Below are 144,179 nucleotides of genomic sequence, written 5' to 3'. Positions count from 1 at the left end.
AAGTCTCCACAGAATTTTATTTGAATCTTCTTAAGATCACTCTAGTTCATGTTTAGACCATAATTTTTGGTTCCTCTGCATCTTCAAAGCCTGCCTTTTTCTGGAGAAACCTGTCATACCTCAAGATTCACTTTGCTACAACTCAAATTTTATTGGGTTTGTATGGCAAGGTTTTGGTAGCTGGGTGGCTTCTGCGAGAAGCTGCCAGAAGCTTCCCCCATGTCTGGCAGAGCCAATGCCAGATGGCTCCAGGGMAGACCCACTGCAGGCCAAGACTGAGTCCATCAGCAATAGCAACACATCTAGAAAAACATATTTCAGGGGGTTGGAGGAAAGAACAGCAGTGGAGAGAGGAGTGAGAATAAGCAAGAGCAACAACTCCGCAAACACTGAGGTGAGTGAAGACAGAGGGAGAGGAGGTGCTCCAGGCGCTGATGCAGAGATCCCCCTGCAGCCCATGGTGAGACAGGCTACCCCACAGAGGCGCAAAATGGAGCACAGATCCATTGGCAGCCCATGAAGGATCCCAGGCCAGAGTAGATAAATGCCCAAAGGAGGCTGTGACATTAGAGGAATCACATGCTGGAGTAGTTTGTTCCTGAAGGACTGCACTCCCAGAAGGGACTCAMGCTGGAGAAGTTTGTGAAGGACTATCTCCCATGGGAGAAACCCCACACTGGAGCATGTGAAGAGTGTGAGGAGTCCTCCCACTGAGGCAGATGAGCAGCAGACACAACATGAACATGTTATTGTCCGCAGCCCCCATTCCCTACCCCACTGCACCACTAAGCGAGAGGTGGCAGAAAATGTAGGAGCAAAGTTAAGCCCGGCTAGAGTGTGTTTTTAAGATACAAGTTTATTTCTCATTATCCTACTCTGTTATGATTGGCAATAAGTTAAAACTGATTTCCACAAGCTGAGTCTATTTCATCCTGGTGACAACTGGCATGTGGTCTTCCCTGTCCTTATCTCGACCCACAAGCCTTGTGCTATATTTTTCTGTCTGTAGTGAGCTGACCCCAGATGCATGCCAGGCATCCACCAGAGAGTCTTTATCATTCCCCTCCGCAACTGGACAAAGGAGAAAAAAATATAATGAAAGGTTCATGAGCTGAGGTAAGGACCAGAAGAGATCACTCACCATATCCCATCAGAAGCAAAACAGGCTGGAATTACAGATATTAACTGAATTTATTACTAACAAAATTAGAGCAAGATAATGAGAAGTAAAGTAAAAGCTTAAAAACATCTTTCCCCCCCAGCCCTCCTTCCTTCCTTGCTCCCATCCCCTTCCCCAGTGGCACAGGGAGAAGGGAATGGGGGTTATGGTCAGTTCATCAYACATTGCTTCTGCCGCTGGTCAGGGAGAGGAGTCCTTCCCTGGCTCCAGTGTGGGATCCCTCGCACAGGAGATAGTTTATCATTAATTTCTCCAATATGAGTCCATCTCACAAACAGTTTTCCATGAATGGCTGCAAATGAGTCCATCCCATGGGCAACAGAACCCCTCAAACTGCTGTAGTATGAGTCACTTTTCCATGGGGTACAGTCCTTCAAGAACAGCCTCCCCCAGCATTGGTTCCCCACAAGGGTCACAAGTCCCACCAGGACACTGCTCCAGCACAGACTCCTCTCTCTGTGGGCCTGCAGGTCCCTGCTAGGAGCCTGTTCCAGTGCAGGCTTTCCATGGGTTCACAGCCTCCTCTCAGGCACCCACCTGCTCCAGYGTGTGTCTCCTCCACAGGCTGTGAGTGGATCTCTGCATCCTCATGGACCTCCATGGACTGCAGGGGAACAGCTGCATCATCACAGGCATAAGAGGAATGAGCTCTAGAGCTTGAAGCACCTCCTGCCCCACCTTCTCCACTGACTTTGGTATCTGCAGACTTGTTCCTCTCACATATTGTCAGCCTGTTCTTCTCCGGCTGCAATTACAACTGWGCATTAACTTTTTCCCCCTTCTTTTTCTTTTCAGATCTGTTATCACAGAGGCATTACCAGCATTTCTAATTGGCCCAGCCTAGACCAGTGGCACAGTTATCTTTGGAGCTACCTGGRATTGACTCTACCAGACATGGAAGAAGCTACTAGCAGCTTCTCACAGAAGCTACCCTTATAGCCGACCTGCTACCAAAGCAAGGCCATGCAAATCCACTATACTACCCCATACAATTGAGRATGGGAGTGATAGAGCAGSTTTGGTGAGTACATGATATCCACCCAGGGTCAACCCACAACAAAACAAACACATTGATAAGGTAAGAGAAGATGTCCAAAAGTTACTGAAATTTAAAATCGACTCCATGAATTTGGATGGGAAGACCTTTCTAAATAAAATCCCCATGTCCRTCTTTTAAGAGTCATCAATTATTTAGGCTATGACAATCACAATCACCACAGCATTTGAACAAGCATTACCACTACATCCTTAATCTTTCACTGTTTTACTTTCAGCAAATAACAAACATCTCAAAACAATATACATTTTGGGCAAAGCCCAAGCAGAAGCATGACTTTTCAGTCCACCCTGACCAGCGCAGTGAAGCAAGTTCATCCTTCAGGAAATCAGTCTTTCATTTCCACATTGCTTATGGTRCCTACAATTTACCAAATGCATACTCTGTTTAGGTTATTGTGATCTATGACCTCAGCCTTCTGTAGGCATTTTTTCCAGCCTTTCTGAGGCAATTTTCACTTCTACTACTGTAGCAGATTTAGCATTCAGCTTAGAAAAGCGGGTTCAACTTTCCTCTGTGAAACCTGTAGCACCAAATCTCATTTAAAAGGTAGTAATGAAAGAATTGCATTACCTGTAAATACAAACATTTTCAAATTGACACATTTGTCTTTGAAAAAAGTTTTTGCCGACTGCATCTTAGGTTCTTGACTCTGGCTAGAAGYAGAACTAGATAGCAAGACTTCATATTGTTTAAAATACTGGTTACTGCAGTTAAACTACATTCAAACTCGCACATAATGCTGTTTCTTTACCGGTTTCCTGGCTAAACAGGAYTGAGATTTCTAGCAGAAAAGGAAGACTTCAGGACTTCCCTGTTCCTTGACAATRAAACTGTAAAACCTACTAGATCTTTCTGTTCCAGGCTTCATATAAAATATTTTTATTTTCTCACTCTAATTTGTACTTACATTGATACAGCACTCTTTTTCTGAGATCACTGTTTAAGAGTTTGATGAAAAGCAACACACAGATCAAAAGGATGCCAAACAGTAGCACACACAGTGGCCTAAAGCACTTAATTGTAAGACCTCATTTTCCTCAGTCTTTGCAGAATTTCAGCTACCATACTTAAGTTTTCTATGCGAGATCTCTGTCTGAACCTCAATTTAGCTTTGGGCAATTCCTTTAATAAAAGGTTTAGGGAGATTGGAAAAAAATCTGAGAATCAGTAAAAATATAGAGAGAATCAGTAAAAATATAAGTAAATATAAAGATATAAGCTCAAATATAAAGAAAGGTGAAAAGGTAACAATCAAATAACTACATACAATAAGTACAGGTATACATACCTATAATTCAGAAATATTTGTTTCCCTCTCTAGTATTCAGATATAAAATGCAAGTAGAAAATTGTACACCAAAAGTAAGGACTTTTGAAGACCAAGCATACAAATAAAAAACTACTTATGAGTGTCCGCTTATTATAGTATTACAACTTCTCTCTATTGGTCTACAAACTCACTGAATGCCCACACAGATTAAGTTCCGGGGTGTCTCTTCTTTGGTGAAATCCCAACTGATCTGTTATTAAGTMAAAAAACATGGATCAGAAAAATGTAAGCGTGATACTCTCCAGCATGACAGTCAGCTATTCTTGCCTCTTCCAGTGCTCCTTGATGCCACAGGACTACTACAGTCTCTTTGATTCCTAGTGCTAAGATGACAGTTTGGCACTAGTTTCTAGAAGCATTCTGAAATAACATTCTGAAATAACTAATCTTGGTAGAGGTTGGATTTTTTTGAGCACAACATTTCACAGCCCACAAAGAACACAAGTCCAAAGCATCTCAAACTGTATACTTGTTGATATAAAACTAYCTTGGAAATTCATCTGTGGATTGATATCATATTTGTGAGAATTCTGAAGGTGAGTTCACACCTTCCACAAACTCATTTTTGATGCTGCTCACATAAAACCCATGAAAACACATTGCATTTTCTGTACGTTTCTACCAATATAAAAAATAGACAGTAAATAACAAAAGGACCATTCCCTAAACAGGAATAAAATCACCAGAGTCACAGAATGTCTACTACCCTTCAAATCTCCATTTTTAACAAGTCAGAAGGGTCACAACAAGACAGTATCATATACCCTTAYTCATACTATGTAAATATAACTCCAGAAGTGCAAGAGTCAAGATTTTGCATGCTCCCAACTCTCCCAACCCAAAGAAAATCCTTCAGGAATATTTTATGCAAAAAGCTAATGCCAAGTAGGCTATGTTTATGSGTCAACTTGTAGATCAAGCTTTCAGAATGTTACTTTGTAGGCAGCTTCACAATGCAACATCACACGAGGGTTACTGACTGCACCTTCTTACAACTTCTAACAATCCCCCATAACTGCTTCACATTTGCAAGATGAATAAGAGGCTCCTGCACAGTACGTCGCTGGGGTGCCCCCACAAGCCTGGACATGCAGCCACACACATAGAATGGCTTGGATTGGAAGGGACTTAAAAGATGATGTAGTTCCACCAGGCACAGACATGGATACCACCCACCAGATCAGGTTGCTCAGGGCCCCATCCAAGCTGGCCTTGAACCAGAGYTCAGGCATCCACAACTCAGTCTCAACAGTATATGTCACCTGAAAAATATATAAATAAAACTAGTCCTAAATACCATACTGCAGAGAGTAAAAGATTTTTAGGTAACTTCCACTTCAATGGAGATTGCTTCCACTCCACATTCCAGTGGAGAGTTCACATACCATCAGAAGGTATTCACTCTTCTGAAACATTTTGCAACTTGCCACTAGTCTTCCAACAAATCACTTCTGGGGGAAGCATTAGACCAGATGTTACAGAGTTTGATTAACTGCAAACATGGATTGTACAGTTRCACAACTTAGCTATCACAGTTACCTGGGTTCTGATGCAGTCCAACTACTGTTCAGCATGCTAACTTCATCTCAAATAAAAAATACTGACCATACATGAAACCACTAGAAAAAAACACAGTAGCTGCTCTGATTCTCCAACTACCAAAACCACTTTCACTTCTGCGGCACTGAAGTACCACTCCTAGTAACAGGTCCTCCTATCTCCTATACCTCCCCTCTGGAACTCCACATACATAAACTCACAAGTGTCTGTGGCTCATCCTTGACAGAGACGTGGTGGTACTGTTGTTTTTTTGGGTTTTTTTTGTTTCTTCCTGATATACGAAACATGCTTTAAAGAAACTTTTCTTCACTGCAGACATAAAAAAAAAAAGTGTAGGCACAATTGGTTAGGTTTCAGAAACAGAGACTGTGAGTGGGAAAAATAGGACAAGACTTCAAAAGCTAAGACAACTAATGCAGAGAAGCAAAAAGAAGAAACAGTTGCAGGGATTGTGTTCACAAATTATTTCAGGTTAACTRAAGAGAGGCTAGACAACATACATTAACTGGGCAATAGATAATAAGTTAATTTAAGAAAAAGCTTTCACCATCTAACATCACAAAAAGTTATAGAGTAAGCCATACTAATGGAAATTGTGAAGGACATATTTTCCTGTAATCCAGATTATCTATTGAAATTAGATAATAATAACTGCCATAATTAAAGCAAGTAAGAGTCACTTCAATGTCAACAAATCTTAATGCAAAGAACACATTCTCCTGAGTTTCAATGAAAAAGCGTTTAACTACAGAACCTTGTTTGTCTGTCTTTAGTTATAAAAATAAACTGTTCCCCTGTTCCAGATCTTCAACACTGCCCAAAAATTTAATGATATAAGGTTTCTCACAGCTCTGCAATTAGGGTTACATTGAAAATTATTACATGAATGAGTAACAGTGGCTCACAACATCCTTTTCGCAGAAGACCTGGTCAAGTCATTTAGGCCACCTTCCCATGTTGCAATAGCTGCAGGAAGATACCAAATGATCTAAGAAAGTACAGATTTCCTGAAGAGAATTTCAAGATGGGGAGAAACATGAGATGCTGCTTGTCTGCTACAGGATGCAAACACCAATCCATTAGAAAAGCTAGGCTGTCCTACTCCTGCACTATGGTCTGGCCTTCCTCCCTTGGTCAGGAATGAACTAACCATGTGGACTTACTTGGCAGTCTCTTTTTGTAGTTGYATAGCAGGGATTTCAAATAACATCAAGTCCTTAGATTAGTAATTAAGAGTGCTGACTGGGAGAGTGCACAGTGTGCCTCCTCTTCTTCCTGGTTCACCTCTAAAAAGTTTCTTTAATTCCGCAACAAACATTCATCTAGGGTCTTATAGTGACTTTCACTCTACTGCTTCAGTAGTAAAAACTACTGTTAAAACACAGTCCTTGAAAAAGAAACATCCTGAAGAGCTAGAGGGCCCCCAAATCTTACATTTCAAAAGTTGCTGAATAGGTGGATTTCCAACCTGGTGTTAACTGTCTTCCTCCCCTTCCTTGATGCTAGAACAGAGGAACATGCAGTATRTCAGGAGCTCACAAGAGCACTGCATGAGCAGGCACACATAAAAATAAAAAACTTTTTGACTTGTAGGGTCCAGTGTTTCTTCACACATTCTAAAGCTTGAGAGATGTGAGTTTCAAGCCAAAACCTAGTGCTGCTTTTGAAGGCAACCTCATTCAACTGCTTCACAAAGCAACAGTTCACACCAGCAAACATGGCACTTTCTCCAAATGGCATTTGCCTACTACAAGCAAACTGCCACAACTTCATCAAAATATTACTTCTACGATGTCTGTCTCACTCAGTTGCCTCAAGGATGACAGGCCCTAAGGAAAAAGTGCTACATTAGATGCTCTAAAATACTAAAGCTCTACTACACTCAACTGCTTGAGTTAAACAACTTAGAAAACTCAGTCAATGTGAAAAGAGGTCTCCTATTAATGGCATTCAAGTACAAAAAAACTTCCTTTTTCCCCCTGSTTTACGCAAGAAGAGAAACAGACCATCTTAAATATATCTGTGCAGGAAAACAAAGTTTGCCTTGAAATACGAAGGTGTAGTTACTGTAGATACTCCTTTCATCTCTCTGAACAAGGAGGCTGTCTAAAATATCCCTCTACCTGACCTAGATGCAACAGAACACAGCAGAAGCCTGCCCTAACTCAGCAGGGATTCAGCACACTGACACCACACACTGCACTTGGGTCTGCTTTTGGATTTGTTCTGAGTGGCAGCAAATGCAACCACAAGCTAAACATGAACTTCTGTCACACAGCATATCCCAAGTGATCTGTTTACTAAGAGAGCAATTTTGATTAAAACTCACAACTTGAGCCTAACCTGATGAACACTCTCAAATGTCAGTTAGGTATCTGAAAGTGTCATCTAGGCATTACTTAGAAAAGCCAGTCCACAAAGGATCAGCCTACCCTTTCAGCATGCACCCAAGGACAACAGAGTGCCCGTTTTTATCAGCAAGATATTCTTATCCTTAAGAGCACCTCTCTGTACCTAGCCCTGAGCAGCTACCAGAACTCTGTGGATGACAGGATTGGCACTGTAGCAGTAAGCATCAAGTACTCAAGTACTTCTGTGACTCTTGCACTTCCCACATCCCAGATGATAGGTGGACAACTGTTTATTTTAGTTCTCTATCACAGTTACTAACTGTTAGATCACAGGTTACRGTGCAGTCTTCAGCACACTTCCTTCCTCAGCCACACAAGCAATTTCTTTCTCCTTTTGTAGGCCCTCACCTAGATTCCCATCTGTTTGCCTCTGCTCCAGAAAGGCTCTCAATTAAAAAGACAGTCAGTTGTACTCTGCAAAAACTGGCACAGCACAAAAAGAACTGTCATGGCTCACTTCAGAATTATTTTTGATGAACTGTCCTACAGCAGAGCTTTGGAACAAAACAGCACATTTTTAATTCCACTCAGAAAACTTATCTGATGCATATACATAGCAATAGAAGCATAGGTACAGACAGTAGAAAGACTACTGGGATTTTTCCTCCCCATATAAAAATTCTGGGTTTACATTTTCTTTTGGTCTTTCAACTCTGTTTTGCACATTATTTCACCCCAGGCAGACAGGTGCTCCAAGTATGATCATTTTTGCTGCAAGAAAGATACACTGTTCAATATAAATGCTGTGTAATTCCAAACTCAGTTACTTGGGTACAGATAATAATATAGTTTTACACTACAGTTCTAAGTTAAAGCAAAGTAGTTCATATCACCACAAGATGCATTCCTGAAAACATACAGGTACCAAAGGAACAAAACACCGCATCTAATTAGTTAAAGTTTATTTTTGCAAAGCCTTTAATGTGAATAGTCCAAGYATCCCTCATTATTCAATCAGTTCATTTTTATCTAGAATGAAGTCTATAGGACAGATTTTGAGCAAGAGTAAAAAAATATGCAATGAAGAAAAAAATTATACTCAACTGCACCAAGTTTGGGTTTTTTTCCTCCCAAAAGCTTGTGATTTTAATATAGAAGCAAGTCATCCAAAAGGCAATAATTTGATTAATGTTCARAGCTTTTCATAGAAATAAAAGGCTTTCCAAAGGGGAATACACTTGTTTTTACATGGTTATTCTTTAAGGTAATGTGATTGCTTCATTACCTTTTAATTCATGAAAAAGAAGAGTGTTTCTTGTCTCCTTTTCTTATAACAGTAATTTCAATGTATACWTCACTGTGAAAGAGTACTGAAAAAACTTTGTCATACACTGTCTACACATTTCACATGGGGGTTAGATGTAGCTGTTATATGCAAAAAATTACAGCTATACTAATCAAAACATTTAAATGCAAGAACACAAGCACGACCTGTGTGATTATCAAGCTGGGCATCTCTGACATACCCTCTCTTGGAACTATACTACCTTACTAGAAAAAGACTTTCCTTTTTTGTTTCGTTTATCCTAAGGAGTACAGCCCATGCCTTTAAGATGGAAATGGGAGTAAAAGCATGCTATTCTTTTTCCGCAGAAAACCTTGGTTTCTCATTATCTTTTGTAATCTAGARCCAATGCGAAAACRGTCAGATTTGATTTTATTTTYCCCTCTGCAAACTTTGTTTTCCTTTTACCACTTCTTCACCAAGGGACACAGAAGGGTACAAGGATTTCAGGCTCATTAGACGTTTGGCGCAGGAAGTGTCAGTGAAATTCTTCCATTTGCTTTGACACGGGTGATGGTGGGGTGTTTAGACGAGACGAACATCCCTGTCATTCCCTTTTCATTTTGCGGTAAGTAGGAGAACTCGTAGGCCACGGCGCTGTCTATTTGTCCCACTGCGTGGCCACCCCAGGCACAAGCGCCGGCGGGCTGTCCCGGCCGGCCGCGCCCGGGCTGACCCCCCCGCCTCGCCCCCACACACCGGCCGGAAAGAGCGAGCGGCTCCTCTCCCGCGGCCGGACTAGGTGGGGCTCGGCTCGGACTTCCCGCTGACAACGCCGGCGGTCACCGGGCACCGTCCTCTTCCCCGCCCGCGGCAGGGCCGAGCCGGGCGTCACCCGCCCCACCCCGCGGCCGTCCGGGCCCCACGTCGCGGCCCCGACCCGCGGGGTTACAACTTTCCGCTTCCGCTCCAACTTCTGCTCYGGGGACAGGCGGGCGGGGGGCGGCGGCGAAGGGCAGGGCCGAGCCCTGGGCCCGACCGCCACGGCTGCCCCTCAGCGCCCCGCTCCCCCCCACCACCTCGGGGTCCCACCACGCCTGAGGCCGGACGAGGCGGCGGCTCCCGGTTCCTCTTCCGCCATGTTCCAGGCTGGTGCCCCTTCCCTCACAGCGCGCCGCTCCCCGCCGCCGCCGCCGCCACCCCCCCCTCTCGCCGCCGCCCCCACCCCGCCCCGCCACCTGTACCAGAGACGCCGCGCCGTTCCCCGCCACGGCGGCCCGGCCCGGCCCGGCCCGCGCTGCCCGCCGCTACCCACCGGACAGCGCCTCCGCTCCCCGCCGACCGCCCTCCGCCGCCTCGCCGGCCGATCCCGCTGCGCTGCGCCCGCTGCGCTCCGCTCGGCTCCGCTCGCCGCCTGTGCCGGGGCGCGGCTCGGGGCCGTCGCCGTGACGCCGCACGCCCAGCCTCGCTCTGGCGCGGCGGGGGCGGAGGGAGGGGCGGGCGCAGGGAGGGGTGACCCCGCCGCACCGCCCCCTGCGCACGCGCACCGCCGCCCCGCCCCCCGCGCTGTGGCGGTGAGGGGCGAGCGGGGCAGTGTCAGACCCGTCCCCGAGTTCTGGTACGCTCCAGCGGGGAGCTGTGGGTTAGTTACCGCTCAGAGGTGCGCCGAAAGCACAGAATGGTTGCTTAAAGTTAATTAAGAAAGTAAAGAGCTAGAAACGTAAATGCCAGTGCAGTATTTCTTGCATTTCTAAAAGGGTGTTGAGATCCACTGGTGAAGGGTTTTTCAGAGATGCCACATACTGCTGGTTTTATGTGGATCATTATGTCTCTGAATACGAACTGTGTATCATTAGTCTTGCTGATACAAAGCAGGTTTCCCAATGCCTGCGAATAAATGCAGTATTTCTCAGMTTTTCTGTTATTTGTCCTAAATTATGTAAATCACTTCCCCCCCCCCCCCCCGAGTGCCACTCATATTTTCCAGTTACAAAGGGTTTAGCTGATAAAGATTAAAAATAAATGAGCATTTATGTTTCTAGGAAACACTTAGTAAGCAAATAGTTAATGTGGTGCTTTCAGATAAAACTTGTGCTCAGAGGAAGTCCACGACAGTGTAAAACTGACAGGAAGTTGCAGTGAGGCTTCTGGCGAGGAGAGTGGGTGTGGAGGAAGCAGAGGCTTTCTGTTTGTAGGACAGAGATAGAAAAGGGAGACCAAAGGACTTCGAATCTGCGGGAGATGCTAGAGCTCGGAGCAGGGTCAAAGGGCGACCATTGAAATAAACTACCTTTGGTAGGTGAAGCTTCATCGAGATACAGGGCATCCAGAAAGTGATGAATTTAAGAAATACTTTTCTTTTACAGTGTTACTCCCAAATCCTGAACGTCATAAAATCTCTTCCAAAGTCCAGACAAATCTCTTGGTGTTTTACAGCTTAAACCCTTGTGCAGCTCTTTGATAATGAATTCCTGTAAATGATGGATAATGCAAGAGAGCTCTGGTTGTGAGAAACCAAGACCATAGAAACCAGGCTGTTCTCAGCAAGGCATCCTATGCAGGGCAAAAATCATTAATGAGAGGTGTCAAAATAGGTGAAATACAGCCTCTCAAGTGAAAATCAGAAAAGCATTTCTTTAGCTCATCAGGTAAAAAAAATACTTGCATCCTTGTTGTTTTTTTTTTTATCTCACTAGATATTATTATCAACACCAAGAAGTATTCAGAGGAAAAGAACAAACAAAGATATATCCTCAGCCCTCACAACTTTCTTTAGTGAACAGGATTAATCACAAATGACTTGCAGTATTCCAGGAGCAGATATGTGTCATTAGTATTTTACACTGCGCCTTTAATTGTCCTGTGTTTTATAGGCACTGGGCCAAATCCTTCTCTTTGTTATACATCCTTCTCTAYGCTATATATTAAGAAAAGAGGAAGGAGGCCTGTGGGAGTCTGAGTGAATCTCCCCTGAGCAGATCCTGGTGTTTTGAGTTTCATTTCCAGGGGTATCTAGAACTTAGTATCTTAAAAGAAGTGTATGTACACACATTTACACATATGGCTTGCTTAATATAGACATGTTTGGAGATTGATCACTGTAACTGGAAGAAATAGGTAATTAGGATTCATTCTAAGTGAGAGACCAAGTGTTCCCCTTCCCCAACTCTCAGCCACATACTTTGAACGTATATTGGGCCCTTAATTTTGGATTTTCCCATGAATCATCTAGCTAATCCTCAGCACAATTCTTAAACCAGCTTTACTCATATCAGTGTGACTGGYAAATAACAGTTGGTGTGCTTGTTAAACACACTCACCCAGTACTTCATTGGGCTTGTTCTGCTCAGCTTGCTCAGAGTTTCGTACGTGCCTAATCACTGACGGTCTCTCAAGTAGCTGAACAAGTGCATAGGTTTCCCTGTGATAGAGAAACTCCCCAGAGAACTGGGAATATGAGTGAAGTGAGGGGGATACGGCCACAGTGCTGTTGTGTTGAATAGGAGCAACACAGATGCTTCAGCTTTCCATAGTGGGCCTGCCTGTGCCCAGCATTGATCTGGAATTTTTAAAAGAAGAAGGTCAAATACTCAGCCACCTATTTACTAAACAAAAAGCCAAAGAGACCTTTTTATGCGCAGAAATCTTTACATCAGATAGACCTTTCCCAAGCACTGTAGCACTTATCCTTTGTGCTGTAATTTCTGTCTCCTAATTTACTAGTTGCCTGCATGTACTTCAAAACCCTTCTATTTCAATGACCAGGGCTTAGCTGGAGGTAATTCAGTCTGCTCATCACTAACACAGTTAGCCATCCGATAAGGTCATGGCTCTTGTGAGGAGCAAGCAAAGATAGATCTCCTCTGATGGAAGATGAGGAGAAAAATACTGACAAATCTTATTTCAAAGTCCTGTGGAACTAGGCAGTAAGGTGGGGGGTTGATAGATTATTTGGGGAAAACAAAGAAATATATTTTTAAATTATTCTTTAATAAAAGCRAAGGCAGGGCAGGCTTTGGTCACCTCCATGTAATTTTCCTAACTTTGCCTGCATCATTTTCACTGGAGCTGCATGGGTGTTGGAGTGAAGAATGTGGCACTATGTATCTTGCAGTTTCATTGCTGCTGAAACACAGCCATCTCTGGGACAGAATGCAGGGCTGGCTTGTGCCAGTAAACTCTAAAGTTAAATGTGTATGTGGTGCCAGGGAATACAGTGCTGGCTGCATGCCAGCTAGCTGTGAACTTTTCTAGAAATTTGTCCTGAAGGGAAAAGAAATGTCATTTGATAAACCTAAGAGGATACTCTGCTTTCAGATGGGAAGCAAAGTTCTCATCTTTTAAGGTGAATGGCCTGAAAGGGATCAGTTCTTAGCTTGATGAGTCAGCTGTTCCAGCAAGAGAATGGTTACTAGATCAGAATGTGCTTTGGATCATGAGAACAGTAAAGAGAAAACTTCCTCAACATTAAAGAAAAATGTCTGTTGTTTTTGAGACATAGGTATGTGAGATATTTTTATCATTCTTTATCCTTCAACATGATTTTCCTTTGTTATTTGTCCATACTCAGAAGATTTAGTCATATAGAGTGGGAATACCTGCCTGGATAGAACCTTGAGATGTTTCAGGGATGTGTCTTCCCCTCCAGACTCCATGCAATTTTTGTGTGTCTTTGTATCTGTTGATACAGCTTCAGCCTGAGATTTTTCAACTGATAATTATCAGTTCTACTCATTCTTCATCTTCACTTCTGACATAGCTTCCATTTTGCAGTTCTGCTTCTTAACGCCTCTTCATTGCATCTTCTTAATGTATTTGCTAATCAGAGTTGTTTAAACATTAGTTTAATCACATGCCTGACTGAAACGTAGCATGAAGATTTTTTTCCCAACTTTTTTTTCACTTTTCATACGTTTACCTCATTGTTGAGGAAAATTCTGTCACTTTGCTCCTCTTCCTCCTCCAAACAATCTTGAATTAATGCTTTTTCTTATCTCTAAGGGATGCTTCATGACTCTTCAATTTATCTGCCAAAATCTCTTACTGAATTAACCCTTTTCCTTATCCTTGGCCAAAATCCTATTATTTGTTCATACAATATAGTCTTGCCTTTATCTTGTGGTTTGTCTCCTTCCCTACCTCTTCCCTACCCTACTGCTTTGAGGAGCAAAATTTGCCTTTRTTTTTTTAAGCTGAGGAAGAATGGCAATGGACACTGCTGCAATTTAAGTTGTAAATGTCAGCATTTATTTACAGAGGTTTAATTTTTTAATCTACGTTCTTCTATCTTTGAGAGACTACTTTTGTATCACTGCAGTTACTTCAGATAAAGCAAGGAATAGCTGTTTCTCAACATAGCTGTTGGGAAAGCACAGTACTCTGAATTGCAGAGGGATTCAAGAAAATATCCTGAGCTCTGGAATTTAAGCCCTTAAAAATAAGGATTCATTTGGTAAAAGAAAAGGCCTACTTTATTTTATCCTCTGTTCAAAAGAACTTTCAAATTGCTTTGGACAACCACCTCAACAGATAAAGAACAAGACTGTCACAGCAAGTAAGTGCTTTAAAAGTGTAAATGAAGAATAATGTATCCACTTGGAACTAGAGAAAGGATGTAATTACCTGGAGGAAAATCTGTCCAGGATATGGGTGAATATTTCTCTCAAAAGAAACTGAAAGTCACACACATGTTTTCACAGTTTCAAAGCTTCAGAAGTATTACTTCCCTACTTTTCCAGGAGAACACTTTTAGCAGCATGTGATGCAGGGAATAGGTTACTACTTTCTGAATCACCAGCTCCTGTGATACCTGGATAGTTCTTCAAAATCTTCCATAAAAGGACTGGGTGCAATGGCAGTTAAGTGATTATTATGACTGATCACAGTGTGTCGGTATAAAGTTGTAAGGGAACATTTTCTTAATTTATATTTCTTCATTTATATTTMTATTTCTGCACTATTCCCAAAAATGTCCTTCTTCACCTCATTACCAGATATTTTAGAATAATTGAGCAAAATAGAGAAGCCTGATCAATGACAGCATTGGGTCCATAGTGGTAGTGTTATCAAGTGCAGGGAAAGTGGGTACTGTTCATTTTGCTTTATGAGAATATGAAAGTATAGAAATTTTACTTGTTAAAAACATGTTTATGATTATAACTGAATGTCAGTAACAACATTTTAACTATTGTACCCTTCTTTTGTTATTTGATTTTTTTTCCTTTTTCACTATTACTGGGTTTTAGCATACTTATTTATACCCAGGTTCTGACTCTGCTGGAGCCAGAAGAAAGGTTCCTGTTGATTTTAATGAGCTTTGTACCAGGACCTAAATTCAGCCCTTGAGGGATGTGCAACATTTAGCAATACTTGCATTTAAAATGTATATTCACTTCTGGTTCATGTCAATATTAAGACAGGAACAAGAATATTTGACTACAACAGGTCTAAAAATACTCAGTGTTTTTGTCCTGCTTTCCCAGCAGAACTATATCCTGATTAACACAGCAATTTACACTGACATATAGATGTAAAAGTGACTTTGCTTCTTTTTTGTTTCTGACCACTTCAGAATCAAGCCTTAATTAACACAATGGGCCAAAAGCATTCACAGGAAAATAATTATTTACCTTAGCATTTCATTAGTTTTGGTGCTCAGTTTGGTTAGCTAAACAAAATGTACAGCACAGAAAGGAGAATTTATTTCATAACTTTATTAGATCATTTTCTTAGCTTTCTCTGTAGATGTGTCCTTGTTCTGCCATACCTTTCCTCTGTCCATGGAAGCTGTTGCTGAAGCTACAATCATGAGAGAGGTTTTAATGAGTATAGTTGAATTCTTCACCAAGGAATAAACATATGCCTTGCCTTTTAAAGCTAGCCAAAAAGCAGATAWTTTTTTTCCTTTTATTTTTTTTTCTTTTTMAAAATGAGTGCATTGTGAGTTTTTTAGCTGATAAAAATGTCTCTGTTTTACCTCTTTCTCAAGAAGTCCGTAAGTTGCAAACCTCTGAAATAGTAGTTTCATTGAAGTGTTTACCACTAATCCAACTGTGTATGTTACAGTTGAAAGATACTATTTTAGTGAAATTTTGTATCCTCTAAATAACCAGTGTAAAACCAGGAAAATGTTGGTTTTGGATAAGTGCATACCTTCAAACCATCTCCAAATATGATGTCACATCTGGCACAGGCCATGATTCACAGTCTTATCTGGAAAAGTTTTCTCAGGTCGTAAGGGTGCAATGGTAATCAATGGCATCTGCGCMGAGATGAGGTGATGCCTCACTCTGCCTCTTCTCGTTCTCTCCCTCTCATCCTACCCTGCAGCTTGTTTGCTTCACTTTAGCCTGTCTTTCAAGGTGGTGTATCATTGGTAGACCCACAACCTATTCGCCCCTTTCTGCTGTCACTTTTAGAAGGTACTCAGGGGTCAAATCCCTTCTTTTTCCTTAACTGTCCTGAAAGTCTGAATAGATGATCTGTGCAATAGATTTATTTTAGGAATACTTTCATTTTACTACAGCTGTACTAYGCAGCTCTGCTGAACCTCAAATAGAAGATTTCTAAAATCCTATTCCCATGAGGTATGTGTTGTTATATTCACTTTTTATCAATAAAAACATWCATTTGAAATGAAAATGCTGTCCTCTCCCTTTCTTAGAAATTCAGAAGTCTCAAGACTTTTAAGTGCCTCTGCACTACACAGAATCTTATTTTTCAACTTCAAGCAGTATAAAATTTGAACTCTATACAGGATTTTAACATTCAGAGAAGGCTGGATTAAGAAGAGGCCTGTGAATCACTACCAAAGATGATGACAGAATGGAAGCTTTTGCCCTGGTGTTGTATTTCCTTCCCTGAAAATGATACTCCTGTTGCCCTGGTGCTGTGTTTCACATGCTAAGGTGATACTCCATGGTATATGCTAGTTGTGCAGCCTGTTTGTGTGTCCTGTGTGGCATTTCCAAATTCAATTCAAGTGACAGAAGATACAGGAMCATGATTTTAGTGATGTAACATAAAATAAAAATTCTAATTTGTTTTATTGGTGTTGCCATCTGAATTGTTAGTTTTCCTCCCTGCTTTTCCTCATTTTTTGTTGTTTTCTACATTTTTCCTTTTCTATTCTTCCTTAGAAAATAATCAAATTATGTGAGGTTCAGATCCCAGTGAGGCCACAATGAATTAAAGTAATGGGTTTCATGCTGGCATTCTCTAACTCCTATAATTTTGTCTAACCTTTATTCTACATAATCCCATTATTTTATAAAATAGCAACTTTTCCCCTCCCCCTTCTCTTTATCTTTTATCTTGTCTCCCTTTTTGCTTTAACACGGTAGTTTAAAGGCTGCAAGTTAGTTCTAGGGTGGAGTTGTGTGATATAATCAACTTCAAAATGGTATTTAAATTTCCTTTCATCCACTACAATACTGAAATTTATGCTCAGAGATCAGCATTTACTCTCACTGTATTTCTTTATGCTCCTTCAGGGTTATAAAGCAAGGACTGTAGTTTTTTTTTTGTCTGAAAACACTCTTAGACTAGTACCTTGTTATTTAACAATTCTGGTACATAACAGTGGATTCAGAGAAAAAGCAGTGGCTTGTAGATAACAGTCATTTTATAGCCAGTTCTTGTGAATAGCTTTTTATCATTTAAGTGATTTTTTTTTCTGTCTCTGGCACTCAGTAATGGAGGAAAAGTCCTTGGGGGGTAATCCTTCCTCTTATAGAAGAAATTCTGAGGTGCTTCAAGCCTTCCCAGGTTAGCCCATTTCCTACTCTCCCTATATCGGCCCTGTTCTAGGCATAACATATATATTTTAATACCCAAAAACATTCTATGTGTGGTTTAGGCTGTTCCTGAAGGCACATGGACTCCAGAAAATGAGCACAACTGCCCATAGTATTTAATGTACAGAGAACACTGAGTATCAACAAGACACTGGGCCAGTAGTTCTCAGAATTTTCCATACACASGATTTTTGCTCCTCTAGCCAAAGTGTGATTAGATGGCTCTCTCAGATGACAGTGTAGGGAGGGCAGTCAGTCATGACTCCTTGCCACATACATGACACTCAGGATGAAAAGCTGAGGGTGTACTTGTCCAGGTTTTACACTCTGGGGATGTGTTCTTTAGTGCTCTGTAATAAGCTACCTGTGCACAACAGAGTCATGAACCATTGTGTCACACAGATGCCTGTCAGCTTGTTATAGCTCATTCCAGATTTGCTAGTGTATGTCCAAGGCAGCTTAGAGCATAATTAGGAATCCTAAACACTACTAATAAATCTCAGCCCCGTTTTCTTTGAGTATACCAGTGGCAAAATGCTTGCCAGCAGAACTTATATGGAAACTGTCATTTACCTAAAAGATAATTAAAAACATATAATATACTCAGTGTCCTGTGGTTTGGCCCCAGTATCACATAAAACAAGGTCCAATCTTAGTTCTGCCCTCCCATATAAGCAATAACATAATATGCAAATGGATTACAAAATTAGTCAAAGAGTATTTTTAGATACCTCTCCAAAGTGAAATTGGTTGCTTACGCACACACTTCATAAACATATACATGTAGGCAAAAGGATAAACGCGCAAATTTGATACATCAGTTCCCTAATAATTTGTCCACAGTCTAATGACAGCATTAATAATATTTGGGATAATGCACTGTACCTATATACATATGAACATATAGTTAGAATTGCTCTGGGAATCCTATTTTTGAATTTCCACACTTCTTTGCAATGAAATGTTTGACCTTCATGATGTAKTAACATAGAGGTTTTTTTTTAATTTAATATACCGATGAAATTGGGGCAGAGAACACAGATGACTGCCTCTGAGCCCTCAGGCTCCTGATTATCTCAGGATAACAGTGCCTTCCTGGAGTTGCTCAACTGCTGCATTAACAGTCTTTACTGTGAAGAAAGCAACGTTAGATAAACATCATTCAGAGGGGTATCTAATTGTTTGAGCCTATGGAAATAATTTGCCCCAAGCATCAGYAGCAGATAGGTGGGGTTTTCAGATCATCAAGAAATATCTTAGGTTAGTATCAGCTCAGTGCTGTGTCATCCTCTTGTTTTAATTGACACTGAGTGTATCACTTGCTCATTGTAATGTATTTACAAATCTTGATTAAGTCACAATAGTTAAATGTCAGTATATTTATAGCAGCTTGATAGGCTACGGAGTTACCTGCCCTTTTTTTGTGTTTGAATACCTCAAGCAGAGACAGTAAAAGACATTTATTTATGCCCAAGTATTGGTTACTGCCAGCAGCAGCTGCCAGCAGCTGAGGTGGCACAGGGAAGATGCAGCACTCAACAGAGGCATCCCAGTAGGTATCTTTACTCCCCTCTTAAGCAGCTTTTCAAAACAAGCTACCATCCCTGTCCTYGCAGTCATTACAGCGTACTAATCCAGGAAGTGGAGGAGCTTCTAAGCCATTCACGGCCACTACATGGATTCAAAACTGGATGGTAACTCCACTGGAGCAGGAGACCTGGTGGTTGCCCTCTCTGTGTGCTGTTGACAAGGAGTGTTTTGAAGGTGACCTTCTTTGCCTCTCCTATCTTCAGTGTGTGTTTGTTCCTCTTTACACATCCACCATCTTTTCCTCCTGCATATGTCACCCCAATCTTCTTGTAAATGTCCTGCAATTCCCCTTGCTCAAGTGCAGAGGCTGTGCAGTGTCACAACGCCTGCAGTTCACAGCTCATCTAACTGTCAGCACAGAAAATGGATATATAYACCCTCTAGGAAACTTGGTGAAATGAAAATGTTAGGTGCTTGGAAACTCCAACTGGAAGGTCTGTCTCACATAAATGAGGTCACTATCCCAGTAAATTGCATCTATTTCTGCTATGTAAAACTAGGGGAATTTGGTTTCCTGGGACTGTGCTGTTCTTTCAGATTAATTGCATCCAAATTAAATAGAAGGTGCTGATATTGTACTGGCAATATCAGATGTTCCTGTTTCATTTACTGATATACAAGTTCTGTAATATTTCCCCGTGAATAACAAGTGCAGTCATAACAGTTCTTGAATATGCTGGAATCCATCTGAATACAGTAAAAATCAAAGTCATTCTAAGGGGGAAAGAAAATGTAACTTGATTGTTGATTACTGTTTTMTTTTTTTGAGTAGTTTTACCCTAATCTGTCCTCAAAAATACTGTATCAACTATTTGGATATTGATAGAATATCTTTACCGTAGCTCCTTTTTCTTATTTCTCAAACTTTTTCATGTGCTTCAAACTCTGTGTCCATCACTGCCTTGTGCATCTATGGATCAAATAATATATATATCCACAAATAATATATATATCCACTAATAGTTACCATTTATTTATACAACACACATTATTGTAACAACATCATCAACATGCAATTATGATACAGGGCTATGTAGTAATAATAATAATTACAGTTGTGTATAAATTGTATGTGATGAGAAAGATCAGAAGAGGATTGCAACAACATGCTAGCTATTACTAGTGATACTTGTAAGAAGAAAACGAACCAAAATAACTGTAGTGGATTACGTGTGCCTGAGAAAGCAGTTGTCCTCAAATTGGCAGGCTTTACTTTAATGCAGAGCAATGTTTTGAGGTACAGAAACCTCCTTGTTATCACTGGTAGATTCCTCACAAGTTGTGAGATTCATGCAGTGAACATTTTTCCCCCGACAGAAGTTACGATACTTTTTACAAACACCACACGGAACCATAGAAAGGCGTTAGCACTTCAGCTCTAACACTGATTTGAGAACACTGATGGCTTCTGAAGCCTCCCCTCTTTCCGGGGCAAACACTCAAAAATCTGCTGTAGGAAGAGATAAATTGCTAGGCTTCAATCGCAGCCTGCTTCCACTCCTCCGAACGGTTCATTCAGTAGCTCTCATCTTTACAGACATTTTGTCCTGAGGCTTTTGTCGGTGAAAGGAAGTGGGGACATGATTTCCCTGTTCCCACTGCCGGCTCCCCAGGTTGCACATAGATCTCCTGCTACAATAGGCTGCAGTCATGTTTCAGCAGCAAGCATGAAAACAGGCCATAGCTACAACAAGTAGAGAAAGAGTAATAGCAGTAGTAATAACAATAACAATAACAATAACAATAACAATAATAATAATAATAATAATAATAATAATAATAATAACCACCTCATCTATTCTCAAGCAGACAGAGATCCATGAAGTGCTGCTGGTATTTTGATTGCAAGATGATGATACATGAACTTGTTTAAATGATACAAAGTAATCCTCTGTAATTACACTAATTAAAATGGGAAGGATGCAGACCATGCKCTCTTGCATCATAGATACTGTCTGTGAAGCTTTAAGGTTTGAAAATCATTTGTCCTGCCTTAAAATAAGAGTTTCTATCAGTGCMAAGTTTAGCAGTTTGATGATACCTGCATTCTATGCAACACATAGTCCTCTATTTAAAGAACTCAAGGGTCTGATCACGTATTTACAACAAAGATATAACTTTAGAGCTCAGAGTGCACAAGGAATGCATAGTCAGATTTTGGGAGACTCAATTCTACAGCTCACAGCTGCCTGGAGTATGCCTTAACAACATATATTCCTAAGGCTTCCTCCCAGCTCAGATGGAAAGGAAAATATATTAATTAGGGTGCATGCCAATTCATACCAGACAGAGATCCAACCTAATAGTTATAGTCCACAATAGAAAGAAGAGTCTTGATGGAGATCTCCAAGTAACAGGTGCTAATTATCCTGAAGATAATTACTGAGTGTAATGGTAGAAGATGATGAGTACTCTTTACTCACAGGAGCCTGGGAGCCGAGTGTAAAATGGTGCCGGCTCCATTCCTACTGCCTGATAAAGTATGGATATGAGRATCACAGATACTCATCAATGCTAAGGAAAAAGCCCTATATAAAAACTGCATATACTTTAACCAACAACTCTTTRGAGCAGAGCGGGCTCTGTGTGTGTGAGGTGTGTATCCAGAGACATGGCTGTGAGGTCCATCTGATTGCCTTCCTTTGCRCCCATAGGAGTGAAAAGCACAGCAGAGTTTCCCAGTGTGGGACCCCAAAGCCAGGCACAAGGGTGCAAGACAGCCCAGGCAGCCCAACCAGATGGGAGCTAACAGCTACAGTGTCTGTGCAACAGCAGTTCCTTCTGCCTGGCCTTATGGCTGTGCTGCTCTGCTGCTGGGATAGAGTCAGTGGTTTTTAAACTGCTTTAAAGCTGTCAGTGATCAGGAGGAGGGTGGCCACAGAATTCCAACTTCAGTCTCTGTCAGGTGTGCCACTATGTACAGACTATAAGTGAACAGTCCTTCCTAATGAATGTTAATGTAAATTGGAACCTTTTTTATTAACTGAGCAGCTGAAAATATATCTCCTTCTCTACCATGCACATTTAAAGGGTTCTGGTAACAAATTAAAAATCACATCCAAAATACTTTCCATTCCCCAGGGATCATACAGCACATTCAAAGTTTATCTTAGTGTCATTCTCCCAATCTGTTTCACACTTTTGTTGAACATACCTAGGAGCAGTTCTTCCAGAATGCTGCATGAAACCTACAAGTTCTCCAGTTGTTCTCTTTGTCTTGAGCTTAGTGCTCCAGGGACATAAAAAGATTTGCCATTAAGAAATAAACGCTGTAAAAGGTAATATCAGCACAACTGCAGGAAAAAATAAAAATAAATCTGCATTGTAAGAGAAATGAAGTTTTTAATTATTTAGAATTCATCACCTGCTGAAGACAGTAGAGCTTTGTGATTTATTAAAAGGTTAATTTTATTTTGAATTTTGTTTCCAGTTTTGACAGTTACATCAACCACTCCTATAGGCCTTTCGGCCCCACACTCTGCAAGCAGCTCTGCCCTGCAGGCGCAGTTTTAGGGAGAGCCACAATCCTTTTGTGAGCTATATGTTATTGAAAGGTAAGTCTATACCTTGGGCAATGTTCTTCCTAGTATTGCTATGCGGGGGAAATACGCTGAAGGTCTCAACTTTTCAGTATCTCCTCCATTTCAGAGGGRAGTTACACCTGAGTCCTTGTTTCCTTCTCAGTGAGGAAGCAGACTTGCTGTTTCATGCAGTAAAAAGAAATACTCCCCGTGCCAGACCTTCCTTTAATTTTTTACTAGGGTATCATGGGAAGGTCAAATGAAATCTGGACCTACAGCATTTAATCTGACTCATTTTTTTGGTACAGCTTCTTTCATGTAAATAGTACAGTAAAATGCTTTTGCAGAACAAAGGAGTATTTCAGAGGCCTGCTAAAGATGTTGGGTTCATTAGATTCATGTAAGGCCAGATTCTGTCCTTCAGGACACACCTTTCATTAGGAGTTAGATCACGCATCTGGGGAATGGAAATTATCTTTTAATGTGGTTGTAGCAAAGAGATTCTATTTGACAGTTTTCTCATTTCTTTCCACAATTATAAATGCTAGCAAAAGCCCTAGAACGAGTTCGTTTTTCCTCTGATTTATTCCATGTCCAAGCTTGTTGCTTAATTTTTTTAAAAATTCAGAATGACCGTAGGAGAGCCCTGTTTCTGCTGGCAACTTGCAAATGGCTAATTTTCCTCTCCCACCTTTCACAGAATCCAATTCTTCAGTTTCAAGCTATTTATTGGAAGAAGAAATGTTGTAGAACGAGATTGAAGACATTGTTCCAGGAAGYGATCCACTTGCTGTCATTCATGGCCCAGGGTCAGTCTCTGAGTCAGCTGGGCCTTCCTYGAAAAGATGATGGAGAGTGGGAAGGCTTTGCTGTGTTACACAAAGGAGAGGTTGGGAAGGTGGAATGTATGATCAGGACAAAAAGAGATGAGGCAAATTGCAAATAAAATGTCAGTAAATGTGCTAGCAGCACTAGGCAGCAATGCACTCAACATCTGATGAGCCACAACAGCAATTCTGCTTGTTGGGAGATGTAGAAGAATGGAATGCAGAAAATAYCTAGACTCACATCCTCACCATGGGCAACATCTTCCACTGAAGATATCTTCCACTGGAGAAAAAATACTGAATGGGGTGTATCATTAGTTTGACTTTGTGGGACATTTCTGTTGCTTTTAATCAGGACTAGCTATTTGAAATAATTACTGGTTTTCAGTGAAATTTTCATAGCACTTGGATTATAATAACAATCAGGCATCATATTAAATAACCAGAAGTCATGTTTGTCCTAATTTTAATTGCCACAGGTTGTGTTTCTGTCTTCTAGGTGTTCTTTAGTGTTCATTTGCAGTCATATAACTAACTATAGGAGCCTCAGTCTATATTTCAGAGATGGGGGGGAACGAGGCATCTAAAAGCCACTGCCTGATGGAGGAGAAGAAGGGAGAGTGATAGAGATAGAAACAGATAATATATCAGATGTGGGCTCTTTCTTGTAAAATCCAAAATTTCTATTCCAATTTTTAAAAAAAGTGTGTTTTATTCCAGGTAGAGAGTGATCAAGTCTGACACAGTGAGTTTTTTCAGATTCCTGTTATCAATTTGATTTACCTCACTTAATCCCTTTGGAAACTATCTGACCTAATTTTTTCTGCAGTGACTCTTACGGCAAGAACAAATAATAGGGGTGACCCTGTGCATTCCTGCCATATCTCTTTCTCTGTAATGTGGATCACTCTAGTTTCAATTCACATTCGTCTATGAAGAGACAAAGTCAAAGATCAGTTCAAAGCATCTGATACATTCCTGCAAATTCACATTTGGCAGCACTTTAAGTGGGTAAATATTGCCAACATGTATTGATTGCTTTTTCTACTTCAGCCAACAGACCCAAAGTTATCTGCCAAATATTGTTTTTTTTTGTAAATGACACCTCATATTGCCTGATGTTGCATGAGCTGTATCAATTTACTGTGAACCTCACCCGCTCTGAGAGTGTTGACTGTGGGGGATTCTTCTTTTTTCAACAACGGATTTTATGATTTCCTCTTTAATACAAATTTAGCAGAGAAACAGTCTGCTAATAGTGAGACTTCCAATTATGGCCATTTGCCACATTTTAGGGAACTGTCTGTCTTTGAATTTGCTGTGACACTGAAAGGTGGAAACATTATAAATTGCTTGTATCTCTCTTGGGACACTACTTTTGCTGTGTGCATGTGTGCATACTTGTGTGTGTGTGTGCAACCTGGCAAGATGCCCTGACGTCTATTCTGTTAAAAGGCCTTCTGTGCTGCTCCTGCTGCAGCCAGCAGCCAAGCTGCCCTCACTGCCTGTGGTGGGTGATGAAGAATGCTCAGAATTCAACAAGTGCCTGCTGGCTCAGCTGCTTTTTTATCCATGGTGAAAGTAGGCCTGCAGTGAGCAGGAAAGTGTGCTGTGCTCCAAGGAGCAATATTCTAGGCTGCTGGTGGTGTTGAGGGAGAGGTTCCCTTGGATTCAATGACAGATGAAAAAAGCAAACGTTCTCCCTAAGAAGTTCTTTGCCTTTGCCAGAAATAGATCTGTTTTATGAAAGAACCGTGGAGCCGGATGCTGTTACATGACTAGATAAGGAAGAGATATGAGACAAGGAAATGATTTATATACACTTACATTGTACTTAAAAGGATTATAAAATAATTACTTCTTCTGCTATGATGAGGTCTAATAGGTCTAGTATCAATGTTCTAGGTATTACAGAAGCATGACAGACACACCCTGCTTTAAGAAAGACACAGGCTGTTTCAAGAAGATGTGGAAATCCATTATTGCTGCTTTTGACATGACGTAGTTGTTATTGTGAAGACCTGTATGAATAAACAGTCAATAATGCAATATGAATGCCTCCCTTTAACAGCAGCCGCTGCATGAAGTATTTTATTTCAGAATCCTTTGCTGGACTAGAAGGTACACAGTGACTTATAAGTGCTTTCACTGCTGGTTCTTTTTCTGCCATGATCATTAATCAGCTCAAAGTCTCATTTAGCTTACTGTTACGAGGAAAATCGTGCCTCTTGTATTACATAGCTGCAGCTTGATGGGGAACTTCAGACCTTTCTTCCTCCTGCCAAACTCTTCCTCAGTGCCTCTGTGCAGTGGCAGCAAAGGAAATGAGCTTAATAGCTCCTGGCCCAGAGAGTATTACCTCCATCAGTTGGTGGTACTGAGAACTGGCCATCTGGRAGAGCAGCTGGCAAAGGCTTGAACACCACCCCTTCACCTCACCCCACACTTTTTCTGTTCCCCATTCCCAAAATATGGGCTCGAACGAGGACCAATTTAATTCTATAATGATATTCCTATTGATTGGATCAGTCCCTCAAATAAAAGAAATATCATCTTCAAACATAAAATATTTGTGGTGCTAAATACCTGKTTTTTATTTTATTTTAAATGAAGGGAAACTGAGGCAGAAAGGAACAGTAGAATGAGGGACAGAAGTTAAGGCTTCAGCAGAATGGTCTCCCCTTCCTTTTTTGCAGTGGGATATGGAGGTCCTCRTGTGAGGTCCTTGTGATAGGATGGATAGTGCAAGCTGCTGATTGAGTGTTTTGAACAGACTTACAGGTCTGCAGTTGGAGTGCTAATGGTAAGGAATTATTACCTGCTCTTGGATCCCAGTTATGCAATCTTTTTCTCTGGTCTTCTGTGAAGCAAGAAAATTGAAGCAGAAACTATATTTATTAGCTGCTTTATGAATGTGGTAAATGCTGATGTCTTATTGCAAATGAGGCATTTGCTAAATAGAAGTGCTTTTAAAAGAGTATAATCCTTCACTGTCCCTCCAGGACAAACAACTGGAGAGCAGTGATTGCAGAAATCATTTAGGTCACGCAAATCAAGCTCCAGCAGCACTGTTTCATGCAGTCAGAAGGGAAAGCTAGACTGTCTTATTAAGAAGCCTTGCAATGATAAACATGATTAAAACAACTTGGTAGAAATTACCAAGTGGGGGTCAACAAGGGCTAAGAAGGGCAAGCTGATGGTGGAAATGTGTTTTAAAGTGGACTAATTCCAAAGAAGTTTGTTTATCATAGTCACACATAAAAGGCTGAACAATAATCACACCAAGAAGATATGAAAATCATAGCCCTTACAAGGTCTGAGGGTAGTTTAGCAGCTTTTTATATACAGAGCWGATTTACATCAAGTGACATAGGGGCCTAAAATTCTCACGTAATGTTTTCACAAAAGATGACAATCAGCTTTCTTGTGGACTTAAATTTAAATGTCACTTGGAGGAATATCAAGTTACCCAATATTGTACAGTGTAAGCAGAATGTAAAGAAAGGTACTGCAGCTAATGCTGCTGCAGTAAGCTGTAWCGTACAGGGGCCAGTTCTGTCATTTGGACATCCTGGAGATGAATTTCCTTTACAGTTGTTCTGGCCTGCCAGTGAAGCTGAATGAAGACAGTAATTGCTATCTTTAATGGGGCTAAATAATCTGGTATATTTTTTATGTGTGGCAGTATCTGGAGGAAATGTATTATCAACCAAACACGGTTTGGTTACAGCAGGCTGTGCATAGACCCTCTGCAATCTGGAGAGCCCTGATTCCTCAGTGTCACTGCGCAGCAGTGTTGGGAAATACCCCTTTATAGGCTGATGGTTGTAAACCAGATTGAACAGCAAGCTGTCTCTTGGCAAACACTGAGGACCATGTTGTTTCTCCTCCTGCCTCCTTTCCAGTCACCCCTTCTTTCACTTCTCAGAATTATTTCTATTTCCACCTTTCATAGGTTTTGGTCCTGTGGGCCCAAGAGTGGTTCTGGTCTGTGCAACTCCCCGAAGTTGGCAGCACCAGTCTGAAATCACATGTGCACACAACTGCCRAAGCTCGGCTTCTGACTTGCCAGCTCCAAATGAGGTTTTTAGGAATGCAAATTTTTGACGAGTTACCAAAGCAGGAAGCTGGCTGGCTCTGAGGCTACATCAACTGCTTTCCAGCCTTCCTCATGAGGACATGTGGATGTAAGGGAGAAGAAAGGTTTAGGAGGACAATGGTGACTGCTAGCACGAAGGGGAAGGGACAGCCAAGGCTTTGTGTTTGCTCTGGCCATGGAGTTGTAGCAGGGAAACTGAGAGGCCAATTAGATCTCTAACTCACAGGACAATGAGGAGCACAGGGCTAATTAAGAGGTGTTACTGTGACAACCCACAAGGCAGCAGCACATTGAAAACAAAGTATGGAAATGTAAAGTTGAAACAGGGGAGGGAAAAAAGAGAGGATACCATGAAAGAAAGGAGAAAACAAGTACAGTAGGAGCAAGAGCAAACGAAAAGGTCAAAATGCAATTTGAAAGGATAGGGAAAAAAAGTAGTAGTGAGGGGGCACCAAGAGAGATGCACGATCAGAAATGAAGTGTTTGATAACTTGGTTAGCAAACAAGCTACCAGGATGTGGTRTCTTCACACCGAAGTCTGAGAAATGTTTTGAATTTTTGAACCTGACTTCAACCATCTCAAAAGTTAGATATTCAGCCTATGGAGGTTTCCTAGGCTGTGTCAGTAGTTTGCAGAGAGAAACAAGTACCAGGGGAGGCTCAGTCATTCTGCAGTCAGTGTGGTTGTGGTGACTCCACAGATGTTTTCTCTGCTGTCAGCTATGGCTTTAATTAAATTGCAGCTCTTTTTGTCTCCCTGCCTTCTCCCTCCTCTGCACTGTTATATGAGTGGTGCTGGTGAAGCTGYTGTTGAGGGACACAGTGAATTTTGTTGTGAAATCAAGAACTCATGTTAGTCCATGTTGGTTGTTCAATCTGGTGGTCACAGAGCAGCCACACAGAATTTTGCTGAACTCCTGAGAGAGTCTAGTGGAGCCACAAATGAGTGCCTGAAAGAAATGCTGAGACCTGGTGAAGGTGTTAGTGCCAGTGGAAACGCTGGCCAGTTGCTCTCCTGACAGTGGTGGCTTGTCCACTGGAGGTGGGAGCTCTCATGGCTGGCCTGGCCCAACAGCCTCACTGCTCCATGGCCTTACTCTTCACAAATAGCACTTTGGGTCAATTACTCATTGCAGTAATAATGGTATATCTGGACTGCTGTGTGTATGGCAGCAAAGAGGGAGCCGAGAGAGTGTGAGGGAGCTGCTTCCAAGGAGTGTTTGTTGTTTGTGGTGAACCACGGCTTTACTCACCTGGGGGGTGATTGCTGCWTGGCTCTGATCAAAATCATCAAATGGCACTTCGTATTGCAGGAGTTCACTTCCATTTTCCTCCCTGTCCATTTTCCTTCTGGGCTAATCGCTTTGGCAGCCCCAGCATGAAGACCACACTACCCTTCATATCTAAAAAGTGTTCATATACACACATTAGCAGTAACTAATTACAGAAAGGAAACTCTGATGCAGCAGCTGTCAGAGCACGGGGAAAATTAATGGAAACCAGTTCAATAAAACAGCCTTCATTTGAAACAACTAAAATACTCGGTTGATTTAAGTATCTGGCCACACTGGAGTAAGTAATCTAGGCTAGGCACAGACCTTCAGCAGTCGCTGCACTGCTAATGAGAAACAATTCTCTTATTATAAAATCATTATCAGTCAATAAAATGAGCTCAAACCACAAAATAGGAGCAAAGTTCATGGATCTGAGAATTCATAGTTTAGCCCCATCACTGAAAATGTCAGGAAATTAAAAGAAGCTCTATGTGAGTTGCCACACAGTGGAACCCAACAATAATAATCCCTGAGTGCCATGGCAACTCTTATGGGCTCTTCTGAAATAAACTGCTGTTTCTAAGGTGAAAGAATGGGGCTTTAATCTTTGCTCTGAGTTTTCCACGTCCACCTTCATCCCATCAGTGTGGTTCATGCAGCTGCTAATTAGCTAGCAAAATGAAGGCAGGGAAGACAGRGGTCAACTCTTGGCTTGAGGAAGGGCAATATGGTATCTAAATGATGGTTTAAAGTCATAAAATAAGAGAAAACCACAAGCTAACTTTAAGCCTACAGATGGGCACAGTTCCCCCTGAAGGCCCACACTGCCTCTAGGCCTGACCTGGGCTTGCGCAGAGCTGGCTTAGGAATTACCAAGAGCAGGATGGATAATGACAATTAGTGACAGCTGACTCTTGCTGAAGTTTACGGTGAAAGTAACTGGTGATTTTTCTCAACAAAGGTTATATTAGAKGAAGAGTTTATTACGTTGCCCCTCTCATTTGGTTAGGATCTTCTTCTCAGGATGTGGTTTAACTGATGTCTGTTCAGCACCTTCTTTCCCTTCAATTTTTTCAAAGGTAAGAGGCCACTTTTAGGCAGCTTCAACAGCTCCATGCTGGGACTGGTCTGGTCCCAGCTTCCCAGCTGGCTCTAGGTCTGCCTGGTTCTGCTTCCTGCACATGTGGCTTTCTGGTCACCTGGAGTATGCAAGGCAGCTCATTGTACTAAATACAATGTTTGCAACTTCAAAAAGACATGCATGGTTGGTGATGCCATCAGTTTCAAGGTTACCTTTGTGACCATCGGGAGAGGAGCAGATAGCAGGGCAGTTCAGGCTCTAAACCAGAGTACCAATAAGTGAATCCTTGCAAATTCTGGAGCATTATACCAGAAAATATCAAAAATGCTTTCAAAAAGCACAAAACAAGTATAAAATACTAGCAAAAGAGAGCAAATCTATGAATCACAGGAGATGCATGATAGATAGATAGATAGATAGATAGATAGATAGATAGATAGATAGATAGATAGACAGACAGAGAGAGAGAGCAGTTGAGTTACTCGGGATAATAGCACTCAACTCTGCTGTACAACTCTTTTACTTTTAGGTTTTAAAATTCTTTATAGAAATGAGGGAAATATACTTTTGTTTTGYGTATTACAGGTATCAAGGGGATTGGATCACAAAGACGCTTAATGACTAACTCATGGAGAAACACTGGGTCTTTGTCTGTCTGGGCCTAGCCTGGACCTTTTTGTATGCCAAAAATTATCTTAATCTGTAGGTTTTGTTGGAACCTGATGCATATCAGAGACTCCTGTAAGAAACCTTTGGGTCTCTGGTACATTGCTAAGGCTATAGTTTCAGATGTAGCATATTTAGGATACCTCACAAACGGGCTAACCTTGTAATAGATACTTAAAAACACTGTAACTAGACAACTAAAAAAAGAAGAAAACCCTCTCAGGTGGTTATCAAATTTGTCTTAAGAAACCTTGTCCTGCTGTGTAACTCAAACCAAGAGATGGTGTTGCAACATGACTACGTTTTATCTTAAATCATAGTGTCTCATAATTCATGCAGCTGTGTTATCTGAGTTTTACTCAGAACAATCAATCTGCATCAGAGAGGAAAAAATGCTAATTTTTATAGAATTTTACCTCTTTTTGTTAAATATTTCTGTTATCTAAAACAGTAAAGCAATCTAGTCTAAGTACACACATTTTATTTCATTGTGTCTGACTTGTCTGTTGTCAATGAATGAAAACTAAAGGAGGAAGCAAGGCTCTGAGCATTTTCTGTTCCTCTTTATGTATTCCAGTTTGTAGATCTCAAGAGTCATTTGGAGTTACTGTTTTGAATTTCTGCTGCAATACAGAGATCACTTGTAGTGACTGCAGTCCTTGCCAGAAAGGTTCTGCAGAGGAACCTTCACTTTCTTCCACCAGCCAAGATAACCCCTGGTTACTGCTTGCTAYGCTGAGTCCCAGTGACCTTCAAGAAGTTTACATGAAGCAGATGTTGTGACGCAATGCAGTGGTTGAGCTCTCACAGAAAACTCAAGAAATCCAAAGCCAGATTTCTTACAGACTTTCATAAACAAGCCACAACAAGAAATAAAGTAGAAAGGTATCCCAATTAACCCTGTGCATCCCAACATTAAGAATAATAACTATGTTGCTGTTGGAATGATGACTTTGAAGATTGTACAGGAAAGTCATATTCAAAATAGAATTAAATGCTCTGAACTGGACTGAAGGTGATAAAGACCATAAATACTGTAATTATCTGACACGGTAGATTATCARTTTTGGTGATACCTATAAAGCTTTAAAAAAGAAGCAAGGTTGTAACATAGTGTAAAACACTCTTCCAAAATGTTGYAAAGAAGTGCAGCAGTGTTTACATAGACTCATCTGTTTCTGCAGAGGGTTGAAATACTTCCTCAGGGAGCAGCAATTCCTAGGCAGAAGTGACAGTGTGAAATGCTCGATGTGACTGGAGCCAGGAAGAAAAATCAGGCCTTTTATTCTGGATATATCTGAAGTAATCTGTGAACAGTTCAGGAATCTATAGGTGTTTCCAGAAAGAGATTAATGATTGCCTGTTTTCCAGTAATTTGTTTATAACAACCAGGCTGTGTGGAACAACTCTTATGTGTTACATCCTGAAAAGTTTGCTATTTGCAGAACATTTTACCATTTTCCACTCCAGAAGCATCTAAATTTAGTAATGGTGCATAGCTCTGCCTCTCTGGGGGCCTGCAGTTCAAAAGTCCAGCTCTGTTTTGAATGTAAGTTTAGAGCAAACAGCGCARCATGACATAGAAGAAGACCCTGTGTCTGTTCCTCGGCACAAAATCTTTAACCACCCAATCTGAGGGTGCAGGAACCTGAGTGGGATACTCGGGGGTGTGGCAGTTGAAGGCATTTTCTCTTCTTCACAGGCACATGGGATGTTCTGGCTCTGCCTCTGGACAGCTGTGGCCCCAAGCCTGCTTGCAGCTCCCACCTCTCGCTGTCTTGCCAAGTAGAAGTCAGTCATCGAAACAACAGCCCTATGGTCTAATCRCCCACTCTTCCCCTGCAAAATCCTGCTTACTGGGCTGTAGTAATGTATGGAGCCATTCTGTCTCTCTCCTGCTTACAGCCGTGCCCTTCACCGTCCCACTGTTACTGAAGCCATGGTGTCCTCRGAAGGAAACAGAAAGCAGATCTCGCCCTCCTTGAACTGCAAAAGCAGAATCTATTAACCACTGCTGCAAACAGCAATATACTGGAGAGACAGATCCTTGTATAGGGGAAGATACTTGTACATATTAGTGCAAATTCAAAAGTATGAGTCTTTGACCCTTTTATTTGCTATTATATTTCTCGATCCAGATCTTCAGAGAAATCATTTTGGAATTCATGAAGAATTTTGGATTGCTTCCAGCTTCCACTTTCTGTTCCTAGTTAGTCCCACCCTGGGTCATATCATATTGAATGTCTGCCATCATACTAATTTCTCTTTCTGCTCCTTCCAGTTCTTCTAGCATTTTTGTTGAAGGTCTTCCTTCTCCTCTTCCAGATTACTGTACAAATTCTAAGGGAAAATTCTTCCTGGTCTTCCCTTCTTCCAGCCTGCCTTTGACTCAACATAATCTCATCCACCTACACAAATTCAGGTGGCATCCCTGTGGGTATCTTGGACTTCCACCTCTCTGCCAGACCTTTCTGTCCAAATCTCAGTGCCTCATTCTGTATCAATTCCCTGATGATGTCAGGTAAAGTGGAGTATGCCAGCAGAGTGCAGCGGCTATTGGCAGCTAAGCTGCCCAAAGTCAACTCAGTGGTTTAGAGCTTCCTCTTTTCCAGTCTGTATWAATGTAGGGCAGAATCGTAAATGATTTAGTAAAACATTTTTTTCTTTTGGTCTTCTCAGCAGCATTAKTAACAACAATAGAACAATTTCCCTAGGAAAAATGTGTAAGTTATGAACTCTGGATTTAAACAAGGAGCATTTATATTAAGTAGAAAAGAGAATGCCTTTGTTTGAACACAACAATCAGGCATGAAGAAAATACAGAAGTATGCTTGACCAAATTTTTCAGCTTCATTTTATGTCAATAAGCTAGTGGTACCAGAGKTTTTTTTTGCTGAGTTTGAAGCTTGTGCTGTATTATTTTAGATATGCTCCATTACCTTATGGCACAAAGGATTTGTTTGTCTCAGGATACAATAGAATTTATGCTTCTGTTGTGAATTCCTTCGAACATTATGAGGAATGGCACAGGGAACTATGTCCTTTGGAAAGAAGGAATGGCGGAAAACAGAAGATGCTGATTATGGAACTCCATGGGAGTGAGTCTGTTTAGCCACACTGCAGCATAAATTCAGTTCAATACTCATCAAAAAGCAATACATCTGCACAGTCCCACTATGCAGCCAAGTTTAGATTACTTCCTGATAACTTTTCTAATGGATTCAGCYGTGCATGATGAAAATCTTGCACCTGAAAACAGATTCAAGTACTTTCACAGTTTAAAAATATGCTACTACTGTGCTTGGTTATGGTGGGGTTCTTTTTGTTTGTGTAAAGGCAGAGCTACTTTTGTCTGATCTTCTGAAGCGGAATCATATCTGTCTCCACCTCAAATATCAACCCTCATCTGTCAATTCATGAAATATTTCCTGAAATATCTTCTTCATATATTAAATTCAAGAACCGTAAGTAACAACATGGAGGAGAGAATGCTGAAGATGTGACCCCCCTCACCACAGAATGCTGTAGATGAGTAAAATTAGCAAGGGTTCCAGAGTGACTAGACAGCTTAATGAAAGATGAATTCATTGGGGGCTGTTAAACGCAAAATCACCGTGTCTGGTTCAGGAATCCTCTGAACCACAAATTGCTGTGTGCTCAATAGATATTCTGGGAAAAACATGATGCACTTGCTCTGTTCCTAATTCTTTTCTAGTCATTTACTAGAATGCTGTCCACTGTTAGGGCCTGGGCTGCATTGATGTTCCTTGAATTGGTGTCCCTGTTTTTATATTTTGAAATATTTCCATGGATTATTTCACATTTCTTCACAGGAAAGGTGGGAGGAAGAAAGGAATCAAATGATAACTCAGGTTAATAGGTGAATAGGTGAATAGGTCAAAAAATTGGAAGAGAAGCAAGTTGTAAATATTGTCGTATTTTCTTACTCTCCTTCCAYAATATATTTATGATGTGGAGAGATGGTAAGCCACTTTTGGATACATTGTGTGTAACCTGATGAATCTTATGAGGGTGAAGACCTTGTTGCAAAGTTCTGATCCTCTTCCAGTGCAAACAGTCTGCCTTAGAGTCAAAAGAAAACAATGTGGTCAGTCTTTCCTGCCCTCTTCACATTCCCTAGTGCTGCTAAATGGGTAATTTTAAAAGGCACATGTAATTCTAGTCAGTCATGCCTTAGCTAATTCATTTGGGAATAGAGTACCTGTCCCCTGCTTTCCAACTTTCAAAAAACTTTCTTTCCTTGATTATTTTTGTGGTATCCCTGTGTGTTCATGAAAGTTGATTATTTCACTCCCTGTTAATTCAGGCCCTGTTAATTCAGCTGTTTCCACTCTTTGTCTGCTAAAGCATCATCCTTTCAGTATTTTTTATGAATTATGGTTTCCTCACCCTGCTGTTTCTTCAGCTGGAGAAACTAAGAACAGAAACTCCAGCCTTGGTTTTACAGAGCGGCCTGGACTAAGACCTAAAGTTTGGGACAGTAGAGTCAGTTGGAAGCTGTCGACTTCTGACTGACATGCAGGATAAGTCATGATGATGATGATTACAGAGGCTGTTTGATCTGGCCAGGCTCATTGGTTTGGGTAGTGTTAGAAGTAGTTTAATTAGTTAGATAGCTATACCAGATCTAGAGTAAGTTTGTCACTGAAGAGGCTCCGAAGAAGCCAATTTTGTACATTCTGTGCACTGAACTACTTCATCAGACCAAAGCTTGCTCTGAACAGAGGCAACTTGGGTGTCCAAGCACCCCATGGCCGAATGTGGCTTTGCAAAAAGCCAGCTTCAGTTTAGCAAGTCTGGCACTAATCTGGAGGTACCAAGTCCATCTGGAGCTGAGCTAACTCCTGCAGAGCCCTGAGTACAACTGCACTGTGCTTCTCAGCCAGCTCTGAACTTCTCTGCAATGTGGAACAGGGACAAAAAGCCCCAACTGTGTGGTCCTGAAGAAATCAACTTGCTCCAGAAGGGCATATTAGCACTAATGTGGCACCAGCCATCCTGGCTGACTTCACAGCAAACCATTCAAATGCCTTGGCACCAAGTTGCTCTGTACCATATTCCTGCAATTTTCATTAGCTGGGTTATTTCAGGCCTCTATTCCTGTTCTCTCCYGTAGCTCTGGATACTGGCAAGCTGGCCACAGCATGAAAGCAATGATTTTGCCATAACTGTRTGTATTATCAGACCCTGCAACATTTATGACTGTTTAATGCAGTCTTTCAATTTTTGTCCACCCTTTTTTGGCTCGGCAGACTGCATTTTGGGACCCTAGCCATGGAGCACAATGAAATTACTGGTTAACTTGTCCCTGTAATAAGCTGTTCTTACAAGTCCTGTCTGTGGGATGTGTGGAAGGGATGGGCTGGAGAGCTGGAAATAGGACTTTGTTGCACACACAGAACTACACCAGCAAGCACAATGTTGCTGCTTAGACAGTTAAACTCTGTAGCATGCACACAAAAACAAAAACAAAAACCAGAAGTCACCAGTTTTGATAAAGATGGTTCCCTCCAAAACATGCAATGAATTATCTGTGGCGATTTCTTTCCAAAGAGGAATACTGAGGCKAATTATGTGTTTTCAGATAAAAGATGTAATTGTAAAGCACTGCATTAAAAATGAAATAATTGAAATGAATAGAGGACTTAAAAAAGTTGTCTTCCTTTATCTACCCTCATTCAGATTTGAAAAGTTTCCAGCACTGTTCTTCCTTTTAGATGGTGCAGTACCTTGGCAGCATTTCCTGAAGGCTTTTCATGACCTCCTACCATAATTGCTTTGAAACCTACAGCAATCTCTGTAGAGTCTTCTTAAAAGAACATTACAAAAGTTAGTAATGCAAGTATTTTTTTATAAAGATGGAASGATCTTTTCTGATTCACATTTTCTGATGTTTATGAGACTCCGGTGTCTGCTTTTTAGACCTACCATAATTTTCCACTTCTGTCTTTTAAAAAAATTCTTACTTAAAAACATAATAGATACGCCAAATTGCACAACTGTATCAATATTTCAAAAGCTACCAAATCTTGCACATGCAAAAAAGGAAGCTTAACAATCTTTGCTAATCTCTAATGCAAGATGCATCCATTATTTATGAAAGCAACAGACAAAAGGGAGCTGCTCTTGAATGGAATCCTAAATGCTACACAAGAGAAACCCAGAGCACAAGATTCCCTTTATAAAGCTACTGACCAGTGTCTCTGGAGATTAACTCTGGAAATTAGTATCCAGAAARTTTTATACTTTGATAAAGATGGTTCAACATGTGAATGGGGATGATATTTTTAAAAAATGGAAAAAATGAAGATAGAATCCTGCTATCCAAGCACTATTTTGTACCAACACCAACTGAGTTATGGCAGGTCAGCACTTTCTCCCTCTCATCTCAGATTTTCTCATCTCTCTTTTTTTTGTGTGTGAGGATGGCAGGTGACCTTTAGTAGTGGGACACTGTGGTGGAGTTAGGGAAACACATCTGAATCCAACAGCAATTABAACTTTTCTTCCCTCTGGGTGGGTGTTCACTTACAGTGGTATATCTRGTACTAGCTTTAATGCCTATTAATGCTTGCAAATGGCACAATGAGGCTAAATTGCAATTTCCTGAAAGCTGAGCTTAATAGATCTTTAAATACTATTTGTTTCTGCTGTGAAACAGCAGAAGATTTTCCTGATGGCTGATGAAGATTTTCCATATTGATATTCCATATTGAGTTGGAGAGGAAAGGTTTGGCAAGGGCGGGATCTATTTGTCATCCACACAGAATACATTTTGGGGTGTCCCACTCCAGAAAAAGGCGGAATTAATGACAGATTTTAATGGAAAAGCAACAAGAATGATCAATGCTCAAGAAATAATCATGAAGGCACAGACTCTGAGGAAAGGCAGGAGGAACCCAGGTTATTTTATGTGGAGAAATGAAGAGGGAGGAATGGCGTGATGTCAGCCTTTAAAAGTGGTTTTTTTTCAGACACATTGAGGCCTGCCAGGGAGAGGACAGGAAATTGTCTGACCTCTGTGTACATGTTGGATAAGACCAGAAAAAATGTGCTAAGGGGGATAATGCACATGGATTGCACAGTTTGGACAATAGTGAAGATTTTTAATGGTAAGGATAATGAAGTATTCAAGCATATGTCCTAGGAAGCAGAACTCTAAGAGGAAGCTGGAGAAGCACCTGTTAGAAGTGGCTCAGTAGTGTGGTCCATCCTGCTGTAGGCAACAGGATGGATCAGAGGACCCCCAAGCTCCCTTCCTACCTGCTATTTGTGAGTCCATTGCTGTGTGTAAACTTTTCCAGGATATTTCAKATGGAAATATATTAAGAAAAAAAGTCTGGAACATAACTGAAACTACTCTTCTTAGCTCTTTTTTGTGCTGAATTTTCTTCCATAATCCGCAAACCAAGTACCAGACACCTACAAAGCCCTGAAACACCTGAATGGGGGCCCAAGGCGAGGACAGCAAGAAGCACTATGTCACACCACTGAAAATGGTGGGCAAYCTCTGAAACCATTGTGAGAGGACACTGGTGTCAGCCGACTCAACAGCTCAGTTATGAATCTGAATTAGCTCTTTGTTTCTTTCCTACTGTGTTATGTTCAGTAAAAATAATAAAAAATWAAAAATACCAGGAAGAAAAGCACAAATGTAATAGAAAATGCTTTTATCTCCCTAAAGTTTCAAAATGTTCAAATTTTTTAAGAACTGGGGAATAGTTCTCCTCAGGGAAATGGTTTTTCCCCCTTGTCTCATTTACTAAAAAAACTCAGTGCTTTGAACTTAAAAGGAATCACACAGAAATGATAGCTTTATGAACATGACAAGGAGAACAGTGTCCAACATATTTTTTCCCTCAGCAGTACATTCCGGTTTTCTCTTTGTGAATTTAGACGCGCTAAATTCTCCATTCTTTGTTTTAACAACATACTAAAACACTGCCTTTATAGTTTACATCAACATGAAGTATAAGCCTGCTCCTTGTGATCTGAGCAGAATAATTCTGTTTGTCTGAGCCTTACAAGGAGTTTAACTTCAGGGGAACACAGCCATAAAGGAAAACTACAAAGCATAGAGTGCTTTTGTGCCATGTAGTGGCTAGAGGGAAAAGGTGAGATGTACACTATCTTCTGGGGGCACCTAGGAAGCCATGAGATAGTTCTGGAAGCCTTTGTTTCTTTCTTTCTCACCCTCTCTTCTTCTCTCCTGCTCCCCTATGTTTTTTCCCCATTTTGTSATCCCCCCACCATGAAGAGTGTAAGAGAAGCCCCCTAAAAGTGCTGCATGGCTGGACTGGGGTTCACCCTCTAACAGTTCTTGAAWGTGAGTTTCAAATGGCTTTGAGTGTTTTGGCTTGAAATTTAAAATACCTTTTGAAAAAAATGTGAGTATATTAGCTTTATTGCTAAACCAAATAATGTTTTCAAATACATTGGACTTCCCTTYAGTGTTATTTTTGTTGTTGTTTCTAATTTGCATGTCTTTGTCCTTACCTTTAGATTAGAAGACCAAAAATGCCACAAAGACTTAGAATCATAAAACAACTGAAGATGTTGGTTTGTATCTTCCCTTTTTTTCCTTTTTTTTTTCACCTTAGGTTGATAGCACTACATCAACTTAGTGTCTTTCTTATTATTGCGTGAAAAATTTAAATTAAGGAAATCACACAGTTGTAAATTGCTGGCATATGTAGTAGTAAATTAAAGAGCAGTCATCAACGGAAATAAAAGCCTGAAATGAATTGGAGTTCTGAGGATGCAGTGGGAAACTGAAGAAAGACATCAAAGCCAGCAGGGAAAAAAAATTAACAACTTCGCGAGGAAAACTGGCTTTTAAGAAAAGACATTGGATTCAGCAAAGTGGTGCATGGCCCAGAGAGGATAAAAATAATGAAGAAGAACAGCAGGGACTGCAATAAAAATGGTTGGAAATGAATACACCCTGGAAAGTAGTTGGTATAGTCCTTGCCAACAAAACTCATAGCAATTAAGCAATTATAAATGCTCAGGAACTGTCTGAAGATGAGATGATTTGCTATTTAATAATGTTTATAATGTTGCTTACATGTCAGGGAACAACAGGCCTTTTAAGCCAGTCACATCGTAAGATTCATGAACCAGCTTCAGCAAGAAATCACAAGGAATCCCCCAGCAGTTTTTAATAGTAGCATGACAGTCTAGAGGGTCAGAAAAAAAGAGTGTAAGACATTTGTAAAATTATGTCAGGGATTATCTTGTAACCCTTACTTGTGCTTTTAATCTCATTGCCATTATGGGTTGCACRAATTGAGTGTGTTTGAGAAATTGTMGTACATTCTATGTTAAAGCAAAACCCTTTTTCAGGCTGTAGATAATTTTGTTCTATACTCTTCCATGTGGGTTTGGGCTCTTCTCAATTCTGAGATGTGTTATTGTCATCCTGATGGTGATGAATTAGATGAGGGTCAACTCCAAAATACATGGATCACTAGCAGAAACTATAACACCACTGCACAAGTTTGTGAGCCCAATTCTGATCCCACTTAGCCTAGTTTTATGCCAGGGAACTTCAACAGAGTGACTCCTTGTTTGCTGCCATATAAGGGAGATCAGACCCAATATGACTCAGCCCATCACTTGCCAGTCTATTCTAAGCAAGACTATAATAAGAATTTCCACAAAGGAAGCTTATTTTGCTAATATGCGAAAGAGAAAAAAGAGTATAGACATTCGTTCCACTTTTTCTGGCTTATGAACTGGATATGTCTACACAGACTATAAATATTTGCTCAAGGCAGATATGGTGTGCTTATGAGCTACCTGTGTTAATTTTCATGTACTACATGCAGTGGTAAAGATATGACAGCACAGGCTGGTAACTGGAGCACAAATATCCTGGGCACACACAGTAGTCGCTTGTCTGTGCCACCACTTTTTGCTATGTTTGCTAACCATGTAAACACTAGTCTGGATGCTGTAAAATCACTTTGCCTGAAGAGGAATGGAGCATATAGAAACACTACTGAAGATAATGTTTTGGTAGGAGGGATGCAATTGTCTGGTTCTTGGAGTCACTGAAATCCATTTGTTTCCAAATGGACCCCTCATCAGGAGAAAGAATAAGTAAGGAAAACACCCCCAGTGCAGGGTTAACCTCGMATTACACCTCCGAGAAACATTGTTACCTTAGATTTTTTAGCAAAGACAAAGTGTTTGTAGTATCTTATTAATGCAAAAGCTTAGTAATTCCATTGGGAAGACAGGCTATAAAACAACTTCCATGATGCTGGAAGCTGTAGCCATGGGGCTATTCCAGCTTTACCTGCATGGGGCAGGTTTGCTCAGGTGGCTGTCGATTCCACAGCAGTAGCCCTGTCACCTCTACAAGATCATGCAATTTGCCTTGCACGCTGCTTTTAACACAAAACCACTTTGAATATCAGAGGATGCTCAGCTACTCACGTAAGAGGTCATTCTGAAAGAGAAGTGTTATCCCACAGAATATAAATCAAGTTATATGCATGTATGTTTTTCTCATCTGAGAAGATTATTGCAGCTATTGCCTTAAGGAGTCACTAAGGTCACTGTTCCTTTTGCTCAAATTCCTTGTTGAAATGGAATCTTTGGGAAGCAAGTATGAAGCCAGACTCTGCATAACAGGCAAGTAAAAGTGATTTGGAGGATGTGTAGAGGACCAGCCATCTAGATAAATTGTAAGCTTACACTTCTCTTCCTCTATAACTTCCCTTTTTTGAGCTACTGGACTGTGAGTAAAACACTGGCTTTGGTTAATAAAAAACTAAAAAAAAAAAATTAAAATATATGGGCAATTTTTACTGGATATTTTTGATCAACCATAGGAAAAATGGCAAATGCACCATGATGATTAGTTAAAACTTGGAGAAGAATGCAATGCACTTCTAGCCCCWGGCTGCCTTTCCTAGCCATAGGTCAGACAAAGGGTAGTTTAAWAGTGTTGCCTTTAGAGGTCTTATTTTGTCTGTGCTTCTGTGACTTTTTAATATGCTTTGTGGACAAGCAAAGTTTTCAGAATGATTTCCTTCTCATTCAGCATTTACAGTCTCTGCTCTGTTTTTTTTGCGTAAGGTCTYCTTTTGCACCTCTTACCACAGCATGCCAGAGTCAGATTCCTGCGATGAAGGTGTAAAAGCTTATTCCATTTGTAATTTCTCCTCCAGGACTTTCAGGTTTGCTCCTAGAAAAAAAGTGGGACTGAGAGCTTTCCCCAGCTCCCTACACCCAACTCTGTGTGTGCTGGGAGGTGCTCCTCAGAGCAGCACTGGCAATAACTATCCYCCTGTTGTTGTGATGCTCCAGCAGGGATGTGATGGATGGGAGGATGTGTGGAAAGCTGTGAGGAGCTGTGAGGGAGCAGTGACTCTGGAGGCTGGCAGTGAGTCCTGAAGTCGCTTCCCCATGCTGATGGTGAAGCTCTAAGTRACCTTGCGTGTGATATATGGTGTAATTAGCCAAGTTCATTGTTTGCCATGTATAGAAAGGGGCAATTGACAGTTCACCAACAGACTGCACAGAGGGAATGCAATGGGGTTCTCTCTGGGTCTGGCACTATTCAATGTTTGCTATCCACTCAGATGATGAAACAGCTTAGACTTAAAAATTATTTTGAGATACTGGAAATACAGGAGAACAGCCCCCCTGCCCCCCAACCTTTTAAGAGTGTGAAGTAAATGTGCTGGACAAGAAGAAATGGGCTTTGATTGCTGCAAGGAGGAAGTTATTTGAAAAGATTCCTAGTGGAGACACCCCTTCACGCCATAAAGGGGTTCTGAGGGCCAAAGGCCTAAAGAAACAGAAAAGAAGACTTGAGGAGGAGCATTCAAACTACTGGCTTAGGCCTTTCATTTCTCAGGCCCTTCCTCTTTTCTCTGTGCTCGTTTAGAGGATGCAGCCAATGTCACAGCCACTGTTAGTCACCAGCACCCTGGAAATCCTCAGCCTTCCTGCATCCTAGAAAAAGGCTCAAAGAGCAAGAGAAGCTCTCCTCTGTAATTCCTCGTTAGAATTTTCCAAACACAGAGGTTATGACATCTAAGCAGATTTTAGGATCTATGCTTTAGGATTCCTCTTCCTGTCCCTGAGTGTAGTGGGTTTGGGAGTGACTGAGCTGTAGCTGATTGTGCTCTACACAAACACCACTGTAAGGAAGGTCTTTGCAGACTTTGGGCTGTCTCCAAGGCCAGCTCCCCAACAGACCTAGTCCTGTGACAGCTGAGAGACTGCTAGAAGCTGGGAACAGACTTACAGGCCATGGGAATTGGTTCAGGTGATACCTTAATCTCTCTGAAGCTTTCCCATTAAAAGATGAATTGCCAACTCTTATATTAACCAAGTGTACTGTTTGGGTAGWGTAAACAACAGGCTCTACATCTTGATTTGGGGGTTTCCCTGAAARGCTGTGGGGATTATATCTTCCACAATGAGGCTGAGTAAGTAATCTTAGGGTCTAATGCTCTTGGCACAGCAGCTAAAAAAAGTTAATAATTATTTAGATATCCAGGTGTGAGTGAAGACAAAAAAATAGGAATTTTGGTTTTGGAATCTTCATGGCTACCATGAGTCATCTAATGGTCTCCTGGTAAAAGCCTTACTCCCAGGTTTCTCTTGTGGGCCACTACCACACCTGTATACACACACACACACACACACACACACACACACACACACAGAGGTGCACACAGTGGTATCTCTTATCCTTTTCGGCTTTTGCCTTGGATGTCCTGACCCTCTTGTTCCTGCTTTATCCCTGAACACATCCAGGATAGGAAGATGGGGGGAGCACAAAGGCCTTGCCAAAGTGCCCTGGCTCCTGGTAGACTTTAGGGAGTAGAATCATTGCATTTATCTCTGGCTATTCCTGAGCTAAATAAAAATAGCATTTTTGTCATATAACATTCTGGTACTTATATTTCAGGAGGCAGAACTTAATTTCTTAATTAACCTGAGTAAATAATTAAAATTGTCCCCAACATCTCAAGGGAAAAAGCATAAAAAGATAAWCTTAGTGTATGGGAATAAGATTACATTTAAAAAAAAGGAGCTACTCGTGCATCTTGTTTTATGTTTATTACATCTTGTCACCTTGTGGCACATMCAGCTAAATTTGCTAGAATTGGATGTTGATATTAATAATTACTTGTCTGAGCTAAATGAAAGTGCTAATGAAGTCAGGGGCCCTCTGGGGGTAAGGTCTGGGCTTTTATTGCCATGAAGGTGCAGCTGGATTTTTGTGAAGAAAGCTAACATTATCTCCCCAAAAACACTTCTCTTGAGTGATAATACACCATATAATCTCCCTTAGCAAATAGTAACAAGTGCTACAGAGCAGCAAGAGATTTGTGAACATTGAGGAGGAAAAATAAAATTTCYGCAAACTACCCAAAGGCTATGGAGCTTAACTCAGCATGTGGCTGAACTGAAGGCAGAGATATTTTAAATAATTGATAGTGTTGTAAATGTACATGATGTGGTGCAGGAAGAGGTCAGYGCCTAACACGTAATAAGCCCTTGCCCTGAAGGGTTTATGGCCTGATAGTGCAAGTGCAGGAAAGCCCTGGTACCTCATCAGAGGAAGGGGCTGGGGAYGGTCAATGGCCTTGGGAACAGAGGGGTCTGAGGGAGCGGGGGGCTGCAAATTCAGAGATGAGGCCAGTAGCAAGAAACGAGCAAAGGGGACCAGCACAAAGTCAGATGCACCTCAGCTTGGAGGAGCAGTTCAGAGCTGTGCCATTTTAAGCAAGCTGACTAAGACACGTTGGTGATTCAGCAGTGATGCTGGCATGCCATCAGAGCTTTGGGAGCCTGTGTGAAACCAGATCAGATACTCTGAACCCGAGGTCTGGTGTGATTGGTGCAGATGGAAAATCCTGCGGCTGACACCTCTTCAGCTCAGATGTGGCTGAGRCAGTGGGTGGAGGGCTCTGAAGATGACACTGGTTATCTGAAGTATTAGGATGTAGGGCGTATTACGCCACAGGTGCAAAAAAATTCGCTATTTCCTACCACATTAGCCCTAGATGTTGTACAGTTTGACCTTTGTGACTTAGTCCAGAGGGAAACGACGACACCCAGAAAGCTTTTATAAGATAGTCCCAACCTTCTGGAGCTGTGTAAATGTGCCCTCCCCAGATCCCTSTTCTGCTGGCTCTCACAGTGTGGGACACCCACTGACTGTACCGAAGCCTCAGGGGGCAGGGAGAGTGCTGCCAGTGAGACAGCTGGTTGCCATTACATTATTTACTCCTTACCCTGGAACATAAAAATAATAATGAAATGAATGTTACTTCAAAGAAGGAGARAACAGCAAGCAAACAAGATTTTTTTAGATCTGACAGGTTCAGCTCTAACACATTTGCATCTTAAACATCTGTCTATGTGTAAAGAATTTTCAAGCATTTGAATGCACAGAATCAAATCCCCTTCAGTGCCATAAGCACTCAACAGCTGCTATAAGCATTTTCTGATACAAATAACTCATAGTAGTCAAGTAATTTACCAATATTTTAAGAAGAGGTGCTTTTGATAAAAAAAAAACCAAACTCTTCTTCTTTTCCTCATTTTGCAGAGATTTTTTGAGGACAGCTTTTAAAACCACAGAATTCCTCATTTCTCTCCACAGAATTCCAGTTCTGAAGAGTGGTGYGGCACCACCATATGTCAGTTTCTCAAAAATGTTGTATTTAACCAAGCAACAAGAAGTCAATTTTGTGATACAGAACAAATGTAAAGACATATGGTGAGTAGACTTGCTGGGGGAACACCAAACTTTCGGGTTTGCAGAACAAAAATGTCTCAGTATTTTTACTGTCTACTGCTTAGTCTGTTTCCAAGAGAGCCTGTAAAATCAAAAAGACATGTGGGGCAGAATACATCTCACCCAGCTTGAGTCATCKGCAATACGAAGATCTATGTCTGCACTATGCCCCTTGGGCTATCTTTGCTATCAACAGATAGGCACTTTAAATGGGCTTGATCTAGCTCTGTTTCAGATGTCTGGGTTGGGATAAAATTAACCACATTTTTAGAAGTGTTTTTTTTTTCTCCCGTTGGGATTGGCTATGCAGAAATCTTGGGTCACTAATTCAGATGAAAACATCCCCAAAGTAGAGGTGAATGTTCACAAGAATCCCACCTGTGGGTGAGAGTTTTGGACCTAGAGGATGCTGAAAATGTCCTAAAGTGCAGATGCATGATATGATTTCCTCAGAATTTGGCAGATTAATTCTTGTAAAAAAAACATGCCCTGATCAYTGAAAATATTTTCTGGAAGTGTTGATTGAAATATTTTTATTAATTTTTGTTGTATCACAATTCTCTCTCTTTAAAAAATCCCACACYGTAACAACCAAGAAATAAGTGAAGTTGATGCCGCTTCCCAGTGTTTGGTAGAATCTGGTGCTCCAATGGAGTATAGGCCCCTGTGTGTTTCTCTAACTCTGTATTTTGCAATGTGAGGTCTCACTGTTTCAGAAACATTCATATTACTTCTTGAACTTCGCAAGATATCCTAATGACAAGATGAAATATATGTAGTGYGAGCTGAGTTTGGGAAAGCTCGGAAAATGTATTTACAAAGTATGCCTTAGCCACTRTAACATTTTATGACATAAACTCAGTTGCTAAATTGGAAACCCTCTTTAGTCTGTTAAAATACCGTAACAATTCCTATCTTCGAGCTTCATTCTTTGGAGCACTCCCAGACACGCACGTTGCTCTGCTGCCGTTGTTCTTCTTGTGATGGTGACGGAAGTCTAACATTCCTGGTAAAGAGGAATGAAGGACTCGTCTGGGGCCAAAAATAGCTAATGAGGAAGCAAGGAGGAGGTTGATAATGCCTTCCCCCGGCAGGAACTAATACAGGCACTGCTGTGGCTTAAGCTGGTGTCCTTTGCTTTAYAAACTGCTTAACTCTACCAGCTCCCCTTGGCCTCTCTTCTTTAAGACCCCCCAACTTAGATTTCACTTTTTCCACAGTGAGGGAATGTTAGGTACTCTGTGCCTCCCTCCCCATGAACAGCTACGTGTTCTGCGTTTCTGAAATTGTATTTCAGCAGATCAGGGAGGAAGACGCCATAGTATTGATTTCGAAAACTGCATTACATTAATGGCAGCTACTCTCTTTTTGGTYTAATTATGAAATGCAGTCATGAATACAGATCTGTTCTCGTGTCTGTGGAAAACTGAAACTACACTGAAAGCGAAATTGAAGCCCTGATTGCTTAGGCAGTAAATGGAATATCCATTTGCAACTACATTTCTTGTAGCAAGAGTAAGGAATTCTATAAATAAATGAAAATACAAAATGTTACACTTTCAAATAGACAATGTTCAACAAATATTAACAGCTCTGTACAAAAGCTTCAGGGAGGCAAAAGCATCTGCAGCTGGGGAAACAGAGGTGATGTGTGGAAAGCACAAAGATAAGGCCCACACGTACTAGACTTCTTTGCACAGGAGTTTCCTGCCTTGATTTTGGCATGAGGACTATGGGTGAGGTATCTAGATTGTGTGTGTTCTCTGAACTGGACTTTCTTGTAGGTAACTTTACATAAATAGATTATACACTTTCATTGTCTGACTTCATGGAATCCCTGTGAGCAGTGATAAACTCACGACATCAGGAGTGTCTTGTCTGATCATCTTACTTGGAATCAGAAACGTGAAAGTCTGGGCTGTTCAAACCCAGCAGATGAGCCCATTTACTGTAACTTTAACATTCCCTTTTTAAATTCTAGGTGAAACTTCAGAGTTTTGAAGTCAGAAAAAAACCCCACAATCTATCTACACATTGCATACACTACCATGTAAACTAAACAAACATAAGGAAATGACAAAGCAGCAGCTCTTCAACATATGGGTTAAATGATTAGCTAGGAGGTTATTTTTAAATAGAAACCCCCTTTATCTGTCCCTAAAGTTCCCAGTTCTTTAGAGAAGCCTTTTCTGATGCTGCTGACATTCTTCTGAAACTGCCTGTGCACACTTCTGGACCATCCATGTAACATTCAGAAATGTATCCTCCTGCCTAATTAAGCTGCCTGCTGACTATTTCTGACACACACAATTCTTCAACATAGCAAATTCAGCAATAAAAATATAGCAAAGCAAGTAAAAATTGCACAATGAACTCTTAACCCCAAATATGAATCACTCCGATTTAATTGGGAAAAGAACACATTTAATTTTTTCCCATAGGATCAACTACAAATAAAACACAAATGTAAATATTTGCTTGAAAAATGGTGCCTCTGCWAGCAGCTAAGTCAAGGCCCTGCCAAATTAAGGGCAAATTTTGATCTCAGTTTGCAGTGAATTTATTGCTGAAGTCAGAAGGAACAATACAGGTGATAAAAAGGGTATTTCAATTTTTTTAACAAATATTGCATGTAAGCTGCACCCCACTGAAGCTGGAGGGTGTGAAAGAGAATGTTAAAAATAAGAGCTTCTATAAATAAAAGTCAGGAGATTTTCGGCTACAAGAAAGGCCTAGATAAAATCTCTGATGGCCTACTGGACAACATTTTTGGAAGTGAAATATGTTTTAGAGATGGAAGCAATAATGACCCTCTCCTGGCCTGCCAYGGAGGGACAGAGATGGTGAGAAAACACTCAGGGCAATGCTTCAACAAGCCCTGAAAAGAACCTAACACACAGACCTGTTCTTTGATCCACAGGCGGCAGAATGATGACTTGTTTTGTAAATCCCCAAGTATAAATATCTATCTTTTAAAGATGTTTGAAAGCAAAGAAAGACTTCTCCAAGGCTTCTTGTCAAATCAGCAAAGAAGACATCTAGCTTTGGGTAATGGCTCAGTTCAAGAAGTCATAAGAAGAATCACTCAGATCATCGCTTAATATTTCAGTGAAGATCTCAGACCACATGGGCCAGCAATATTGCAATGCATGCTCAGAGCTCAGTCATCCAGGTATCTAAATTACTTTCTTAGAAGTGATTCAAGCTTCATCAGCAGATGAGCCCTATCATTTAAAAGATGGACATGGCAATGTACATGTATATTAAGTGAATTATACAATTAAGCAGCTGTTTAAAGAGGAAACAAGGACGTARCCCAACCTTACTGACTCTCAGCCTCCTTTCAATACCATCCCGATATTTTTCTTCTTTATCCTTCAAAATAAATAGTTCARCTGTTTGTCAGTAGAGTGCAGCAGTTTTTTTCAACATTTGTGGGTAAATTACTGTGCTGGATGCTCAGGAAATATGATATAAATGTCACAGGCCTCGGGGCACTCACCTTTTTGTATAACTTCAGTGGCACGTACTGGACTTTTCAAAGGTCCTGCAGCTTAAACACAACTGAGASCCACATTTGCTTTTCATCTCCTTGCCAGTCCCCTTCCGAGCATTCCTCTAGGACGGTATTGGGACAAGTGTCCAGGTTTTGCTACTGTCTTCAACAGTGCTTTAACCAAAGGAGTATTTGCTGCTGTCAGTTTTGTGGACTTTTTTTGCTGTGTTGTCRACACTTCATAAAGGGACTGTAGCACAGTGAAGAATCTTGCCTCCACCTCCTTTTGACTCATGTGTTTTCTCCTTTTGCATATTTGCAGGTTATGCATTAAAGTGTAATCAATAGGTCAAAAAATCATGAAGTGACTAAGCCATTTTAAAATAGACCCTTTGAAATGGCTCCTGTAGTTAAAACCATGTTAGTTAAATATAAGTACTTAGACAGAATAATGAGAGTGGGTTTCCTTTTTAAGCCCTTTTGTGTGTACACTTTGCAGAGAGTTCACACAACCCGCTAATAGGACAGAGTTTGTGGCAGCCAGCCTGCTGACCCACCACACTGCCCCTGCCTCCTGAGAGGGCCATGACACCACAATTATAGATCAGGAAATTTTTTTAAAAGAACTTGCACTTTAATCTAGATAATATGATTTTTAGCAGAGGACAAACACACTGCTGATATAGGTGACTGATTACAAATACTCACACTGCCTGTGGTTGATCCAAATAGCACAAATTCAGATTCTGAGTGAAATGTACTAAACTGCATATTTCTGCCCCATCACTATAGTTTACAATTGCTAAAAATATCCATGCACTGCACAGATGGTAGAGATCATTTAGTCCAAAAGAGTCACAAAGAAACAAAGTTTTAATGACAATTTGGGATTTTTTTTTTTTTGCTTGTATGTTCCAATAGTCTTGTAATGTGACTATAACAATAAAGAGGATTAAGAGGAAAAAGGTGCTGATAATCTTTGTATGGATGATAATGCTGTAGTCAGGACAGCTGTCAATTTTTTTCAGATTCACCTATGCCTGAACTTCAAGACAATTTTTCTTGGGTCAGCATCCTGCCAGCACATCAGCCCTACACAGCAGCTCCTCAGAGCAAACACCGTGCTGGTGTCTAGGAGAAGAATACTTCTGTTTCTGCCAGAGGAGTAAAAATAGGTACTAAATGTGGTGTCCCTAGTGTGCCAAGGTAAAGCTGTCTCYTCCTTACAAATCTAGTTCTCTCCTACTTGCACTTTCAATGATCTGGGCTATGCTTTAACCTGGACATCTGGCAAACATATGGATAATCAGACTAGCAGGGTCAAATCCAGGCATCTATCTGGCCTGACTTTAGAGTTGTTTCTGGAGCTGGAAGAATGTAAAGTAGTGATGACTCTGGCACAAGTTTTCCCTTATAAAGGAGACAATAGAGATAATAATCAGAACAAATATGTAAAACTCACTAAAACTTTCAGGAATTTACAAGTAGGCACTGGTAAATATTCAAGTAGCAATTGGTAGGATTGCAAGTTCAAGTCCTTCTTTTTCAATCCAAACAAAGCAGAGAACAAACAACAAGTGACCACGCAAAAAGTGGTTACACTGATATAAAAGAGTGCAGCTGAAACAAGATGTGGTTGGTGAATGTTAGCAAATTCAGTGTGGTAAGGAAGATCTATGAAAATAAGTACCAACAAACAATAAAAGGATAAATGGGGGAATAGAATTCTCAAGTTGCAGATAATTTTTTACAAAGATCAGAAGGTACATCCAGTATCTTCTTATTGAATTTTAGACAGAGAAAAAGTTATTTTAAAAACATTGAAAAACTGTGTTTATACTGCTTTTATGGAGTCCTTTTCTTCAGCAGCTATTTGTCCATCTGTTTCCATTTCAGCTTTATAGTTATTTTTGACTCACAGCAGGTTGAAACTTAAGGAGCCTTTTTCATCATTAACAGACAGTGTTTGCAATGCTCTAAGGGAGTGTCTCTGTTGGTGCCTTCCCTCTCTGCCTGACTGGGGGTCAGGGAGAAKCCTGCCTTATCCTCATCCTATCTACCACCTTCTTCAGGACTGAGAGGCCAATTGATGCCATTGATTGTACCAGCGCCCATGGCCTCCTGCTAGCTTTCCAATCATACGCTTCCAYGCTCTGTCTCATGCTGTCCCAAACACTCAAGAGAAGCTCTCCTTGAAACATCTGAATAGCTGCCTCATAATGTCTCTTCAGTTCTTCTTTAAAACTCTCCTTTTCACATGTTGTCTCCACAAGTTTGCATGAGACCTATTAGATTGACAAATATTTGCTTCATCACTTCCTGAAACTTTTTCWCTTGTCTGCTCTTCTGCCTATCTGCTGCATCTTTTCCTAGCTTTAAACTAGGATTTTCAGAGAAAGACCTGTTATTTCATGTGCCACTTAAACAAGGTGTGGTCCAAAGACTGTTATTCCTGSCGTGAACACCTCTTGTCTCCCTGGCATACTACATCAGTGGTAGTGGCCAATATATTAATTTATTTTTTTTTTTAATTTAGATCACCCTATAAAAACATCCTTATGATCAGATAAATTGAGTACTTGAAAAGCTTTAAYTTTCCTAAAAGATCAAGAAATTTTCTAGTTACATTACAGCCCTTGTGTTAAAAGGGCACACTTCCCCTTCTTCTCAGRGCTGCATTAGAAAATATCTGTGGAGGAACCCAAAACAGTGACTGTTGTTGCCTCATCAGTTCTTTTGCAAACTGATTTTGCTTTTCCCAGCTTTGCATTCAGAAATGCATTTGAGTCAGAAAAATCAATTGTTACAGAAACTGTGGTGGCTTGTGCGAAGGACACAAGAGTGAAACAGTATTGTGGGTGAGGGTGGGAGGGAGTAGAAGCAGGAAATGATCCATGGGGGACTCTGCTCCTCACTAAGCACTGTGCAGTTTTTTGTCGATGGACCATGTCACTGTCAGCACCATGGGCTCTAATCTTATTGTGCACCCTTGTTTATCAGATCCTGTGTGCTAGTATGAGATAACTCTCCTTAGATCAAACAGACACAGATGAGCAGCTTTGCTAAAAAGAAAAGGTCCAGCTGGAGCAGTTTCCTTCTAAAATATGGCAAAGTGATGACAAACAGCTTCAAACATTTTTAATAAGAAAAGTTGTGAATCTCTACCCTAGCGATCCATCTATGAACGTGGACATAAGGGGCCTGTGAAATTAGTCCATTAAAATATATCAGCCCTGTTTATTGACCTGCTTGATCAGATCACTGGGATTTCCTTGAGAGAGACAGTGCACGCTGCTGCAGCCGTCAGCAGCACCTGCAGCCCAGCCCTGCTGAGGATGAACCCAGGGCTCAGATTTCCCAGGTAAAAACAAAGATCTTCTGGGATTACCAGACCCCCTGCAGAGCTGATACCCCTTCTTTTTACRTGCACAAACTCACCACTGACACCCGACTCTTGAAGTGTTACTRTTTATTAGAACCTGAAGGGCTTGGTGTTGGCCAAATAAAACTAAGACAAATGTACCTGAGACTACCTGGTCCCTGCTAATGTTCTTCTGGATTGGGTTAAACTTTTTGAGCATAAGCAGCTGCTTTTCCTTCAGGATAAACTTAAAAAAAGCCACCAGCTCATCTGGAAAGGAAGGGACCTCCACCTACTGAAGTCATTGTGGAGCTGGAGTGGGAATGCCCAAGGGGATGCCGATGCAAGAGGACAGTGCATGAGATAACTTCTGTTGTGCCTCTGTGTGCCTACAAGGACTTCAGCAACAGAGATTACAGAAATCCTGGAAGGACAGGAAAGGCATGAAGAACACAGGAAAAGCTCCAGATCCTAAAGACAGCAGAGTAAGCATGGTTTCCTGAGTGACCAGGACTGTGGGTACACTAACAGCAGTACTGTCCCTGCCCTGCCTCTCCAGGGACCAGACCACTACTTATGGGCCCCATTTTAGCCCAGGCCTTTGGACTTTAATCTGAGCTGTGATGCTGTTCTACAGCCATGGCCAGTCAAGGACCTTCTTGGCCCTCATGGACCCTGCCTTGAGACTGGCCTGACCTTGGACCTGCCTCTCCACCACAGAGGTGCCGAGTGACCTGGAATCTTGGTGGGACACAGCTGCCCACAGCTGTCCTGCTGCCTGTCTGGGGTGAAATCCTGCCCTGCCTGTCCCCCTGGTCAGACCCTGCTGGCCCTGGCCCCCAGGGAGGTGCTGCCCCAGCAACATCCTGGCAGGAGCATGGGACCACAACTCCCAAGCTTGATTGCAGCTGCGCTCAGGGAAGCATTGCTGGGTAGGATCTCTGTAAACAGGGACCTCCTGCATCTACAAATGCCTGCTTTTGTCAGTAATTTCTCAGACAATGCAGAGAATCCTGATTTTTTTTGTAATTCAGAGTTGGGAAAGCAATGTAGAGCAGGTGGCTGTGGTATGACTGAGGCGCTGAATGTGCTGACAAGGATGTGAGTGGTGCACCTTTCAATTCATAACTGAGAAGCAAAATGAGGATGTGGTCACTTCACAGCTAGTGTCTGGAGCTGGATATGGTGGGTACAAGCTGCTGGACTCTGAGCTGCTGCTGGGCAGTTCTTGAAAATTCTTTAGTGCACGACGTATTGCTCTTAGCTGGATTAAGGCATTTTGATGGAGATCAGTATGGTGCACTGTGTCAGAAGGCCTCTAAATAAAAGGGTTGGAATATGTGGATACTAACTCTAGAGAAACTGGTTTCTTTAACTTTCTTCAAGGCAAATTGCCATGATTCTAAGGGAGAATTTTGCTTACTGCCTTAGGCCATGTTTTGAAAAGTATTTAGGTGCTGAAAGATAATTTTAGACTTCTGCTAAAACTTTCAGAAATATTGCCTGCTTCATAAAATCGTACTTGGCACACATCTTGTTTGTTCGACCCTTAAATATCTCAGAAATCTGGCAATGTGCAGGTAATAAATACAGAAAAATAATGGGAGTTCAGATTTAAAGGAAGTTATTTATTTCAGTATTAGGACTGGCACACTGCTAAACTGTTAATACAAATAAGTTAGGATCTCTTACAAGGTGCATGAAACTAAAATGTAAAAATAAAAATGGACACCTAAAAAAAAAGATAATGAAGAGAATGGAGAAAATGTAAAAAATCTACTTTATCAAGACCCTGTCATGCACATTBAGATGATTTACTTTTGTCTTTTTTTTTTAACCTTCTCTCTTGGGAGTTATTAGATGAGCGTAGAATTGTAAATTGAGTGTATAGATCTTTTTACACATTTGCAGAATGAGAGATCTGAAATAGCATAACTAACATTCTTAAAACTGGTAAGGACAGTCACTTGTTCAAGAAGTTAAACATATCCTGAAACAGTGAGCAAATCCAACTGAGGTGTGCTAATAATGAGTATAAGCTTCCAGTTTGGTTGGCTTTTTTTTTTCTTTCTAAGGACAAGAAATAGAATGGTTCTTGAATATGTAGAGCAGTATAATTTAATTAGCCTTTATGACTARGAATCCTCAGAGATAACCATAAAAGTCAATTAGACTGTATTAAAATGCAGCCGTTTCGCTGAAGCTTCTGTGAAACAGCCCTTACTTACTAAAGAAAATGGTAAAAATCTAGATAACTAAATATAACATAAAGAATAGCCACATAGAAAGACATGACTGTTGATGGTTTTAATATAACTGATTTCTTTCTTCACTTTCGCAGAGAAATGCATTGCAAGGTATAGGTGACACCTCGAGTTAGATGCTGTCCTGGCCAGCCAGTGTTACCGTACGATCTCGCAGTCCGTTTAAAATTGCATTTGAAGATGGTTAGCAAAGTGTAGTGTCTCAGGGCAAAAGCCAATTATCCGCAGGAATCAGAAAAGGACCATGTCCTATCTGTACTCCCCTTCCCAGCTCCAGATGTTACACACACAGCTGGCTGAGCACACAGGAAGATGTGCAAATACCTGACCACACAGTCAGATGATCACGTCTTAATTGATGCCTTCTTTCCTTACCCTTGCCCCTCTGTGCTGTAATCAGATCTTCATCTCTGCTGTGTTTAAAAGCAGCTCTGAGGTGGCACTTGGTGACCATCCAGCTTGGTCTGTGTCCACCCACCCTACCACATGGCCACAGTCAGCCTGTGGACAATGGCTCTCTGCCTTGAGATGAGGTTGCCTCCTATGAGTCTCCAGTGCACCCTGAACTTCAGGTTTCTGCTGAAGTGGAAGCTTTTGAGGGCAGGAATCACAATTACATTTYGGTGTCTSTAATGAGACAGACATACATGACTACATTACAGAATATTGAACGTTTAGTTTTAAGTATGCTTTTTTTCCTCTGAACAAAATATTCGGGCCATCCCAAAGGGCATGATTGTACTTTTAATTGTCCTGATAAAGTACACACTCTCTTAAATATTAGTAAACCTGTTAATGACAGGAATGGCTTATATTATTCCTGCAGGTATGGATTACCCAAAGCAGAAGTAGGGAGGGGTCGGCAGCCTGAAGCTACAATRTCTTGCCAGCCAGAAGTTTGGTCTTTAGAGAAGGAGTGGCAAAGCAGCTGAGCAGCTTCCCCATCACTGCCACACACATCCGGCCCTGAATTCCAGCTCAGCCTTATTTATTTCAATTAGTTCATTAGGCCTTTCAAGCCTCCATGCTTATCTTAAAACACAAGTATTTGCTGTATAGCACGTCACACTACCCTGTATTATATTCTCTGCATAAAGAAAGTCTTTGCAAAATATACCACAAAGAGCTTGTTGTAAATTTATTGTGAGAATCTTCAGTCTGGCTTTGCCTGATTTTATAGGATTAAAGTCTCAGAGTTGATGCTGCATTAGTGTGGTGTTCCTGTGGAAATTGTTTCATTTCATAATAATGTGCTCAAGTTCTAAAGGAGAGAGACAAGTGTGAAGTAAACAGAACTCATATCAAATTTGCAGCAGATAAGAACAAGCATTGTCTCAAAATCTCAAGTTCTCCTCTTCTTTTTTAAGGTAGAAGGAGAAATACTTGAGAGTTAGCAACCATGGCACTGAGTTGATGTTCCCTTGCCTTGGTGTAGTTAATCTGTCAACAATTCCAACAGCAAGCCTATTTTTCAGACCTGTTAACTGTGGTCTGAAAATCAATTCCAGACTTAATCATGGACGAAGGGGTGCATTACATGTTCTGCATACCAGTGATACACATATATCACTTGGAGAATAGATTTCAAGGTCTCAGACCATAAGAAATTTAATGCTTACAATATTTATGACAGAATATCACCATTGTGCTAAGGAGTGTGTAAAACTAGAGAGAAGAGATGATTCAAATGCAAAATAGCTTGAGCATCTGTTGAAAATTCCTTGGCCTTTGGCATTACCATCCAATCCAAGGCATGTAAAAATGGTTCTGGAATTTGCCTCTTGTCATATCTCGTTGCTTAATTATTAAGCACGTTTGGTATGGTACAGTTGCTCTATAATAAAGTCTGTCATTACCTGAGCAAACAAAATTCCCTGTGCTACTGTCCTCCTCAACAGAGAATACCTGATAAGGGCCAGGGCTGCAGCTCCAGGCTGAAGAGGGGCCATGCAGTGTGAAATGGTGTCATCCTGGGGCAATGCTGGCACCCACAGAGCAGCCAGGCACTGCATTTCTAGCTCCTTATTGTTTTCTTCATGCAGGAACAAATCCTGCACCTTCTGTCCAGCTGGACAGACCAGGARGAGGGCAGGACTGCGATCCTTTGGCAACAGCAAATACCAAAGCCTTTGGAGCAAGGGSCTGGAGATAAAACTGGTAGCGATATCAGGTCAGGAAACCAAAGTTACTGAGATTTCTGCACTTCTCAGTGCACTCAAGGAGGCAGACARAAGAGCAGAACTTGGAGGGCATACTACAGGAGCAGGGAAAGGACACACCTCCTCCTCTGCCCATGCTTGCCCAAACCCAGCTTCTCAGGATGGGCCTGAAAAAGGGGATCTGTCTGAGGCACATAGGTGAAGCACTTCTGCGCCTGTTGATTTTTAGGCTTCWGACTAAATTTTAACAAAGAACCCCTCAAAATAGGATTAGTGAAACAGATGATGACAAAAAATTTCATCTCTGTAGCCTTCAATGGAAAGCCCTGGGCTTTGCACCACTGCAGCCCTTAGCAGACACAGCCTCCTTCAGTTTTGCCATCACCACTGGCTTTGTGTGCCCCTACTTTTTGTTCCTAAATTTGGGTTGCTTGCTGGGTTTCCCAGATAAAGTTTGTGAGGCACCACTTTTCCACTGATGCTTGTTGGAATGGTGCCAGCTCCTGGCCTTGAGTATCAGTCACAGTCTGGTACCTCTGTGTAGGTATCCAAAATCTGAGACAAGATAGACCCAAATTTATGGCTTTTCACTTCATTGGTTTTATCACTTTCTGCACAAGTGCAAAACAGTCCCTTCAATTAGAAGGGAGTGAGAGAGGTGTGAGGCTCAAATACTGGTGAAAGACACATTCTCTGTCCACCTCTCATGAGRTCTGAACCCCCTCATGTGAATGTGCAGCCCAGCACATCCAGGCAGTAACTCTGAAGTAGCACAAGGAAATGCCAGGAACATGCAGTGACCTTAGGTCCCTGCAGCACCCTTGCCAAGGTGCCTTTAGCCTCAGAGACAATGAAGCTGCATGAGCTCTGCCGTGGTGCAGCAAAGGGCTTGACTCARGGAGATGCTGAGCTCTGGCAGCATGACTGAGCTAATTATGAAAAGCAGGGTTTTGCCAAACAGAAAACTGTAGCTGGGGCTGCCTGGGAATGTCTGTAGAGTGCTTAGTTTCTGTTCTACTCCTGGGGGAGTCTAGGGAACCAGGCAGGACAACATCCTGGGAAGGAGAGAGAGGTGAGCTGGTGCTGTGGGTACTTCTATGGATGTGATGCTGCTAATTTATCTTCATCTGCAGCTTGTGTTACGCAGCAGCCAGCARAAGTGTGGGCAGACCCTCGCAGCTACGCGAGCGGTGCCCTCCTGTGCAGAACAGATGCTGGCAGCTGGGTGCAGTGAGTGCACTGGTGCAGCAGCCAGCTCTGCCATGTGATGGGGGTCCTGGTCCCGGCTCCATTCCCTTGAGGCTTCTCCCGCTCCCCACAGCCACTGTGGGCCCCTCAGGGCTGCTGTCAGCTGCAGTCAGCACAGAGCGAGCTCCCTCCCTGCTGCCTCAGCTCCGAGCACCGCAGTGCAGGCACGGGTTCCTAACCAGCTCTGCTGCAGAGGTGGCAAATTTTGGCAGAGGGCAAGGCAGAAAGCTGGATGGAGCTGTTATGTCAGAGCCGTGTTGATGGGGATGCAATTTTTCCAAGGCAGTCAAAAACCCTATACAGAATTCTACAGTTCTATCTCATCTCCAGTGCAAGCTGTGGAGAGCAATGCTATAGCTTTACAGCCATATAATATAACTGTATTTTCTCAAACAGAAGAATGGGGCTATTTAAAAAAAAAAAAAAAAAAACATCTTGGAAGTTAATTTCTTTTGAAAACAACTAACTGAGCACTTGCAAACTGAATTTTACAAAAAGAGCTGAATGCTGAACTGTGGGCCGTCCCACCCCACAAAGCTTTTAAATGAACTGGAAATGATTTCTCTTCAATGTCTTGACCTCAGGGCTCCAAGGGGGTTCTGGCAGCAGCCACATACAAAAGCTCAGGTGAGAAACATTTAATTTCCCGAGATGTTAGTCCCACGGTATTCATAAAGAAAATTGCTTCAGATAGTGCAAGGTGAGTTTTTTGATTCGTGAAGCTTTGCCAAAGTAGGGGTGAAATACAAACAAAAAGTAAGTAAATAAATATGGCTCTCCTTTATCATGCACAAGTTAGAGGGTAGTATGGACAAAAATAAAGGTCCAATAGAAAGAAGCTGATGTGAAAGCCGAGTTGAGAAGGTCCTATAGTTTTATCGCACAATCTGCTGTCCAAACACTGAAGGTGTGTGCAAGGCCTGGCTGTGTTTGCTGTGCACGGAGCCCTCTCTTTGCAGGGGGAGGAGAGGCTCTAAGCTCTATGGCCTATGGAGCACACACACTGCTGCAGGCGCAGCCTGAGACACTCTCCTGCCTCCTGTGCAAATACRTGAGCTCTTGGATTCATCTGTGACCTCTTGAGATATTTTTCTTTACCACTTAGGCTTTGCCCATACCTATTGTAGGAGGAAACCATGRGTTTTTCCCATTGTAAATTAAATTAACGGGAAAATAATCTAGGGAAAATTGGCTGTTTTTGGCTAATTTCCTTTAGTTATCCTACTAGCCATGTTGGGGTTCAGCACTACTGAAAGAATGAACAGWAATCTAATTAATATGCTTAGTGTACTAGACTAGAATCTAAAAACATTCAGCTTGCCACAGCATGCACTTTTAAATTTTTTATTCAGCAATAACATTAAAACAGCCAGACTTTCAACCCTGCAAACTGTGGATAATGAATTTCTTTCATCCCGAACAATTTAGTCCCCTGTGTATTAAAACACTTAACCAGATCAGTTGTATTTGTACCAATGCGTGCTCTTACATGCAGAGCAATGGAAAAAATGAGCAATCAGTGTGCAATAATGATTATTTTCTTGGTAAACATTTTTTTTTCTTAAAATGATAGGAAAAACGTCACATATTTCTCAGTCACAAGTGAGCACTGTTTACAAAACCAACATGAATAATGATAACAAGTATATTCCCTGCTGCCCTCACTCTCTTTGGATGATATCCAGCATTGACTGAAGTCAGGGAGAGCTCTCTGTTGACTTCTCTGGAGCAAGATGGGATTTGCTGCCTGCAGTTGGTATTCCCCTCAAACAAGCACAGCTCTCGAAATGCAGAGCAGATGGAAAAGTCCACGGAGAGCTCATTGTACTCAGGTTAGTAGGATCACCCTCTGGGCCCCAAAACAGGGTCAAAGWCAGGAGGGAGAGAAAAAAAGAAGAGTTTTAAAATAAAAGTTTGCATGTTTTTTTTTCCCTGCCATTCTAGTTTCTGAGGCATTTAGCTATATTTGGTTGTATTTTTAGGCTCTGTTCCAAGACCAGATTGAAGAACGAAAAACTTTGTGAAAGTTAGGATTTCCGCATGATCACTTCACTTCAAAAGCTAATGTTCAGAAAGAAATACCCCTCCCTGCCACACTTGTTAAAATACAAATGTTTTGTACAAATGCAATTTTAAGCTAGCCACATGAATTTGGTTTTAAGAATATAATTCTTTGCTTTTAAAATCTGATACAACAGCACAGAAATGATGTTGTAAGGAGTCCATCCTTTCATCATGTGTGTTTTGGGGTTGAGTTCCGTGTTCTTTTGCAAACATGCATGGGATTAGGCTTCAGTTACAATGCACATAAACAATTTTTCAAAGAATTCCCAGAAATGCAGTTAATCATCCTAGCAAAATGGAAATTAGGGAAAAGCTTTCTGCCCTTCAGAGAAGTGAAAAGTAGCAGGGTTGGGCCTGTGGCAGTGGGATTCATCCTGGGTGAGGAGTGATGTGGGCTTGAAACAGGCCCAGGTCATCAGCCTTTGACTGTAGTGGCAGCTTTGCCTGAGCAAATAGGAGCTCACTTTTCGTTTGTGCATCCATAAGGGAAGAGATTTGGCTTTGGCTGCCAGCCTCTTCAATCCTTCGGGATCTCTGGGGTGGTTCCTCTGGATTTCAACGTGTATCAGCTGGGGCTATTCTGCAGTTGTAAAAACAGTGTGGGTTGATGAGAGTCACTCCCCACWAGGTGACCCCTGGAAAACCTGCTCAGTCAACAGCAAGAATTTCTATCCAATTTTGGCTGGAGAGAGAATAAATCGTTAGACTTTTTCCCATCATCAGCATCCTCATTGTGGAAACACAGCGGTCAATTTTTATTGTGGCTCGGCAGGGCTGTCCTCAGTGCTGTGGATTTCCTGCTTGGCATCCACCTTCCTCGCTTTTAGAGTTCATTATGGGTAATCTGCTGTGAAAGAGAATATCGAGYCTCTATGTGTTGACCACCCAGGTCTATACATTCCTATTGTCAGATCTATACCCTTCTGCTGTAATAAAAGCACTGGAGACCAGAGCATATGATAAAGTGCTCCTAAGGAGATCACTGAATCCTAATCTTTGACTTACATCCTGTTTAGCACCATTTCTTCTGAAGCTGTGCAGATATCTGTGCAGCTGTATATTTTCAGCACATGCCACAGSAAAATAAATTATTCAGGACTGTTAGATTACTTATAAATGACACCAATCAATTAACACCACAACCAGCAGTCTTTGGAGCTTTTGTCACAGGCCAGGATGGTACAGCTCCTGACTCCATGTTTCCAATTTCGAAGGATTATGGTAATGACAGCTTATTTTTATTGAATTTTTAATTGATGGGTAATATCTCTGGACTCACTGTGCTAACATTAGGTCTAGGGAGAATTAATCCTTGAAGGAGAACATGATACAAGTAGAGTTGCCCTTCTGCAAACAAAAGCCCTCATTTACATCTGGCACCAAGCAACCAAGTGAATTTGCTGCTGTCAGTTGTCAGAGTCTTTCACAATCCTTTGCAATGWAGATTTGTGCCTTTTCCTTACACAGGGCTGCACAAGCCTTTGAGGAGACCACACATTGATATGCACTTCGGTGGTGCCCTGTAACGAGGTGAAAAGAGTAGGGTGGTTCCAGGTCATGCAAAACAAAGCGAGCAGCAGCCTCTATTGATCCCTGGGCCAAAGATGCCACATTTCTTTTTGAGGGCTGGAAAAGCCCCAGGTCACCTTCTTCTGTATCCCTGATATTTCCAGTGCTCCGCTGGTGCTACCAGCAAGGCCACTGGATAGCAAGATCTGCAACCCTTTCACACAGAAACAAACCCTAAAGGCTGGATACAAGGCCACAGAGACATGAAATAAAATATTTGTTTGCCTTTGCTGAAGGRATAAACCTGGGATCCCTTGGTCCTTCCAAAATACCCAGATTGCACTGGTGCATGCTCATGGTGTGGGTGAAGGGGGACCCACACAGAGAGATGCACCTAAATACTRCCAAAGAATAACACAGATGATCAGAGTTTTCCACATTGCTTCAAGGAGCAGTAAAGCTTCACGATGATGGATAAATACTGTTATCATGAATCAAACATGCATGGTTTAAGAATAGAGAGTAGTCTAATACCAAGTTTTTCAATACAGGTTGAACATGTCATTGAAATGGGTGTTTTATATTTACATTTTCCTTGTATCCCCACAAACTAAAATCAGGCTGTTCAGAGTCCAGCTGATTTAATTTCATAAAGTCACTGAGAACAGTTTAAAAAAATATACATCATATGCTGACATAGATTGATTCATTAAGGGTGATGGTAGAGCCTGAACTGGAAGGTGCAGTGAAGACKATGATGAATTTTAATGTGGCCAGTGGCTACTGTTCAGCAGATATGAAATTGGAAATCAATGCTAGCTATTAAATACAAATGGRTGCTTTACATCTGAAGCAGTCTTCCATTCCCAATCTTTCAGTGTGCCAGGGGAATGAAGGAAGGAGTCTGGCCTGGCAGAGGCCGGCCAGKGCTGCTGCCTGTACTTTCTGTTCATAGCTGGGGTACGTCTCACCCTCTGTGAAACAGATGCGCAGCAAATGCTCCCAACTCTGCCCATGCTAGACGTTGTGGCTCTACCGGGTGTAAATCTCAGTCTCTCTGTCTGCAAGCTGCRTGATTGCATCTGAACATAAGCTGATCCATATCTCTAGATCTCRTGGTCAGAAGGAAAATCTTTAAAGGGCAATGACTGCAAGTGCGTAAGGGATGCAATGATGAGCCCACTGGCATGTGGAAGATTARCCTAAGGATATTAGAGTGTGGAGAGTAACTGCACTGCTGGAAGGTGTTGCTGGAGTTCTCAGGCTACCCTATGCTGGCCCAGGAAAATGCAGTTGGATGTCCCCTGGGTGCTAGCAGAAGTGGCTGGTAGGTAAGTTTCTGCCTGCCAGAGCWGAAAACTCCCCTGTCACTGCAGTTCTATGTAGCAGTGGAGACGCTGCATATCCTTGAGGGAGCAGAGAAAGCCTCGGGCAACTCTTGTTTTATTTTACCTAGGACATCAATTTGTGATAATCCAGCTCCCATATAACGCAGAGACAAAGTGTTTTAGCCTCCCGTTGCCTTTCTTTCTACCATCCCTCTTTTCAACACACACATGGACAATTGAAATCATTTGACTCCTTTGCTTCACTATAAAATATTAAATGGAAAGACAGACACTAAATTATCTCCTTGTCCTATAGCAAAGCAATGAAGAAATAAGCATGCCAATCTTATTTAAATATTTATTGGCTCTGTTGACACTGGAATGTCGAGCTAAGTACCTAATTAAATGAGAAAACAACAARCACAGGTAGTAAACCATTGGTTTTCAAACAGTGTCTAACAAAATGAGCATCATATTTTAAATGTTCACTCTCTAGATCTCTCAGGCCTAATCAGTGATGTTTAACACRTCCTTAATGAAAATACTGTTTCTTTCTCCCCTACAGGAGCAGAAGAGAGGAGAAGTTCCTAAGATGTGAGTGATGGATTGCACCTGTGCATTGGAAGCAAACACAAATTCTCCTGTGTGAGCAAGATAGTGGTATTGGTGTAATGTTAACTTGGGTGAGTTAACACAACAAACAGATCTAATTCCCAGTGAAGGGTCTGGGTGACATGCTCACCCAACACAGGCAAGTCAGAACAGGACTATGGGAACCTCCAGCCCAGAGCCTGGCTTCAGCATCAGCCAGCATGGCCTTTTGCATCAAGTCCATAGACAAGCCCCAGTCACCACAGATGGTCCACAGAGCTCAGACACTAGCTCTAGCAAGGAGAGACAGAAATGCACCAGCTGTTCTATCTTACTTTTCTCTCTGTGTCAAAACTTGTTTGACTCCTGAGAAGGATCTCCCATTATGAATTATATTTTTACCTAGCATGTTGTCCTTGACCTGTGTTGGCACTGCACACCTATTTCTCCTTGGCTATTGTGTAAAAAATTATCTGCTAAGGTTGAAATATTAGTGATTTTCAGCCTTTTTGGCTGACATTCTTATACTACGAGAGGAAGATTTCAGTTTGAAGTTCATKTGAGCTGGTGATCAAAAGCAGAAGAGGGCAAAAGTGTTGCTAAAGTATCTCCAAAAAGCATCAATTTTGTGAATGTCTGAGGGTTTTTTTGGTTGGTTTTGTTTTAATTGATATTTGACATTTCTGAATCCTCCAGGATTTAATTGYAGTAAAATCAATGGTACAGCAGGAGTAATGTGGTGTGTCTGAATTATCCTGAAATAGATATAATTGCTGTGTAACTCACTCAGCAGGTCCCAGTTTCCCAGCCACAGTGAGTATCTCATTGTTTTCCAAGTGAAAAGACGTCAAAAGCCGGTGGGATAGAGCATAATCAGCCAGAGTGCTCCTGCCTGTTTTGTTTTTGAATGTMATGTAGCAAACAGTGTTTGAGAAGAGGAAAGGGAGCTAGAAGAAGATGGTGGTTTGCTGGCACCCTGAGGGTGCTTCCTGCTCGAACTGTGGGGAAGATGAGTGTGGAAGTGTGATGCCAGGGTAGAGCAAGCACTGGTGCAGATGACTTTGTTCAGCTGGGAGGTCTGTGGTGCTCTCATTAGAAGTGAGTTTTGACTTTCACTGCAGTATGGAAAAATCCCCGCTACAGGCCAAGATGGAAYGCTTCATAAATTATCTGCTGTCACTTACTGGAGTCACAGCTCTGAGCTACGGCAGTTCATGGAGCTGAGGGACAATAACATACCTGGCCAGGAGAGCTGTAAAATCTACTGCAGATAGGGAGTCTGTCCTCCTAATGGATTCTGTGGTACATGTGTCTCTGCTCAGGATTTCTTGCTGCCAGAACTCTGCTTCCTTTCTTTTTCCTGAAGAGAAACATTCATAAGATGTGGTGAATCCAGGCTGGATGTCTTCTGCTGCCTGAGGATATTGACTCCACACATCCTCTGCTGGAGATCAGCAGCACACCAGGTTCCAACTTATTTTACGGCACTGCCTCTTCTGCTGCAGAGGTTTCCTCACACACAGAGTAACTCTGCCTTAATTAAAGGCACTCAGCTGGGAAGGCAGGATATGCAGCTTGAAGGTGTGATTTGGTGTGGGTCTTCTACTGCTGAAACCACTGAGCTACAGAGGCAGCCTCCATGGCCCTTGAGTTGTGTTAGGTTGTAATGAAATTTGCTTTGTTTTTGAAAGACAAATAATTTTATAGTTTCAGCCTTTTTAATTTTTTTTTTTTTTAAATCAAATAGATAATTTACAAGCTCTGGAGGATGTAAAAGGGATACACAGTCATCTGGACTTATACTAAAGATAAATTCACCTAATGAATTTAATGTGTATATGTCTTAATARCCTTCCACAGTTAGTTCTGTACTGGCTCCTATTGTACATCAGTTCCTCTTTCAACACATGTAAATAATACACAGGGTACTATTCAAGTTCCCATAGAAAGCAACTTGCATTTAGTTACAAACAGAATTCAGCACAGCAGCACTTGCATAGATCCATTCTGGCAATGTATCAAAAGCTGGGCCAAATTCTGCACCTTTTGCTCACAAAAACAATCCCGCTGATTTCCTAATGTCACTGTGATAAGCAGGGCAAGATTTTATGAAAGTACTTTATGTTGCAATAGATTTCGTATTAGATCCCAATGGCAAAGGCACTTTTAAAACCTTCCATATGTCTAGCTGAAGCATAGTGGATGGGTTTCCTATACTAATAGAGAACAAAACTAATCAATTAATATAAAGACTCTCTCTCCATAATCACCTGACTTAGTCATACGTCATCTAACTGAAGTGCTACAATTGCAAGACTTTTAAAATAGMCTATTATTTGTCAATGAGGTGAAGATTTTAATGCAAGTACCCCATATCCATCAGTGTAGCTTAGATGAGCAGTTTGGATAAAAATTTGAGACATAAGTTTAAATATGCTATATGCCTCTGTGTGGTGAGCRGGGCCCACACTTTGGATTTCATTTAGTCTGGGCACTCCTGTGTTGCTCAAAAAACCAGAGCACAGAGTGTCACACCGGGCCACGTGCAATGTTCACTCCTTGCAATGGCCATCTTAGTTCACATGTGCCACTGGGCACCATCACATAACAACAGCCTYCACACCACAACTTACTGCTAATTATTGCATACTGTGGTCATGTTTGCAAGGTGCTCTTGCAAGAATGTGTGAAGAAATAAGTTTCAGGTAAACCTGCTCAAAAATCAATGCCCAAGGTGACRAGGGTACCAATAATAGCATAAGCCTTTGTTTCTGCCTTGAGATCTAATTGATTAGGCTGTGATACWTCTTCTTTCTTCTCACTGGACCATTCTATTTCTTTTCACTCTGTTCTCTATTTCTATGATGATGCTGCACTTCCTCATCAAGGAATCAGTTAGGAATGAGCTTCTAGGGGTAATGTATGAGGGACAGACATTTTCTTTCTGATCCTTTGCAACAGCATAGCTTCTTCCAAAATGTTTTTATCTGGACATCTGTTTTTATCTACACACTGTTCACTAGTGGAAAAAGGCTTTCAGTATGGAAGTGTGAAGCAGAAGTAGTGTATGCCATCTCCTTCACCTTGGTCTGAATCTACATCTTCAAAGTTTGTTCTTGTCCACATGAAGACCATTCTGTTGACTTCTGTGGGATCAAGCACTAGAAACATGCAGAGGTATGATACAAGAAAATGCTTTATAGCCAGTCTGCATGGAAAGAATTGGAAATACCAGGTGCAAGTTCAGGGAGAAGAAAGATGCAGATGTTGCATTTTCTCCATTTAGAAACAGGAATCCAAAAATCAATATTCTTCATACATAGTCCTGAAATGTGCTGCCTAAGGTGACTTGGACACTACAGTGATGTGTGTCCTCGAAATCAGATCAATACAAACATCTGCTCCAAAGGTCTGCCTTAGTCATAGCAAGTATAACTACTGATTCCTCAGGATACGGGCAGCTCCTGCAGAAAGTAAGCACAGACACAGTCTCCAATCAAGTGTGCTTTTTGGGGATAACACTTCAGGTACAGTTTGCCTGCTAATTTACTYATTGTAGGGACTCCAGCAGAGATCAGACCTACTTGGGAGATCTTCTGTAAGGAGTACAAAATACATGCTCAATGCAGCAAATTTTGATTAGAATTAATGCTATATTGTTTCATTGAAATGTATTTACTTGTTCTTTTTCTCCTCAAACCTAAATTAATTGTGCAGGCATATGTAGTTATTATACCAAATTAGCAGGGTATCTTTCATAGTACCTCTTGTTTTTTAATATGACCTTAGAAAATTTTCAAAATGAAAAATGATGGGAAGCAGTGAAGCAGAGTTTTCATATTAACTGTTGCAAGAGAAAAAACTCATTCCCAAAACTATTTCCATATTCAAAGGAATTCCTTCTGTCTTGAAGTGAATATTGTTCCAGGCCATTTGCCATTTTATGACATTCTTACTCATCTTCTTCCAATCACCAGCTTTCCTAAGAAACTGATGCTTAACACTTAGGGATAGATTTGTTCTATCTGTAGAAATCATGGAACCTGTAGGAGGACATTCACATGTAAACCCTTTCTGGCCTCTTGTATTTTGGTGAGAGGAAAAAATATAAATACTCTCATCTTCCTATGCCACAAAAGAAAAAATTGCTAGAAATTCATGTATTTGACAAAATAGTCAGAGGGAAGTAGAAAAGRAATTTCAAAATTCCCCCAATCCCAATCGGGAGCACACAAACRCCAATTATTTATATAGTACTCCATACTTAATAAAACATTATTTACATCTGAACTCAATTAAAACCAAATCAGTTCAGAGCAATCAGTTCAAAGGCAGGATTCCTTTACCATCAGTTGTGTTTATGGACACTGATTAAAAATGTACTGTATATGCTTGGGATCTCCTTTCCGATAAGAATTTGCTTTCTTTAATTCAGATCTTTAATTCAAGGTATTTGCACCRCCAGCCTACTGTGCAGTGACAGTCCCACACCAACAAACTCCAGGCCTCAGTGCTGGAGGGAATGTCTGTTTAAAATGAGATAACTTCTGTTAAAAAATACGTTTTCAGATTTTTTTGAGGCCGTGGTAAAATGGTAYGTCCAAAACCACCATTCAAATGAGGTGTGATACACCTAATATTTTTATTTAATACACTAGCGAAATGATATAGTTTGAAAGGAGTATGTGTTACTTTAAAGAAATTTTGCTCTCAGGARCTATGGCAAATGCCTTTGTTTTACTAAAATGGTTAACTTTAACGAGATTGCAAGGAATCTRTTTCTGAGAGTGGCGTATTTGAGTGAAGCACTATTACTCCTAACAAATTAGTCATATTGCATCATCAACACAAAACAATGAAACTAAAGAGCCAGGGCCATAATTTGCTCTCATGCACACTGATGTAATTCCACTGAGTCTGATTTTTGGGCACACCCAAGCTGAGCAGCGATGTCTTAGAAAAGCCAGTTATAGCCCGAAGGCTGCTCTGCCCTCTTGAGGAGCAAGTGTCCCACTGGACTGGATGACAGATGGGATGGGAGCACCACAGRCTTGGCCATCTCCCTCCCCACATTTCCTCTTCTGCTGCACCAAGGGGTGGAACAAATTTCGCATTCTTGGACCTGGACTGTGCCCTTTAATTCACACTATGCTCTCAGTGGGGTTTCCAACTAAACATTTGACAAAGTGTGGAGCTACTTCAGATTTCCATGCAGAGAATTAAGATCAAGATCTACCCTCGACATTTGAGCCTTCCGCCAGTAAAGATCAGGAGTTTTGACACTAATCCATGTCTAAGACTAAAATCTCATTCTATTTTTGCTATCAAAACCCCCTCTCCTGTGCTCTTTTTATTAACTCTACAACTTTATGCTTGTGAATATATTGTGGAGAAAAAAACCTAAAAATTGTAACTAAAATAGCAGGAAATTAGCTACTAGGCATCATCATCTGAGAAGTTCTTTCCCCTTCCCCCACACGCCAGCTTGTTCTCAAGTATTAAATCACATCGTGAAGGCTGCCCTACAAAGGAGCACCTGAGGAAAGCAGCTGTAGTACTCTAGGGCCACTCACATCCCTGTGCGTGTACTCCTAACCATGACGGATGAGGGTGAGAAAGCTACGTGGGCAGGGAAGTAATTGGAAGCAATCACAAAACAGACTTGCATAAGTGAAATGATGCATACAAGTAGTCTGTGGAGATTAAAGATATTTGGGTTGGGAGAGGAGCTTTAATTGGAATTGACCTTGTAAAACATGCTCCCTTATGTTCAGGCTTATAATCATGGGTGGGCCAGCTGATCTATTTWAAAATGCCTGGTTCACATTAACCACCCAGGTTTTAGAGACGGTTTTTAGATGCTTGGTGGTATCACAGAGAACAAATTACTGTATTTGAATATTGATCCAGCACACTCGCAGTTAATGGAAATGTCCTGATATTTGGTGTAGCACCTCAAACAGCACTATCATGCAGTGTTTTGGCCTAAGAAAACACTTCAGGCATATAAAATACTAATAATCCTACTCCTTCTTCTAGGACAGCAGATTCCCAGTGGCTGATGTCTAAATAGATTTTTAGCTGTAATAGACAAAGAGAAAMAGATCTAATAAGCCCAGCGATTGTCCCAGGAAGTTTTGGTCAAAATGAGTTTCTTTGATTGTAACACAGATCCAATGTAACAGGACTAACACTAACAAATAYGCCATTTCCCTCAGGAAAACGGAGAAGAAATGTATCTTTTTGCACTCTGGGCTGGGGCATGTGAAGGGCAGGACTGGAAAGGGGAAAAGCAGATTTTTGTGAGGAACTCCAGGGCTACACTTTCCAGGGTCTGGACACAAGGAGTGCCTCTCTTTGACTTTCTTTTGATCTCAAAAATAGCACACATCAATTGTCTTTGAAACAGTCCAAATTCCTGCCTCTCTTTAGAAAGGAAGAGTGTGAATATTRGATGTTTTGAATTTGCAGAGTTTTGTGCATCCCTGATGTGAACTGGGAGGTTTTTTTTTCTTTCAGATTTTATTCATTTGGCAAATACTGAGTCCCAGTAATTCACTCTGCCTTTGCAGACAGATACTGTTTCAAGGTTTGCTCCCTGGGCTGTCCCTGCATCAGTTGTGTCCCTGTCACTGCCGTGCGACCAGGGAACCAGGTGCCTCACAAAAGGTGGGTACTTCCAATGGGAATTAGGGTGAGACCAAACTCCGGCTCCACAGGCAGGGGAACAGGATGGTGAAACACTTCTACCTGAGCTGAAAGCCTGCTCAAAGCAAAGGCTCTTGAACAAGCTCCTATCCTGTACAAGCTTCAAGCTTCTGGGTTTCTAAGTGTCCACAATAAATCTGTTAAAAAATGGCATGTAATTGACAAGTGCAAATAAACTGTAGTCCTTTTTGGGCAGGGACTTGCAGTGTGAGAATAGACAAAATGCCTTAGAAATGTTTGAGAGTTATGACTTAAACTTGTGCTAATGAAAACTCAGGTTTTAGCAAACTGAATTTTTTCTCAGAAATAGTTTGCTTTCCTCTGTTATACATAAAAGAGTACTTCCCCCGTTTCTTACCTCATTGGCCAAAATTGAGAACTTACTTTGTTTCCTGCCAAAAATCAAGTTTCCTGTAAAAAACTCTTTCTTACCCTTGCACTTTCTGACTGGCTTCATGTGCATGACCTCCATGATTGTAGTGTCTGGGTGTAGCATCACACTTCCAGGAAACCAAACCAAATTCACATTTGACACAAATGACTCAGGAACTTAGAATAATATATTAAAGCATACTGTCTGTGTAAGAAACGGGAATTGTTCAACCTATTTTCAAAGGAACAGTCTGATCTTTTTTCTTCCTGCAGCCTCAGACTTCCTTAAAATCTTTTGACATGCCTCAATATTTTTTTCAATCTTCTATTGCTAAACTCTGTGCAGGCTTTCAAGTGGATGCTGTCCAGAAATCCTATTACAATAAATTTACTGTATTAAAAAAATCTGAGGAGGAAATAAGATATGGTCATATTATTAAGTCTGMCTGTTCACCACTGCCAGCTTTTCATCCAGCCCTTTGTTTATTGTCATCTTATCCTGCACTTAATCTCATTTAAAGCATAGGTGCTCTAGTACAAGGACCTTCCATTTTCTTTATTTTGAGTGCCTTCTGCATATATGATACCACATTTAAAGCACATATTCTCTGTCTTTAAAGTGCTTTCTACATCTATAATGCTGTAGAAATAAATTGTTACAAAACCTTAATCAAGACTCGCAAACCTAACCAAAATATATTTCTATGGCTCTTAGTCTCCTCTGTCGTAAATAGCAAGGCTTTCCTGTAWTTTAGGAGAGATCAATTACCATATTTATCTAGAAATGCTGCTTAAAGGAATGGATTAGTAACTAGCAAATCTGAAGAAGAAATCAGCAGTATATTAGAATGCATACCCTAMAGAAATCTCGAGGATCACTTGTTGTAACTGGAATTATCTTGGGATCTCTAATACGTGTTTGGAGAGTCGTCATTTGGAGTCTTCTAGATTGACAGGCTGCTCAGAGGACACCATGAGAGCAGCTCTCCCCCGAGCTGCAGTGCAGGGTCAGTGCTGCCCTGGGGGCAAAGCSCTGCTGAGCTACTTCACTTTACAACCTTGGAGCCTAAACACAAGGTTGCACTGAATGAGCTGTGTGGCCACAGCCAAAGGGAATGGGACTACAATGGCAGCCAGCTGACCTCATCTTTTGATGTGGTACTGCCTGTCCACATCACTGCAACTCTTAGTGGGGGAGGGGGGGGGGGGGGGGTGATGAAAGTGTGCTTTAAATACTTTAAATGCTGCAGAAATAGAGAAGAAACCCTTACTTATTAGCAACAGACTTTGGTTTTGCTTAGGGGTAGGAGGCAAAAGTGAGGTTCTGTTCCAAACACATCCTCCTTCCCCAGTTATCCAGAAGACTGTTCCGCAAACCAGAATGAAGTGGGCTCTCCAGACAAGTCCTGTGTTGATGGCCAGCGTGATGGTGTGGCTGTGGTAGTCTTTTCACTTACTGGATGGCAGCTGTTCAGCAAAACCCTAAATGTTTCAGCACTTACTGAGACTTTTTCTGCTGCATCAGGTTCGTGCCACCTAGCGGTGACAGTTCCACCGCGCTCCGTCCGTCAGCAACGAAGACAGCGTCTTTCACATCTTTTCACGGAAACAAAAAATAATCCGAGTATACTTCCTAAAGCACAATGTCCTAGGTTATTAAGCAGTACACTGGACCCTCCAGTGAGTTTTGTCTTTCATCTCCAAAGTGCACACCAGCCCTTAGGAGACTGCAGATGATATCCCGGACTCTGGTGAAAGAAAATGCCAAAGGCGTGTGTTAACATCTGTAAATTTGCATGCCCGCTCCAGCTGGCTCTGCCTGGGTCTTAAAGCCAAAGGCAATGTAATAATAAAACAGAAGAATAGAGGAGTGTTTCACTCGGGCAGTTCTCACTCATTATCATTTCTTCATATGCCCAAGTCATCATACAGTTGTTGACAGCCCATGCACTGCCCAGAAGCGCTGAAAGGTGTAGCTGAAAAAATAAATGATTCTAAGTAGCATTATTTTACTGATCTTGTCTTTCACTTGGATTTATAATTATTGTCTTAACATGGAATAAACAGACTTAACAATCAGTTGCCAGCAAACCTGCAGCAAATTTTAAATTAAAGTTTTTCAATTTGTCTTTCTTCAATGAGATTTTCAACCCTGCTTAAGCAAGGAGATTCGTCATCTTTTTGGTTAGACAATTTAATTCAGGGAGAAAAAAAAAATGCAGCATCYATCCACATTGCAGCATTGGAATTATACCAGGAATGAATCTGGACCAGCAGATTTATTGACCAAAACAAYGGAAGAAATTGTTGACTTCAATCTTTCTGCACTGATTGAGCCACAGAACAGACTGCAGTTTTAATGAATAGACTGCAGTGGAAATTTTCTAGYATTGTGCATTCATGTATGGTTTAATGGATTCAGGCCAATACTGAAAAGAAAGTCAGCACTCAAGTCTTCAGAGAAACTGTCACACYATAAAATCTGCATTCTTCCCACTCAGAGATCAAAGATTTGACTTGCCCTGGTGAGGAGGTAGGAAGAAATCTGAAACCCTGAATTGCTTTACTTTCCAGGAGCACAGAAAAATGTGGTGCTTCTGCCACTCTTCTGGAAACTGTTAGATTAGCTTTAAATTGATAGTGGGATCACCTATGAGCTCTTCTCATAGGGAATGTTGATAAATGCTCTTGCTAATATGTACCTTTGGTACCTCGGTAGATGGTCCTGCTGTCTGTGATGTGTGGGCCCTGGCCTTGCTTTCTGCCGTGCAGTCTTCTACTAACAAGACTTTCTGCCACTAGGATTACCCAAAATGCCRGGAAGAAAATAAAACTTCTGAATATAGTAGAAATGATAGTATGTGCCAATAAAGGCTTTTAGGGATTTAACCGGTTCTCCTTAAATGATCCAATTCAAAACACAATGAGAACTGTGTCTGAGAGATGAGCCATCCATCTCAAGGCATGTAAGAAATGGATTAGAAAAGCATCAGTTGTTGAAGATTAAAAATTTTACAGACAGAAGAAATGTGATAAATAAGGCTTCTTTAAGCTTTCATAAGATGATGCTTTCAATGTTCAGTGTGCACCAGGGGTGGAGCAAATGCAGATATAAACTAGGAGGAAAATCAATGGAAGAGCTGCTGCATTAGAGTTACATTTTAAWGTTGATGTCAGGACAGATGCAATTTGTTAGATGTAGTATGTTATGACAGAAACCAATGTAACATTGTTAACAGAAAATTATTTWTTTGAGGATGACTATGTCTGAAAGGAAGCAAAAGTAAAAAAATCAAACATTAAATCTCAAATAATTTTTCTAAATTTGAAAAAGCAACAACTTCACAGAGGCTGCCAGCATAACCCATGCTTAAAGGAGAGACTGAAAAATGGAGAAAAAAACCTAAAAATACCATTCTATAAACCACAAATAACATATCAGCTGTGTCAATGCAGTCAAGCTGGACTGACATCTTGGATCCTGTTGCTAGTCTTCAATTAACATGTCAAATGATTTTCAGACTTCTTTCTGGTGTTATTTTTACAAAGTTTAATTTCTGATAAGACCAGAGCACAGATTGAAGCTCTCCTGGTTTTGGTGATTTTGTGATTTTTTTTTTTTTTTGGGGGGGGGTGGGTGCGGTGGGTATGTGTACATTGGTTTTTTTTTCAACAAGAAAGTAAAGTATTTGGAAAAATTGATGCTTTTCAATTGGAAAATTTAGACTTGTTTGTCATCCGGTGATTGCATGTAGAACATTTAACTTCCAGATATTTTCCACCAAAGAAAATATCTGTGGGAAGTTAATGCCACACTGGAGGCATGCTCTGGACCCTTTTCTCCAAATATAAGGTGGGATTTAGTTTTCTGCTTGCTTTAGTGGCCCCAAAAGTTCTGCAAATTGGTGTTAATTAGTCACCAACAACYTGTCTTTACCATGCTGCTACAGTGGACACCGTGTAGTCAGAGCTGTATTTACCCATCAAAAAAAGGTTAAACATTAGGACCACTGGGATATTTGGAAAACATTAACTCTGCTTTTTTATATACGCAAATCCAAACCCAGATGGAAACTTCAAGCATAAGTCAGCCAAAAGAAAGWGGTTTTTCCTACCCATTTCTATTTTGAAATGGGTATTTGCAAATCTACCTACTACTCACMTGACTTCTCTCCTGCAACTTTACTTCCTGATACTGATTAAGGACTGCTTTGTCGGCTGAGAGCATTTCAACTTAGCTATGACTGTAGAGGTAGTGGAAGACTTGCCTGAACTAACCTTCAAAAACTTTAAAAGTTGAATACTATGACTGTTGGCTTTAATTTACTATGACATTGCTCTTTAGGTTCTTGCTTTCACCATCCTTTTCTTCAGAACAGGAGAATTTTTCCTTCTCTTGATGTAATCAGGGATGTTGGTCCTTACATCAGCAGGACTTTCAGGACAGTTACAGCTTTATCTCTTCACCTGATATTGCCAATGAGGGCTAGATTCTGACAGCTCATTGCAACTAAAGATGGTGACACGCAGCATATCTGCAGGTGAAGAGGTGTACATTTTGATCACAAAACCTTTTGCTGACATTCCAGATTAAAAAAAAACAACCAAGTTTATTCAAATTTTGTCAATACTGACAACTGATTATTCTCATGAATGACATCAAACGACCACTCACATGGGCCAGGCTCAAGCACTGACTGGAACATAAAAGATTATTGCTCCATTTGTTTCAGTRGGAGTCACTTAGGAGAAGAAAATTTCAGCATTTTGTTGCCAGGTACTGTCACAGAAAGAAAAACCCTAACGACATTATCTTTGGAAGTGTATCACAGCAAGTCAGGTATTTTGAAATGAATTCAAAGTATCATATTTAATYGCAGGTAGTTTCTAAAAGCTATTAAGTATAAAAAGCTCTGGTTTATCTGAAGTTGAAAAGGCATCCAAGACTAAATAGACTGAAACTTGACTTTTGGGTACTGAGACTAATCAGCTGTGATAAGGAGCAAATTGCTGATTGGGTGGCATTTTCCTTTTCAGTGGTATTGGAAACTTTAGATTTTGACACAGATTGAAAGAATACACTAGAAACCATCACATTTGTGCAAACCAGCTGTATAAATTGTGCCCATTCTRTAAAGATCCTGAGAAGTTCCTACTGCCATGAGGTCTGCTGCCAGGGCTTGGGAATGATGCAGAGTCAGTGCAGCCCAGAAGTGCCCAGACACTGCCAATGGGGAGGCTGCAGCTGGGACCCAGCCCTATCCTGGGGGAGCTGCTGCCAGACAAGTCTTCACTGAGAGACAGCGCTGCTGCCCAGCCTCAGCCCTTCCACATGTGGTTTTCCTCTAGCTGGGAAAGCATCGAGTCAGGATCAACTGCACAGGTCTTGCATTTGGCAAATCTCATTAGCAAGTCCCCAGAGAGCAACAGGGACCACTGGGCCTCTCCTGGGGACCAACATGGGTAGGGCCAGCCTCAGCCTGTAACTCCACACCTGCTCTCCCTGCCGCCAACACAGACTGATGCTGTCTACAGCCATGGATGAATAAGGCCCCCCAGGAGCACCCTCAGCTCGCTCAGTTTCCCTGGTGGGCATTACCTGGARGAAATAATTTTTTGAAGAAAAAAATTATATGTGTCACAGTGATGTCGTATCTGCTGTAGAACRGACTTCAGGATTTTTGCCAACTGCTGTTTACACAAGAGACTATTAGAATGATGTCCCTGGGGGGCTGCAGATGGGGAAGGAGGTAGAAAACAGCTGCACTGGTAAATACGAGATTTCTTTGTGCTCAAATGTATGTCAGATAGAAGTGAAGCTGAAACAAATAAGAAATTACAGCTTTAGTAAGGCCATGCTGACAAGATCATTAAGATTTGATTTGTGTGGCACTGTATCACCTATCAGGCAGGAGGATGATGGCACATCTGGTGAATTATCTGGAGTACAGAGTTTGTTATTTTTACTGGCTTTATATTGTCTGGAGGAAACTGGTACGGAATGGATAGAATATACTCAAACCAATAAAAACTGTAACACTTTTTAGCACATTCAAATCACGTGCCTGCAGCAGTTTGTGCCATAAGGCTGCAGCRTTTTGATGCAGTATTCAGTGCTCTAAAATGTTCCTGTGTATTGCCTAACATAATTCCAACTGTAAAGCTGAGCTGAGGTAACCAAAGGATTATACAAAATATTCAGAAACTCTTGTCTTTGTGAACAGCCAGAACCATGTATCAGAACCTGGCAGAGAGCCAAACAGATTTCTTGCAATACCTAAATACAGGTAAGAAATGTGTACACCTCATTAGCTGATGTGTGTGTGCTTGGTGCAGACAAAGGCCAGGAGAACAAGATTTTCAGAACTTCTGTCTGTCCACCTATTGAAGGACGCTGCCAAGAGCAGCAGGAAAGAGCGATAGCTGCTCACATCCAGGTTGCAAAACATAAAGAACAATCTTATTTGGACAGTGTGGCTAATGGGCACTCCCTTAATGAGTCTTCCCTTCTAAATGGCTATGAGTCAACATCATTGAAATGTGATTTCTTACTGATGTATGCATGTAGCACCAATGGTGTGACAGCAGATTGTTGTTACACATGGCATGTAGAGCAAAGTAAGAAATGAAAAGAAAAATTACGAAAATTTCACTTAAAGTTCAGGACTTCTCTTACCAAAGGTTTTCYTAAAACATAGGGAATTTTGTCTGTCTAACAGATGGTCCTGTACAGTGACTATTACCTTCATTGCCTTCCCTTTTGAAGTTGAGCTGCATTACCTTGCCAACCCAGCTGACCCTGCCCACCAAAGTCGTGAAGAACTCGAGGCCCATCTCATGGTTCCATTGTTACAGTGCAGTTACCAGTGCATCAGATCATCCTGGGATAACASTCACACTTCCTATCAACAGGAGTTACTCCCTGAGGGGTTGTCAGAACAGATTATTTATGCCAGCATTGCACAATTCCGCTACAGCAGAGCACAAATCGTATGCACCTTAAAAAACAGAAAGGAGATTATTTCTACAGTATGAACAGTCATATAGACTGTGCATGGAGCTGTGCACATATCACAAAGTAGCGCCCTATACTTCCTACAGAAACAGAGATCGCTTTTGTTTATACATACAAATTGGGTGCAAACTTCTTTGCTGAAGGGTGAGCAGTTGTGGTTTCTCTGTGCTCTTCAGGCAAATATTAGTTGAAAACAGCACATACTCTGCTYCTTTCTTTTTTCTAATGTAAGAATTTAAGCTGGCAATGGCTGACTTTGCATCAGTTACCCACATTCAAGATAATTGTTCTGCTTCTGAAATGGAATTCCACAATTTTTAAAAATTAACTYGTGCTTTTATAAAAAAATAACCCTCATGACTAGCAGACACCAAACTCACTATAGAGTTAGAAATCCCATTATTTTCACTTTAAAGAGGGAGGAATCATGGGCTAAGGATGCTGATTTCAACAATGGTCTGATTAGAGACATTTTAAAGGTCCAAGATCACCCTGGGCTGCCATGGAGGTTGGCAACCCTTGCTGTATGTGCCTGGCCCTGGGGGTTAAAGATGAAGTTCTCAAAGGCAGCCATCACTTTTGACAGTGTTTTGCCCTAAGAGAATACAATGCACAAATAAGTAGATGGTAGGTTGAGARTCGGATCTATGTATCCATATTTCATGTTTATGACCTCTTTTACAGTTATAAAGAAGAACTATATAAGCTTTTCTGCTTTTCAGAATGTAATTGTACCAGAGAGGCAGGCTGCTTTCAGATTATAAGAATTAATACTTTTGCCAAGCTCAGGGACATGAAGCCAGGATATCATCAAATACAGACCCCAGTAAGCAACAAAACACTGCCCTTTAATGACTGCTGGATCAGCTTTGTCACTTGAAAAAGGGACTGATATGAGTTCTAAAATTAAAGTAGTTTTACCATTGCAGTTTCTAAATGAGTTGTAAAATAAGCTGGGACAAGTTTGCACAAGAAACWTTTGCTCTTAAGAGTAAAACCATGGGACCTGAGCCAGGCCAGCTGTGCTACCGCTCCTCCTTTACTCCTCTACCAGTGAGTGCCAAAGGCTACAGATTCTAGAGGTAGAAAACACGTTTCATTGCTCTTGTTTGATTCCCTCGGGCTGACACATCGAGTGGAGTTGTCAGGCTTCACAGCAAGCTGTRTCTAGCCTTCTTTGGCTGGAGGGAGGATTGCTGATACATCAAGCTCTGAGTTTTGGCAGGAGACACCTCCAGTGTTAAACCAAAAGAAAGAGACTTCAGGTTACCAACTCTAATGGAGGATTGTCTGTGGTATASGAGTTTATAAGCAGCGAGACAAACAGGTCATAGGAAGGTCCCTATTTAGTTAGACGTAATAATTAGCTGTTCACAGGCTGAAGTTCAAGTGAAAGTTGCTCAAGCCTTGAAGTCAGGACTCAAGAGTGCCGGGGTGAAGAGACAGAAAAGGTCAAAGATTAAGGTCTGAACATGTAGCAAGATGTGGTGAAGCWAATAGGAAAATAAACAGTGTGAAAAGAAAAAAATTATGGGTCACAAATTACTCATTTGAAATTATACATATTAAAAAATCAAAATAATTTTTATGTGGTTTGCCAAAAGAAACCACATCTTTTGATTAACTTGAAGAACAGCAAAAAGAYAATTTAAATCTGGAGTAAGAATCAGCAAGGCAAATTAAAATACTTATATTTGCTTTATAGGAAATAAAGGAGGAAGATGGTCAATCTCTCAAGTGTTACAGAAATGTGAAGTGACTTGAACTCAAAACTACATAGATATACTTAAACACACGCTTTAAATGCTTATTTCTTTAAACAGTAGGATCCAATAAATGATACAGTTACTGAGGGATACACATTTATATTGGTCCCTGCAAGTTTATGTTCCAGCAAACTGGAAGAAATCCTTTCCTACTTTTCCAGACTGTGAATTTGTGAATTCAGAGCAACTTTTTCTACACACAGATCCATTTTTATGTTTTCATTATTTATTCAATCTTCATATGGAAATACTGTTACTGGCCTAGGCATCTCAGCATTCTTACATCATATTGCCATGAATTACTGTAATGTGTATACATTGAACCTGAAGGGGCTGGTATACATCAGCAGTGATAAAAAACATGAGGTAAAGATACTAGTAGCTCACTGGTTGATATACTGACCAAAGCGCTTCCCCCACATAAGCTATTTATATCTCTTAACTATAAGGAGAGGATCTAAAATGCAACTTAAATCAATCAGTGCATAAAGAGGAATGTGAATTACATTGTTTCAAGATAATTTATTGTGCTTTATCTCTAAAAAAATATGTTAAGAAATATAATAATCTGCATTTCAGGATGGTGCGGTCTCCCACTATGTTTCTACACTAAAGAATCAAATCCATCTCCAAATTCAGACAGCCCTCAAAACCATCTATGAAAGCATTGTTGTAGTTTGGTAATTCAAAACATCCTAAAAACATATGGAAATTATGTTTGGCCTGGTTACCATACATATCAAAGAGGAAAGACTTCTGRCAAACCTGGAACATGTATTCTGAACATTGTATTTTTGCCAGCTGGCTTTTCACATTCTGTAGCAAGTTTGCGCCTTGCTTTAGAAAATGTACTGAACTAGACCTGATTGAACGTTACGAAATAAATCACTGTAATAACAAAACAAACTACTTTGTCAGGTGGACCGAGCAGTTTCAAGTGCAATTGCAAGCAAATGACACCAAAATTATTGTCTTGATCTTGAAATTCCTGAATAAAGATGTGTGAACTTGTAAACACCATCAACGCAGCACCTTTCTCCTGTTCCTCCCCGGCGCTGTTCGCATCGCAGAGAATTTTATTTGGCTCGCAAGCGTTTCATCACAGCTTGKTGCTCTCTCCTGTCCCACATCGACAGTACAAAATTGTTGCTCAGCGGTGATACAGGGTCCCACCGGATCTAAACCCTGTTTGTGTCACKATGTCTAGCTCTGACATTCCTCCCATGCTTGGCAGGGTGCTTTGCAGAGGCAGAGGTGACAAAGCTCTCGCTCAAGAAGCTTTTGTTGCTCTAGAGGCGACAGCGACAGAACAGGGGAGGGTTGGCAGCCACGGGCAACAGGGAATGCAAACAGACCGCTCGGGCCGTTCTTGGTCGGCACGTCCTTCTGTACACTTCTTTTTTAAATTACCCTCTCTGTCCTTTTTAATTTGATACAGTCACAAGCAGTCAGGATGGAGATTAGCAAGGGGAGGGCCGTCAGAAAAGCGACCCCCGAGGGAAGATCTGAAGAAGAAGGTGGATTAGGATCTCCTGATCGGGTGGCGAGGTCGGCTGAGGTGGCGAAGGCGGACCGGCAACTGGCACGCCGTCGCAGAAGCTCTAGAAGGGTAGGAAACTTAGTTTTTTCCTTTCTCGTAATACCATTTTTCTACCAACACAAATCTGCGTGCGTAGGTACGTGATTNTTTGTAAGCAGGCACTCGAGATTCCCCCCGGCTTAGCGCTACATTAGCACCGGGTGCTTCCCCGCCGTGCTTCCCCAGACACAGCGCTGGCCGCACGGCACCGTTGCCCTGCCGTGGGCAAGGGATCAGGCTTTTAATGTGGACAWCACTGCGACACCACCCGCGGCAGCACCGCTGCGAGCACAGTGGGTGCCCAGCCCCGGCCGACATGGCCCCCAGGCAGGGCCGGGCGGGGAAGCGGCGCGGCGGGCACTCCCCCGACCCGCCCGGGGCAGCCATCGCGCAGGCGCCCGGCCAGCCCAGGGGAGGCGGGCACGGTGGGGCCSGGCCGGCGGCGGGGCGCGGGGCTCGGGGCTCGGGGCTCGGGACCCGGGGCCCGGCGGTTTTGTGGCCGCGACTTCGCCATGCCCGTGCGGTTCAGGGTGAGCTGGACGGGAATGGGGTCTGACGGGCCGGGCCCGGGCCCAGGGGGAGGCAGGAGCGGGGCTGCGGCCGGTCCTGGGGTAGCGGAAAAGGGGAGGCCCCTGCGCTACGGCGGCGGCCAGTAAAGACATAAACAGTTCAGCCGTGCGGGTGACAGCGGGTCCATGCTGTGTTTATTCCTGAAACTATTCACTTGAAGACACGAGATACATATTTTTGATTTGGGAGGTTTTGTTTTATGTTATTTCTTGGTACATGAAGTGCTTCCACGTTTTCTCAGCAGTAGTTTTTGTTCTCCGATGAGGTGGGTTTGGCAGATGCAGAGCAAGSTGCAAGCGTAGTTCATCCTGCAGCCGCGTTTTGATGTTTTCCCCCCACCTTGGAGATCTGTTATCGACAGGAGCAATGGAGCGGGATATGCCCCGGTGCCTTGGCAGACTCCTCTCTATTTTCTGTAGGGACTGAGTGAATACAAGAGAAACTTCAAATGGAGAAGCCCAGAGTTTTGTAGCCCGTCCCAGCAGCAGAAATCCTTGTGGGCAGGACTTCGGTCGGATCAGTTTGGTAAGTGCCCCTGAAAGCTGYCCCCTTGGTTGCAGCCAAGGCCCAGAAAGATTTGTTGTGATGGGTGCATGGCTGCAGTGAACTGGTGGTGTTTGTGCAATTTGTAATTAAATTAAACGTATGTCTTAGTCATCAGTTAGAATGTGTTTTTGAACTCCATATTCTTTATGGCTACACTGACACCCTTTTCAATTAGTGCTATTTATATAAAGTAGTTTCTGACATGCAGCAAAAGCCAAAACCCAAGCATGAATCACAGGTACGGTGTTAATCCATATAGGATGTTAATCCATATTGGATTATCTGTGATATATGGAAATAGCGAATAKAATTCAGTTTTTAAGGAGAGACTAACTTGGGGCAGAGTTTGAGAAAGTAAAATCGTTATGAACTTAACAGGTSTAGGTAACCAAAAGAGAAGGTCAACCATTAAATTGAAAACACCRTGATACTGTAGCCTAAGATTTAAGGATTGTAGACATTATCATGGCAGGGAAATGGGATAGAAAGCAGAAGAWAAAGGAAGTAGCATTTGGATTGAAAGGCCTGTAGGGAGTTGAGGAAGAGGAATAGGCTGAAGAATGATGACAACTGCAGTACTTTGAAAAGGAGTAGTAAARAATAGTAATTATCGTAGTGGCACAAGACAGATAAAAAAAATTGGGCATTTCAGTGCAACTGCACTGTGCAGTCTGTGTAATCAGAGTACAATGCATTCATTCCTACAATAATAAACCCTACTGTCTCCTGGCAGTAGGGTTTTTTTAGTTAAGGTGCTAGACTTTTAAATAAATAACTTAATCTTGCTAAATATACTTTATATATATATATTATTGCTTTCTTTCATTACTGCAAAATACATCTTTCTTGCTTTCCCTACCCCATGGGTCTGTATATGGGTACCTCTTATTGAGGACTGTAATTTTCACATTCTGAATTCTGAAATGCTTGAACATGTTAACTTCTTTTTAAAGTGGGAACCCATGCTCATTTTCCAGTCAGACTAAACTGCAAATTTTACAAGGATTGCAATAAACTCATGAGTTAACAATACAGCGGTTTTTCCTCTTTCTCACATTGTAATGGTGGTTTTSTACATGCTTGGTGTACCTTTTCTACGTTTCTGTGTTAATTTTCACACCTCTTCTCTGGCTATATAACCTTCCACATGTTTAAATGTCATTCTTGGTATTTCATAGGATTTGCAGATTGTTACTGATAATCTAGTTATAGTTCTTTCTGTTGAGTCACATAATTTGCAATTTTAAAAATCACTTGGAACATTACAGCAAAAAGTTGACAGCTGAGGTGCTTGAAATGCCTTTTGCTACTTTTCCAGTGTTYTGCTACTGGAATGATTTTCCTATCCTATATATGTAGCCAGACGTATGAAAATTCTATATACCTTTCACCATAGGTTGTTCTCTCTTTCTATATTGCTTCTTCACAGGATGGGAGTGTCTCTCTCATAGAAGGTATTTCTTTCAGGCATTTAGGGGCTTTCACTGATTTTTCATCGCAGTTGAGCACTTTGAAGTGGATTATGATTTCCCTCTTCAAATGTATTCAGGCATTCAATACTCTTCTTAAAATGGTGGGATAATTTTATTTTCACCTACCTGTAAAGCCTAGCAATTCTTAAGATAACTTGATACCTGGTTTTGTTACAAAATATTTTTCTACGTTTGGAAATGGTTTTGTGTTGATACTGTTAAAGTTATGGAGATGGTCTTAAATTGCAGATGAATAAAGATCTGTCACAATTAGAGAACCTGTTGAGCAAGGTGTGTTGTGCATGTGTAATGAGAAGTGCTTGTATCTTGCTTAGTCCCCACAGGTTGGTTATTCTGTATGTGTTAACCATGTTCTTTTCACTGCTGTGTTAGTTTTCTTCTTGTTCAGCTCCCAGCACCCCTTTGCACAGGATTGTCCTCTGGACATTTTTGCTTTATATAGGGTTTAATCCAGCCTGGTTCTGGAGCACCATGTTCCCATCTGTTTAGCAGAAAGTCATTTGCAGATGAGGAATAACACAGAATTTCGCAGCCATCTATAATTCATAGTCTGTCACTGCTCCAAGATACTAAACCCACGCTTTCTAGTAATCAGTTGTATGATAAACTTTCAGTTTATTCTTGTTATAGAGTGGTATTATGTCTTCAGTAGAATGTTTTTCTTAAACTTCATATGGCTTTTTCTCAGGAATCACGAGAGAACCAAAATTCATTTCCAAGAGAAGGGTACCTTACCATAATCCACAGATTTCGAAGTCCCTTGAATGGACCGCAGATTGTGACTTGAGTGACCCAGTGGAAATCGAAACTGCAGAGTTGCACACAGACCACAACAACAATAATGTGGATCAGGAAAAACTTGAAATGYCAGAAGAACCCAGACTCTCCCCAAAAGTTCAGTTACAATTGGTAGATTCTAGTGGTGAAACAGCTCTTGCCCTTGGAGAGAACGACATGAAGAAATCACCCTCCAAAATTCCACCAAATCAAAATGAAGCATTTTCATCTCCAAAAAAGGAATCAGAAAAAATTAGTAACGGGGTAAGGGAATAGTTTTTTTTTTTAATTGACCTGTCTAAAAATTGCAAACAGTAATTTCACGCACATGCTCAGACTCTTGTCTAACTCTTTCCTTAGTTTTGTATTTTGATACTCCATTGTAGCTTTTCTGTTGGGAGAAGGGTATGTTTGACATCAGATTTTGGTGCTACTTAATTCAATAGGAATTTGCTCTTCATGTGTCATCACTGTTGATTTCAATTAAACAAGGATTTAGCCAATAATATATTGACTTAGAAAATGTACTTTGCATTAATTTTGTTCCTGAAACCAAAACCCAAACCATTGTTTTAAAAGTGTGTGTTGAAAGATGTCTGACTCGAAAAACATTGTAGGAAAGGGAACAATCATTGGGTTGTTTTTGAGTTTTTTTGTTTGTTGTTGTTTTGTTTTGTTTTTTTTTAATTTTTGACCTTGCCAGTTTCACAGACCCCTTCAGAGGAAAACAAACGTAAATATTCCACAGACTTTCCCCAGAAATTCTGAATATCAGAGCCAGTTTGTCTGGAAGAGTCCACATGAAATGTCACCAATACTTGCAGCTGAGCAGGTAACTTTATAGAATACGAAAAGTAAATTAATGCTTTCTTTTACCTATCAGCAAAGTTTTCCTTTCAAACAGATTTCCTTTTTTTTTTGCTCTTTTGGTGAGGGAATGACAAACTTTAATGTTGTTACATGATTTTTTTTTCTCTCTCACTGTACAGGAGTGTAGTATGATTGGATGTGTTTCCACGTGATTCTTTATTGTGGTCAGGTCTAATTATTTGTTCTCCTTAGGCACTGTATTTCGTTCTAACAGGATTATCTTCTGTTTGCATTAATTTGTGTTGCCCCAGTTTCTTGTTCTCAGTCTCCATCTCTGTTCAAATACACTTCTAAGAACTAAAGTGTGTCTCTCTAGTGTTTTATTCTTTCACAAGAACAGCTTATATTTAGAAGTGGAGTCTTCTGATTTTAAGATACTCTTGTGGTGTTTTAATGCATCTCATGAGCTTTTGGGCTTTGTAGGGTTGAAAATGCTGCTATTTTTAGTCAGACCACAAAGAGTAACTGAGTGTGAGATTGCTTTGTGTTTGCAATTAACTTTTTATGGGCTTGGGACCTAGGATACTCAGTCTTTTGGTCATTTTGCAGTGTAAAATAAGCACTTCTGCATTTGCCTTCTGTTTCTTCACTAGAAGCCTATACATTAGTGGGATTACTAGCGGTGGTGTGCTCTTTTTATCCTCAGGTGGCAGATTTGTTCAGTAACAGCTTTCAGAAGCAATAAATCTTGATAAYTAAGATAATTACTATCCTGTCTTGTTCTGCTAGGGTGTCAAGCAGGTGGATTTACTGTAGGATTTTTCCTAGCAGTACCTTATCCAGTGAAGACTCACTGCAACACMTGATAGTAGTAGAGAGAAGCCAAAGGACCTTTTGAGGAAGAGGCAGGTCCCAGAAAGTCATCTTATGGAAAAAGTCAAAGACAATTCCATTTGATTTTGTGTATAACCAGTTTAATAATTTCTTTATTGAYGCTTGTGAACATTGTGCTTTTTTTCAGAAGAAAGACTGTGATTTTTTTTTTCGCAGCTTATATAAAATAAGAAGCAGTGAAAAAAGTCTGTAGGCGYTATATATCCATGGATAAGTAGAATTTAAGGAAAAATTAATGATAAAAATTTTACATATTAACAAATTCATATTCTTCACTGTTGATATGACTGAGAATATACCCGAATATCGATAATACCTTTCTCTTGAAGAGAGTCTGTGAAAATACTGAAGTTATCCAAGTTAGGCTATGAGTCAGCCTTAAATTCTCATAGCAAATCTACAGAAAGTATATGCTTCTCACCTATGGCATGATCTTGAAAATCAGAACCCCATGAAACCACATATTAAGCAAATTCTTTACCTTGGTTTATAGTACCATGTTAGTTGAAAACCAGTGTATTTTAATTTGTCCAAGCTATGAGGATCCAGCTCTAAAACTCAGAGTAGTTTTCTGTTTCTTATGGACAGGACATGTACTGGGGACTCATATGGAAGTTTTATGGCATGCCTTTAAAAAACTTATCCTACATAAAGCTTTGAAGGACAACAAAAACACCCCAAACAATAAACAACCCCTCTCACAGTAAATTTCAGTAAGAACAGTTTCATCATAGATTTAACTGTGTCTTGCTTGGTCACTTTAAAATATATTTAAATTTCTCTTGAATTTCTCCTAGAAATTMATTAGTCTACAGATGCTGTATTTGTACAGATGACTGCATTTGCTYTTATGGGAGTGTATTTGTGTGAATAAGTTAACAGATTTTGAAAATTTAGCCTTAAGGTAAACCACACTTTTTTGTTTTGTTTTGTTTTCTTCCTCCTGCACAGCTTATTTGCAACTCAAAGAAATCCATACCTCCGGTTGAATCTCCTGCAATTACTTCTGAAACTGCATATGAGAGAAATTCCAAAGGGTCTCCTCTTGTTAAGAGTCCACAAGAGAGAGATGGTTCAGAAGACRAAGAATTTCTGGTTTGTGAACAAGCTAATATTTCCCTGAAAGAAAARCTTCAGTAACACTTCTATAGTTTTGATGTATTCTGTAAGGGGGTGGGTTTATGTTGAAATTTTTTTGTTACATTGTAGAGCTGTTGCTAGTAACAGTGGATTCAGTMGTGGTTTTGCTGTAAAAGACTGAAAATAATACTGTACAGCTCTGCTCTTTGGGGCTTCTGTAGTGGGTTCTGTAGTTTCTGTAGTGCATTTTTTCAGTTTAAAGTTTCAAGTTTCTGAGTTTTGAAGTGGGGTTTTTTGTTAGTTTTTTTTTTTTTTTTTTTTATTGACACTTTATTTAGACATTAGGGTTTAGATCTCTGCAATCTAAATCTCAAATTTATACTCTGATTGCTATCAGTGTTGTGTTTTGGTGTGCAGTAGGGCTGGCTGGGAGGTCTGGAGATTTTTGAATGTCATAAATCAGAGATAGTGTGAATTTTCTCCCTACAGTAGTAAGCAGCATGTCTGTATTCTTTCCATGTCACCTGACTTTGCTTCTACTGAGCATACACCTGCTTTTTTTTGCCTTTCTGAGTCAGCTCCCCTAGGACCTGTTCCATAAAGCTGTCATTCTTGTTTTTTAGGAATCATCTGGCCTGGGTTGTACCAGCTGTGTGATGCTCCCAGTTAATATACATCTCCTCACTACCCATCTCTGTTCCTGATAGAACAGAAAGGGCCATTGACAGACGAGGTGTTCACTAGGAGCACAGCTGAGCAAAAGGTGTACTTTGCATGCAGTGCCTTGGCTTAGTTTAAGCCCCTGGTACTTTGGAGGGAATCGTTGGCTTGGAGGTTTTATCATTTAAACTCAGACCTGCCCAGTTCTTTATATCCCATCTGGGGATGAGAAATTTTATGTCCCCTTTTGCTTAAGTAGATATGAAGAAAGCTTGAAAAGCTTGAGGCTTTCAGGAAGCATTTATTTAATTTTAATATTGGAATTTCAGGTTGTTTTTTGAGAACAGCTAATAAATGAAGTAAGAGAAGTCATGAGAAGAGGATTTTGTGAAAGTATCTGAAAAACTGGTTGTTTATACCAGTACCTTTTCTCTGATGAATATCTTGATAATGTTTTGGGGATTTTGGTGGGCTTTTTAAAAAAAATTCAATTTGAACAATATCTGAATATTTGAAGATCTCTGGCAGAAGAAGAAATCATGCATGGGATTTCTCAGAGAATAATATAATCAGGGGAAAAAATCTTTGGTGTAAAACCCAAACAAATCAATCTAAACATTTATAAAACAGAATAAAGAATTAAAAAATTTGCCGTTTGTACTCAGGTTAGAATGTTCAGGTATCKTATTATTTTATTTCTGTGTTTCATGTTAAATTAATTTTCTAGAGTGGACAAAATGAATCATCTAGCCAACAGAATGTTGTGCTCAAACTTAGCTTTGGCATTTTGCTAGTTTATTTTTGTATTAACAAAATAATGTGATATTCGTGTTTGTATTAAATATGCAAAACAGTTAACACTGAAATAAAATTAACTCTTTGAAAGAGCTTGATGTCAAGAGAAGTATGAGGGTTTTCAGACTGTTAGCTAATGTGGTATTTTTAAAATTATCTTTGCCTTAGAGTAAAAGGGAAGAACCGTTTCAAAAACCAGCAGAAGATGCAACAAAACAAGGGAAATCAGAACAGAAACATCCTAAACAATATAATAAGCAACATATCAGTCCAAAGCCCCTCACTTTACATACAAGTCGTGGGTATGTATAAAACAGGAAAACCTAGACTAGTGAATAGGTGTACAGCAGCCTAGTATTTAGAATGATGGACTATGGACCTTTAACCACACCATGCTGCAGTTGCAGGGGCAAATGCCCYCTTGCAGCGCTGAGATTGAGCTTCTTATGGATGCATCTAAACCTGATAATTCCCATCCTCTTCTCGGGGCAGCAGAAGTGGAAACTTTGTAACTACTCCAGCTGAACATTGTGGTGCAGTAATAGTAGTGTTAATAAATTTAACAGGAATAAAATAAAATTGGTGCAGTGCTGCTGCTAAACTTTCAGCAGCTGCTTTGGAAGTTGTAGTCACCTTTCAAGTGACAGCTCTTGCACTGCAGCTCTGCTGTGTTTACTCCACATCTTAAAACTGTGGTGATTGTACTTGATGTCTGCTTGTTGTACTCTGTAAGGCCCTTTGTGCCTGAGTAACAAAAGCAAGCACATGTGGTTAAGGGAAGTAAAGAAATCTGTCCCATTTAGAGTATTCTGACAAGCATGGAAATTAAGTGAAATTGTATGTTATTGAGTGCTGTCAAAGTGTCTCTTTTTTTCTGCCACATGCCTACATTGCAGGAATTGAACTTGTATTTCTATTTCATACACATCTGAGATATGTCAAGAGAAATAAAAGCCGAGAAGTAGGCTTTAAAATGGATAGAATCATCCATCTCTCCTGTGTTTGTGCTTAATGTATGCCTCAGCAATTGCTTTCATTCTTTGTGGCARTGTTAAGACATTAGATTGAAGATGGGAGAACAGACTTAACTGGGTTTGAATGCTGTTGGATATTGGGAGTTGATTGCACAATAATCACCCAAAATTCRATGAAATAAAATTGCTTTATGGAAAAGAGAGTGAATATAGTATAGATAAAGCCTTTAACTGTTTGGTTTTCATGCTCTGTACAGTAGATTTTAGTCAATTTTGTGGTGAGCAATGTGCAAAATTCTTGATCATTTGCTGGGGCTCTTTTCATCTAAGGGCAAATTTCTGCCTCTTATGCTTTCAATGTAGTAGCACAAGACAAAATTTTCTAAAAACATCACTGAGCTGATAGCTGTCGAAATGTGCRAATTCTCAATATGCAGGCAGGATTCTTACTTACATGCCAGTTGTGTTGCATGGCCTGCTTTTGCAGCAGAGTGACTAGGATTAATGTACAGCAGTGATGTGTTGTTTGAGCTAATCCATGAGTTTTGCACCCAAAAGTGAAGGAATTCTGTCAGTTTTAAAGAAAGGGATATATTGAAAGAAGTTTTGAGTATAAAGGGTTTTTTGACCTTGGTATGTTTCTTTTTACAAGTTTCATTTTATTCTCTGACTTTAGGCTTTTACATCCTATTTCTGAAGAAGGATTGAAAAATAGGGCTTTTTCACCTAGTGCTGAATGTATTACAATTAAGTTGGTGATTTTCTGAAGCATGATTAAATAAAAAACTGTCTTTAGATTTAAGCTGATATGTCCACAGTTCAATGCTTAAGGACATGGGGTRTTCCTTGTTGCCTGCTATAGATTAGATGCTGTTAATTTTTCTGTGTTTGTATGTGTGTGGCAGAAGGGAAAAATGAACCCATCTTTTCAAGTACTAAGGCCTTTTGAAGATCAAAGCCAGTAGGACATAGTGAGATGAATTATACTGACCAGTGTTCTGGCAGTCAGATGTTTGTAGCCCCAGCAGCTCACCCCACCCATATGCAGAACGCCTTTAAAGTGGAGTTCATAGAAGGAAATGTCTCAGACACAATAGTGCCAAACCAGGCATTTTTCCTTAAATGTACCTTCATCAGTGACTTAAATCAAAGTCTCACATTTTGCATTGAATTAATTGAGGCTATTATGTTCTGATTTGGCTGTCAGGGCAAAAGCTTCTAGTGGAAGTGTTTCAAGGAGAAAGCAACAGGAGTAACTACTTGWGGGACCACCAACTGTGAATGAGTATTTTTCGCTGCTTTCCTAGTTGTGTTGGTTTGAGTTGTTGTTTGTACATGTGGTTTTTTGCATCTCACTGGCATTTAGGTGCAAGTATATTTGTGCTTGTTGATGTAACTTTGAAAGTTACTCTTAAAGAGTATTTTAGACATCAAGCTTTACTTTTATTTTCTCTCCTCATTCTTGATTTCTTAGGAAGATGAACACTGAATATAGGTCAAAATTTTTGTCTCCAGCCCAGTATTTCTACAAAGATGGAGCTTGGTTTCGTATTAAGAGTAAAGCTCACAACCAGGTGAGTGTTCCTAGAAAATCTGAAATTTGAGTATGCTTAGTATTCTGATTTTTAGATGTAAAAACTTTGAATTGTGGTTTTTATAAGATACAGTTTTGGGATTGTAATGCTAATGACTCAAGCTCCCAAAGGCGAGTATACAAAAACAATTAGATTTTGACAAGTCAGTATAATACATAGGGGAAAAAAGATGGTGAGACTAAAAAAATATATTCATGTGACATCCAAAGGGAGCTAGAAGTCTTGTTTCTCTTACAATCAGGATCATRCAGAACAGAGTCTCTTGTGGCAGGTAATCTTATTGTTGATGTTCAGCCCAGTTTTAACAAGCAGAATTGCTCAAAATAGAATGAATGATAGGAGATTCCAAGGGAATAAAAAGGAAAAGGACAATATACAYGTTAGCCTAGGCTGTCTTGATAGTCAGGCTCAGTTTGTTAGCTTGCCATGCTGAATCAGTTCAAAGCAGGGAGCTGAATCAGTCATGCACAACATAAAATTGAGAATTTTCTTGCAAGTTTCAGTCAATCTCTATTTTCTTGTAGTTTATTTAGAATCTGCAATCCATATTGTATGGTATAGGAACTCAGTTGACAGAACTCTGAAATTGCTGAGTAGCTTCAACACCAAAACATTTGTTATCATGATTAAGTCTGATTTCTGGAGTTACTCAAGTAAATCAAAACCACTAATAGTGTGCTAAGAAACTTCTAGAGCTAGTTCTGCAGCTCTCTGATTTCACTGAATTGACTTAGTCTTCTTCCAGCTGTTAGAGGGAGCCTTTGTGAGACAGTGTGCTGCTACCTGTGTGGCAAATACACAAATACCTGTGTGGAAATGTGATCTTCCTCATCAGTTGGGTCCACAGTGATGTGGGAGGTAGAACTGGAGCAAATGGTTCTAGGCTGCTGCTTTGAGTATTTGAAAATAAGGTTCTCTGAGAATTGCAAGAGGAGTTTGGTAGCTTTCAGCTCTGTGTTTTCTTGCTAGATTTAATCTAGCAAGTAATTTTTCTTTTAGTAAAAAGAAATATTTATGGAGTACATAAAAAATAGGCAATGAGAAGTAGGTCTCAAAATTTCAAGTATATTAAAGTATGAGATGATTCATAATCAGATTTTTTTGTACGCATGCATGAGATAATCTGTTCTGTAAACAGCCTCAAGAGGATGTTAGAGGACTGAAAAGAAGCAATATTTTAATTTTTGTATGCATTGATATATGCATTAGATTTACTGTAACTAAGGTTGCAAAATGTGAACTATTGCATGGAGCCTAAGTGGTATATTGAATGTTTCTGTAGAATGTTATGTCATTTTTCTGGCATATAATACTTGATTTGTTGATGTTGTGTCATGAAACATTCAAACTACTAAGGAGAAGTGCTCAGCTTCAAGAGCAATTGACTGGTAGGCAAGTAAAGGATAGGTAGCTAAAGATGCATTGCTTTGGGATATAGTGTGTTTGGCACAGTCAGCTGGGAGGAGTCACTGCAGTACAGTTGAGGGAAAGAATGAGGAGACTGCAAATGGAGGATGGATGTTCAACTTTACATGTGGCATTTAATTAGAGTGTATGAGAAACAAAGCATTTCCCACACTTGTCAAGATGTGTTTTGGGTGTGCCAGACTTTTTCACAGACATTTTCTTGCTGAAAAAGGAATTGCAGGAAACTGGAAAAAAGTTACTTGGTCGTAGGCATGAAGAATTCAAAAAAAGAATTACTGTGTTTTTGGGGGCCTTCTGGGGACCAGAACAAATGGAGGAATTGTTCTAGTAGCTGGAAGAACCAAATTTATTTTTAAGACTATAATAACGGATACTTTATTGATGATGTATGTGCTTTGATTACATACACATTTTCATGTGTGCATACCTACATTAGATCCTAGTCTGAGTTCATATAGAAGAGACTTAAAATTGCAGTTACCTGACTTTCTCCTGCCTTCAAATTACGTTTTTGTGAGCATATGTTGTGTTTTAACCCCAAGAGGGAGCTATGTCCCAAACAACCAGTTGTTYACTCCCTCACCGTGGGGTAGGGGAGAAAATCAGGAGAGTAAAATTGACAAAACTCCTGAGTCGAGATAAAGACTGTTTAATAGGTAAAGCAAGAGCCATGCATGCAAGCAAAGCAAAACAATGAATTCATGTATGTACAGACTGGAAGATGAGATGCTGGAGTGCAGTGCTGTGGGACCAAGGGGTCCTGGTCCATGGTGAGTTGAACATGAGTTGGCAGTGCCCTGGCATCCAGGAGGGTCAAATGTGTCCTGAGTTGCATCAAGTGCAGCATTACCAGCCTGGCAAGGGAGTGGATTGTTCTGCTCTGCTCTGCATTGGGACAGCCTCACCTTGAGAACTGTGTGAAGTTTTGGGTGTCACAATATAAAGAAGATGTTAGAGAGCACCCAAATGAGGGCAACAAAGATAGTGAGGGGCCTTGAGGGGAAGCCATATGAGGAACCACTGAAGTTTCTTGGTTTGTTCAGCCTGGGGGAGAGTGAGGAAACCTTGTATCTATCTACAGCTTCCTCACAAGGTGAGACATAGGGGCAGACACTGATCTCATTCCTGTGGTGACCAGTGACAGGACTCGAGGAAATGGCAGGAACCTGTGTCAGGGGAGGTTCAGGTTGCATATTGGGAAAAGGTTCTTCACCCAGAGGGTGGTTGGGCACTGGAACAGGCTCCCCAGGGAAGTGGCCACAGCGCCAGCCTGACAGAGTTCAARAAACATTTGGATGGTGCTCTCAGGCACATGGTGGGCCTCTTGGGGTGTCCTGTGTAGGATCAGGAGCTGAACGTTGGTGTTCTCTGTGAGTTCCTTCCAGCTTGGGATATTCTATCATTCTGTAACATAGCAGGACTCAATATTGTATTTCATTCATAGTTGTGACATAAAAAAAGAATCCAGACTTTTAAGAAATGTTAACAGCATATTAATGAAAGTATGCATAATTTGAAAAAGAGTGGCAAGTACATTGGTTTTGTTGTAAAGTAACAGAGGTACTTTGGCGATTCACAGTATAGGCTGCCCAACAGTCCTTTTCCTTTCTATGTGATTCCATATCTTTTCTGACACTAATGAAGAGAAATATTCTTCCAAAGTGTTATCTAACCTCTGGTAGATTATTGAGACGCAACCCTGTGAAAGCTGGCTATAGAACATTTTTTGCTTAGCAAGAAATTAGATGATAAACTCCAACTAATCCAGTCCCGTTTCTCCCTTAGCTGGGACTGCACATGGGTGACTTTGTGTCCAAAGCACACTTCCTGAAGTTCTTAGTCCAAACTGGCAAATGCCATAATAGAATCCTGGTGTGATCTTAGCCATAGTGATTACTTGTAGACTGCTTCTSTGCAATTTATTGCTAAGGATGCTTTTCAGCAGTCGAACAAAAAGAATCTCTTCCAATTATGCATTTGAAAAATTAATGTGGGCAATTCATAATCACAGTAGAACTCTCTTGGGCCTGTGTCCTGCTGAGTTAATGCTGCCTGCTGAGTCGCTGAAGGAGATGGCTGTCCTTTGTACTTCTTCACAATTCACTGGAGACTTAGTATTCTTCCTCCCTCTGCAGTACCCTGTTGCTCTGGATTTACATTCCTTCTGTTCYGGCTATCATAATTAATTTTTTATTCTTCTGCTTAAAGTGAGTAATCCAGTAAATCACTTGCACATCAAACTTTAAATTCTCCTTTGAAAACAACAAGCATATATTTTTAATGGGCTTTTCTTTGGAAGTTTAGTGGGTCAAATTGTGGGATGTTAGCTGTATCCAGTTATTTTTAGTGGGATTAGCTGMATTTAGCCCACTGACTGTGTCTTGCAGGAGGAATGATGTGAAATCTGTAGTGAAGGAAAAATAAAAAAGAAAAGTTATGAAAATGTGCTAGAGGAAATGTCAGTATTAGTCTTCTGCTCTTTGACAAAATACTTATTTCCCGTGGACCATTTTTTAGTAAGCCAGAATTCACAYGATATCACAAAATTATTTTTAATAATATAAATAAACATTTTGATTTTGCTTTTTCTTCTTTGACTTTGTGTTCAGGTGAAGGATACAAGACAGCGAGTGTTTAAATAGTCTTAACTGTAAAAATGATAGCGTATAGTGTTTGAAGAGGGGATAAACTGTCACCTGAACAGTTTTGTATCAGTTTTGTATCTCATTATTACAGTTACTGATAGCTTAGAAGGAATAATTTTGACATTATGCCTTGCATACAGTAGCACCCAGAATTCTTTAATTAAATTTAGCTTTTCACAAAGATCAGTGTAGCTAGAGACAGTTGCCATGTTTGCAGCATACAAGCTCAGTATTGCACATGCAGATAGATCTGTTGACTYGAAATAATTATGTATTAGTGGTGGATGTATTCTTCAGTGTTGATGCTTAGAAATCTAAATTCATTTCCTCAASCTTGGCAAAAAACTGGTGGAATACCAGTGCCAAATGTACTTGTTTTAGAGCTTTTTGATGAATCTGAGGGAGGCAGCATAGAGCTATGTTAGAGGTTTTTAAYATTTAATTTCTTACTTTGACTGAAGTAAAGTTACAAGGGTGGTAATAACAATATCACCCTTGAGTGTTGAGAGGAAAAAGAAGAAATTTAAAAATAATTCTGTRTTCTTCTCTTTAGGCATCTCAAAACACCCTAGATTCCATGTGGTATATGGAGGTTGGTTGCATTCAAGTTCATCTTTCAGTGTTTGGAGCACTGTGTCTGAGCGCTGATGGAAAAACTAGAATCTAGTACTAAACTTATTCATAGTTACTGCATAAATTTTTGTGCTTGTGTAATGAATAATTTTGCTTTGGCTTCATGGCTGAAACATGCTTACTGAATATGTGCTTACTGAATATAATATTTTTGCTTTCCCTTGTTACCTTTACTGTGGCATGCAATGTTTGTGCTGTGGCTGGCCCTGTGTTATGAGTAATTTTCCTTTCTCTTCTAGCTGCCAGTAGCTAATACAAGTATTTATAGTAGCCTAATAGTGACATTTAAACAGATGTGCAACTTATGAAACTTTGATATGTAGGTGAGAGAACTTCGAGAAAGAGCCAAGACTTACAGACAACAAGTAGAGGGAACACACTTCTCCCGATACCATTTCAGTCAGATCCTGTCTGATAACAACAGTCTTTGGGATGTGTCCTCAACTTCCAGTTCAGAAGAAGGAATCAGCAACAACATCAGAGCACTAGATCTTGCTGGGTAAGGTCATCATTCCTGCCTGTTACTCTGCAGCTTTGAAACAGAGTAAAATGCTGAATATAAGCTTATCGTAGCTGTGGGATCTTGAATGTTTGATATTCAAGATACAGTTGGCCAGGGTGCTTAATAATGATCTAGGCTGCCTTTCCTCGTGGAGGGTTGAACTGATTGGTTTTTTGAGGACTCTTTCAACCTGGGCTGTTGTGCTATTCTATGATATGTAAATTCACTGGAACAGATGAAGGCATTTACCTTTTTACAGGTATGTCAGTTGTCATGTGCTCAAATTGAAAATGGCACAGATCAGTCTTCTGAAAGACTATAACTTTATAATTCTCCACAAATGCATATTAAGTGTGGCAGCCTTAYTCTCATCAAGTTTGGAAGAATTTTGCACTGAATCATACTGAAGTAATCTTCTTTCCACTGGAATGATATGAAATGTGTTTTGCCTACTCAGATGTTATTGATCTTCTTAGGAGTAATTAATTTTGTGGTTGAGTCTGCTTAGTTCAGAGCTTAATACTTAGGAGCTGGAACTGTGTTCATCCATTTTCTTCTTTCTTTTAAGGTTGTCAGAACTGACAGATACTAAAACCCTTGCTAGGAAAATTCAGAATTAGTGTGTTAATAAAATGTGATCTGATATTTGAAAACAGTGCCTTGGATGCTTCTGAAGTTCACTGTGAACTGGTGTATGCACATTCCTTTCTTGTGTGTGTGGGACAAATCTGCCCATTTTGCATGAGTAGCTCTAATATGGGTTTGGCAGTGACATGTAAAATAGYATTTATGACACCATAATATGTGATTCTAAGTACGGTGTCATTTTTTGGTTTACTGGTTTGTTTTCTTCTGTGAAATACAGGTTCCCTTGCTGACCTCATTTCTGTGCACTGGGCCAATTTGCACTGATTTCTGTCAGTAATWGAGAGTTTACGGCTTTGAAAAGTTGTGCCTGAAGAGAAGTCTTCTAAACTGCTTGGCTTTGTATGGGAATAGTTGTTTGAGCACTTCTTGGAATCTAACTTGTTTTTTAATTTGAAAATACAGTTCTGATTTACACTGCATTTTTGAAAATGGTGATGTAGAAAGAGTTTTCATAGGATCTAGTTTGAAAATGAGTCGTACTTAGCATCAGTTAAAACTTCAGTGGCAATTTAATCTTCCATCATGTGAAATGTACCACTTTTTAATATCTGAGCTCTACTTCTTGCAACAAACTGAACTGTATGAATGTGTTTTACAGACACATATGTATTGTGCAAATCAGTGACACAAAATACTGTGTTCTTTCTTACCCAGTGTTTCTGAAAAAGAGGCTTCACCAAGCCCCAAAGTGCTACAGCAGCCTGACTCCAGAGATCAACCACATCAGAACAGCACAAAGAAAGACATGCCAGATGCTTTAACTGTTCCAGTCAAAAGACGTTTAGCTTGGGATGAGCAAGAAGGTACGGAAGAAAAGGAAGAACAACTCTCAACAGAAGAGAAAGAGGAAGAAAATCAAGATGAACAGCCTGCAGTTGTGGGCCAGCAATTAGAAAAAAACAATAAGGATGCCAAAGAAGATAAGAAAATTGAAGGGTAGAACTGAACACTTTTTTGGATRTGTATGTGTGTGTGCGTGAATATATATTTCCTCTAAAAGCTCAGAAATGTATCGGTTAACTAGTTTATTTTTTTAACTAGATTTACTTAAGAGAGTGTAAATTGGTGTGACTACTTTTGTTTTCAACAGTTTGATAAGGGATGAGAAGACATTGAGCTGGTTGATGGAAGTGGATCTATCATGAAAAATATTGCATATCTGACTTGCAAGACAGAAGTTTGTAAACACATGGATGATTCTAGTGGTTTTTCTCCAAAACGATGAAATTTGCTKTACAGTCCTCTTAGAACAGACTGTTCATTACACAGCAGCCAAGTGTAGTGAAAATTGAAATTCACCRTTTGCTTCAAGTGTAAGGTTGATAGGACAGGATACATGCTAATATTCGGCATATGTTTTTCTTAAAAAAAATCATAGACAAAAATAAAGGACTTAAGAGAAATAAAGAACCCCTAATATCCAATAATCACTGGTTCATATGTTACTAAGCACGGATGAGAAAAATGTGGAGGGGTATTTACAAATAATRAGAGATCAGCTCAATATGTGCATAGTACTGTATTTGACATTTGAGAGATCCAAATTGTTTCTAGTTACAGAACTCTCTGGTTTGTACTGTGCAAGGTTTACATACCTTTTTTTTTGGTAGAGCAATATTTTAGTTTGATAGACATTTAATTCTGAATAGCTTTGACCCTTGTTACCATGTCAGTTAAATATTTTATATTCCCCATTGCATTTTATCTTTGGTGTTGCAGCACTAATCAAAGGTAAGGCACTGTAATTGTCTCCTTTGGGGATAATACCATGTATGCACAACCTAGGCAAAGAAAAGTTGAGACATTAGACTCCAAGAGATACTAAATGTAGGCTTTCTAAACTATCAGCTGGAAAACCTTCCCAAGTTTCTGTTTAATTCCAGAGATGATCTAGTTCATAGATGTCTCAGACTGACGTTGACAATTTTCTGTCAGTTGCAATGTGGTTCTGTGTTCTGGGATGTGCTCTGGACTCAGCCAAGCAGAGCAGCTTGACACTTGCATGCTATCTACACCTTCTTGAGAGGTAGAAATGAAGAATTCTTTGCCTAGATGTGTCTGTCATTCACTGATAGATTCAGGTTCCTCCATATTGTSAATGTGCAGCCACCTCGTTTTGAAATGCACCTGGAGGAAGAAGACTGAAGTGGTAGTGCTAATGTATTTAATAACCTAGGGGCTAGAGTGGTTACATAAATGTGGGATATTAGGCTTCAGTTCCACCACATTGACTGAAGAATGTCAAACCCATACTCCCCACCTCTAAGGGGAGTTGCTACAAGGTAGCAGCCATGTTCAAAGTTTTTCTGGGTTCAAAGTTTTCCAGCCCTCCTTTTGAGCCTCTGTATTGTGCAGCAATACCTTCAGAATTTTTTGGGACAGAGGGAGCCTTATTTTGTAGCTTGAGACCCTCTAAAATACAGAAAACCTGGCTAAAGGGCTGGAATCCGGGCCCCCCCTTTTGCAAGCAGATGTTTTACCTACAGGCCTTAACTGTCTTGCCTTAGGCTTCTTTTTAGGAATGGATTAGAACCAGAAAGTTTGAGTGCAAGGCTCCTGAGTCCTTAGCTCGTTCTTTAATCATTACTCATTTTTTTTCAGTGAGAATGCCTTAGTATTGAACACTTCTGCAGCTGTGTCAGATTCTTCTGTATCCTCAAGGACAGGCGGCAGGCTTCCTACTCAGAAGCTGAAAACTCTTAGAGGAACTCYGAGGACTCATCATGATCATACTACCCCAGCTGCTGGTAAAAAGACCTCTAAATGCAAAGCAATGTTTCAAGAACTAAAGGAAAAGAATACTTAACTGAAATGATTTATTAGGTCATTTAATGTAATAAGGTATTTTTTATCTTTTCCAATACAGTAGGAAGTACTGCTCTGGTGTCTGCTCCTAAATTCAAATCTCCATCTTCAGCTCAGAGGACACAAAACTTATCAACAAATCCTTCAAAAAAAAGGTCCTTCCAGGTGAGCCAGAAAACATACTTACCACTATGAATTTTAGGAATGTGCTTTTTACCATGAATAATTTATTTAAGACATCTTTTTATTGAGTTGTTACTTGCTGTCTTAAAATTGTCAGTATCTGTGACTAAAAAAAGCACATGTTTGAAWAAATAGATTTTTTTGGCTGTTGAACAAAGGAGTTGAGACTACTGGAGTGAGATTAGATGTGCTTCACTTTTTTTTTTTTTTATGCTAAATGCATGGCACCTGTTTACAGAAATATAAAAAGGTAGCATGTCGGATTTTCCCTAAATGTTACTGTAGCCATTGACATAGGTTATAGCTCYAGATTGCTTGAGTTGGAAGAAATTCAAGAGGGAGAGGTTGGGTGCTTACATACAAAATAGGTTAACGTGCCATAATAGTTTCACTCTTTCTTTACTTTTGTGCTGCTTTTACTTTGCAGCTCGCATAGTTACTTAAATAAAAACAGAAACTTTGAGGGTTTGTCATCCTCAAAATTTTGATTTTTATGTCAAGTTGTGCGTTGTCTCTGTTTTACAAAGACAGCTACTGTTTAACTGCATGCATCCTCTGTAGTAAATCCTGTAATAGAAACAGAATCAATCACAGTAGCAACAATCACATGAGAAGTTGGTTATGTTGTAAAATCTGAAAAATCACAGTTTTAGAATAGAATCTCTTGTCTTGACCTGATTAGTTTACTTTCAGGCCATGTTAAATACTTGTTATTATGAACAGATTTTCTTTACAGAGTCTCACAAGTTTGGAATACTTCTTTGTTTAGAACTTTCATGAGAAATATAACAGTGTAAAGTCAAAATTTGYTGCATATGTGAGGATCTGTATTGAAAGGCTGTATATGAGATATTGTGGTTTTGTGCTTTTTTGATCCTTCCTATATTGTCTTTGTCTTGTGTTGTAGCCTGATGTGAAAATGGAAACCACTTCACTCTTTAACTCTCCACCTGCTGGGCTGGGAASTGTGGATCCTCTACCACTTAGGCAGGATCAGTGGCCTCCTAACAGGGTTGCTGATGAACAAGTTCCTCCTGCTTCTGCCCATCAAGAGCAGTCCTCTGCAACTCCTGTGCTGAAGTCAGCAAAAAACTGCTCTGTGCCTTGCTGGGGTCCCTCTCATCGTATTCAAGGGACTCTAAAGGATCCAGAATTCCAACATAATAGTGGGTTTTCTTTATTAAGTTTGTGTTAGAATGGTGCAGGATGACTATTGACTAAATGGCTATTCTGCAGTGCTCAGGTGAAGAGAGTGCTGAGCTTGCTGCCTTACAGTTTCTACTAAGAATGTGCTGTTTGTAAATAAAAGCTTTTCTACTGTAGTTAATCTTGGTGAGGATGTGTGAAAAACACTCCACCTTGGTTTCAGACTCCACTGACATCACTGCATTACAGTAGTCTGTTGTCTGATTTTGCCTTATTAATTTCAAGAAATACTACTCATGCGAATAATTTGGTTTAGCCTGAGCAGCCTTAGATTTTAGTATTTAATCTGCAACTGGATGCTGCAATTGCCTTTCCAGCTGCAGTTAGTAACTGCAGTATGTAACTGGAACCTTTATCATGTAGTATTATTTTGAAAGAGTGGTGGATTTCTGAGAGATAAGCTCCTTAAAATAATTTCTTCAGGATAAGGAAACAAAAAATAGAAAAAAAAAAAAACATCTCTAGAAGGTTTATTGGATATTGGGAAGAATCTCTTCTTGGCTGAGGAGGGATTTGTGCTGAAGCATTTCAAAAGTTCTTTACAATGTTAAAGGATAATGGGGATGTAAATTTGATAAAGAAAAGACTCCTTGTCCTCTTTGTTTCCATTCCAGAAAGACTTTTCATAGCCAGTTAAGGTCCCACAATACTTGATCCTTTGATTATAGAGATTTGTTAAAAAGTAGTATTTCCATTCTAGAATGGAGCAAGTAGTTGTCAGGTTAAATGGGAAGGTGAAATGCAGAGAGTTTCCTCAGAAAGATTAGAATTGGGACTGAGTTCTAGTTCTGCATCTTGAGTGCAGTTCACTAAGTAACTTGCAGCATGTTCCAAAGATTGGTGTCTCAAGAAGAATACAGTGGAGCAAGATTTTACCTCAGCTTAGGGTAAAGGAGTCTGGTGGAATTTTTGTTGTTTGCTCTTTGTAAGACTCTTATTTTGGAAATAATGTTGCAGCATTTTTAAATGTTCTAAAATGAAATATTATCYTTTGTCTATTTTGAAATTATTTAAAACTGTGCCTTTGACTTTTTGTCTTAGGGAATCTTGGCAATCCAAAAGTGAGAACTTTCCAGTTGCCCCTTCGGGAGAGAAACTGTAATGAAGGTATTTCTTGTCCCAAAGTATTATTATATGTCAAGTGTATATAACCTAAATAGAATTTAACTTTTGCATGTATGTGAGAGGTTTCTGAATGCAGTAAGTAACACTGGTTTATTTGTTTACCTGAATAACTACACCGTATATTCATCAAAATAATTTGAAAATGTTCAACCTCGTCATCTGAAGTATGAATATGAAGGTATAAGGTAGTATGAATAAACCATTAAATGTGGCTGAAAATTAATAGACTATTGTGGCTCRATATGGTTATTGTAGCGTGCTTAGTTCCATACCTAAATTTGTTTCCTGCCCACACATTTTTAAAACTTCGTGTTGATAGCAACTGAAGGAAACTGCAACACAGCCCATATTGCAGCTGCAGTAACTTTGGCTGCAACTTAAGAGGTACCACAGACTGTAAGATAATGGTTTTGTTTGTGAGACTGTAACACCAGATATGCAGCATAAAATGATCCCTCTGACTTTTAATTTTCCCACCTGTTCTGTGCTCAGTRTATTAAGGGTATTAAGGGATCCTGCTATTCTGATATCTGTTTTGGCCTTTTTTTTCTGTTTATTGTAAAGGTAATTTGGGACACCAGCCATTGCACAGCTGCATCTTCTTGGCCTTTTTGTGGGCAGACACAAATAACTCTTTCAGTAGCATGAGTCAGCCAAAGACACTGTATCTGGCATACACTTTTTCTTAGTGGTGTCTGAGGTTGAGCCTGGTGTGGTGCTGTGCTAGTTGCAATCGCCTGGTTTGGTTCAGCTAAGAGTTTGGGCAGAGCAGGCTCACATTTACAGATTGCTGTTTATTTATAGTTACACTCCAGAGCAACCAAAAGCTTTTTTCTGTATCCCTTGGCACTTCTTTGCTCCTTGGGTTTTAACCAAGGCTGATTCTCTGTTTTACTCATTATAGTTGGCTGAAAAATATGTGGGTGGTGCAGATGGCTCAGTCAAGCTGCTGTGCAACTACATAAAATATGCAAAATCCTATAGTACTCTGCAGCTTCCCACCAGCTTGCTGCTCACAGATTAAACACTGTAGCTGCTGTTCCTTTTATATTTTTCCCTATGAGCTGACTTGTAATCTATGAACTTGCCAAAACAGGTGAAATGTGCCTGCTCACAGATATTTTATATGTCCATATTTGTTCCAATGCATACAAACCTGGGAGTTATTCCAATGACACATCTGTTTACTGAAGTGCAGTTGGCAGTTTTCTCATGCATGGGAATGTAGTTGTTACACATAGTGTGTGAACCTGTTACGGGCTATTTGCATCATTGTATTTTAAGAGTTTAGAAGTTCTCTGGAAAGTTAATTCAAACACTGACACGTACCAGTGCTGTTTGGATTGAGTTGAGGAATATTTTCGTGGGCTTTTTTTTTGTTGATGAGGAGTCTGGAAGCTAGTGATACAATTCTTTCTAACCCATTGCGGGAGAATGGGTGTAATTAAGGTCATTTTTCATAGAGAGCATCTTGACAGACCTGTAGCAACATTTTAATAATGCTGTTAAAGAATTATAATGTGCTCTATTAGACAAGCGACATCAAGACTGGTTGATTTTAGAGTTTTACTGTGTGCGAAATGGACCCTATATTSAAAATCAAGACCCTTCAAAAGTATGTTTCTAAAGCCTGCTTTTTCTTGTCTTTGTGGTGAACTTCTGTTTCCTTCAGAAGACACTTTCCTTTTAACAGCTTTTGGCATGCTAGCTGGATTTGACCCAGAAGGGCTCTTTGGCAGCATGGGTTCTGATAGTTGAGTCATGTTATTCTAAGTTGTCTGCCTTGCTTGAAGCAGAGAGTTGCTTTCAAGAATATGTTATTGCCAGAGTCTAGTCTATATAGATTTCGGAGGCAGAGGAACAATTCCTGAGGTCTCCTGACACAGGACAATAAAGGTAAAGATAACTTGGAGAATTGGGCAATTTCCAGGTTAATATGGGGATCTCATTCTGGCGTTTGTCAAGAGATGGGCATGTAACTCTTTTAAACTTACCTAACATACTAGAGGCTTCCTTGTGAGGTTTTTCTCCAGCATGTCAGTTGCTGAGTAATTGAATTGAAGTGCTCTGTGGTACTATTTTAGCATCCATTGTGAAAGAGGGCATAAAAATTTCCAAAAAATGTCAACTGTGTTTGAATATGTAAATTTGATTTTCTTATTTACTTTTTCCTTTTTTGCTTTCCCTGCAGATGACAGGTTCTCTCAGATTTCTGCTCGCTCAGCAGCATCTAGCTCCCTTGCATCTCAGACACTGGAACGAGCTCAAAAGAGGAAGGATTTCTGGGCCAAGACATAATCTCTTCTACCTGTTGTATAGGAGCTATTCTGTAAAATGATTGCTTTTTTTGTAGCGTACATTAAAAAAAATTGTGACTGTAGATTTCACGCAGCATCCTTTCACTTACCATTGATATTAATATATTGATAAATATTAATGTTGAAAATTAATATTTAAACTGTTGTAGAAAATTGATGTTCTTTACACCTGAGAGTTAGGTCTTAATTCACTATGTCACAACAGCCATGTGGGGTTTTATTTTTTTTGGAACTTCTTGACACTGAGATAGTTATTTTTTTATGGAACCTGTGTGTTATTTTTCAAGGTATTGTGCTGCAGTCATGCAGTATGACCTGGAAGAGTATTCTGGGGCAGCACCATTGTTCACTAAATACCTCAGTTGCTTTATTTAGTTATCTTAAGGGCAGCTGTGGTATATGTATTTGTTACTTTATGAATAGTCAGCATTCAGAGCAAAAAGTTACTTTTACTATTTACTGCTTTTAACCTTTTACCAAAAGATTCTAATTTCTTAATGACACTAACATAGAACATACAAGAGTTTTAAGAAAAGGACGTGAAGCATTAGGGTTTGTTCATTGTGCACAGGTTTTTGGCTACGATGACTATCAGATTTTAGTGCTGCAGTTTGCCAGCTGTGCTGATGTCAGTGCTTGTCTTGTAGACTAAGACCCGTGTTTAGTGATAATTTCAGCTTCTYTAGAAAAAGCAAACTCAGCCACGTTAACTAGTAGTGTTCTCCAGCTCCACTTCAGACTCATGTATTTAGGAGCAGTGATCTCTTTAAGTAAACACAAAARGATGTTTTTCTTTTCTTGACTTTGATATTTTAATTGCTTCTTGCCCTAGTTGCCTGTTCCGGGGAGACTGATACCATTATGATTGTCACAGTGAAAAGTGTTTGTGATTTATGCTGACAGCTCATTTTATCTTTCCATGCAGACAAATTAAAATGAAGTAGAGGAAATAGGTGGCTAGCAACCAGTTTGGCTCTCTTTCTGTTTGGCTTCAGGTCTTAATACCACGTCATTTGAAAATTTTATACAGAATTATTTGAATTTTGTACACACTTGATGGCATTTTGATTTTGTATGCAATTATGTATGCATATTACTGAAAATAAAAAYGGTTGTTTGATCTGTTTCTCTTTAAGTTACGCTGGATAATTTGGCAGAGCCTATTACATTGGCACTTTTCTGTTTAGTTCTCTGTTCAACTTCAATATCTATGGATTTAAAGACAAGGTGTTACCTAAGAAGTGATCTTCGGAAAGAATGATTCATTAAAGCTAGATATGTTGACACTAGAAATCCTAACTGACTACAGGTATTTTAAATGGTGACTTGAACAGGTGGCTGGAAAGGCTGCAATGTCCAAAGGGTCAATCCCCAGCAGATAATTTAGAGAGTGTGTGAATTAGTGCAATCCAGTACTGATGATGTTAGAAAGGAGTGTTCCCTTCTCCAGGAATTACATGTTACAGTGGCTTCCTACCAGTTAAACAGTTAGAAACAAATCACGGTATTTTATTTTAGCTCAAGGACTTCTGGGATTGTTCTGTGGTGCGCACTTAATGTGTAAGTTATAATTGGTCAAGAAGTTGCTAATGAAAGGGAAACTYTGCAACAGCCTTTATGAAAATTGCCACTTTTTTCTCTAAAATGGTAGTTTTATAGTGGAAAACTCAGTGGCTAAAAGGGGAGATTTTTTTATTTAGGRTGGTATGTTGCTGTGATGTGGGTGCATTAATTTTGCTGTGTCTATACATTATTCATACTCAACGTGTATCTAAGGAGTAAACATCTTTGTGAGCTTGTCAACTTAAGGTCAAGATTTACAAAACCAGCACATTAATAACTGACCCAGTCAGTAAGGGTTGACTAGAATGTCCTCGGCTGCTGTTCTCAACTTGTTGCCAGCTGGTCAAGGGGGGGTGAAGGAAGACCTCRTTGCATGCTGCAACTTGCTCATGAAGAGAAGAGCAGGGGCAGACACTGACCTCTTCAATGTGGTGACCAGTCMCAAGACTCGAGTGAATGGCCTGAAGTTGTAGCAGGGGAAGTTTAGGTTGGATATCAGAAAATGGTCCCTCACCAAAGATGTGGCTGGGCACTGGAACAGGCTCCCCAGGGAAGTGGTCACAGCCYCAGCCTGTCTGAGTTCAAGAAGCATTTGGACAATGCTCTCAGTCACATGGTCTTGTCTTGGGAAWGGTGCTGTGCAGGGTCAGTAGTTGAACTTGATTGTTCTTGGGGGTCCCTTCCAGCTCAGCTTGTTCTGTGATTCTGTGACTGGTTTTGCACATCAGTCTGGAAAAAGTCACAGAGTAAATAGTCTCCTAGTGATACTTCAATCACTATGGGAATGTTGTATGGGGGGTTTTCATCCTTTTTGGATTTATCTATACACGTATTGCTGATGGATCCCTGCGTGGTGAGTRACAACCTTCTGAAAACAAGTTTGGCTTCACCAATGTCTTGCAGATAGCTGGAGTTCCCTCKGCAGCCAAGGGCCACAGCCCAGAACCCATTGTGTAAGGTGAAAGGAAGTGAAATTATTTACCAGCCACCAGCTTTCTCCTTTGCTCAAAATTTCTTGGAGCCCAGGTACAAACATGTTCTCCTTACCTGACTCTTGGTGTCATCGCTTTCTGACAGACAGCAGTGGAGGAAAAAGCAATTTCCGAATCTGATACTCAATGAACAAATCTGTAGTCCTTGAAGATAGGACAGGGAGCACAGCTTCTTTGAACTATTTAATGTGTGCTTATTTGCATGATGCCATATTGATTCATTTCATCTTCCTGTTCTGCAAGGCTGAGCTGGCACCTAATGTTACAGTGTCAGAGCAATTCTTAGCCATCTGGCAAAATTGTCAGCAAAGAGCCTCATCACGATTTGATTCAAGTAGAAGTTTTGCTATGACGTTGTGGACTAATACTTACTGTAGCCTGAAGAAAAATTGTTTCACTATTGAGATACACACAAATGTGTGATAAAGAAAGTAAGCCGGACAGTAATTTTAATTGTAAGCAGCCTAAAATTAATGCTCTGATTCTAGCAGTTACCTTTGCAGACAGGAGCCTAGAGAAGAGAGTGGGATGGTGGAGCTGTAGTTAACTTTTTGGTGTGCAGTAGTTTCTTTGGTTTTCTGTGGACTGAAACCCAGTGGGAAATCACAATAGCAGTGATCCCACCAAAAGCCTGAAGAGCAGTCAGTGTGGATGTAGATARCCAGAAAACTCCAGTTTCATGGAAATCCAAGTCTTGGTTTGCTTTTTCATTCAGTTTTCCTATTGTGTTAGAGGACATCTGGAGTTCCTTGCAATGGGAACTGAGCTAGTGTTTCGTACAGTTCATCTGTGTTGGATGTGAGCTGACCTTGTGAGGTTTCTCTTTCACAGGCTGTGTCCTCCAGAAGCCCACGGAGTGACTGAGGAAGCTGAACCTGGCATGTCAAATGTTCTGTGCCTGGAAAATGGAAGGATTGCGCTTGGTGGTTGCACRAGATTCATGTGAAGCCTGACGATCCTTTGGGGACACACACAAGGCCTGGTTGGCTTACACCTTTCACCTTGTGTGAAAGCTGTTTCATTCATGGGGCTGGATTAGAAGCGTAAGAGCAAGAGCARAGAGCGCTCATTTGCAGAGATCTTGCTCTTTGCAGGGAGAATTTGGGGATGTCGCATACCATGTGGTGTTGTACACAGCATACGAAGCTGGAGAAGAGGAAGGAAGTGGGGAGGCATTCTGAGTGATGGTGTTTGTCTTCCCAAGTAACCATTATGCATGATGGAGCTCTGTTTTCCTGGGGCTGAACACCTGCCTGCCCATAGGAAGTGGTGAATGAATTCCTCATTTTGCTTTGCTTGTGTGTGACTTTTGCTTTATCTTTTAAACTGTCTTTATCTCAACCCACAGGTTTTCTTACTTTCACTTTTCTGATTCTCTTCCCTATCCCATTCCAGTGTAAAGTGAATGTCTCAGTGGGGCTTAGTTCTGGCTGCTATTTAATCACACGTGTGTGTGTGTGTGTGTGTGTGTGTGTGTGTGTGTACATATACATGTATCATTTTTATTAAAGACTCAAGGTGTCCTTGTTTAATACTGTCATATGCTGGGATGTCTCCAAAGCACTTACTTCAGGATGTGAATTAGAATAGGAATGCCTGGCAGGATGCAGAGTTTCTGGTTGCTGGGTTCTTGTGACACATRCACTTATCTGCTGATGCACCTTGTTCTGGAGAACTGTGTGCCCAGATCTTGCTGTAAGGTTGTCTGTGTGGGCTGGGGAAACCTGCTGAGGCTCAGTGTCCCCCCAGCTAGGGTGGGCATGTGAGTTCCCAGAAAAGTTCTCTTGTGAGGAGTGCACATTTGTTTTTCTGGTGGGAAACTGGCTCCAGCCTGTTTATATATTTTAGCTTACATGATACATGGCTAAAACCAAATAGCCCAGCATCATATAAATTCCCGTGCTGTAGCTGTTTTTTTGGCTCCATAAATCTTTTGTTCTTGACTGTAGTCCCACTCCAAGAGGAAACTTGTTGGCTCACAGCACTCTGTTGGGAGAAGGGCAATAGCATAACCCCAGTCTGGGGAAGGGCTGGGGCATGGACTGTTGGCTTCCTTGGGATGAACAAGTTAAAAGATTGCTGTTAGTGACATGGAAACTGTCACTTTCATCTAATGACTCAGTTATACAGAATAACTGAGCTGCCAGGGGTTCACCCTCAGGAGATGCTGGGCTCAGACCCTCAGTGGAAGTGCTGGTGTATGGGAAGTGTCTGGACACAAGCACTGCACCTTAAATGACATTGCTTCCTTTCAAAATGATGTTTAAAAATTACCTTATTACAGGATAACACTGCTGGTACTTGGTTAACCAGAGTGGGGCTATTTCTTAATTTCTTAAGAATATTCTTAATTAATTAATTCATTATTATAAGATTATATTTTTATAATTATAAATTTATAATTATTTTAATAATTATATATAATTATTATAAGAATTAATATTCTTAATTAATTAATTAATATTCTTAATTTCTTAAGAATAGCTGGGGCTATTTCTTAACCTGAGTAACTGTTTATTGCTGGATTATAAACCAGTCTGCAAAATTCTGTTCCCAATTAGAGTGGTTTTYTTTGAGATACACTATGTCATTAATTCCACTTCATCATGTTCCTGAGTCACAGCAACTCCACCACACGTTAACAGGAAGCTCAGAAGTTTGAGTTCACCTGGCTTGATTGCTCACAAGACGTATTTGGATGCATGTAGGTCACTATATAAAGTAATGGAGTCTTATAATACATACATGACTTTCCATGCTCAAGTAAAAGAGTTGCCATCTGGTGGAAGGGTTAATAGTGGTGCCTTTGGTGCCGTGAGGCTGTGTGCACACACATGGTCTGAATTCTCTTCTCCCATCTGTGTGAACTGTGTTGGCTGCTACTGATGTCTTACTAAAACTTCTGGTTGTGCTTTACTGATGCTGGCAGGAGTTTTCTGAAGAGACAAGACTGCTGGACTAACAGCTATTGCACTTCCATTGATATAGGGTTTTTTTGGGATTTTTTTTTTTGGGTTTTTTTTTTTTTTTTTTTTTTTTTGGTTTTTGTTGTTGTTTTTTTTTGTTTGTTTTTTTATTAATAATTAAATCNTTTTTTTTGTTTGTTTTTGTATTAATAATTAAATCCTTTTGGCACTGCAGCAGAAGTTATTAGATCAATAGTCTTGGTAATAACATGGTGTTAACACATTAAGAATATTGGTAGCAGTGATACGGTGCTGTCTCAATGTACCTCTGGATTGCTTTCTCTCGTATCTCCACTATAGTGAGAATAAAGTTATTTAAAACAAGAAAGTTTGTTTTGTTTTGTGTGTGTAWGTGTGTGGCTGTGGTTGTTGTTTTGTTGGTTTGGTGTAGTGGTTTTTTTTTTGGGTTTTTTTTGGTTTTTTTTTTGTCCTAGAATGTAATTTAAAAGTGAGGCAACACTGCGTTCCTCTTGGACGTTTTATGATATGACATACCAGTTTTATGATGTGGCATCTTGTACTTAGGAGACCCAAAAAATTATGTAACAAAACCAAATTAAGGTCAGAGACAAAGATCTTTGGCGAAATATCAGATGTAAAAGCCAAAGTGTTACTGTCAGAGGAAATGTGTTACTCTGTTACAAAAATGTTACTGCCAGGGCAGGTAGGAAATTGCTCATTGTCTGAAAAAAAGCCTGAGTCAGCAGTGCCTGTACTGAGAGCTAACTCTAGAGTCTTTTCAATCACCTAATATTYCCAGGCTAAGCAATTCTAATAATGCCATTTATCCTTCTTCCAAAGGACTCACAATTTCTTATATACCATTAAACCTATCATAAAAAAAGAAAAAAAAAAAAACCCAGAGCAAAAATATAATGGTCAAATGCTACATGTCCTCTCTCAGTCTCTATTGGTACCATTTCCTCAGTAGAAATTGAATCCCTTCTGCCTTTCCTGATGATTATGCCCAGAAGACAGTTGCCTATGTGCTAGGATATTTCCATAAGGAATGGGGAGATTACAGAAAATCTTATTTTCAAGTTTCGTAGAGAAGAATYGATTTCCATTACTGATGTTTTCATTGCTGGGTAGAGAGCTGACTGAAATAAGGCTTTACTGGGGCTTGAGCTGAAAAGATTTTTTAGTCTACTTTAATTTTTGCAGCTTGAAAGTCTGGGCAAAAGCAGAGRAGAACTGCGATAAAATGGAGCTGACAGCCAACTGCTTCACAAATGAGCTGGAGCAAAATGAATGGATGAGTGTGACCTGAAACCTGAGACTGAGCAGTTTCAGGTGTTACATGACCAATGGTCCATTTACACAAATGTTTAAGGGGGGAGAATTTCATTGCCAAAGAAAAGATCCAAGAGGATGATACACAGGCTCACTTTTCCACATGCCTACTCTTGACAGTATTTCCAGCCCAGTGGCCAGTCCTGACATTTCCAATAAGGCAGTATAATCCTGGCTGATTGAAAATGTACTAAGGCCCAAGAAAATTCCCGTGTGCTGGTGTGTTGCTGCTGATACACARCAGCTGAACATCAAAGTACAGCATTGGTTGTTTACCTGTGGCCTCATTTAAAATCGGAAGGAAGTGCCTGTGGCTTTAGAGGCAGATGTGATGAGGAGTTCCAGTCCTCCTCAAAAAATCCTCTGTCTTCAATATGGGTCAAGAAGTCATTGTCGAAAATATTTACCACTGTGGTTTCTTAATGAATTCGGGAAGTTCYATGAAATTACACTTTGAAAGTTTACAGGTAAGTTCAGTGATAGGATAGACACTTGACTCATGGGACAGTACTGGGGAGAAAAAGTGACCTGTGAACAATTTCAAAATTATTTCCTTAATTAATAATACTTAATAAAATTACAGAGAGTACTTTATAGAAAATTAAATGTCTTTGGTAGTTTTTAATTAAAATGAAAGCAGAGCAGATTTATTTTCTTGTAAGAATTTTGTATTATAAACAGTGCTACTATTCTTAAACATTAAAAGTGTCATTAAACCTATTAAAAAAAAATAATGAAATAAGAAAGGGAAATTACGYCCCCCTCATTCATCAGATGCATTTTGTCCAGTCTACTCTTTCTCCACAAAGTAAGACCCTCCAGTGATGGTTTCATCCAGAGTACCATAATTTAAATGAAGGGCAGCTTTCCTTCCACTGTTCTCTCCTGCCAGTTGTACACTTCAGAACAGCTCATTTTGGAAGGGGATTCTCACCAAAGCAATTTCCCTGCGGTTCACCCTCAATGCTAGTTCAAGACCTTGCTTTTCCAAAGTCAAGCAAGAATTAAAAAAAAACCCTTCCTCAAATGTAGCAGAAAATACAGAGCTGGAGTCTCTTTCTGGACTTCAGCTGGGGACTGGATGAAGATCCAGTGCTAATGCAGGATTTTTGCCTCATCTTTACATGGATGTATTGCTGGATGTGTATCTCCCATGCAGGGTGTGGTGAAAAGAGGTGGTAATTGTGGCTAGTCTTTGTTTAATGCAATCTCTAACAGAAATACAAGATCCTGGGAATGGGAGGCATATCTCCACTTCCAAAGAAATTCTATTGACATGTGACAAGGAATGATGCAGCCAGGACTGTGGCTACATTGTAACTCTGTGGTACATCCAGGACCAACAGCCCTGGGAAGAGGCCAGGAATAAACTCCTGAGTATGGGAACCATACAGTCGGCTTGCATTAGTGTCTGGTTACATTTCAGCCATTTGCTTTTGGGCTGGACCATACTCTGTGTAAGCTAGAAGAATGAAAGTTAAAACTCACAGCTGCTAACAAAAGGATAAATAATGCCAAAGCTTAAGGAATGTCATAAAAAGGAATTTGCAAAACACAAATTAATTCTATATGTATTTGAATGTATGTATTTCAGCTTCTCAGTGTCTGGAAAAGAGCAAGGTAAATGAAACAACTGAAACAGCCTCAGAAGGAGGACATGATGGCGCAACCAAAAAGTAGCAGGACTGAGAAAGATGGCTAACAATATGGATGGGATGCTAACTTGATGTTTGCTATGAAAAGAAGTATGTCCCAGTGTATGGTTTCAAATAACWGAGAAGACAGAAGAGATCCTGCAATGACTGCATAAAAAAGGGCAGAAGAAAGATCTAATTCCTCATTCATCTGCCTGATGTTTAAGTATCCATCAGGACATGTGGGAAGCTAGGGACAAGGTGGGCTCCTCACAGTGGTTTGAACTGATGAGAGTGGCACAGCCTCTACTTACCCATGTCATGCACCCTTTCCATGGGACTGGAGCCACAAAAAGAGGTCAGGCATTCTGGATCTGTGTCTGACAAGAGTAAGTGACCAAAGGGATGGAGAGATCACAGGACAAGAGGACAGGTGATCTGAAACAGGGACGGTCTGAATGCCCATCCACAGCTCCTGTTCTGCGTATGGGACTTCAATTCTAATGGATGAGCTGATGGAGGAACCTCAGTTAGAAGCAGATTTTGGTTATCAGACTGTGCTCAACACCTGGGGAGGATTTTGTGGAAATGCATTTCAGGGAAGCAGCCTATCTGTCAGGATTCTCCAGTCTCTAATGTCTGTCTTCTGGGTTTAGTGAAACTCAGCCTTTCATCTTCTCATCAACCTGTACCCCACTGGGACTATTAACTTGGCAAATGAAGCATATGTGGAAAAGAGTTTAGAAATACATTCTTGCATAGCTTTGTGGTACATTTGGGCACAGACTAGAATGTTGACATCCTGGGTCCAAATGTGGTTTCTGCTGCCTGCTGCAGCCAAGATGCTGTTGGATGCTGGTCATGGGAATGGGGTGCTTGAGAAGGCATGGAAAAGGAGGTGGTGATGACAGCTCCAGGGAGCAGCTTCAAGGTCACAGATGCAGAACTGATGTAGCAGCTGTCTAAGGGCAACTGAGACAGGACTGAAGAATGGAGAGATGAATTCGTGCTGCAGATGCATCAGAGGAGGCTAAAGAATAAACCTGGCACCACTCAGCCTTTAATGCTTCCTTTCAGGTGCAAGAAAAAGATCTGGGCATTTCAGACCATGGGGTAAGGTTGATAATGGCACTTGTCCTGAGAACCTGAGCCACAAGGGATAGAGCCCAGCCACAGGGATGGAGCCCAGCCACAAGGGATGGAGCCCAGCCACAGGGATGGAGCCCAGCCACAGGGATGGAGCCCAGCCACAGGGATGGAGCCCAGCCACAGGGATGGAGCCCAGCCACAGGGATGCCCACTCTCAGTGTTCTCAGAAGTTCACTCTCAGAGGCAGAGCTTGAAGCCTTGGTTTTCAAGATCTGATTTCTCCTGTTTGTTACCTGTGTATCTTGTGGGTATTAGACARCCAGGAGTTTATGTTTGCACCATTTCTGTGGTCTCTTGCGTTACTGTCTGCAGGTGGGTTGCAAATTATCCTCTGAAGAGTGCAGTTTCCCTTCAGGACACTGCATGATAGCTCAGACTGAAGGTGCAGCACTGCTTTCATGTTAGCAGAAGAGCCTTAAGAACATGGAAATCACCTGGATAAGTAAGAACATGACCACAGCTCTGGTCATTATACCTGATTACAGCCTTAAATATGGATATTTTTGAAAAGGGGAATTTGGAATTTAGGGATGTGAWAAATGCAGTGTTGGTCCTATGCAGTTTCTGATCTCTCAGAGAGGATTGCACTGGATGATCAGTGACTTCAGTGAGACTCTGTGTGAGAAAGGGTGTTTTCAGGTGGCCAGTGCTYTGGTTTTGATGCAGTCTCTGATCACTCATGCATATCAGTCAGCAGCAGTGAAATCAGACTTTTAACACAGAAGATGAACAAAAGTTTAGATAAGTTATGTTTTCTACCATTAGATTGTCAATCAGATGAGTGCATTATAATTGGGATGGGAGGCACACACTCATGAAATTCTCATATATTTGTATGCAAAAAGACTTCGGGATTACTACCCGGGTAAAAGCCCCTGCTTTGCCCCACACTAATATTTGGTTTAATTTATAGGAAACTAAAGATTATGATGGCCTTGAAGTATTTGTGGGTTTTGAAGTGGTTAGGTAGTTCTCAGAAGAGGATACTGGAAAGTAGGAGACTTGCTGATGTCATTTTTATTTCACCACCGGTAAAAAAAAAAAAAAAAAAAAAAAAAAAAAAGCTGAGAGAGATGTTGGTGGCCCTATATAAGGTGCAGCTCACCTCTTGCAGAGCACGTCAAGAATCACAGCAAAGGTAAGCAAAGCAGCCTTTGTGCTGCTCTCACTTTGCCTCACCCGCTCTCCCTGGTGCTAACGCTGCCTTCTCTCACATCAGTGCTGGGTGCTGTGTCTGCAGCCTGCTGGGACAGACGATTTCACACCGTGAGCCATGGCCTCCCTGCACACCTTGTCCAAGAGCTTCTTGGGGTGGACTCTCTTCTGCTGCTGTTGCTGTCTCCCTCTTCTTCTCACCAGCTCTCTGCCTCTGAAAGGGGCTTCCACTGCCCATCATGCCTGCAGGCTCAGGAAGATCAACTTTCAGCAGCCCTACATCAGGAATCGCACCTACACCTTGGCTAAAATGGTACAGTCATCCACATGTCCTTCATGGTGGGATCTGCTCCTCTGTTGGTGCCCTGGCTTCTARCCTTTGGCATTCCTCTGTCTTTCCTGTGCCTTTCTCCAGTAAAAAATGTGCATTTGCAGTTAAGGTAGAATTCGGGTGTGTGGAGCGGGTCTGTTGCCTGCTGGCTCCATAGCCAGGGGAAAATGCCGCCTGTCCTCCTGCTGCATCCCATGGGAAAGGCAGCCCCTGGAACAGCACAGCTTCTTCTCTTCAAGGAGTTGCTGTTCAAATGGGTAAATTGTGAAATAAGATAYTAAATTTCTCAGTTTGCCCAGTCCATTTGCATCTGGGCCTGTCCGTGACCCCAGCCACAGCCGAGCAGATGCTCAGGCATCTCACAGCTCTGCTAGCGCAGGTTTCTTGGCTGCTYCTGCCATGGGTGGGTCTCCCTGGGTGTGCCCCATCGAGGGCTGCAGCACCTCCTCAGCTGCCCTGAGGTCAGCCACCTGCAGCATCTGGTTTAGTCATCACAATCACCACAACATCTGATGATTGAGATGGGGACCAGAATTTAGACTTCAGCTTCTTTATTTTCCYGTGTTACTGATCTTGAATATCACCCAGCTGAGGGAAGAAACAGACACAGTGTCCAAGCTTATCTGCCTGTGACAGACTGTCTAGTGTCCATTCCCTCCTTTCACCTGCACTTTCATTACTGATGAAAAGTTTAGGGTTTATTATTCATTTTTAGGTAAGGTTCCCACACCATGTGACACTTCCTTCTTTTCCTCTCAGGCCAGTGCCTCAGACAAGGACACGGACAACAGGTTGATTGGGCAGGATCTCTTTGTTAACATCAGGGTAAGCCTTACATGAACCATCTGCTYTTTGCATCCCTCTGCAGCTCAGTGATCTCTTGCCCTGATTTAACATGGCCTCTTACTTTCATGCACAGGAAAACAACCGCTGCTACCTGATGAAGAGGGCTGTGGAACTCGTAGTGAAAGACGTTCTCCTCACTGAGGTCAAGAACCAGTACCCATACGTTGAGGAGGTGGCACAGTTCCTGGCATCCCTGACCTCAGAGCTGAGCAGCTGTGTGAGTAATTTTGGGCTTCTTTCCCTCTGACTCTCATCACTGCTCCTGAATCTCAGAATGCAACAAGCAGAGGCAAAAGGCAGTGATATGAAAGGAAACCTCAGATCAAAGATATGAAAGTCAGAGTTAATAGAAAGGTGTGAAAAAGAAAGAAAAAAAAAAGCACATTGTTTCATATGGCTGTCAATCTTATGTCTGGATGTTTTTTCTTTTAGAAATCCTCAGGAAACAGAGAGCACATTGAAAAGAACCTGGAACAAATGAAGAACAAAATGGAACAGGTACATTTTTTTTCCAAACATTTAAAAAGAGTCGGTCAGACCCCAGTCTTTTAGTTGGATTATGGCTGACTTAATTATGAAACGAACTCTGGAGAGTATTTAAGAGGTGAAGCCTACAAGGGCATTAAAGAGGGAATTAGTGACATTTCCCCTTCCAGCCCTCCCTCATTTGTTCTGTTAACTCTCTGCACATGTTATGATAATTTAAACCTACAAAAGTTAGGTTGCAGGAAATTTATATGCTAGTCTAGCTTTGAATGAGTTAGTTTATAACTTATGATATCATGACTCRAACAGAACTATGTGAGAGAATTAGGAAAGTGAGTTCTTGATTGCGTTTCTGTGACAATTCTAATCTCTGAAAAATAACKAGTTACTTAGACTTGCATTCTGTTCTTTTCTAGTTGGGAGAAAATGGAAAGACTAAAGCCATTGGAGAGCTGGATTTACTGTTTGACTACATGGAAAATGCCTGTACTGATGCCCCAAAGAAGGGAGGGAACAAGAAGAAAAACTGAAAAAGTTCCAGATCAGGCTTGAAGAGATGTCTCTACAGATCTCTTGCAATAACTTAAATGGATTATCTGTTACAGCAACTACGTCCATTCCCCCAGAAGCAGTATGTTTTTCACTTGTGTCAAAACTAGCAAACTAAGTGGGCAAACAGCATGCATATCACTGTCTTCTTCAAAGATGAAAACTCCAGGGCACTGCCCCTCCACGGCAACASAGGGCATTAGTTATTTACAAAAGCACTGTTCTGTCCTCCTCATCTCCTTAGGAATGAGGCAACTATTTCTGTCTTTYATATGCTGAAATTTGATACCTATGAATCAGCTTTGATCAAGGCAGTGATGCATAGCCAGGATGTTTTGAGCCTCCTAACTAGAAATCTCTCTTGCACATGTTGCCCCCTTCAGACCTCTGCCTGAAAAGTTGGTATTTCAGACTAGTTCAGAAATAATTTTTGTCATTCATATTTAATGGTAACTTATTTTAAGGTAATAATTATACAATACTTTTATTTATATAGATTAATTGGAAAATATCCAATGAAATGTATTTATGAAGCTTTACCAGAAATCAATACTTCTGTGTGATATTTATATGCAGATGGAATGTTTTGTAAATTCTTGCACCTTAATTTATTATAATAAATATTTTGGTCATCAAATATTGCCACTTGTAGAGTTTTTATCTTTTCTTCAAACACAAGGGAGATGACACACACTGTAGCTGGATCAAGGCAGTGCCTGTGTTCTTGTACCCAGAAAGGATGCATGCTCTGTCTGGGGATGCTTCTTCACCATAAGCCTGCAATTTCAACTTATCACAGGCCAGGGTTTGGTGGAGAGCATGTCAGTCAGCCTTTCTTGTAGGGGATGGTGGGAAAAACAGCATCACTCCTGAAAGTCATTGCTTTGGTTCACTGTTCCTGCCTTGGTACACTCAGRGAAAAGATCCCTTCTTGAGCAGCTGCTGGTGAAAAGTCCCAAACTGCCCCCATGGGTCAGATGATGTGCAGACAAACAGGCAGCAGCTGCTAATGAAAACTCAGAGCTGTGCATTCCCACTGCCCATCCACTGACTGCAGCATCAGGGATCTGAGACTCCTTCAGAACAGAATGTTTGGTGCCTACTCTCAACACAAATTCCAAGTGTGAAAAAAACCCAAGTCTCTGAAACACAGTTTAATCTGTCATTATCAYGTCATGCCCTTCAGCAAAGCTTTCTGGGCAGTGACAGAAGAGTTGCTCAGGCGTAGCCAGGGAAATTGGTAACTGGACCAAGGTTAAAGGGGTGAAAAACATCCAAATAATCAGAAAGCCAGAGGAAATACTTAATAGCAGATTTCAGCAACTGCTGAAGTCTTCTTGAGAAAGGTCTTACTGTTCATTCATCAGGGCAACAAGTATCCTGTCCACATTCAAAAAATGTTTCTCCTGAACCAGAGCAATTTAATGATGCATTTAAAAGCATCCATCCATACCTATTTTGAACACCATTTTTATGAACTGAAATCATAACACTTTCTGGTGGGAAATCACATATTAGACTGGCATATGATCCATTTGGGTGATGGATGCCTGTTACCTGTTAAACTAGATGCATTCAATGGCTTATTTTCTCCACACTTTCATTTGCATATCACAACATGTGATTTACATGCCGGTTCATAGTCAAGGCAGAAGTGACCCATAAATGACAGCCAGCCAGGGTTTGGTACCACATGACAGTTTCAGAGATTTAATATTTTTCTAGATTCAGTAGGTTATAGATTTCCTTTCTTGTGGGATAAAGAATTGTTGTCAAGAGCTGTTGGCCAATATCCTTTCTCTTACCACTCAGATTGTGGGAGCAAATGGAGGGAGTTTAATCACCAAATGAGAAGCTCATCTCACTGGCCTTTGACATACACAGTCTTTCCCTGAGCTACATCCATCTCCCTTTATMGTCAAAAGAGACTAAGAGGAATTAAACATGTGTCATTTCTGTAGTCCGTATTAGAGGTTTATAAAGATTGTGACTTTGGGCAGAATAACAAAACTTTGCCCCAAAAGTACCTGTTTTGTCCCTTAATTATAAATAGAGACCCGACCATGACAGACCACACATATACTGTTCCTTGTTGATATAATTGCTTCACAAATGGATAAATAAGTTATTTCCTTCTTCTACTTCCTTTAGGTCTTTTCAACATTGTCCTTGCTGAGTTGCCCTACCCAGAAATATCAAACAAATCTCTCAAGTTTTCCACACTGGGGCTAGACCCAGATTAAAACCCATCTGTCCACAAAAGTGCAAAAATGTAGTCAACCAATCATTAACTTCTTCAACCCTAAAAACCACCAGCTGGAAGACTCTACCACGGAAATCTCATGAGCTGGAGCCCTGGAAACGCCACACAGCAAAATTTGCAGAATTTCCTTCTCAGGTTTTCTTGCAGAGTGTGCGTGGCTTGTGGGTGTGTGAAGGATGGTGGTGATGGTCAGTTTTGAACAGACAAAGGAAGCAGAAGTTGGTTTCCCTTACCACAGGAGGAAATGTCTGGAACAATTACTGACCAAAAGAAAATAAAAATGCAGTTTCAGTCAGGAAAGCTGAATTTTAATTCAGTTAATAGTTACAGCTAAAAAAAAMAAATCTTGCTGTAATGTTTCATTCTAGACATTTTCTAAATAGTGTTTTGGTTTCATGTGCATTTCTTTCAAAGGCTGAAAAAAGATTTGAAAGCAAAAYGAGCTGTTTCATTTTGAGTTGGACAAGTGCTTTGGGCCTACTCAAACTGAATTATTTTGGTTTAATTTTTTGCTTGGGTCACCAAAGGGAAACCCCATTATTCACACAATTCTAATTTCTGTTGCCCTATTTTCCTTTCCATTTTCTGCCTCCAAGTCTTGGACTATTTGTCCTTGACTAGCAATCTTATGGAAGACACCTGCTCCACATCCTTCATTGAGGACATCATCACTGTAGGGGCTGCATGACCTCTTCCTGAGCAAAAATTCACAGACCACTCTACTGCCAAATTTGCATCTCAATGACTCTTCCTGCCCTTCTCTTACATTCGGTGACTAGAACAGGTGCTTTTTTTTTTTTTTTTGCTTCACAGGTAATTACAAAGCATTTATAAAACTGCCTCTGAAATGTCATATTGTGAAGAGAAAGGAGCCCAAGGCATGAACAGAAGTTTCCACATCCTGCTGAGTAAGTATTGGTGACAGTTAAGAAASATGTCTTAAATATGTTGCCTGGAGTGTTATGCAGTTGAGAGATTTACATATTCAATGTATGAATGTATACTCCCCAAGTGACCTAGAATAATCAAGAATTGATGTTTCCAGTTTGCTGTTGGGAGTGTGTTATRGGTAATGCAAAATGCTGAAGTTATCCTGTTCATGAATCAATGGCATATGATCATGTCAGCTTGTGCTTTGAAGCACAATTAACCAAACAATTATCTGCTCTGAAGAGGGTTTGGACTGCACTGAGCAGCACTAAGTGCCTGACAAATTTTTCAGTCACATTCATGATCAGTATGGATGTTTGTAAAGTCGGTGTAACCAGGAGCAGAWCTGGCCTGCTAATGTGAAGCAAGATTAGCAGAAATATTAGAGTTAGTCTGAAGCTTATTATGATACTGCCAGGAAAAAGGTAATGATCATGGAAAGAAGGAAAAACCTGGAGTGCAGTTCTGTGGGACCCAGGGTATTKTTGGCAGGCCACTACCCAAAAATATATTACATAAAATAACGTATTTGGGATGGAAAGTGATGTACCCTCTCAAGTTTTCTCTGGATTGTGTGTAATTYAAAAATTTGTTAGAAAGTCTTATTTGGGTGAGGTAAACTACAAAGTACAAACTATGCTAAGGCTGATGGCACTTCTGGTGCTACACGTGATTCATAGCTCGTATCCATTTGTGACACCGTTTTCATGGTTAACACAAACCTGCAGACGTTAGCAGATTAACTGTATGAACTTCACTGCTAACAAAAGTGCTAAACAATAATGTAACTGAAAAGATTTCTTCTTGAGTCTAGGAAAACACTCTCTCTTTAACCTTTAACCTTTAAATTGCAAATACCTGGCCAAATTCACAGATGTTAATTTCTGTAATTTAATTTGAAATTCAATGGCAAATTGTTTGAAAAGAAAATATTCCTACACCTCTCCTTCCCTAAGGAGAAATTAAAATCAAAATGATATTTAGAAGAACCATTAATCCTCAGCAAACTAACCCATGAGACCCAAATGTAAATATTTTTTCAGTATGAAGGATTAAAGCATAGCATTTAATATTTCCAGGATCTGGCCATTTTTCTTACCTAAGTATGAATTGTAAAAAATAAAGCACAAATCTTCTAAACTAAAAATAATTTTTCTTCAGCTTAGGGAAGCATGGATAAAAATATTTGAAAAAAAAMCCAGGCTGATAAATATGTCTTTAACTACTTTATTTGAAACTATTGTATAGTTGTTTCACTAAGAACCACTATGGTTTTTCAATGGAAATTGTAGCCCTAGTTTCAAATGACCAAATGCAAAGTGACATTCTTTTCCAAAAACTTCAAAATTGCACCAATTTAAAGTTTATTTTGTTMTATTTTTTTTCCAAAAGAAAGWCTTCTGACTCCTACTGAGTATTTAAAGAATGGTGATGATGTTCCTTAAGAAAAGAATGGGGCAATCATGCATCTGTGGTAAAGTCTACAAGCTGTGCAATCACAGAGATTGACTTTCTGATTAGGCTTTGAGATGTAAGAGCTCCCCAATGGATTAGTTCATCCTGCTCCACAGAAGACAGAAAGACAACTCCCACTGATTTCAAAGTGTGTAAGATCAGGCTTGTACTTTGCGGGTTTATCAGGTTAATTATATTACCCCCTAAAAAAAAGTTTCAACACATGTGCTAAAATGGAAGTGATGAATTGGACTGTTCTCATGAAAGGCTTGTTCACAAAAATATGGTGTAGTAACACTTATTTGGGAAGCAGAGGCTCCGAAATAAAGTTTAGATGCTGCTTTGTCATTTTAGTTACCTTTTATTTACTGTTGGTCTAAACCTATCCAGGCCTTATCTCAGGTTAATACTTCTTACCAAACATGTCTGTAAAATTTCTGGTTTGAGCATCTTTTCTCCTTTAGTAGTTGTCCTTTATAGTGTGACTCCTGACAGTGTTGAATAGGGGAAGGAATTTCAGATTCTCTCTTTTTCATATGTTGTCACCAAAAAAAAAAAAAAAAAAATTGTCCTTTATAGTGTGACTCCTGACAGTGTTGAATAGGGGAAGGAATTTCAGATTCTCTCTTTTTCATATGTTGTCACCAAAAAAAAAATAAATTGTGTAACTAAGATTTTAGGTAGATATTACCAGATTTAAGGATTTTCAACTGTGATGCCCATTTTTACTTTGGTAACTCAAAAATAGAGGGTGCTCGCTTGACAAAGCACAGCATTTGGCAAAAAAAAAAAAAAAAAAAAAAAGAATATTTTGTAGTCATTATAATGAACATCAACACAGTGTTCATTCSTCCTGGATGTAACAAAGGTTTGATTAAGTTTAGGAAAGCATCTTAGTTTGATGGGAACCACATGTGGCTCAGAAAATGCAAGACAGTTACTTGCACGTGAGATATCTGGTTGGACTTGACACGTGAGCTTGAAGACTCCAAAATGGGGAGCTGCTCCATGTTGTCACTGTGCTCTCATTTTAATATCTGGCAATGATTCAGTTCTTTAAGTGACATGGATTTCTGGGCAAGTCTGGGAACTCAAAATCAGTGACCAAGACTCTGATCCTGAAAATTGCTGRAATGCCACATATTCTCCTCATTTTGTGTGAGTCATCTGTCCTAGCTCTGGTGCCAGAAAACCAAAAGCAAAGCTCAGCAAAAGCTGAGGTGCTGCCCATGGGCAGGTGCAGAGCCTGTTCTAGCCCTGCCAGCAGCAAGGATGACAGCCTGGTCCCTCCATCAGCCCCACGTAAGAGCACAGAGCCATCCAGCCCCGGGCGGTCTGTGGTTGGTGTTACAAATTCCAGGCATGGACTTCAGGGTGTTACATTGCTCGTGGGTCAAGCTAAGGGGAAGTGAAAGAACCAGAATCAAGCAGCTTTTCCTGTGCCATTTGGCTTTGGAAACCTTTTGGCAGTAAGAAGGTAACTGCATTAGATTTCAATTTTAATTTCTTAGCTATTTTCCATTAGTCCTTGCAGTACTGAGCTTGACTTTCAGTTGGTAAACCAGTGATGTTGGAAATGAATAAATAATAGAGAACACCTTTTAGAGGAGGTGAGTATGTATGGTTTCTCTGAAAATAGGAAGACAGGGGCAACTAATTTTTTCTACGCTTCTGAAAAGTAAACCAGAGAATTTCTTAGACTTGCAGTATGAAATTTTGGTTGGGTTAAGTTTTTAACACAACCTCATTATCAGAACTGAGATAGGAGTGACATTGATAAATTATCTCCTGTTCCTTGCTATGTGGTTACAGGAGTATATGATAAATAAAATGTTTGCTTTTCCCAAGTGCCAGATTAGTAGAAATAAACTTCTATGTGTTCAGAGGTTTGGGCAAACATTTCAGAGCTGGGATACTTTGCAGGGCTTCCCTGAGAGTTTGGAAACCTGTTGGCTGAAGATCAAGGCAACAAACAAGGTTTTTAGGGAGCTGCTAAGCTGAATAAAGTGAAATCTGGTACAACAATATGCTTTCAAATAATCTAATCCAAACCTGGAATTGTGAGGAAACSTTTTACAACCTATGGACACTGATAAAAGCTTCTTCTCAAATAGGTACAAGTACTGAAAATTTTAAGAGATGAGAAWGAAAGTAATTAAAAAGGCCACACAGAGAGTTATAGAATTAACCTCTTTCTGGTGATCTAAGTAATAMAAATAATCAGAAAAATTATTGTAAAAGATTTTTTTTTCTTTGTAGCAAATTATAGCTCTGAAGATTTAATTAAGTTTGAAAGATCTTTTTAACTGGATTTTAAAAATATTTTTCTGATTTTCTACATAAGAGTGATTTTCTCCTGAAGACTCAAAAGTTGGTAAGCCCAGCACTGATATTAAATTGTAAAAAAAATATCAAAAAGTTTACCATTTGGTGTTCTGTAGAAACGATATTAAAAAAATTAAAAGTAACTATTTTAATATGGAGATCCCTAAGAACTTACTAATCAGTTTTACTTGACTCCTACAAGTGTATTTGATAATTTAAACTTCTGTCATAGTTAAAATACTAATTGATGTATGGGAGTTTGTACAGTCAATGCTCAGGTCTCTAATTGTAATTTTGCACATAAGGATTCTCTGAAAACCCTACTAAATCTGCAAATATTAAGAGATGGAATATTTATGGGTTTTTTCAAGAAGCTCCTAAAGAAGGTGTCCACTAAWACATTTCTATAATTTATAGTGTTGTTCATGTGTTTATATACTGTGCTGCAGACTAAGTAAAAAGTAGACCCTGAAAATAGACTAAAGACTGAAACTCCAAACWATCAAGTTATGCAAAGTCAGATATAACCAGTATTCTACTTTTTTGTTAGGTTTCTAAAACAAATTTCCTAAGTTTTTAAAATTGTTTCCCTGCTATTTTATTGGGAAACACATCAAAATTTTCCTGATCTAAACTGAAAATCTCAATGCATATTTTGATATGTGTGGCATCTTTCTTTCTTCCTAGTTATATTTTGTGATACTTTATTTTTCTGTAACTTTTAGGAGTCTCTACAATGCAATCTCTGTTTTATAAATCCTGCCAACAAGATACTCAGATACACAGTACCATCAGGTTCTTCTCTAGTGGCTGGTGCCATAGGATTTTGCATGTTTTGGAACCTCTCATAAGCAAATCATTATTTGGCTTCTAYAGATTTTCTAGCAAAATAGAATTACTATGTATGATAAGCAAATCACTAAAATTTYCCCCCAAAATGGATCTACTGATGASGGTCATTGAAAGCACKACAGTGGAAGTCTGGAGCCATGAAGGAGTTGTTGAATGAAAGCTGGGGAGATGGTTCCCTGGCAGCAATCTCCAATGGAAGGGATCCAGGATGATTCTGAGGGAAAGATAACAGAGAGAGCCACATTTATTGCCAATAGGTTTAGGTTCACTAGAGAGAGAATGGTACCTCCAAATGGAAAACCCCTCTGGGAAATCATTTTGTTGACTGCTGAGCTTTCTTCTTTCATTTTTGTTCTCTGGTACTACAYTGGAGACTCAAGGAGGCAGCAGTCCTGTGGCACTCAGTTCAGCAGTTGCCAGGATTTTGGAACAAATCTCACTTGTGAAAGAGTTGACCTGAGAGACGACTTGGCTTGTTTTCCACATTGTCCTATGCAGGAGGGTTCTTTTTTGTTGTTCAAAATTGCATGGCTAAAGCTAAGATTCAGCTTTCAGTAACCAGAAAAACTTTAGCTCTAAACTAAATGGATGACTTCAGTTCTATACTAAAACTATGGAACTGCACTGCAAGCAAACGTTTCCGACACAGTTTTTGGTTTTTGGTTTGGCTTGTTTGTGTGGGTGTTTTTGTTTTTGTTTTTGTTTTTGTTTGGTGGTTGTGGTTTTTTGGATTTTGTTTTGTTTTGTTTTTGCGAAAGACTGTTCTTGCCAATAAAAATCAAATATAATGCTTTTTCTTAATGTGGTTCAATGCATTGCCTGCCATTAGCACAGGCGTATCAGCTGAAAGATTCAATGCCAGTATTGTTAGCCAATATCTGGTTAGGTTATTTGTACCTTGGTATGTCCTAACTTGTCACTGCAGTTTCTGACCATTGTTCAGAAATTCTATTAAATTACTGTCTTAAAATGTCTTTCAAAATCTGTTTCTCACAGGAGACAGCTGCCTYTAAACAGTCTTCTCAATTTATGTTTTAAACAATGTTCTTTTCCCACACTAAGAAATCCTTTCAGCACGGAGGCTGCAGTTTCTGTAGCTTCAGAGTCTCCCAGCCCAGCTCCCAGGTGCTGTGACGGATAGAGCTGAACGGGCAGCCTGTGCTGGCAGTGCCACGATGCTCAGGAATGTTCTGGGTTAAGAGAATAGAGGGGAAAAAAAAGACCTTTAAAAAATTTGAAAACAGAAGCAAGAGAGAAGGTTAAAAAATATAATGGGGAAAGAGTAAACTAAAAAAAAAAAAATGTAGAAAGAGAGAGAAGATTTCCAGGAAAAGAGTTGTGCCATGCAAACTGATGCACTTCTACCAGCCTAGCAGCTGTGGACATCCTCCTCCCCCAGGAATGGACACAGGTTTCCATGAGGCTGGCTTTTTCCTTTCATAATTTTATGTGATGACATTACAAGAGAAAGCAGGTCACAGACTTTTGGACACTCCTGGATGTCACAAGAGGAAACAACGAGGTTGAAATAGCCACCTGCCCACATGGGCAGGCTGAGCTGTTATTGCTGAGCACATTTKTACACTCTGCAGAAATGCCACTTACATTGATTTCCTGATGCAACTTGGTGGTGGGAAACAAATGTTTTCTGAAGAGTTTGGGGACTGAATCACTGTTGTTAAGTGAGATCACTCGACTGGTTGATGGGAACAATGCAGACATGCTCAAGCATTTTTTCATATCTGTTTCTTTCATAATCTRTATTCTGAAAAGCAGGACTACATGAATGTGACTAGTAAAGGCTACACACTCAAAGGTTTTTTGTCAAAATCAGCTCCTCATCCAGCCAGGAAATTATTACTACTTTTTAACTACGTAACTGGACATTTGAGAAGCATTTTGAATTATTGAGGAAGCACTAAGCATTMTTTTGAAGCAGTTAATAGTTGGCCATAAAAACTGCTACCGCTTAGAAAAAGTTTGTTTGTTTGTTTGTTATCTATTTCTGTGCATAGAGACAAAATCGCAGTTCTAGCACCTTGGTAGTTTCAAAATGGATCTTGAGTATAGTCTGTAATCTGTCTCTGAAAAGATTGAATGTACTGAACCTTGCTATTAGAGTTCTGAAGTAAAACCAGCTTTAGAGACAATTGCCAGCCATCTGTCACCAAACTGAAGCACCAAAGCAGGCCAGCAGCACAGGGAGGTGCACCACTTGAACCAGTCCTGAGGATGACAGTGGACTGASAGCAGGCTTTATAGCAATTCACATTTGAAACTTATTCAAAAGTTGTTACTCATGAAGTGGAAAGGGGAGCAAATGCCCAGTGAAAATGTAATTATATTTGGGTTTTTTTAAATCTAATTTTGGGTTGGTTTGGTTTAGTTTGTCTTCTTCATCTGGGTTTGAGTCTGAATTTTGCTTTACTTAATATCTTAAAATTTTTATGACATTTGTGTGAAGCATAGAGTCAAAAGCTTCTGGTGGGATTGGATTTCTGGACCTGCTGGTGAAGTACCACAGGGATAATTAAGAATTTGGAACATCTTTCATCTGAGGAGAGGCAGTGAGATTTGGGGCTGTTCAGCTTGGGGAACAGTCAAGGTGATCTCACCAATGTGTTCRAATGCCTGAGAAAAGGAAGAAGAGAGCCAGGCTTCTGGAAGCACTCCTCAGTGCTTCCCAGGGACAGGACAAGAGGCAAATCAAAATCCTTGAAATTCCATCTGAACATAATAAGACAGTTTTCTACTGTGACTGAAAATTCACACTGGTTGATTAGAGAAGTTGTGAAGTCTGACCTTCAGAGATAAGSAAAACCTGAGTAGTCCTGGGTAATCAGCTGTAGGTGGCCCTTCCTGAACACGAATGTTGGACAAGACGACTTCAGAGGCCACTTCTGACCTGAACCTTTGCTGCTCCCCCRCAAAGCAGCTGAGGGGCACCCAGAGAGGCACCATGAAACACAGGTGAACAAATGTAGGGATTTTGTGTGTAAGGATGGGGAAGGCACCAGATGGGCATCCAGTCCTGGGCATCAGAGTTTTTAGTTTTCTTTGCGCTGTCCTTATTTCATTTATGTGTGTTTATCTTTCCTAACCAGAGCAGTTGATGTGTAATATGTAAGCTGGAGCTGCTAGTGCTGTCTGTGCTACTCTGTTTTTCCCCTGATATTTATGACTCCTGAAGCTCCTGGCAATGGATCACTGGCTGATGATGTGCTGAGTTTGCATGGGTAATTTAGGCACCCTTGTCTGAAAAATTAGCTCATMGCAGTTCTTGCTACACAAGACCCAGAAAATAAAGATTATCCTTGTTCTGAGCAAGTAACTCAAGAAAAATTTGAAGAGTATTGGCTATTTTTTGACTAGAAATGAAATMATCATATTAAAAATTGTGGAAGTGTTATCAGTTTTATAGGATTGGTTATTAAATGGTCACCCCCACTTTTATGAAAAGAGGGATAGGAAAGCCCTAGTTTATTTTTATTTTTTTAAGCATGGCTACCTTGTACTTGCATCCATCTGCATTCTTTCACACCACCCAGCTGAAAAGTCAGCCAATTCAGTAAGACATTTACTGATTTGTGTCCAGAGGTATCTAGAGCCCAATGAAAAGGTGTCAGTGCTACAGCCCTGTAAGCACAGTGGTAGTTCACAGTAGAGACAAATTGAAACTTGTGGGCTCGAGGGTTTTCCAGCAACATTAGAAGTTTCAGAGATGTGAACATTATTGATTTTCATATGCAAAGACATTGCTGACTGGCTACATGACCCATTTATTCAATTTAGAGGAAAAYGGTTGACCAAGGAGTACCTCACCTTGAGGAACCCAAGGCAGTTTTGCATTCTGACTGTATTGCTTTCGCCCAAGATCCTCTTCCAGGAACAAACTAGCAGTAAGAGGCTACTCTGCTGTCCACATGCTGTGTGTGCTGAGGCTCAGGGTGCTTCATCTGGCAARCCTGACCAGCATTTTCAGTGTTTCGATACAGAGCACATTTCACAGGAGCCCTAAAATGCACATAAGGCCTCAGGTCACCAGCATCTCCACTTTCCAAAAGATCAAGATCTCCTCCCTTTCTTGGCTCTTTTTGTCCCCAGAGCACCTCATGAGCACTTCAGTGCTGGTGAAGCTGCTGTGACGTGTAGATGGTTCTGTGGAGAAATGCATTTCCCAGAGCTTTGGAAGTGGGATCCTTGAAGCTGGATTTGAATCCAGTTTGGCCTGCATGTGTGCTTGTCTGTGTAAATGGTCAGTGGGACCAAGGCTGCAGTGAGTTAATTACCCAGCTTGTCTCACCTTTCTTCTTCCCAGARCTGACACATATCCCGGATGCAGGCATGGTATCCCAGAGGGACAAACAGCTGCTGSATTTGACAGACCATTGTCACTTTCAGTCATTGCAGTTTAAACCACTTTTTCTGATATGCTTAAGGTCCTCTGTGTTGCTTCTGAAACACTAAAGGAGTGAAAGCTCTGCCCTTTGTGARTTTTCCAAGAGATTGCTTTTACTTCCAACAAAAATGGTACCATGGAAATTTTGTTCTAGACTAACACCAGCTTTCTTYGTCTTCTTGCATACACCTCAACCAGTTCTAGCATCTTGACATTTGACTTAGAACAATACTTGCCTCACATTGCTGGTGTTGCTTCATGACTTACAAGCCTATCCTTGGAGTGATATTCTTGCATGTCTGGAGTGGTTCCTGAGAAACCTGCAGCATTTGGCTGTATTGGAAACAGGCCAGACACAGATTGCCCAATCTCTGACCACCTTTGTAAAGAGTGATCATCCAAATATATGCTTTTACCACCTCTGKGTGGGGATGCAGGGATCTTGCACATTATTTCCCAGTGCCCGTGGCTCTCAGTGGACTTTTAAAGTGACTTGATAGCCAAAGATGTCCTGGTCCTTCCACAGAGCCCTTCCTGGAGCCCTTCCTTTCCCAATAAACAGCCTTCTGCTCCTACTGGGGCAAAGTCTGCCCTGGAAAAGGACTGCTGAGTTTAAAATGGGCAGCAAACACCTTTGCTTTTAGATGTTAAGTCCTGGAAAACATACTCTTCTGAAAAACTCAACAGGGAAGTTTTACACGCTTTGCAGTCCAGCTTCCTTGTAGATAACAGATCTAATGCTTTTTAAGGGTAAAGGTTTAGAAAAGGGKTTTTTTTTCCTCTCTGGGCCTTTCAGAAAAGTGCTGCCATTAAGTTTTGTGGAAAAAATWAAAAAAACCCCAAACATATATTTGGCATACTTCAAATGTGAAGCCTTTTCTGCATTGCTAAATTAAACTAATGCTCAACTACCTTTTCCTCGCTTGACCATTACTTAAATGAAAGAAGACCTCTCACACGATAGGGAAGTTCTTCWTTCTTGGAAACCTTGACCCTGTTGCCAGTAAATATGGAGTTACCGTCTAGAAAAATGTCACAGATGATTGTGGTCGAATTTGTTGAAAGTGGAGCAAGATGTGTAAAAAAGCACAGCAAAAATACCGATCAGGCACCACATGAGCAATAGGTTATCTACGTGAGCATCTCGGGGAAGAGACTACTTTGAGGGTTAACAAAATTAGGTTAACCTCTGTCATCTAACCAGTCTGGCTGCATCACACATGCTGCTGTGACTGTAGAGGCTCGAAGATCTGGGAGCAAAGATGAAAGTATGTTCTATTTTCAGATCTGGGCATTTTTTATTTCTGCTTTGTCTTTTTGCTGTGGAAGGCAAAAGATCACCTACAGGAAAGCATTCCTGCCGAAAAGGACTCCTCTCCCAGGTGACAGAGAACCTGTATATCAAGGCAACTAGTTTAAAATCATCTGTTCCTGTAAGTTGACCCCACTAGTTGAAAAAGTTAATTTTATTTATAGATGATTCTTTATTAGTTTAATTACTGAGCTTTCTGGAAACTTTAATTAAGTTGAATGATCTCTGCAGTGAGGGATAGGGTAATGAAGCTACTTCTTTCGCAAAGGTGGAACAAAATGATGTACAAAAGGTGCATAGAGAGGCTGGATGAGTTTGACGTTAAAGAGGTTTGTAGCTATGCTAGGATTGAGCCCTCATTCTACATCTGAAGAAGATGATGAAAATTAATATTATTGCTACTAAGTTTTGTACAAACCAGACTTGAAACTGTCTCCCTTCCTCTGCTCAGGTTAATTATATTACTGCATCATATTTTACAGAAGGATCTCATCAARACCACAAGACTGCTTAAAAAGACTACAAAAGTGCTGTTTATGGTAAGATTTATACTACTGATTTTCCATTTTCTTACTTTGATATTCATTTGGTCAATAGAAACAGGAATATGTGATCAAAAGCAATGACAGCCAGTGCAAAAATTGGGAAAGTTTAATTGGGAAAGGCATATATGAAAGCCACATGCTTAATGAAGTCCTCTGCTTAGCAGGAGAGTGTAATTTCTTAACTTACTTTAGTATAGACCTACAGGCYTTCGGTGTCCCTCTAATTTCACAAATTGCCTTGGGAGTGAAGGCTCCTCACTTGGCTGTGGGACCCACACACAGACATCTGCATTTGGGTGGTGTAATCTGCAGCTGCATTGCCCTCCTGATAGGAGTCTCACACCTGATACTTCATTCCATTGCCTAAAAACAGGTATATGGTAATTTGAAATTCCTTGAGGTGTCCAGGAGAACCCACAGGTCAGGCAGATATGACAGTGTTGATGTGGCAATATCAAATGGCACGGGACACAGATGTGGAGGAATGGAACAATGACACCCACCCACAATGACGCTTACAATTTGACCAAAATTGTCTGACTTGCCTCCCCAATTTATCTTCCATTTATTCTTTGTGTGTTAAGTACATTTGCTGCTCTCACTTGTGCTCATGGTTTGCCTTGCTGATTCTCCTGTGCCTGCCAGCACAGCACCCTCCTGCCTTTCTTCCAGAAACTACAGGGGTAGATTGAGCTGTTTAAAACAAAAGGAAGCAGATCAATGGGATAACAAAATTCATTAAAATGGTTTTATTGATTGCACACTTTCTAAACATGCATGTTTTTATGAGGCTGAAATTTTAGGCCGAGCTTGACTTGCAAGGTTTTCATTTGGCAACTCGTTACTTGATTTGTTTTCAGACAAACTGCAGCGTTCGAGATCAGCTCCTCTCCTTCTATATGAAAAACGTCTTCAGTCGTCTTGAGGTGGGAAGTGACAAGTTGTACATTATTAGTGCCTTCCAGGTCCTGCAAGAAAACATGGATGCCTGTGTAAGTATATTCCAGAGAGCTAAGCTAACTTTGTCCCTCTGAAAAGTTGAGGAAGAGCTCTGTCTCAGTTTTTTGGCAGACAGAGAGGGTATTCAGAGTCACGGTGTGTCCCATGCCACAGAGGACTCACCTTCAAGAGAGCTTCCCCACCAGGGCCAGGGAGGTTTGACAGCACTCATTCCCTCCCAGAGTGATCTTGTGGAGAGCGTGCAAGGTGGTGAGGATCCCATGGAAACACGCCACTTCCCTTCTGATGATGTCACCTTGTGCTGCCCCCTCATCACCAAAGCTGCAGAGACAGGGTGAGCACAGGGAGAAATGTGGCTCCTCGAGYTTCTGTGATGTAACACTGGTAATGCTTTCCTTCCTCAACAGCGTAACTTCCGTGTGTGTAATCTTTTCTCACACGTCATCTTTGCTCCTCCATACTGAATTTTGAATGAACTGATCATGAGTAAGCAGGAGCCACAACTGTGAAGCACATGGGAGCGGTTCCTGTGCACCAGCTGTGCCCACAGTCAGAGCAGGTTGTCAGGGAGCGATGTTGCCCACTGGCAAAATGTCTCCAGGTGCCCCAGAGGGGAGGCTTTTACCAACACTGCCGAAGTAACCACAGAACAGCAGATAGAGCACACTTTTGCCTGTGCAAATACATTTCCTACCATCACAGGTAGGATGCCAAGATGATATCGCTCATATCTCATTTCTCATCTACTTTTTAAGGGTAAACAATTAGCAACAGGATATGTCTTAAAATTAAATATCCTAAGGATATTTCTTCCCTAAACCTGCAGTCCTCACAAATCACAGTGTCCCAAAACGTGGAGCCTGACTGAAGGTGAAATATATCCAGGCAAATRTCTATAGTGATTTTAGAAAGTGAGAGCAGGATGGCGAATCAATATATAAATGAATTAAATTAATTGAAGCTTTGCCTAATGTGAACTGTATAGCAGCATGAAAGAAAAGAACATTGGTTCYACATGCACAAAAATATTTGCAATGCAAAAACAGCTCCAGAGATGTCTTTGTGGAGTTACAGCCCAGAACTCAACTGGGATATTTGCATAATGTAAAAAGATTCAAATCTCAATGGRAGAAAACTCCACCAGCTTTCAAGTTCTGTATTTAAAGCCATGCTAAACAGTTGTAATTTACAGCCAATATTCACAGCATTCTGCTGTGATCTTATTGCTGTGGTTATCTGTGTCCGTCTAAATTCCAGATAATACAATAATATAATTCCAGAATGAGATAATATAATTTCAGATGGTATAATATGTTTTATAGAGATCTCATTTTTGTTGGAGAAACAATTACATTCTATACAAATGCCAGYACACACTGAGGAGTTTAGACTGTCAGCTGTGACTGAATTCAGAATATCAGTCATTCTTAAATATCACCAGGGACTGTAGCTTGCTAGATAGTTTAGTAATACATTCTGYGCTGTATGGAGACAAAATGCTGCAGATTTCTCAGTGCTCCTGCATTCTTTTCCATAATTAGTGCCAGTGTTTTACTCAGCAGAAGTCTAGACATAACAACTTACGTTTTTCGGTCTTAAAACATACTGTCGAGAGAGATAAGATTTCCCCTGCTAGCAGAAAACAAAAGCTCTTTGAGAAATCGTGATCTTCTAGGAGACACCTAATTTCTGCAAACTATCATTTTTGGAAATGTTTGTGTTAATTCAAATCCGACAATACAAGACCATGAATGTCTTGTATGTGAAAGAATGTGAGAAAGACCTTTTCTCTTATGTGAAAGAATAAGAGAAAAGGTGAATATAGTGAAAGAATCCATTGATCTTTTGCTAATACTCAAGTGAGATTTTCCATATTATTCCTCAATAAATTAGCACTCATTCATCCCTGTACTTAAGCTCTTTACTTGTTATTACCTAGTTGAGATATAAGACGTTTATCAGGAGGGATTTCCACCATCACATGAAACGTAATTAATTTGTTACCTTTCAAGGATGAAGTTCTCTATATATCTAAGAGAAACAGGGATACTTTATATACATATTCACCCCGCATTCTTTCCTGAAGTTGGGCTGTAATTTAGCCAGCTAGAGGAATGTGTCCCACTTAAAAATCCTAATAATATTTGCCTCCCAACCACCCCAATACTACAATATTATGATTCTCACCTTGCCAGTTCTTGGTTTTGTCCAAATAAGGAAGCATTAATATTTTCCAATGCCATAGGGGCACAAGTTCAGTTTTTCAGACATACTTAAGTTCCTACAGCAGTAGCAGATAGTGGAAGTGTTTTCTGATATTTGAACGGAGTGCAGAAGGACAATATATTCCCTGCAGAACCTTTAATATTTCGCTGTCATTGTAGGCAGGGTTTATAGGCCTCAAGCTGAGTTTGAGTGCTGTTTGCAACTCTCAGACTTGCTTGATGGCTCATTTAGTGACTTGCCATTTATGCAGAAAGAAAAGAGTTTGTGATGTGTATCACCACTAAAGCCCGCATACTCATTTAAAGTCAGTTCTGCAACCAAATGATATTTTATGGAAATACGTATCATATAAAATGCAGAACATTAAAAAAAGAAAAAAAAATCTCCAAGCCTTTTTACCACATTTTCATCATGTGAAGTGACTTTAGGAAGCACGAAAGGTAACCTGAAAATGTTTGTGGTCCTTTTTCAAGTACTGTGTGTGAGACACAAAAGCACTAATAACCACCTATTTCAGCAGTCATCTCCTTCCATGGATGGAGGTGAGGACCTTTGCCTTTTTCCTTTTCAAACAAGCCCTTGTTTGTAGATAGGAAAACATCCTATTTTTCCTTTTTTTTTTTGAAAATCCAGATAGCTGAGGAATCAGCAAGCCATGTTGCTCAGAAATCTTTGCCTGTCAGCTCTAAAAGAAACAGCTGTAACAGCTTTGGGTGGCCAGGGCTGAGTGGCCAGAGATGGGTGTGAGGAGAGGGCTAAGTCCCCAGGCTGTAATTGGTCAGACACTGGAGAAACGGGCAGGGAAACTGAGACAAACATAAATTAACTTTATAAACATGTTTGAAGGGCTTGCAGAAATGTGCAAAATAGCTCCCTGTACTTTACAATGGTATCTAGCTCTTAGCCCTGCTTTCCCTCGGGGTCAGAGGTTCTGAGGGTCCAAAGTTGAAGGGCCTTGAATGTTAGAACTAGGATATAATGTGCAAAAGGTCTAACTGCAGCTAATGTAAAGGTTCCTGAGATCAGGAACAGCTTCGTCTCAGCTTTGTCTGTTCTGCCCCTGGAGCAGTTACAGCACCCTGCTGTGCTTTCCCATCCCGCCTGCCTGTGCCTCATGGTGGCCCCAAACCTTAGAGGTACTCAAGGTACCAATTTTTTGTGTTGTAAATTCAACTTGGCAGGAAGCACACAGGCAAAAGAACACATTTGAAGTATTGGGAGGTGCTGAAATGATCACACATTTTACTGGTAGCCCTGCAGTGCCACACTGTGGGCTGGACTCTTCCTCATCGCTTTGCCTCTATATCAGCGTCTTTGGGGTTTTTTTTTCATTCTTCAGCTTCCGTGTGCTCCATCCACAAGGTTAACTTCTCCTRTCAAAAAGTTAAAGAGGAAGTTTCTCAAGGTAAGAACAGGAGATGCTGGCTCCCCTCTGCATTGCTCGAGGGCTGGAGCTAGTTTCTTTTCTAATGCCTTTAAATTCTCAGCAGCTTGGAGATAAGGGAATCTACAAGGCCATCCATGAGCTGGACATTCTCCTTCCCTGGATTCAGACCTACATCCAAACTGTCTTATGAAGAGTGAGAAGGTGACAAACAACGTGCTGCTCCTGTTCTAAGAACAGMTCACCACTCAAAAGGCCTGAAAACAAACAGAGAGCTGGATGTACAATTTGTCTGGCAGCAACTCCGTCCCAGGGAATGTCACCTTCTGTAGCAGAGGCACGAAGAGGGGTTTCCACAAGCTTTCACGGTTCGCCTGGCACAGCAGCTTTGTCTGTTCTGCCCCTGGAGCAGTTACAGCACCCTGCTGTGCTTTCCCATCCCGCCTGCCTGTGCCTCATGGTGGCCCCAAACACAGAGCGCCAGCAGAACGTGGGGTCTGCCACCCTGTGGGTCACACACCATGTCCCATGTGCCGTGGGCATGATCCAGCCATGGCCTGTGCCACGCTGTGTGAATGCAGCTCAAAGCAACAAGGATCACTTCGGAAAATCCTGCCCCTAAGTTGTGTTTCTGTTGGGGTTTGTGGTTGTAGATTTATAACTGCATACAGAGTTATAATTGTGTACAGAGCCATTCTACATGTAAATAAGGTAAATAATTATATACTGCTTATCTTTATTATTAATTTAAGGTAATAACTCTTCCCTAATAAAATAACATAATTAATGCAAAAGCTTTGTTCTTGTATTCATAAATGACCTTCAGATGTCACATGATCTGCATGAGATCAGGCATTGAGAAAACACAATAAATTGATTGCTTTGACTAGGATTGTAAAGTGATTTGTGAGAGGTTTATGGAAGTTGATGGTAGTGGTTTCCAAAATGTCTTTCATATAGTACAGAATAAAGATGGAGTTCTAGTTTTCCCATATTTTAAAAAATTTACCAGGAGAAACTATCTAGGTGATGAACATATTCCCAATCTGTATGTTTGGCAGTTCCATGGTGCTGAGCTTCTGCAAATTTTCAAATATCATAGTTCTGCTAAGTCAGGAGTGTTTGAAAACATTAGTGTGATGACGCTGATGAGCCTGGGCCCCACAATTAAAAGAAAAAAGAGAAAAGGACCCAACCAGTGAGGAATATATAATCTGCTGAAATTGCTTCTACTAACTTGGCACTATAAATTTTAGCCTGCTTCTTGAGAAAGGTAGTAGAGATGCCTGACAAAAATGTTCTTAAACATATACATTCTTACTCTGGGAGACAGCAAACCTAATGTACCATCCTACGTGGTGATTTTAAATTTGTCAGGGATCTGCTGGTCCAGATCATATGTGGAATAATGTACAGAAGGCACAGACAAGGAGAGAAAAACTGCCTCATACTCCTCATTCCAGAGAATTGCCAGCTTCCACTGAATGCATTGCATGTTTAGAAATGAGACACAGATTTCATCCTCTATTTTATTAGTAGTTATGTTATATTGTTTCATTATTTGTATTTTATTACTAGAGGGAGTTGCAGTATATGGCACACTAGGTTTTGCTGCAGTACCTTACCAGTCAACTGTATTTTATCTGAACAAACCGTATTATAAAACAAACAAAATCAGAGCATAGTACTCTTGGCTCTGAGGCATCACCTCCAAATTATTTTGATCTTACTGAATTCCTTTTACTTTTGGTGATTTGATATCCTTTCCTTACATAGCAAAATGACACCTAGAAGGCTAACAAGACCAACACACATTCCTAGCTCTAMCTTTTAGATTTGATGAAGCTGGTTGTTGCCAAAATGACACATTCAGGGAGAAGAAACAGGAAAAGCTCGCCCAAGTGCTTTAATTAAAAGGAGGCTGCAGAGGCAGACCCAGGCAGACACTTGGCACCTTTGCACAAAAGCCCAGGGCCTATCGTGGGCACACATTGCTGGAGCAGGAGTCTGAAGAATGTGAATCTCGTTTCARGGTGAGCTGGGCACAAGGAAAGGGAGGTGTGGCTGGATGAGTATGTTCATTTGCTCATCCCTAAGAGCATAACTCCATGATTTCAAATGTTTGCCTTGCAGACAAACAACTACATCACAGTTCCGCCATCCTGTGGAGTCAATATTCAACATCAGCTTTCAGAGCCATGGCAAGTRTCTAACTAATAGAAGGGGGTTGCTTTGTAAAATATGTTTTTTCAGTTTTTCATTTTTTCAGTTTTAGTTTTTTGGAACACAAAATGGTTAATTAGAGGGACAGTGGCAAATTTARTGCCATGGTCTTTTTTGAGCATGTGTTTTAATTTTTAATTAACACAAGGCTCTTTTTCATGGATTGTTTTCACACAGTTCACCCATTTGTTGGTGAAATTTAGGTTTGCTTTCAGTTTTAATGTTTTTTGTCCAAACTTTGGTATGTGGAATGGAAAATTGAYCATGGGCGTGGCCTCACCAACCTTCCTCAGACATCACTGTCCAGTACTCGCAGCTGGCAGGGAGCAGTAGCTGGGATTGAGGGCCCTGTGTTGGTGAGAGTTGGAGGAGCTGCTGCTTCTCTGCTCAGAAGGGAGCCAGTGACACCTGCAAACAGAAAACCTGCCACATTTAATGAGGAACATCCATGGGCAATGGTTCCAGGTGATCCAGGCTGCCAAAGATTTTTGTGTGGAAAATTTTGTTTCTGTGGAAATTTTGCTGGGCTAACACAGCAAGTCAGGGGGTGACACATGAAAACACGAGGATACCGATGCCCTTTGAAAAGGGCAGATAACACCTTCCAGTGCCACCGCTTCCTGCGGTGGGTGTGGGCAGCCAGGACCGGCCGCAGCAGGGTTTGAGGTCAGKCTGCACTGAAGCTCAGCCTCCATTCATCTGAGGCTGTCAAGGGAAATAAAATTGTTTCACGGCATAAAAGCTTGGGATTTGCTTATTTCAGCCCTCATTTTCCATRCGGCTTGGGACACTTTGCAGACTCTTAGTCACCTTATCTATAAAATGAGAGTATCTCTGGSCATGATGCATCCCTTCATACAGTAATAAAAATTACATTTCCAAACCAATTAAACACTCCTGAATGAAAGGCAAAATACAGCATCTGCAAAATAAATGTCTTTACTTAATGCAAAAATGTTGTGGTAACAGATACATGCCATATGCAGGCTGTCTAACAACAACTACTGCTTTGAACCTTCACAAAAGCTTAGAAAAATAATTGGTGTTAAATATATTCAGCTGTCATTCAAAATAATAAGCATGTACAAAAGCTTGTTTCCTATTGAAACTGGACAAGTGARGGAGTGTATTTTAATTTTACAGATGAGACTCTAGGTGTCACTCTTAGAAAACAAGACTCGAGCTGGTCCCAGTTTGCTGCTGACTGCAGCTGATGGAGAAGGTGTTAGAGCATATTTCATAAGCAGTTTCCTTGGATGGAAACTGCGATAGATATGCAGTTGGGTTAGAAAGATTGGATTATTTATATTCAATTGCCACAAATGTAGAATTGAAATGAAAAGTAAAGGGTAAGGACAATGGGCATATAGCCAAACGTTAATGGAATATGAACTCAATCTCTAGCTTCACTACAGAATTCTTCTGTGACTATAGACAAGATCCTTTATTAAAATACTGTTCTCCTTTGACAAATGGAGAAACTGTCTATTAATTATTTGTTCAAGTTAATTTATCTTTTCTTAGCAAACAGAAATCCTCAGAAGGAAATTATTCCCCATGTAGCGTTAATTGTCACTGTTGCTTAGTGTGGCTTATCACAGAGTTTTGGTCTTTTTGAAGCAGTGACTCTTATTACGTGGAAAAAAAGGGTATTTTATGGCTGTTATTGCAAAAGCAAGAATGAAAAATATGAGGCTGTGTATTAAAATTGTCACTAGATCACAACTTCTTGAAAAACACTGATCTAGTGGAAAGTAGCAGCTGCACATGCAGTTTTGGTGTAATGTAAATAGTACAGCAGCAGTCAGCGAAGACAATTTCCATCACAGACAAGACCATGTGCAATTTTCTGGTTTCCCTGAAGTGTTTTTTTTCTCTGAAGTGCAAAATCTTCAAAGTAGAGATTATCACTTAAAAAATAATTTCTGCTGTAGGCTTAACCATCTACTGCAAATTCCTAATCTCAGCTGGAGCCCTGAAGTTTTGTTATACTGTAGTCATAGAATTTTGGAATCATAACATCATAGAATTGTTCAGGTTGGAAAAGACCTTTCAGATCATCGACTCCAGCCATTGTCCCAGCACTGCTAAATCCACCACAAAACCATATCCCCAGGTGCCAAATCTACAGATCTTTTACCCACCTTCAGGGATTGTGATTCAACCTCTTCCCTGAGCAGTCTGTTCCAGTGCTTGACAACTCTTTCAGTGAAGARATTTTCCTTAGTCTCCAGTCTAAACAAGTCCTGGCAAATGTGGTATAGTTTCCAACAGAGAGCATTAGAGGAATTAGAAGATTAGATTAGAAGACTGTTTCCTGAAAGATGGAAATTAGAATGGGATTTGGACAATGATGTAACTTATGTTGGATTTGGCTGTTTGGTCGCTGTTTCTTTGTGCCCACAACATACATCAGTTTCTGGAGACTTCAGTAACAACCTCTTCACTGCGAAGATGCATGGCCAAAGGTGACACACACAGACTTTTGGTCTTGTGATTARTGAGGTGCTCCCCAAATAGGCCTTGTAGCCACTGAGCCCACACAGTGTCCAAGTCATCTTCCCCTCAGCAATTGTGGGGTTGCCAAGAGAAGGGGCGTCTGGGCAGGCAATGCTGTCACAGGAATGGGATGGATGCAGCAGCCCCTGTACAGCTGCAGTGGTCACCTTACAGCTTCTCCCATCTCTAGCCAACCTTCATATTGCAAATAATGACTGCCCTGGGGGTATCCCCTCCTAAAAACTGCCAAAAACTGCTGAGCTGTRGAATAGTGACTCTCCAAGAACATGTGTGGAGAATGGTCTCACCTCAAATTAGTTTTCATTGAAAAATCAGTATTTCAAGTGATGTTTCTGTTTTGTTAGATTCGGTGGAACAGCAATTTGGAAATGTAAAGGCAGTCGGTCTATTGGTGTGAAGGAGCATTGTCAGAGGGAAAAGGGAGGCACTAAAATACCATCGATTGAAGGTGATTATCATGGAATGAAAATTCCCATAACATATGTCAGGAATAGGTTTGAATTGCAAAACATTATGGATAATGCTTCTTTCAATACTTTGGATGGTTGAGGGAAGACATCAATGATCATAAAGCYGCAGGGTCCACAGGACAAATGAGGCTGTCAAGGGACTCTGGAGGCTTCTGGCCTGACCACCTGCTCGAGGAAGGGCACATCAGGAGGTCAGGCCAGGCTGTGCAAGGTTTTAATCAGTTGGGTCTTGAAAAATCTCTGAYAGGGTATGGAAGGCTGATTTTGAAGGGGCAGTGCATCATTTCTAGTCAGGCAAAGTACTGGATGGAGCCACAGCTGAATAATAAGGATCTTTGTTTCCATAATTGAAAGGAAACCTATGGGAACTGCCTGGCCACAAAATGTTTGTGTGAAGTGAATGACAAACTGCAGGTGAGTCCTGTGAGAGGGAAAGGGTTGAATGAATTTTGAAACAGAATTAAGGCAGATCAGAAGTCACAGATGTTTCACTTCTGGTAAATTATTTCTGAAGGTTGCAGGCCCCTCAGAATTTACACTGAGGTTTTTCGTCCAAAGCCCAGGGGATGGAAACCAGCCCACTACTGACCTGRCTCCTGCTCCTCTCCTTGCAGCATGGGCATTGCCAGGGAGGTTTTTCATGCATGGCCCATAAAAGGGTTGTGCAGATCTCTCTGCTCCTTGGCCATTGACTCTGGATATCCCCAGAGTGCCTCACTATCTCATCCTAGGTTATGATGCCCTTTTTAGAGTTTTGGTGGCTTCTGGTGGGGTTTTTTTTTTGCCTCAGCAAACAGGCAAAAGAGGAGACGAACATGCTATGCTAGGATATTTAAGTAATATGAGCTATCTGGTAACCATTCCGTCACTTTTTTTCAATAGTCAGAGAAAGATACTAAGAAAATACAAATTTAATTCTATTTAGTGAAAGACGCTGTATAGGTAGAGGCAACCCAAGGAAGAAGAGTGTAAAAGAGATGTRATGATGGGTGAGTAGAGGAGCCTGGGGTGTTTGGGTCTCATCTGCATGCTTCAGCTTGTTGCTGTATTTTGCATATTAAAAAAAAAAAAATTCTGCTTAAAGAAAGCTGAAAGTAAAGCTTCTAGCAGCTGGAGTTGCAAAGAAAAGAATGAAACTCAAGCAGAAATTATGAATGAGGTTATATATAGATTTTAAGGTGCATTTAGGTACTGTAGATACTATAGATACTAAGATATCGAGTGTGAACAGGTTTGGTTTTGCTTTTCAAACAGCCCCTTAATAAATTATGTTTCTTCATATTTAATAAAATATTATTTTTCTTCTATTTAAGACCTCAAAAAGGCCTTCACACTCTTGACATAACAATAGAGCTCGGGGTTAATGACATGCATCAGTTGTTAATATTAATTAAAGGATGCTTTTCTTGCTGCTTCCTCCTAGTGCAGCTTATTTAAGTTGTTTCAGCCATGCTGTCAAATGAGCTGATTAGAAGGAAATAACTTCCTTGAAGCAGCCATGGTGCAGGGGGGACTTTTTTTTTGTTTGTTTCTTCTAAAGATTGGATGAGCAGTAGTTAGCAGCAGAATACACCCCGGCGGTTTTATTGCCATAAGTGAAGCTTGCAGCCCATGTCCATCATTTAATAAAACATCACCAATTATTTTCTGATTTTTCCCTCCCTGCACRAAAGATGAAATGGTTTGTGCCAGCCCAGCTCATTGTCCCTAACCACACACGAAGAGCCTGCTGACGTCTCCTAGACAAATTCTGTCATGTCAATCTCAATGTTTTCTTTCTTCCTGTGTAGTGACTAAGGAATAACCAGCAGCAATTTCCAAGTGAAGAAAGCTTGCAGAGATTAACCACAGGTGCCTTAAATTAGTMACTTGATAAAGCTGTTTATAAGCAAGCCCCTTAGATGTGAGGAAAAACAATTTTTGTGAATGAGAAACCACAGGGTGTCAGTGGAAAAGACAACCTTGTTTTTCTACCCGCAGTAGGGGAAAGAGTGCTTCACATACAGTGATRCCCTCGAGGGTCACAGATGTGAATCCCAAAGCAGAGCACAACTGCAGAGGGGAAGGAGAAATTCAAAGTTTGGGGAAAATTGCAAAGTTGCAGAAGGATACAAAAAGGCATTGCAGCATCAGGTACAGAGCTGAAGTTTGAGTCAGGAGCCTTTTGTATCGTCCCTGAGCAAATAAAATTCCCTCAGTCTTTCTTCTGAATGAGAGATCTTCAACCCTCTAATCCTATTGGAGGCTATTGGCAGTACATTCTGCTGTTTTTTGGTGTCTCTCTTGAGCTGGGGTACCCAAGCGGGGGGCACTATATTGGGTGTGCTCTGAGAARTGCCAAGCACAGTGGGAGAGAGGACACCCCGTGACCCACTGGCCGCGGTTCTGCYGATGCAGCCCAGGACACCGTTTGTCTCCACAGCTGCACAGATGAAACCAACTTCCATTCAGCCATGCACCAGCACTTCCAGTACCAACTGCAGACTGACAGTCCTGCCTGCCGTATTTTTTTTCTTTACTTTTGAGGCAAATTCTAAATAATTTTTTGCTCATGACTTGCAGAAACCTTCTGGCCTGCTGATTTGTTCCTTCCACTAACACTTCTTGTTTCTTTTGGAAACATTACTTGGAACACAGTGCTTTTTGAAATGAAAATGTAATTATTTAACTGAAAAGTTACAACTCACATGACAACATCCAGTCTTATTCAGAGAATAAACATCTACTGTAATGATACATTTTGCAGTAGTGTTTACCTTCTATCAAAAAGATCTACACACATCCTAAAAAT

At 40.5% G+C, this 144,179-nt stretch overlaps 5 protein-coding genes across 8 annotated transcripts in view; 4 read left to right on the top strand and 1 right to left on the bottom strand.

Moving 5' to 3' along the window:
* RAP1B (RAP1B, member of RAS oncogene family) overlaps positions 1–10,221 on the bottom strand; it is a 31,491-nt gene extending 21,270 nt beyond the window's left edge. The window contains exon 1 of the mRNA XM_057377396.1: positions 10,082–10,221. The gene's annotated coding sequence lies outside the window, so the exon portion shown is untranslated. The remainder of the gene's footprint in view (positions 1–10,081) is intronic.
* LOC130580568 (transcription initiation factor TFIID subunit 4-like) lies at positions 9,906–10,466 on the top strand. The gene has a single exon (XM_057378162.1). It carries the CDS (start codon positions 9,906–9,908, stop codon positions 10,464–10,466), a length of 561 nt encoding a protein of 186 aa, XP_057234145.1.
* A 70,849-nt stretch (positions 10,467–81,315) lies between these two features.
* Positions 81,316–106,060, top strand: MDM1 (Mdm1 nuclear protein). Of its 4 annotated transcripts, XM_057377338.1 has the most exons (15): positions 81,316–81,403; positions 81,863–81,968; positions 84,171–84,523; positions 84,963–85,091; positions 86,915–87,058; positions 88,667–88,800; positions 90,947–91,046; positions 95,694–95,732; positions 96,097–96,272; positions 97,578–97,859; positions 99,525–99,670; positions 99,790–99,893; positions 100,819–101,077; positions 102,159–102,224; positions 104,434–106,059. In XM_057377338.1, the coding sequence occupies exons 1-15, from the start codon at positions 81,386–81,388 to the stop codon at positions 104,538–104,540; spliced, it is 2,163 nt and encodes a 720-aa protein (XP_057233321.1). In that variant the 5' UTR covers positions 81,316–81,385; the 3' UTR covers positions 104,541–106,059. The 4 variants fall into 4 exon arrangements, with proteins under 4 accessions (XP_057233321.1, XP_057233330.1, XP_057233338.1 ...); XM_057377347.1 differs by lacking the exon at positions 95,694–95,732 and having other exon boundaries at positions 104,434–106,060; XM_057377355.1 differs by lacking the exons at positions 88,667–88,800; positions 90,947–91,046 and having other exon boundaries at positions 104,434–106,058.
* A 9,370-nt stretch (positions 106,061–115,430) lies between these two features.
* Positions 115,431–117,505, top strand: IL22 (interleukin 22). Its single transcript, XM_057377408.1, has 5 exons — positions 115,431–115,625; positions 116,403–116,468; positions 116,563–116,706; positions 116,922–116,987; positions 117,392–117,505. The coding sequence occupies exons 1-5, from the start codon at positions 115,431–115,433 to the stop codon at positions 117,503–117,505; spliced, it is 585 nt and encodes a 194-aa protein (XP_057233391.1).
* Positions 117,506–131,010: 13,505 nt separating this feature from the next.
* On the top strand, positions 131,011–136,378 carry IL26 (interleukin 26). The gene is made up of 5 exons (XM_057377432.1): positions 131,011–131,181; positions 131,543–131,599; positions 132,466–132,597; positions 136,131–136,196; positions 136,282–136,378. The coding sequence occupies exons 1-5, from the start codon at positions 131,011–131,013 to the stop codon at positions 136,366–136,368; spliced, it is 513 nt and encodes a 170-aa protein (XP_057233415.1). The 3' UTR covers positions 136,369–136,378.
* Positions 136,379–144,179: the final 7,801 nt, after the last annotated feature.

Source organism: Malurus melanocephalus, unplaced genomic scaffold (genome assembly GCF_030028575.1).
Source record: "Malurus melanocephalus ecotype Western Australia unplaced genomic scaffold, MMel_1.1 scaffold_10, whole genome shotgun sequence".
Classification (NCBI taxonomy): Eukaryota; Metazoa; Chordata; class Aves; order Passeriformes; family Maluridae; genus Malurus; species Malurus melanocephalus.
Note: the sequence above shows the minus strand (reverse complement) of the source record. Positions and strands in the feature narration are given on the sequence as shown.

Coding starts and splice junctions, on each gene's coding strand:
- LOC130580568 (XM_057378162.1), top strand. CDS start 9,906: ATGTTCCAGGCTGGTGCCCCTTCCCTCACAGCGCGCCGCTCCCCGCCG.
- IL22 (XM_057377408.1), top strand. CDS start 115,431: ATGGCCTCCCTGCACACCTTGTCCAAGAGCTTCTTGGGGTGGACTCTC. Junction 115,626..116,402: donor CCTACACCTTGGCTAAAATG/GTACAGTCATCC, acceptor TTTTCCTCTCAG/GCCAGTGCCTCAGACAAGGA. Junction 116,707..116,921: donor CCTCAGAGCTGAGCAGCTGT/GTGAGTAATTTT, acceptor TTTTTCTTTTAG/AAATCCTCAGGAAACAGAGA.